Source organism: Dreissena polymorpha, chromosome 1 (assembly GCF_020536995.1).
Source record: "Dreissena polymorpha isolate Duluth1 chromosome 1, UMN_Dpol_1.0, whole genome shotgun sequence".
Classification (NCBI taxonomy): domain Eukaryota; kingdom Metazoa; phylum Mollusca; class Bivalvia; order Myida; family Dreissenidae; genus Dreissena; species Dreissena polymorpha.
The window spans coordinates 153844647-153988825 of NC_068355.1; the positions used below are offsets into that span (position 1 = coordinate 153844647).

Consider the following 144179-nt stretch of genomic DNA (forward strand, 5'->3'; position numbering starts at 1 on the left):
AACGGATACTTACGGTCAAAACACATATCATGAATCACGTATCTTGTAGATAAATGCGATTTTGCGTTGAGTTGTTGAAGAACATATCATACGTTTTATTCAGTGAGCGTTGAGGGAACAACACTTTTTCTCAACATAAGTATTAGTCTTGCTCGTAGTATTTCAAAATAACAAAAACACAATCCCACGTCTTCTTTGTCAAATATTATTACATTTTAAATATTATTTCATTTTAAACAGATGATGCTACGCGTTCTCAAGTATTCGCCATATTAAGTTGATTTTATTGTGTGCATATTTCTATGCAATATACGGTATATTTTTATGTGCATTAAATTGAATTATATGTTTATTTTACTTATATTTAATTGATTATATCATATATTTTTGCGTGGCATAACCAGAAGTTACCCACATATTCACATGCGTTGCCCGGTTGCAGGTCTGATAGTGGCGGTTTTGGACCACGAGCACTTCCGGCTCAAGATGATGCATAAGGAGAAGAAGGTGATCGCCGGTCGGCTGGAGACACTGGAGAAAACCGCCAAACAATGGAACGTAAGTAACGTTTCGTGCATCCCTACACATTAATCGTGGCACTGTGAATAATGGCTTGCTGTTTGTTGTGTACATATACTGATATATGTTACGGTATGAGTATTGTATGAAGTGTCGTGGAATGTGTTATGGTTTTTATCATAATTCGTTATACCCTACTTGTTATGATATGTTTTACAGTTCGACGTAGCACGTTATACTTCAATATTTTCGGATTAATAAGTTTAATAAAAATCAAACCATATATACATAAACTTTGAAACTGTTACATATGTTGTAATTGACAATACTTATTGTATGATGTGTGCATAAATATAATATTATTATCAAACACATTTATATTGATAACAATACTTCGTTACTCGCAACAGATTTTATAATATATTAAATATTTGCATGCAATTTACATATAGTTTTGTACGTCGATATTGTACTTTAAACATGTGTAATATTATATGTAAAATTTTCAAATACATAGCGGTGACAATTTTTAATGGAACCCTGACGTGCAGTTAAACCCAAGAACATAAAAAATCTAAATTAAATAAACATGGCTCTTTAAATGTACTTAAAGGCTTAAGCGTCTGAAGATGTCAACGGTACTTTGTGTTTTGCACAAATTCAAACAGCAGTAAAGATTCTCAATTTTATTTTCATTTATATGAGTCGTGCTCTGTAAAAACTGGGCATAATGCATGTTCGTAAATGGTCATCCCAGATTAGCCTGTGCAGTCCGCACAGGCTTATCAGGGACGACACTTTCCGCCTAAATTGGATTTTTGCTAAAAAGAGACTTCATTTAAACGGAAAATGTCATAAAAGCAGAAAGTGTCGTCCCTGATTAACCTGTGCGGACTGCACAGGCTAATCTGGGACGACACTTTACGCAAATGAATTATGCCCAGTTTTCTCAGAACACGCCTCATATTGATACATTTATATTGGTGCTATTCAGTCATGCGATCACATTGAGCAGCCTGACCGTATCGACTGTATTTGTTATTCAAAATTTTATACATCCGAGTGCCCATTTTGCTTTCCAAAACAATATAGAAACCGATTATACAAATTGTTCGAATAGTATCAACATTCATCTACCACGACACACAGCCAATCCTATGTGTCGATACTAGTTCAGAGCAAAGTAATGTGTCGCCACATTTTTAATATACGTCTGATATTTATCGCACACTTGTCTCTAAATATATAAAACAAATCTTTTCATAGCACTTTATAAATCATTTTATATCGAATAATACATTTTGTATTTATAACGCCTTATTATCACTCTTCATAAGTGGAGAGATGTAGAATTGGCTTTGTCCTTCATTCCGTCCGTCCGTCATTCCGTAGGCACGTCCGTCCGCCTGCCACACATTTTTCAGGGCTATATCTCAGAAACATTAAAATATATCAACATAAAACTTCATGGGTGTATAGATGTCAATTAGGAGATGTGCAATGCACAAGAACCATAACTCTACTCTTTATTAAATAAGACGTATTGTCCTTTGTTTTTGTATATGATGTAACCCTTCAGGGTCATGTCTCAGATACCATACACTATTTCAACACGAAACGTCAGTGATGTATAGATATCAATATGAAGATATGCCTTACACAAGAACCATAACCAGACATTTTCTAAAATAAGAGTTTTTTTCATTGTTTTTTTATAATTATATAACTTTGTAGAGCTTTATTTCAGGTACGCAACACGATTATAACATGAAACGTCATGGGCGTATAGATATCAATGAGGAGAATTGCAATGCATTTACACTTAATTGTTTTTTTTTATACCGTTTATCAAGGGATTTTCTCCCATACATAAACACATACATAAACACAATCTATTTGGTGGGGATACCAATTCAACAACTGTGTTGTTGTTTTTATTTAAGAATCGAATAGCATTTGTTTGCATTTCATCTGTTTTTGAACTTTTGAGGAAAATAAGCTTAATTGGCATAAACGCCGACGACTCACGATTCCATTACTTTCCTCGGCTTGATAATACTTTTTCACTCTTAATTTTATTCTGATGTATTTGCTAAAAGTATCTTATCTTATAACTGCAATAAACCAAATAAATTCAATTCAAGTTATACTGAGCATTTGATAGACACAACGAACTTTATTTCCATTAATATCCAATTCAGTAAGAAGTAATGTCAATCGGATATATATTTTGACAAACTACACACTTTCATATAGCAATTATTATGATGTAATTCTATACTTGATTGATACAGATACAAAATGTAACATTGAAAAAACCATGTTAAGCTGAATACAGGAACAATAAAAAATAATGTTAAAAATCAATTAATCAATTTAAAGCTCTTAATGACCGTTAATGTAATCAAATTTAAACAAAAGTAAAAAGTATAACATTTTCTAAGCCGTGTATTCAATGCTTACACAATAAAAACGAATTCATATCTCTTGCGCACAGCGTAACAATCGCCAATCACATTAAAGGCGTAAGTTATGTTCGATCAATGTTTAATTTTTTGAATTGTCAGGTAAACATTAGAAAAAGACAAAACGTGTGTCAATAAATTTAAGATGTTAATTCAAGGGTGAAATTAGTCTTTTGGGTGTGATATTTATATAAAGTATATTATTTATTATACGATGTGTTTTGCAGTTGCATCTGAAGCAGATTGAAGCGTTTTGTGAGAGCGAGGGAATTCCCAACTGGAAGATCCGTCCGTATACAGGTGCGTTCAATGAAATAGGTTGAAACATATCGAATAGTATTTTTATTGTGGCTGTATGTTTTTTTTATGTAAGAGTTCGGTTCATAAGACTTAATCACCCGATTATACAAAATACAACATCATTAACGGTATACCCACTATGTAAACAAGGTCGATAACTATGTATGTTTCTGGTGTGAGCCTTGTGAAGTTTGATTGGTGGTACTATATTCGAGTCTCTGTCAAAAAGGTGGCCGATGTCAAGATAAATTATTGGCAAACATAATGGATGTGTTTATAGTGTTCATTGTTGACATCCTTGCAAGATTTTTATATTTTTTTCTGAAAATAGTATTGCTAGTATACAAATGTGTCATTTTGGGTTAACCTCGGACAGACAAACAGACGAACGAACGAGTTAATACACATGTCAATGGCTGTGTGCTCCCACTTTTAGCATACCAAAAGAAAGAAATCGCACATATGACAATGTCCATGTTGGTGGGCTAGCGACTTGCTATCGGCAATATACACATTATATATCGAGTTGATAAATTATGTGTGACTCTCTTGTTAACCGAGTAAACTGTAACACAAGCTACGCTGTTTTCATTGTTGCAGCTCTGTGGAGAAAGGAGTCGACAATAAGCAAAATGGCGTCCCTTGCACTAAGCGGCATACTGCCTGGAATAATCATGGGTCCGTCGGACAAAAAAATGTTCGGAACATTGGAAAATTGTTTCGCACAAATTGCAGATTCAAAAGACTGCGCAACAAAGTCAAATACTAATACTAGTAACGCTTTCATCCCGTCCGCCAGCATGCCAATAATCATGCACACCAGACACAACGTGCCAGAGGTAAATATTGAGATTGACGACGAAAGCGACGACTCAAATGACGGCGAAAATCTCATAGAACCTGTCACCGGAAGTCGCTCAAATATGAGTAGGAGCGGAAGTCCGTACCTCACGCCCGTACAATCCATGCTTTCCGATCTAAGTCACAGCATTCTTATGATGGGAACCACTCCACCGAGGATGACGTTGGACCTCAGCACAGATATGCGACCCCTGATGTCAGACCAGACGTCAGATCAGACGTCCACAGATTCAGACGAGATCTACGAAGCAATTGGTGAAATAAAGCCGCGCAGTGAAGTTAATACTATTAAAGCCAATCCTCTCTATGGCGTCGTGAAAACTGAATCAATGCTCAGGGACGTAACTATTTGGCAGCTAGAACGAGATATGATTAGCAAGTGACACTAGATCAGGTCCTGAAGCTCTGTAATTCGGTCCGAACGTTTCTCGCTTGTTATACGACTGCTCTCCGCCAGCAAGTGTTTCCACGTATAAATGCTTCAACCAGAGTTGAACAGTTTATTCCAAAGATTGTATCTTACATCATTAACGTTTTGTTGCAATTCGCGAATTTAACAAGAATGTGCAATAACATCAATGAAACTTCTAAATCTTTTTAACAGGTTTGTTTCACTTATTTTTTTTTTTTAATTAAGTTAATTTCGCCAATAGGAACGAATGTTGGCCACTCCAGGTGTGCAAAGTCTGCGGGTACAATGGCATTTTATGTGAACTTTTGAGTTGCTCCGCAGTTGGAAAAAAGATTGAGGACTATGTATACAGTTTGGGACATTATGTAGTATTTCAAACATGTGTTATTTTATTATGATTTTTAGCTTTTATTTTATTTTATTATTTTTATTATTATATTTGTAAAGCAAGTGTTATTTACATAATAAAATTAAGTTTTTAAATTTCTTGTTATCCGCAAATTTTGTCGGTCTCGCGATTCGTGTACAAAGAAAGAGTACTTTGAGGAAATATGTGACAAAACCAACGGTCTTGGTTTCCATGTTTCAAAACATAAAATCTAGTTAAAACGGCCACAGTTATTAAATACTAGCGACCCCTTAATGAGAAAATAAATTATAATAATTACGACCCCATATGAAAGTTTTGATATATGAAGATAAAAAAAGCTTTTAAGCAATAATAATGCCAAATCAAAACCTTGTGCTCACGGTCATGATCATTCTCAAACTGTGTAATATTGGTCAAGATTTTATATAAAAAGGTAGTTAATATCCTGAGATCTTGAGCTCGATACGAAATGGTGTAGCACGCGTGCGTGATGTCATGCGGACAATGGTCGGCACACGTCTCCTGATCCAATATCTCAATATGTACATGTGTAAATCAAATTGCGCATATTGCTAATTGCAGAAAATTATAACGTTTTAAAAAGGTCTTTCATATCTGTATGGATTTTACTTCTTAAAAAAAATATATGAAGAGCAAAAATATTGGTTACAGAAGTTCGGAATGGCCGTTTTTCTATTGACAAGAGGGCCAAGATGGCCCTATTCCGCTCACCTGATAGGAGTCGGTTCATTCTTTATCAAACGTAAAACTTGACCTAGATATTGTCAAGACAAACATCCTGGTCAAGTTTCATCATTATTGAACCAAAACTCTGGCATATGGAGTCTTTTTGTTTTTGTAAGATTTAACCTGGTGACCTATATTTTGAGGTGCCCCCCTTACCAAACATCAAACGTTGCTTACAAAAATAAATATTATGACCAAGATTCATAAAATCTGAAACAAAATGGTGACCTCTAGAGTGTTTACAAGGATTTTGTATAATATAATGAAGATTTAAACAATCTAAGGACAATAATTATGGCATTAATTATGTGATATATATAAAACCAATCTTTGTACCAAGTTTCATGATGATTGGGCAAAAAATGTGATTTCTAGATTTCTAGAGTGTTCACACGCTTTTTTTACTATATACATATAAGAAAACTGCCCCCCTGCCCCCCCCCCCCCCCCCCCCGGCAGACATGTTATTTAACTGACAGGAACCATTTTCGAACTCAACTCTCATATCAAGAAAACAAATGTTTTGACCAAATTTCATGAAAATTGGGCCAAAAATGTGACTTCTAGAGTGTTCACATGTTTTCACTATATACATATAGAGAAAAATGCCCCGCCCACTGGCGCCCATGTTTTTTCACCGATCTGGACTATTTTCAAACTCGTCCGAGATATCAATAAAACCAATGTTTTGACCAACTTTCATGATGATTTGGCAAAAATTGTGACTTCTAGAGTGTTAACAATGTTTCTCTATAGCCAAATAAAGAAAACTGCCCCCCCCCCCGGCAGCCATGTTTTTCAACTGACCGGAACCATTTTCGAACTCAACTCTCACATAAAAAAGAAACAATTGTTCTGAGCAAATTTCATTAAAATTGGGCCAAAATTGTGACTTCTAGAGTGTTCACATGTTTTCACTATATACATATAGACAAAAATGCCCCGCCCACTGGCGGTCATGTTTTTTTCACCGATCTGGACCATTTTCGAATTCGTCCGAGATATAAATAAAACCAATGTTTTGACCAACTTTCATGATGATTGGGCAAAAATTGTAACTTCTAGAGTGTTTACAAGGTTTCTCTATAGCCAAGGGATCTTTTCACGCTTTGGTAAATTGACAAAATTGAAAAAAGTTGTTTCAGATTCGCAAATTTTCGTTTTAGTTATGATATTTGTGAGGAAACAGTAATACTGAACATTTACCATGGTCTAATATAGCCATTATATGCATCTTTTGACGACTTTAAAGGGGCCTTTTCACAGATTTTGGCATTTTTTAACTTATTCATTAAATGCTTTATATCGATAAATGTAAACATTGGATCGTAAAAGCTCCAGTAAAAAATCAAGAATAAAATTAAAAAAAGGAAAAGAACATCGCCCGGACCAGGTTTCGAACCAGTGACCCCTGGAGTCCTGCCAGAGTCCTGAAGTAAAAACGCTTTAGCCAACTGAGCTATTCCGCCGAGTACATATTCTTAACGTATTTTATACTTTATATAAGCAATCTTCGTAGTTTCACAAAATTTAACGACAAAAACAGAACTCTCCAAATTATTCAATCGTTTCGCGTTGCAACGCTTTATAATTTTTAGGTTTTAAAATCGTCAAAAGATGCATATAATGGCTATATTAGACCATGGTAAATGTTCAGTATTACTGTTTCCTCACAAATATCATAACTAAAACGAAAATTTGCGAATCTGAAACAACTTTTTTCAATTTTGTCAATTTACCAAAGCGTGAAAAGATCCCTTTAAAACCTACAAATTATAAAGCGTTGCAACGCGAAACGATTGAATAATTTGGAGAGTTCTGTTTTTGTCGTTAAATTTTGTGAAACTACGAAGATTGCTTATATACGGTATAAAATACGTCAAGCATGTGTACTCGGCGGAATAGCTCAGAAGGCTAAAGCGTTTTTACTTCAGGACTCTGGCAGGACTCCAGGGGTCACTGGTTCGAAACCTGCTCCGGGCAATGTTCTTTTCCTTTTTTTAATTTTATTCTTGATTTTTTACTGGAGCTTTTACGATCCAATGTTTACATTTATCAATATAAAGCATTTAATGAATAAGTTAAAAAATGCCAAAATCTGTGAAAAGGCCCCTTTAAGAAAAATGCCCCGCCCACTGGCGGTAATGTTTTTCAACGGACCGGAACCACTTTTGAACTCGACCAACATATATTTAAGGCAAACCTTTTGACAAAGTTACATGAAGATTGGGCATGAACTGTGACTTCTACAGTGTTTACAAGGTTTTTCTTTTTTTTATCTAGTGACCAAGTTTTTGACCCAGCATGACCAAATTTCGAACTTGATCGAGATATCATTGGGACAAATCTTCTGACCAAGTTCAATGAAGATCGGACATGAAATGTGGCCTCTAGAGTGGTTACAAACCAAATGTTGACGACGGACGGACGGACGGAAACGGACAAAGACAAAAGCTCACCTGAGCAATCAGGTGAGCCAAAAACTCACAACCGGTAAGTTTGTTTTCCTTTCACGAATACGTATAATATGATGTGCAAGAACATATATAAACATGTGTAAATTGCCAGGTATAGTCTTGATGAAAGTTCTTATGGAAGTGAAGAAATTGGATCAGGCGCAATAATTTGTCAAATTGCGGGGCATTTTATCGAAGTAACCATAGCTTTTCAAGATTGGACACGTGTGATAAAGCTAAAGAGGGGCACATAATCTCGTTATTCTGCCATAGAGACAGTCCGTTTACAAACATGTTTCCTTACCCGGTTAAGACAGGAATAAATCTGATTCCCCGTACTAATGTACAGTTTAAAAACTGGCATTTATGTACACTTTTGTAACCATGTATGTTCGTAACAAAGACATTTGTCTGCGTGCTGTTCAAATATCTTAGCAAGCCTGTGTATTTAGTTACGTAGGTGGCCATGTAAATAATTGACCAATGAAAGCCAACCTTAAATTGAAATAACATACAATTACAGTGATGCAAAGTAAGTGTTTGCCCTAAATTTGAGCCTTTTGTGTTTTTTAATTGTTTAAAGACCTTATCAAGTCGGTAATTGAAGTCCTTTCGTGTGACGATTTCGTATCAATAGTATATTCAATAAAATTTGCATTCAATATCGCTGATGCAAATTCTGTGTGATAAACAAGTAAACACAACTAGGTTGTTGAAATACAATCAAATTTTTTGCTAGCGCTACAAATAATTCGGCGCTGTCTGAGAAAATCTTAATAAATGTATTTAGCCTTATGTGTTATTTTGCTTTTTCCGTTTTGCATCTCACTTTAAATATCACTTGCGATTAAGTTGTATGTATTGGCCTTTCCCAAAAATAGATAATATTCTTGGAAATTACAGCGTTTATTGAAAAATAAGTCATAATGCACATTTCATGACCAGCTTCGGGTGACTTTAATATATGTTGCTTGCCTAATATATTGTAATAATAAATTGTTCTTTGTTTGGTCACAGACTCTAACAAAAAATTGAGTAACATGTAATATATTGGCCGAGATTTAACATCTGAACAACTATTTATCGCAATCAAAAGTTTCGTCTTTAATATTGACCAAGAGCAATTAAATGTTTCATGCGAAATTACTAATAATTATACAGTTTTTAATTAGCAAATCATATACACGTTATTCTTTATTCGTAACCATGGCAACCATATAAAAATGATCATTACTTACAATATTCCTCTTCCAATACTAAACTATTTAATTATCAAAGGCAATCATCACTTTCCAATAAATAAATGTATACATACCGTAGGAACAATGGAGACAAGTTTAAAAGTTCAAAAGATTAAAACAACTTTATACTTAACATAAATATTTACATTAATTTATGTTTACAGCTTATATACACAACTATTAAATCTTTCATTTACGTATATTAATGTTCATAGTTCATTTCATTACATCTGGTATCTCAATACCAAGACTCATCCTTGTAAGATTTTAACATATTCATTATATGTAAGAATATTGTACGCTGTTTTTTTTATAACAAAATACATGTCAGAGACTTGTACTTTGGCTGCTCTGAGCTCAAAAAATTGTATTGAAACTGCATCCAAATTAAACACGACGAATAACTAATAAATCAATGTTTATTATGAACTGACAAGAGTGATATAGTGCAAGTCAAGTAGGTACGCGTGAAAACAGGTCACGATAGTCATTCAATAGAAAGAAAAATTAATTACTGACGAAAGACGAGATTCCTAAATGTAAATTGGGTCAACGATAGAGGCGTATTTAGGTGGGGGGCTAGGGGGCTAAAGCCCCCCCCCCCCCCCAGCTGGCTGGCTAGACATGATTTTTAATAAAAATGAGCCCCTTATAGTTTCAATCCACTTGTGTATTTCCTGTCATATGTCCCTTATTAAGCCATAAACAGCTGTCGATTTGTGTGATTAGCCCACAGGCATGTGTACAGACGATCTAACCTTCGTCAGCTTAAGTGCACGCTTCATTGACTGTAAGTAATAAACTGTGCTATTTGAATGGCTGAAGAAGATACATTCAACTAATGAAATTCATCCATACATTTAGCTATAGTTAAATGTTTTCAAATGGCTGCCGCATGAGACTTGTGAAAAACAATATTTCAATTTGTGGCAATTAAAGAGTTTAGACGAACACAATGGACAATCATTATTATTTTTTCAGTAATTTCTTTGATGAATTTAGTTGGTATTAGCTCTTTAGAGTGATAATCCTTTTGAGTAACAAGTTATTGCCAGTGAAATTCAACTGCACACTTAAAGCGGGTATATACACTTTTGTCAAATATTTATGAATTTTTATAAAATGTGTAAAAAACGTATTATATATATTTCAATATAAATTAAAATAAAAGTTAAGAAGATCATGTGTCGAAAATGCGAAATAAGCCAGATATTTAATTCTGAAATTGAAAACGGCTGTACAGCCGAATTCGCCAGCATGTTTACCATACATGTACAATGTGAATCTAAACTTAGTTTCACGGTTTGAGTTCCTGCAACAATATCTATTCATACGACACACGAACACTTACTCCAATCCTAATACAAAGACGAATGCTTCGGTTATTGTAGGAAAATATATATGTCACAATCGGCTCGGGGCGCTAATTTGTCTTTGCTGCATTTTATGAAATTCGGCTTGAATGTATAATTTTTCTTGCCTATTTTGTGTTATTGTAACATATTTTATAAATATATTACAATAAAACACATATAAAAATCGTATAAACCCGCTTTAATGAATGGCAATTATTTTTTTTTGTTTTGATTTGGTTATTTTACAAATCGGGCTAACTGCTTTGATATTCATTCATAGTTTTTAAAATTAAAAAAGACTCAAAAATGAAGAATTACTTTGCTATATAAAACTAAATCATTTTCTTAAAGCGTAACAACATCGAGGCAGCAACACCCGAATTAAACTACACAAGAAACCTAACGACTCCCTTTGTTGACACTTTTGTGAACGAAATGGACACCCAATTCAGTGATTTGCAGACTAAGGCAGCCATGGGATTGAAGTTTATACCTGAAAAAATGTGCTCCTCTCCTGCCAGTGCTTGTGACCTTAAATGGTTCAATGATGATCTCCCTTCCCCTCAGCCCCTCCCTGCCGAGTTGCACTTAATATGGCAGGCTAGGTGGAAAGGTGTACCCAACCCACCTACTTCCCTTCAGGGCTCTGTTGCACATTGTGATTCCCAGCTGTACCCCACCATTTACACTGTTTTGTCCATATCATGTGTGTTCCCTGTCACATCATGCGAGTGTGAAAGGAGTATCAGTGTCCAAGGACTTGTTAAGACAAAACTAAGATCATCAATGGGTCAGGACAGGTTGTCCGCTGTGTGCCTGCTTTCCATTCATAGGGACATGGACATAAACATTTTAATGTTGACCTAGTAGGATATCCAACAAGGTTAAATAGGAGGTCCACCCATCTAACTCCGTTAAAAAAGTTATTGATAAAGATAATGTCTCCCACCACTTTAGTGGTTTGAGAGACATTTGATTTACCCCTGTGTGTCTGTCCGTCCGTGTGTCTGTCACACTTGATGTGTGAACTCAAGTTCTTATTTGTTTCACATGCACTTTTATCATGCAAAATGCTGATTAGATAGCAGGAAATCGCATCATTTCAAGGTGCCATTAAAAAAAAAATCGACGACGGAAGGGGACACCCCTCCCGCACCCTCCCCTGTTGAGCCCCCCCTCTGAAAATTTTCTGGATACGCCTCCTTTATCATAAAGGGTGAAATTATATCACGATACTTTGTCGATTAAGTGAAAATGAGGCTCTTGATGTGTAGTTCTATCATGTTTACTACTACTATATATGATGAAGTCATTTTACGTTAATTATCAATATCAATAAACAATCGCTAATTTTACTTCCCGATATACTAAATTCAAAACATGATAACTTTTGTTATATTGGTAAATTATCGGAAAATAGAAACACTGCAAACTAGTATTCCTTCAGGGAGACTGGCATTCAACGAATTGCTACCTAAACTTGTCTAATAGATTATTATATCTTCATAACTTCATGAAATTAGGGGACTTTGACAGTTGTAAGTAAATAAATCTTACTTTAAGACGATATAATATAATATTATTACTATGCTATTGCACTTGAATACATTTTGACATGTAAGTGCGTTTGTACCAGTTTATATTTTATATATCTAGAAATGAAGATTTCTAGAATGTACGCAAAGACGCGTCATAACATAAAATCTTAATTAACTATTTTTTCTATTTAGAAGGGTAGGGGGTGGTATTGCGGCATCAATATAATATTAACCAATGCACTGTGTTTAATTGAGTTTTCAAATGTGTTTTGAACAGTGAAAATCTTTCCATGGTGCAAAGGCTACAAAGATAATTGATGCTTATTATTTACGTATTGCTATGATTGACGCGTGTGTAAGGGCCAGGCGAACATATAGACAATATTATTAAATTATTTGTATTTTAAGACACAACTAATTAATAAACATAATCTAAGAAGGATATTGTTTTTATATAACAAAACATACAAGAAATATCTTTAAAAAAGATATACGGCATTGATTGTGGTTAGAGTTGGTGAAAGGTAAAGAGTTCATTAAATGAGATCAAAGATAGCGAATGTCTTTTTCTGTGCAGTTCTTAGTGCATCACACGCAGTACGGGATGTTACGCGGAGTTTTCGCGGCTTATTTTACATTATTACATATTGCTGGTCATAAAACTATACATGTAGATACAAAACAGAAAACCAAAAGAAGAATGGAAGTGGAATTAAAACATATGAGTCAACCGGCCACACGCGAAGTATCCGTACATATTTTAAATATTTATACGCGCGTTCTTCGAACAAACCTATTTTAGTGATTTGTCGGGCATTGCTATTTGACTCGATTATTAACAGTATCGAGAATCATCGCACCCATGCTTAATACATTAGTCAATATGGTGGAATAATTCTTGTTAAATTAATCAAAAATAATATTTATCATGGTATTGTTGAAAAACATCAAGAATCTATTATTGACATACTATAATTATATCACTGAATATCTTCATTTAACATATTTCTGGTCTAAAGAAAATTTCAGTTCACCTAGTTCACGCGATAGCGTCTATATTATATAACAATTATATTACTGGCCGCGAACTGCTGGAACGACGGCTTGTTTAAAACTTTATATTTTTACAAGTTAAATGTTCAATTTCGAAAACAACTTTAAATTGTTTGGCCAAAACGAATATCAGGATAGGGAAAAACGACACTTTTATGAACTTAAATAATAAATTATACTAGTACACAAACAGCAATATGGAAGTAATACATGAGAACATAGCCTTTAAGTACAAACGCTCTGGCGCTGGCAATCCTCTGAAAATAAAAGGTGCATGCACAAACTGTGTTGATGTCAAGAGTTAGGTGTAAAACTGTTCTATCTATCAAGCCTTTTCATACGAGATAAAATTGTTTTATGCTGAACACGCATTAAAACAGTGTTACAAAGACGCGGTCATGTTTCCAATGTTCTGGTGATATGCTCAAATCAGCCAATGCAATAAATGAAGTGTATTCATTCGTGTCTAGCCGCGGAAAATTTTATTTGAATTTTATTGGACACTTACAAAGGTCAGGTAAGGTCAAAAGTGACGTTAAACAGCTACGCCGAAAAAAACAAAAAGGTGCCCATCTTTTGTGGCGTTACCTATTGTAAGCAATCGAAAATGGATATAAGATGATTGTAGAAGAATTTTTTTTACATTTTAGTAATTCTGGAATACACTTGTACTGCACAATACGCATTAACAGATGATAACGTCAGTGATATAGGATATTTGTTGGATTTGGTGGAATATCGATTTTAGTTCTCGAGGGATCATAGAAAATGATATTTTCACGAATGGCACAGCCACGAGTAAAAAAATATTTTTTTATGATCACGAGTAAATTAAAATCGATATTGCACCAAATCCATTTTAGTTCTTTTTGTTTTATGCTTTCAAATGATTATTTTGGTATTTTTTCCATTTCGGACAATGTAATTTCCCTTTTGGCACCCCGAAATGTTATTTTGTGTAAGTTCAAAGGAAGTAATCCGTATGTTTTTATAAACCTTCAATGCAGAGAACGGTAGTCCAACCAAAGATATCTAAAAATAGTTCCTGTAAAACAATGAAAATTATCGAAAATTTTCACTGTCATAGTTCACTGTTTGAAACAGTGAAATATCAGTTTTAATTCACTGATATTTCTCTATAAGCCATCGGAAAGCATAACATAAACCATTGTATCACACATAATGTGTTGAACTTAATTTAAACGAAACATTTTGAATCCCAAATAAAACATCTATTTGTAGCACATACCAATCGATCAGCAATAACAATAAGTTTATAAAGGGTTAGCAGATTCGCATCATCGTTCTTATTACTGTTGTTCCTAAACAGCGCTTAGTTTTTAATGAAAAATGAAGTTAGCCAACATTCATTTACTTTGAAAAACATCAAATGTGCTCTAAAATGATTTCTTTCTCATATACAAACTCAAATTGTCCATCACCCTTACATATAAATTTATTTTAAAGTATTCGTTTTGTATGTTATTACTACAATTATTCATTAAATGCGTCCATATATATGTTTCAATCTTTTATTTTATACATATGCACGTTTTTGTATTCCATTGTGCTTAGTGTGTACATTACTGTGATTAATTTGACCTGATTTTTTTCACCTACATCTGTCGGCGTTTCTGGAGTTGCGGTAACATAAGGGGAGTGAGACTGAAACAGGGTGGAACATTATAGTGCTGTCAATCAACTACAACATACACATTCGAGGAAGTCTATGAAAAACTTGCTACACAATCTGCACTGTGCTGAACAATCCAAAAAAGGCCATATAGTCCTGACACAAAGGAAGTTTTCATGGCCAATAGCATGACAACACATGCACAGTCATGTTTACATGTTTTATTGACGACAACTATCACAAGCAAACCACAGAAAGGACTAGAGATTATTAAGCAGTAATAATTGTATAACATAGGAATAAAAAGGCTATTGTCAGGCAATATGGTCCCCTACCGGCTCCACTATTGTCAGAAATTCCACCATTTTCAGAAAAAAAATTGGTTGCCATAACAACCACAATTTTTGACGTAGGAACAAAATGAAATGATGTGCATAATGTCTATATTGCCATCTATCCATGTTGCAAGTTTCATGAAAAAATATTAAAAACTTTTAAAGTTATCGCAGGATCCAGAAAACCACCATTTTCAGCAGTATTTCTAGTCTATTTGTTGCCATAGCAACCATAATTTTTAACGTAGGAACAAAATGAAATGACGTGCATAATGTCCATATTGCCATCTATCTATGTTTCAGGTTTCATGGAAAAATATTAAGAACTTTAAAAGATATCGCAGAATCCAGAAAAGTGTGACAGACTGACGGACACACATAGCGCAAACCATAAGTCCCCTCTGGTGAAACCGGTAGGGGACAATAACTGTTGGAGTTGACATTTTTTCAGACAACCAATTACATAATTTGTCAGTGTAAAATATAAACTGCTTAAATAGTATATGCCTAGTAGTATTAGTACACTGAACAAGTTATATAAAGCCATAATCAGCATTTAACACTCATATGTTGCTTTATACTATTTTCAATGTTTCTGGTTTCCACAATTTAAAGTGATATTATGGGCATTTTTCACTGTTGAATTGAGCAGAAAAGAATTAACAGGTCAAAAGAGTTAGTTAAAATATGGTTACTAACCAATTATCGGCAACTCATCTTGCTACCAGTTGTTTATAAAAATACATTTTATATTCCATATCTTACGTGACTCACCCAGTCCTCTAAGTCGAAATGATCCGTAAAACAAAATTGTGTCTTTGTGTCGTATGAACGAATCTGCACTAAAACTAAATTTAGGTTCACATCGTACATGTTCAACAAAAAAACGGTTGATATTCAAATGCATTATTTTTCTCTTTACGGGATATTGTTTTAGTATGTTGATGCTGCATTAACAAATATAAGTGTATATGAAGTGAAAACACCAAAAATAAACAACGGTTGCGATAGACACCTATAAACTGTTAGATGCCCATAATATCACTTTAATTGAAATTGTTTGTTAAATTGAAATGAGGTTCATAAATAATATCAACAATTTACTTCATATTTCCTAGCAGTCATCCGTATAATATGAATACATAATGTTTTTACTACATATTTTGAAGCTTTAATGCTTAGATGATGTACCTTAGGTGCTTAAATTTTAATAGATATCTAAACCCTGAACAAAGTTAACATATTTTAAGCATCAATTTAATTTAATTTCTAATAATCTTATTGAAAAATAAAAATTTTAGTTAACTCACAACACTTTCAGTTTCTAAAGGTTTAACTTTGAAATTACAATACATAAATGTAAAAAGCAAACCTACACTCATAAATGTTACAAACAAAAGTTAATATACATGTATATAAAAAATCAATATTAGCTTACCGGTATTAAACACAAACAATAATATCTTCTTATTAGACCATTGTACATTAAAACTTCACAGCTCCATGATAAATAAGAAAGATGTTGTTAAAACAACAAACAAAACTTATCATAATGCATTTTTCAAGCACAAAATAGTGCCATAATGTACAACCATGCTTTCTAAGAATAAGAGGCAATCAATGAGATTTTCACGTACATCTGTCTGTATTGTTTTTCACTATTTCAGTCAAATTTAAAGTTCATCACAAATTTAAATGGGAGCATTTTTAAGTCACCATTAGGTTTTAAGGTAAACTATTGATATTATCAGTAATACAAAACAATCAATAATTCTGAGTAATGTGTGGTGTAAATTTAAGTTTGAAGGCTTTTCAAGTCTTTATTTTCAGTAGTTTTTGCAAGTGATTTTAGTGATCCATTTAAGATAACTGAAGAAAATCCCAGATAAAACATTACCTATAACATGCTTAAAGTGGACAATCAATCTGTATGTGATATTCAAATAATAAATATTTTAACAATGTGCCATTATCTAGTATCAACATCAGTATAGCAATGGAAAACAAAAGAAAACATAAAACCAATAGGGCTACCAAGGATAAACAGGAAAATAAAACAATTGAGGTGAGCCTTGAATTAAACAAATAATACACCTGATAATCCTTGCACTGTATCAAATGGGTTATAATGTTTAAAAGCATTGAAATAGTTTAAATTGTTTGAGCAAGAAAATATCCTCATAGCTTGTTATACATAAAAATTTAGATTTAAAATAATAATTGTGTCCATGTCCAATTAATAGCGAAGTATTTTTATAATTGAAAATGATATTTACAAAAGTTGAAGGATTCAAGGTAGTCTGATATTAAAGGCCCTATAAAGGTGACAAATCCAATTACTATGCATATAAACTGGTCTAATTTTTACCGGATTTCAGTTACTCTTGCATAAGAAATGCTAATAACACAGCTTAGGTGCAACGTTTCCAAGAATTATGGAAGATATATACCCGTTTCATAATTGGAAGATATGTTAACAACTTTGCAACTAATGTGATGTGTAGTCCCAAAGTGGTGACGTATGCTAAAAATAGCCCAAAGAACATTCAATTTAAATTCTTTTTTAAACAACTTTTTACCAGCAGAAAGTAACTTATTAGATCACTACAAACGTTTTAACCATTTAGAAGAGACCTACTTTGTGAGTGGTACCGGAAAACGTTGAAAATCAACGATATATTTTTGGTGACCTGAGTCACTTTCACTTTCCCGAGTAAACAGCAATGTAAATAAACTGATTGTTTGTAAACACGATTGACTTGGAGGACACTGTATTTTGAGCTCAAAACAAGTTGTATTTCCCATATTTTTATGGTAATGTCCAATAGCATATATATATTGTTTTTTGATAGCCTTTATAAACAAAATATGGAAAAACTATTTAAAAATTGGTAAATAATAACGGATCGTCACCTTTATAGAGCCTTTAATATAATGTGGGTGGGTCTGGCTGATATTTTTCTCCAACCCCCCCACGACTGTCTGACAAATGTTCAATTTGAAAATAAAAATGGAGGTTCCTATTAATTTATTGGAAGCTGATTGTTTAATACTGTATTACAATCTATTTCAGGCGTATTCATACAGGAATATTTGACATTTCAAGTGCGCCAACTTATTGTTTAATGTGATATTATGGGCATTTTTCACTGTTGAATTGAGCTGAAAAGAATTAACAGGTCAAAAGAGTTAGTTAAAATATGGTTATTGACAAATTATCTGCAACCTATCTTGCTAACAGTTGTTTATAAAACTTTATTTTATATTCGATATCTTACGTGACCCACCCAGTCCTGTAAGCCGAAATGATCTGTAAAACAGAATTGTATCTATGTGTCGTATGAACGAATCTGCACTAAAACTAAATTTAGGTTCACATCGTACATGCATGATCTGTTGTCAAACGAAAGTACGGTTGATATTCAAATGCATTATTTTTCTCTTTCCGGGATATTGTTTTAGTATGTTGATGATGCATTAACAAATATAAGTGTATATGAAGTGAAAACACCAAAAATAAACAACAGTTGCGATAGACACCTATAAACTGTAAGATGCCCATAATATCACGTTAATGCAGGTAAAAGTGTGAAAGAAGCTTGACTATGTACTATTAATCTTTTGATTGATTTATAGCTTTGGCAATGTCAACAAGTTTATCAAGGAATGTTAATTTTCATTGGGATTTTTAGACAATATGTTTTTTTTTTATATAAATATTTTCTGCTTAAATGCAATTGAAAATGTAACAGGCAAAGAAAAATTTAATAAGTTTATTGTAAACAGAAATTTACTATAACGTTTGCTCTATTAAAAAATATAATGTGTTCATGTTGCATTCAATCTAAATTTAAAATCACTCGACTTTTGGTTGTTAAAACTAAATCAATACAGTGCTCAATGTGTGCAAATTGTGTAACATGATTTGTGCGTGCTCATTGGAAAAAATTTTTTTTTTTTGCTGTACACTTTGAACAAAGAAAAAATAGAATAGTCAAACTTTGTATTGATGAAATACTAAAACGAATTTATTTTGAATATTGTCAAGGACTTTTTATATCTGAAGTATAGATTTTAAGATAATATCTGATATATTTTAATATATATATATATATATATATATATATATATATATATATATATATATATATATATGAAAAGCAGTATACAAGTACATCAACATGATAGGGTTTATATTTATAATAGCATTTGATGTTCAAAACGCGGGCTTAGAGCTGTTTGAGCTGTCTATTGGGAGTAAGAAAGCATTAGTAACAGGCTACACAACATTAGATGCTTACATACAAATCAAAAAGCATAACCTATGCATCTATATACATGTATATAGCAGAGTCAAAGCCAGCTTGCTTCGTATATGAAAATAAACATGGTCTTAACATAAATCTGTACATATGAAACAAGGGCTGTTTGTAAAACATGCATGCCCCCCATATGGGCTCTAAGTTGTAGTGACAGCCATTTTGTAAATATGTTTTTTGTCACTGTGACCTTGACCTTTGACCTAGTGACCTGAAAATCAATAGGGGTCATCTGCCAGTCATGATCAATGTACCTATGAAGTTTCATGATCCTAGCCATAAGCTTTCCTGATTTATCATCAGGAAACCATTTTACTATTTCGGGTCATTGTGACCTTGACCTTTGACCTAGTGACCTGAAAATCAATAGGGGTCATCTGCCAGTCATGATCAATGTACCTATCAAGTTTCATGATCCTAGGCATAAGCGTTCTTGAGTTATCATCCAGAAACCATTTTACTATTTCGGGTCACCGTGAACTTGACCTTTGACCTAGTGACCTGAAAATCAATAGGGGTCATCTGCTAGTCATGATTAATGTACCTATCAAGTTTCATGATCCTAGGCATAAGCGTTCTTGAGTTATCATCCAGAAACCATTTTACTATTTCGGGTCACCGTGACCTTGACCTTTGACCTAGTGACCTGAAAATCAATAGGGGTCATCTGCTAGTCATGATTAATCTACCTATGAAGTTTCATGATCCTAGGCATAAGCGTTCTTGAATTATCATCCGGAAACCATTTTACTATTTCGGATCACAGTGACCTTGGCCTTTGACCTAGTGACCTCAAAATCAATAGGGGTCATCTGTGGGTCATGATCAATGTACCTATGAAGTTTCATGATCCTAGGCCTAAGCGTTCTTGAGTTATCGTCTGACAACCGCCTGGTGGACGGACCGACCGACAGACAGACCGACTGACCGACATAAGCAAAGCAATATACCCCCTCTTCTTTGAAGGGGGGCATAATAATAAGGTTACATTTCCATTCCATGAATAAAAGTGATTCTAATGAATAATATAGTATAAAATCTTCAGTTCCAACACAAACATTTTCAACTATTGATTCTATAACATCAGAAGAAATTAAGTATTCTCAAGATTTCAAAGCAGGCATTAGCAGCCCCATTTTTTTTATAAATGTTTATATTATATTAAAATTGTTGCACAATAATACCATGTGTGTCTCAAAACAAACAATTTGTGTCAAAAACAGTTACCGAACAAATCAAATTACTATGTTTACTTCTACAAACATATCAATACAATATTCTTAACAACAACAAAACACTGGGCTGTAAATGGTCATAAATTTCTGATCATTGAAGTGATGTGGATAAGGGAAAACATAGCATTAGTGTCAAATACATTCATAAGAAAACAGGCTTCATAGGAACACACTGAATAATCAATGGAATGTTTACAAATATGATTTTATTGTGGTATTCCATAACAGATAGAACTAGTTCTATTGTTGATAAGAGTGAAACTTATAATTTTATGCTTACATTGTTGTTCCATTAAAGATGGAATTAGGTCCATTGTTCATAAAAGTAAAACTATTTTTTGTATGCTTTTATGTAGTTCCAGAACAGATGAAACTAGTTCCAACTATTTGTTTATAACAGTCAAATTAATAAAGTCTTTTATATGGCGAATTGACGCTTTTTGTTGTGTTTGTTGCACACAATTACGCTACTCAAAATTTGCTAAAGATCACTTTTTATTTTCACATTATCTTCAAATTTGTATTACGTTTATTTAAAATTGTTATTTTGCATGTTTTGATATTTAAATACGTGTTTTTGTTTTTATTTGTATGTATTGATTTATCATTGATGCATAAATCTAGCTAGGGGTGAAATTCAAATTACACATACTATAAAAAGTGATCCATAGCAAATTTTGAATAGTATACAGTCCACTCTCGTTATCTCGAAGTCGGCGGGAACAAGAAAAAATATCGAGATAACGAGAGTTCGAGATATCCAATTAGGCGTTTTCAAAGAGAAAATAAGACGAAAATTTACCCTGTTTTTAACATCTAAATACATGCTAAGAGGTCTAACTAAAGCCGTCACCGTGTGGCATAATAATCTTTACCTGATATATACGCGTTTTTCGAGGCACGATTCATTTTGCTATTTAAATGCTTAAAATGACGTTTTAAGTATTACAGAATTGCATGAACACATGCGGTTATAATTTTTCTAAACTGCCGAGTAAACATCCGTTAATGTAGCTATTTAAAGTTATGATGCAATTGACGTCCAATCAAGACGAATTTGCGACGGTTTATATACGCAAAAATATAACTCCATTCATTTTGGAATGTTGTTTGTAAAAAACAATTAATATTTCGGCCTTTCGGCAGGCTGTGTATTAATTGACCAGTCGCCAACTCCGCCCACATTTTGTCGATCAGCCAATCAGATCGCGAGTTTTCGCACACCCCTCAGCAACGCTTATCTGGCCGCCATTTTGTCCGACAAACAAAGCGTATCGTACATATGGAATGGACGTAATTTTTAAGGGTTTACACAGATTTTATATCAAATGCATGATCATTACTGTTCGACGATCATTATTCAAAATTATAGGTGCTATACATACTTTATAAAAGGTTATTATTTTATCTTTATTTCTTGAACATATGAACGAGTAATGAGAAAACAAACACAATAAATAGTGTAACCACACCAGTTGTGTGTTCTATAAAACGTGTTATACCGTCTGATGCACAATATTATTAAGCAATTTGGGCAACATAATAATTGCCACACGTGCTTATTAATCTCAGCGTAATTGTCGATGATTAATAAATGACAGTATGTTGCGTGGATCTCAGAATGAATGAACATTAAGGCATTGTTAGGTACTGTACACAAGAAAAGAAATATATAATTTCTTAAATGATTTCCAATTATATATTTATTTTCTGTGGATCATAAACAATGGAAATCATTACAAATTGTTAACTTAAATATTGTTTAAACTAAAGTTAAAACAACAAAAAGGTGATTTCAACGAGGCTTAGCTAGCTTAAAGCGACTTCAAGTGTAAAATGTAAGGCTTATAATACAACAACAACAACAACATTTTTAATACAACATATATTGATACGGTGAGAAATGTGAAAATTGCAATTAACATATAAGGGCCATCTTGCTATAAATAAACAAATGCATAATATGCTAAATGTATTCAATTCGAATGTTCGTGAACAGCACCGTAATACCCAAATTTCATTTTTTCGATAGTGAAATGTAGCAGGTTCCCATTAAACATAAATGAAATAAAATGCATATTAGATCTGTTAATGAAACCACGAAATTAGGCCTGTATTATATTATGGTTACAATCAAAATTTAATTTATATCTAAATTAAAAAAAATCGGTGTCTTTTTAAAAATAACCCAATAAACAAAGATCTAAACATTTTTAATAAACAAAAAACCCATCATGATATGGATGTGTCATTTGCATTTAATAAAAATATTTTCAAAATTATATATGAATAGCAACCGGATTCACTGCCAGACGGTTTTAATACAAGTTCAAAATCAATATGAAATAAATGCTCATTTTTACCACTGATTTTTCATCAACTTCCTGTAATATGTATAAGAAACGTTTCTGATAGTTAACTCATTTATTTTGATCACGCCATTTCTCTCTAAAGCACTTATGATTGTATTAAAGTTGTACAAAGCAGTTTAGTTTAGTGCTCTTTAAAAAGAGCATGATACATCGTTACAAGTATAGTATTTCACTCACGTAATGCGCTATAATTGCGATCTGCTTGTCGGAGTTTTCTAATCACTAGACCACGTGACTATGTGGGCGGAGCGATCGATAATTTGGCGACTGGTCAATTGCAGTTAATTGATGTTAATGTGACAGTTAAAGTGACAGGCCTGACTCAAGTGTTATCGGTAATGGCTAACGACATTACACACGTATGATCATTGATGCAATTAACGGATCAATTTCCTACCGCACAGTATCGGGAGCAGCCGGGCGAAGCGGGACAGTGAAGTATCAAAGAAAAAAATTCGCACCTTTTGCCGACACTGGAACAGTTATTCGCACTTCGAGATAAACCACAGTAAATACATGTAAAATCGGGACTCGTGACAAAATTTTATATCGAGATATCGAATTATTCGACATAACGAAAATCGAGATATGCGATGTTTATTTATATAGATAAAGAAGGAAAAAAGTTGGGACATTGAGCTTACTTCGACATATCGAGGATATCGAGATATCCGATGTCGAGATAACGAGAGTGGACTGTATATATAACTTCATGCACAAGTGTTACAGATCTGAAAATTCACCATTGAAGGATCAGAGTGATTACCCAAGATTTAATCATGCTATTTTACTGGCAGTAAAAGCTGCATAAAATCACAGGTCCAATCAGAATGGAGATGATTATCTGTTGTTTAGATATTTATATGAGTTTTTGAGTTTTCATCATGGTCATGTATGTGCAGTCTTAACACTGATAAAACTGCACATTTCATGTATGGAATGTTGTATTTGTTTTTTGTTTTTTTTTTAAGACAAATACATGTTTTTGTTCTATTCCATAAATATTGTTTTTTAAAATCTTATTAAGATTAAAAGATTTCAATAAAAGCATCATGATAAAAACATATTTTGATAAAAAACATTCATGTTACTGGTATTAAAACAATATAAAAGCACATACCAGTTTTCTTCCCTTGTTTTTCCAATGTTCACAACAGATGAACTTACAGTAATTTGAGAATAAAACCCAACAACGTTTTTAAAAAGCAACATTATAATGTTTGCTTTAGCATACCCAGCATTTAAACTTGCATTCAACTTGCTTATATAAAATATTATAATAGATAACTAGCTAAAGTAACTATGAAACTGTACCAATACACATACAATATATATCTAGCAACAAGCAGGCCATAATTGCTGGGCACTGAAGCTCTCACCTTAATTCTAGGTACAACAATTGTCAAGACTTTACACAGTGACCTAGTTTTCCCCTCTTGTGACCCTGATTTTAACTATGTCTATTTAATGTCAAGATCAACATTCCGAGTGTTATCAAGGTAGAGATATAAATCATCTAAAGAGGAAACACAGTTTTTTTTAATTCAACCTGGTGACCCCGTTTGTGCATGCTTATAACCCTTACTTAACCCTTTGCATGCTGGGAAATTTGTCATCTGCTAAAATGTCGTCTGCTAAATTTCTTAAATTAGCATTTTCTTCGATTTTTTTTTCAAATAATACTATCAGAATAGCAAACAGTTTGGATCCTGATGAGACGCCACGTTCTGTGGCGTCTCATCTGGATCCAAACTGTTTGCACAGACCTTCAAAATTCGGTTCCCGCACTGAAAGAGTTAAACTTGGCCTAGATATTGTCAAGGTTAACATACTAAGTATAGTCAAGATTGAATTATAAATGATGCCTATAGACTGTTACATTGTTTTGTTTTTTATGATTTGACCTGCTGACCTAGTTGATACTTACATTGTTTTGTTTTTTATGATTTGACCTGCTGACCTAGTTGATACTTACATTGTTTTGTTTTTTATGATTTGACCTGCTGACCTAGTTGATACTTACATTGTTTTGTTTTTTATGATTTGACCTGCTGACCTAGTTGATACTTACATTGTTTTGTTTTTTATGATTTGACCTGCTGACCTAGTTGATACTTACATTGTTTTGTTTTTTATGATTTGACCTGCTGACCTAGTTGATACTTACATTGTTTTGTTTTTTATGATTTGACCTGCTGACCTAGTTGATACTTACATTGTTTTGTTTTTTATGATTTGACCTGCTGACCTAGTTGATACTTACATTGTTTTGTTTTGTTTATGATTTGACCTGCTGACCTAGTTGATACTTACATTGTTTTGTTTTTTATGATTTGACCTGCTGACCTAGTTGATACTTACATTGTTTTGTTTTTTATGATTTGACCTGCTGACCTAGTTGATACATGTCCAAGATACATACTCAACTTATTGAGATTTCTTACTTAACCCTTTGCATGCTGGGAAATTTTTCATCTGCTAAAATGTCGTCTGCTGAATTTCTAACATTAGCATTTTCTTCGTGTTTTTTTTCAAAGAATATTATCAGAATAGCAAACAGTTTGGATCCTGATGAGACGATACGTTTTGTGGCATCTCATCTGGATCCAAACTGTTTGCAAAGGCCTTCAAAATTCGGTTCCCGCTCTGAAAGGGTTAACAATCTAACCAAACTGCATCAATATTGAGTCACAAATGTCGCCTCTACAGTAGTAAAAGGTTTTTGCAAGATTTTACCTAGTGAAATTGTTTGTGAAGCATCTTACACAGATTAAAACTCTGAAGAAATATAAAATCAGCCAAGGTATTGTCAAGATAAAGACTATATTGTATCAAGAATGGATGTAAAATGTGGCTTCTAGATAGTTCACAAGCAAGACGATGATTTTTATAAGATTTGACCTGGCGACCTTATTTTTGGAAAAACATAGGCAAGTTTCATCATTGGACTCGATATTGTAATGGTACGCATTTAAACCAAGTTTCATCAGCATTTAGTGATAAATGTGGCCTCTAAATTGATAACAAGGTTTCTAAGATGTCACCGAGTGATCTTGTTTTGAACTCTTTTGACTCAGTCTCTACCTGAATGTTGGCAGGATAACATTATACACAAGTTTTTTCAAGAGGGGATGAAAAATGTGGCCTTTTATACATCAATAACGAGGTAAAGGTTGACCCATGATTCATCTGCCAGACATTGGCTGATCACAATTGTTCACCATGAGCACTTGGTGATAAACAAATAATATAAACAAGAGCTGTCTCCATAGGATGACATATGCCCCCAATAAATGCTTTGTAAGTAGTTATTGAAATGCACTCAGTGACCCTGTGACCTCGTTTTTACCGGGCATGACCCATATTCGAACATGACCTAGATATTGTCTAGATACAACTTCTGACTAAGTTTGGTAAAGATCGGATGAAAACTATTTGAATTAGAGAGCGGACACGAAAAGTGTGACAGACTGACAGACGGACAGAGTGAAAACTATATACCCCCTTTTCTTCCAAAGGGGGCATAAAAAACAAGAACTTGATTGTTATGTTTCCATTTTTTTTAGGTCCCAATTGTAAGTATCAAACAAAAGCTTCTTTTAATCGCTTATTAAATGCAAAAACTGTCTAAACACTACAGAATATTTATAAGTTGATATAAAATTGATCATTTGTAAATGATAAACAGTATTTTGTATAGACTTGATTGGCAACACAAACATTGCTGAAGGTCTGGTCCACTGCGGTTGCAAGGGCTGATCATGTTGCCGGGGCTAATCACGTATGTTGCAGGGTGGATCCAAATCCAAAACCTTTGGGTCCAAAATGTTTGCTGTAGCAATCTGGAACATTTACAAATTCTCCATTAACAAAATAAAAACAATCTTCCATTTCTACATGCAGTTGAAGCTATGTAATTTAAGAAATACTTTTTTTGCTAAGTTATGCTTATTATAGTTATACCGCACCGTTCAAACTTCATTTGTGTTGGAATTAACCGAGGTCAATAACAAGCACAGGGCCCGTATTCACCAAAAAATTCTTAGACTTAAGTCTAAGAATAAAGAATATTCTTTAAATTGATATATTCAAATATTGCTTGAATTTTAAGTCAAACTTGGCATTAAACACCTCAATCTATATCACTCTTCATGTACAACATTTTGTTAATGAAATAATCACCAGGGGAGGCCTGTATATATTCAAACACTGATCGCATTTCCCTTGGTTCCAAGTCTATTCTTTACTCTTAAGTCTAAGAATTGGTTGGTGAATACGGGCCCAGGAAAGAACAAAAGATCTGTTTGTCAGAAACACAATGCTCGCTATTGCTCCGCTTGAAATAAAATTTCAATATGTCATTTGGCAGGTTTAGAAATGATCTCCCTTTTAAAGCTTATTACTTTCCTTGGATTGTATTTTTTGACTTTTGACATAGAAGGATGACCATGACCTTTCACCACTCAAAATGTGCAGCTTCATGAGATACACATGCATGCCAAATATCAAGTTGCTATCTTCAATATTGCAAAAGTTATCGCAAAACTTTAACCAATGTTAAAGTTTTGGGACAGAATGACAGACAGACAGGCCAAAAACAATATGCCCCAGATCATTTGATCTGGGGGCATAAAAACTTTGCTTATTAATGTAATAACCAACACATTTTATTTAAATATAACATATTTTCTACTGTAAATTTTTTAATGATCTGTCTAAAAATGTTTGGAGGCCATTATGTGGCTAGGGCCAATTACAGACATCCGGCCCAGCTCTAACGTGTGTTATCCTTTATGTTGCATAATACTATTTTGTTCCTTCACTAAAATGTATTACAGAACCAGCTTTCCGTACTTAAATTTTCATTCAATTGATTACGCAATTTATGACGTATTTCATGTGACGTAATTTTGAGACGAAACAAAGTTTAAGCAAGACTCTCAGAATTTTAGGGACAACAATTCCGTCGTGGAGAATTTTTATTTGACAGTAAATTATTTTTAAGAAGGGAACAAATCCAAAACGTATTTCGGATTGTATAATTGTGTATTTGCCAAGCATAATTAGGAATAAAAATTGTGTAATCGCTCCACCAAGTCATTCAATTTCGTAATTTGTGTTTTTGGTAAAAGTGGTTAGCATTTGTTACAATAGATTAACACATGGAATATAAGTTTTTAAGGTAAGTGTCTTTAACTATAAATTTTGCTGTTCAATGAATCTTGTTAAATCTCAAAAAGAGGCATACATTTAATGTACAGAAGAGTTTCAGTTTCAATCGATATTTCTATTATCCAAATCATGTACTATATCTACATGCTGAGTTGTGGTTAATTTTATTTATCACTGTTGGCTGAGACTGAATATGGACGCCATTTTGTTCAGTTGAAGCCGTGCGATCTGATTCTTTTCTGATATGAAGAAGAGATGTGTTTGTCAGAAACACAATGCCCCCCTTTGCACCATTTTGAAATAAAATTTCAATATATCATTTTGCAGGTTTAGAAATTATCTCCCTTTTAAAGCTATTTACTTCCCTTGGATTGTATTTTTTACCTTTGACCTTTAAGGATGACCTTGACCTTTTACCACTCAAAATGTGCAGCTCCATGAGATACACATGCATGCCAGATATCAAGTTGCTATCTTCAATATTGCAAAAGTTATGGCCAATGTTAAAGTTTTCGGACGGACTGACAGACGGACAGACAGTTAAAATGCTATATGCCACCCTACCGGGGGAATAAAAATTTGCCCGGCTAAGTGGGCCCATATTAATTATATTGGCCCGCTAGATGCAAATTACGGCCTGCATGCTACATCGTTTTGTTACTATGTATAGTAACGATATATAATATTACTACATTACCCAATACTTGGCTACTTTGTAGCAAAAAATATAATTATGGGCATTTTTCCAGTTCAATTGAATTTATCATATGTAAAACATTTCAGCCTGGACATACCATTACTAAAACATAATTTTACAAGAGATATTTATGAAATGAAGCCTTTTAATGCAGATGATAGCAATAAAAAGCACTTACTAATAATAAACATTCAAAGGAAATTGAAAACATAAACCTACTGAAATATGTATAACAAAAAAATGTGTGGAAATATGGGTTAACACTTTCCCCTATAAGAAGCAAGTGAAAATGGCTTTTTCTACCAGCATACAACCTGACCAACCTGTGAGTAACTTGAAGTCTGTTCAGGTTTTATGCTGTTTGCTGCTCATCGGTATCTAAGGTAAGGTTATGAAGCCTTAAAAACTCTAGAATCTAGTAAGAAAGGTTCTTAATTAAATTTAACTTTCTTAGGGACAACAAATGCGTCAAAATACATATCTATGAAGTAAAATGCAGGAGGAGGAGGGAGGTGGGGGGTGGGAGAGTGGTAAGAATAGGGCAGATGGTGACAGTTTGTGTGTAGGGAAACAGGTATTAGCGCTATCCAAACTCTCCAACACCCCACAACACTACTGTGCTTACTTTTACAGAAGAGGTCTTCCTCTCTCTGAGTCATAGTGTGGGAGTCCAAGGTCTTACGACAGCCTGCACACCGGAAACACTGCTTGTGGTACGTCTGCAAGTGATTCATGGGAATGTAAACAACATCAAGTTACTTGAGAAAAATTGATAGGAAAACACTTAGCTTCTTACCTTTGGAAACAAATAACAATCCCAGATTTAACTTTTAAGAGTTTTTAATGTTAAATTTGATAGTTTAATCAAGGGCCTGAGTTGTTTTTTCCATGATTTGTTTATACTGTTAGACTTTGCCAGTGTTTTCAATTCTGTTTGCAAAGAACCATAATAAATGTTGCACATTTTAAACATGAAGTCTAAACATTTGCAATCAGTAAAACACAGCTGCATCAAATACCTGACATGCCTGGTTTAATTCAATGTACAGTCTATATCTTTACTGAACCAAGGACAGGGAACTCTTTCTCCTACCTTATTAGCCCCCATGATTTTCTCAGCAAAGAACACTGACTTGCCACATGCGGCACAAATCTCCCCACCTCCCACTGACAGGCCAGTTCCATTTGCTAGCAGGGGGGCAGCTTGGGCCTTGCTAAATGATGACACATTGCTGTAAGAGATATTGACATGTGTATATATATATATATATATATATATATATATATATATATATATATATATATAATCAGGTTTATTGCACGTCAGACCAAGAATAAAAAACTTGTGAACAGCAGATTAAAGACGCGTCCGAAATTAATGAGAGTGGTCGAACATTTTGCAAACTGAAAAAATCGGAAAACAATTTAAGAGACTTTAGGCTTGTGATGTACATATCGATCGATTATCAGTGTCATTGTGTGTCTATTGATAGTTATCATTGTTATCACTGTGAAGTTCTGTAATAAATATCATAATATCTGAGATAAAAGTAAATAACACTTATTTGGTTTTGTTATTGTCAGTACTGTAAAATTCAATCAACAAGCAGGCCATAACTTAGACTACTCGCATATGAGTAAACACTTAGATACAATTCACTCGCGTTATTAGATAATGATCACTCTATGTACAAAATATGTATCGTATGTATAAAAATGAAAGTAATTAGTATTGAAAGGCATGGGCATCACTGCACTGTGACATACTGCAGACAGAAGAAAGCGGTTTAATGATTTCTCTTAGTGAAATAATGCATATTGTCTTGTTCATATGAAATACAAGTACTAACTCAGTTAGTTGAGCACAAGAACTCCTCTAGGAAAACATGACTGTTTTATTACAGAATTTCAAAACACGCTCAAGATCATGTTCCTTTATTCCATACCTACTGCTGAGCTGGCTTTTCAAGAAATAAAAACATAACACACAAAATATTGGTGACACTTACTCCCTGGTCACCTCAAACGCTTTGCCGGTATCCATGGATAGCCCAGATGCTCCCCCAGCAAACCCGTAGCCCTTGGGCCCGAACATTTTGCCGTGACATGCCTTACAGAACACCTCCCCTTCGTGATCTGCACAGGAAGTGCTGTCCAGAATCTTGTTGCACTTAGCTGAAAGACATGTGTTTATTCAGTGATTTATCTTGTTATTAATTAAAAATGAAAGGATTTTAGTTGTATGCGAAATTTCAGCTATATGAAGAACATAACCTATTTTTTTTGTATTTACCATCTTCAAATAAAATTAATTCACTTTAAATGATACCTAACTAAAATGTATTAAAAAGCATTTTTAAACAGAAACATGCACACAAGCAAGAAGCATAGCATTTTTGAGAGAAGGCAGACATAGAATACCACAAACGCATTGTATTAGGGTTTTTTCTAGACATTTTTGGAAAAGGAGCTGGGCAAATTGGGATTTTTTAATTTGATAAAGTGCTTAATTTAGGCATTTTTACAAACATGCATACCCCCCATATGGGCTGTCAGTTGAAGTGGCAGCCATTGTGTGAAAATGTTTTTTGTCACTGTGACCTTGACCTTTGACCTAGTGATCTGAAAATCAATAGGGGTCATCTGCCAGTCATGATCAATGTACCTATGAAGTTTCATGATCCTAGGTGTAAGCATTCTTAAGTTATCATCTGGAAACCATTTTACCATTTTGAGTCACTGTGATCATGACCTTTCACCTAGTGACCTGAAAATCAATAGGGGTCATCTGCCAGTCATGATCAATGCTCCTATGAAGTTTCATGATCCTAGGCGTGAGCATTCTCGAGTTATCATTCGGAAACCATTTTACTATTTCGAGTCACTGTGGTCTTGACCTTTGACCTATTGACCTGAAAATCAAAACTCAATAGGGGTCATCTGCCAGTCATGATCAATGTTCCTATGAAGTTTCATGATCCTAGGCCTAAGCATTCTTGAGTTATCATCTGGAAACAATTTTACTATTTCGAGTCACTGTTACCTTGACCATTGAGCTAGTGACCTGAAAATCAATAGGGGTCATCTGACAGTCATGATCAATGTACCTATGAAGTTTCATGATCCTAGGCCTGAGCGTTCTTAAGTTAGAATCTGGAAACTATCTTGTGGACGGACAGACGGACCGACATGAGCAAAACAATATACCCCCTCTTCTTCGAAGGGGGGCATAAAAACTGGTTGGCTCAATTTTTTTGGGGGACAGCGCTAGCCCTGGTAGATAGACCCCACAACACCAGTACATAATATAATCTGCAAATGTGGTCCTAAACTGCATCCAAGAACGAGTCACTGTGACCTTGACCTTTGACCTAGTGACCTCAAAATCAATAGGGGTCATCTGCCAGTCATGATCAATGTACCTATGAAGTTTCATGATGCTAGGCCTAAGCGTTCTTGCGTTATCATCCGGAAACCATCTGGTGGACGGACATGTGCAAAACAATATACCCCTCTACTTCGAAGGGGGGCATAATACAATTTAGATATAATATCAATTAGAAACTTCTTACTAAAAAAACATTTTTTGTAAATCTTTTTTTGGGGAAATTAAGATTTTTTTCACAATTTCAGTTTGTGGTAAGGTCTGTTCTGGGACTGGGTCTGTTTTGCGGCATATTTTTAAATAGCAGAAAAAAACTGTGTATACCGATAACTTTATTTGTTCTAAACAAAACAGGAGCTGTCAGAGGACAGCGCGCTTGACTATTCGAGTGCTTGACAGTATAACATAAGCCATCAATCATGGAGGGGGGGGGAGGGGGGGGAGGATGGTTTGGGTGGAGTGCATTGTGGTATGTCAGGTAATTGTTGTTTTGTCGAAGTATGTATCAAATGCGATCATTAATAAAGGAGTCATGGCAATGTAAGCAAAAAATATTAATTTGACCTTGAGAGTAAAGGTGATTCAAAGGTCAAGGTCAAATTAAACTTGCCAGGTACAGAACCATCATGATAGTAAGGCCAGCATTTTTTTAAAATTGTTTTACGGATTTTTTTTTTTAATTAAAATCATGAAAAGTGAGCAGTCTTCCAAAAAACAAAACAAAAAAAACTGTCTAAACTGATTATTTTTTTTATTTTTGAAAATTTTAAATTAAGCCAATTTAACCTTATGTATACTTTCATTAACCTTAAAGTGTTTTATATATCTTATTACACTGTTGTTGAAGCTTTTTTATAACAAGGGCTGTTTGTAAAACATGCATGCTCCCCATATGGGCTGTCCGTTGTAGTTGCAGCCATTGTGTGAATACGTTTTTTGTCACTGTGACCTTGACCTTTGACCTAGTGACCTGAAAATCAATAGGGGTCATCTGTGAGTCACGATCAATGTACCTATGAAGTGTCATGATCCTAGGCAAAAGCGTTCTTGAGTTATCATCCGAAAATCATTTTACTATTTTGGGTCACCGTTACCTTGACCTTTGACCTTGTGACCTCAAAATCAATAGGGGTCATGTGCCAGTCATGATTAATCTACCTGTGAAGTTTCATGATCCTAGGCATATGCGTTCTGTAGTTATCATCCGAAAACCATTTTACTATTTCGGGTCACCGTGACCTTGACCTTTGACCTAGTGACCTCAAAATCAATAGGGGTCATCTGCGAGTCATGATCAATCTACCCATGAAGTTTCATGATCCTAGGCGTATGCATTCTTGAGTTATCATCCGGAAACCATTTTACTATTTCGGGACACCGTGACCTTGACCTTTGACCTCGTGACCTCAAAATCTATAGGGGTCATCTGCGAGTCATGATCAATCTACCCATGAAGTTTCATGATCCTAGGCGTATGTGTTCTTGAGTTATCATTCAAAAACCATTTTACTATTTCGGGTTACCGTGACCTTGACCTTTGACCTAGTGACCTCAAAATCAATAGGGGTCATCTGCGAGTCATGATCAATGTACCTATGAAGTTTCATGATCCTAGGCCCAAGTGTTCTTGAGTTATTGTCTGACAACCACCTGGTGAACGGACTGACCGACATGAGCAAAGCAATATACCCCCTCTTCTTCGAAGGGGGGCATAATAATAGTAAACATACTTTTATATATATTTATATGTAAAAGCACCTTTCGCATGTATTAAACTATATTGCTTCAATAGAGACCATTAACCACGCCAGGTGTGTAGTGTATTATAGTGATCGTTAAACTTTTGTTGAGTGTTAATCATATGTATGTTTATAACAAATATAGCATGCATTTGACTTAAATAAAAAAGAATTGAAAAGTTTTTAAATTGTTTAATAGCTTTAAATAACAACCAACTTTGTAACTTTCATCCATGGGTGGAATATGCACACTAAAAAATACTATTTAATATACAACAGACTTGCTTTTTATATTATGATAATTTGTATCAATCATGAGAAAAAATGAGCCACATAACTGGAAACTGGCAACCATTTTGGCTCCAAAAGAGCAGTCTGATCAGGATCCAAACTGTTCAACATAATTGTCATTCAGTCAGTACTTCTAAAGATGTTAAGCGAACACTTTGGATCCTGATCAGACTGCGCTTGAATTGATCTTGATCCAAACTTTGTGTAGTGAAAGTTCTAGTACATAAAATGTGAATATTTTATTTAAGAAACCGTGAGTTACAGACTTATAAAAACATGTGCTGCATTTCATTTATATTCAGAGAGAGTTATAGTGTTTATATATATAAAGTGAACACAAGACCCGTCTGTAGATCTGCCATAGCGATTAGCACTTTTCTATGGAATTCTATAGAAAATGATATGGAATTCTATGGAAATCGATGGAAATCTATGGAATTTGATGTAATTCCATCCATTGGCCAATTTTCCATCTGACGCTGTTATGGAATTCCATGGAATCTCTCCTAAAATTCCATGCTTTTCTACGGAATACATGGAAAACACTATGAAAAGTTGGACTAAGCCATTTATTTCAATGGAAATCAGATGGAAAATAACATAGACATTTTCTTAGATGGAAATCAATGGAAAATAACTTTGAAAAATTTTGCTGGTTGTCTGAAATGTATTTGTAGTTTAATACATGTATGAATTTTTTTGCATCATGTGTTTTGTATTTAAAAGAAAATGCAATAAAGATAATTATAAATTTGTTCTAGAAATTGGAACAGTTTTGGGACTGTTCCATATATGTGTTCTAAAACGTATGTTCTGGAATTGTTCCAAAACAGTTTTTTAAGAATAAATCCAGAACATTTGTGGAAAATGGCTTAGGACTGAAACTGTTTCAATAATGTCAAGAACCTTTTTAGAACATTTCAAGGACAAAATATGGTCAAGAAATTTCTAAAAATGTTTTAAAATGTAGTTCTTGAACACATCTAGAACGCTTTAAGAACCAGTAAGTCCTACAAAAGTTCTAATGGGGAATAAGAACACATATAGAACACCTTACAATATCAACTAGCCAAATGGACTTCATAGTAGCGACAGCAGCAGCAGCAGTAGTAGTAGTAGTTGTAGATGTAGTAGCTGTATTAGTAGTAGTAGTAGTTGTTGTTGTAGTAGGTGTTGTTGTTGTAGTAATTGATGTAGTAGCAGTAGCAGTTGTGTTTTTATATCAATAGAGGTGGTGGTGGTAGTAGTAGTAGTAGAAGTAGTAGCATAAACAGTTGCTGTAGCAATAGTAGTATCAATAGAAGTAGCAGTAGTAACAGTTGTTGCAGTAGAAGCAGTTGTTGCTGCTGCTGTTGTTGTTGCTGCTGTTGTTGCTGCTGTTGCTGTTGTTGGTGGTGTTGTTGATGCTATAGTAATTAAAGTAGTAGTTCTGCAGAAGTAGGAGTAGTAGTTACTTTCAAAGCAATTTCTACAAGTTTAAATTCCTTAACCCTGTCCAAGTGGTATACACACTGTTTTTTCTTAATATCAAACTCAGCCAGTCCAGGTTGTCAAATAACAATCTATCTGATAAGCCCAGCATGTGCTGTTCATCAGATGTTGGGTATGTTTGCTGCAAATCTTTTGGTTATAAGATATTACAGCCTTTTCTAATTGGCTGAATTAAAATACAGAAAGTTTACCTGTTAGATTGAAACATGAAACATGGTGGACAATGTACTGGTTTAACTTGTTAAAATAAAGTTAAAGAAATTTAACAAACAGAAGAGTAGACTTTCTTAAAATACTTATGTATTTATATCATTTGGAAAGTGACATGAAATATTGTAAAATAGTGATGCATACAGTGTTTGAGCAGTCTGTCTAGGAATAGAACAACAATTGAAGGTTTGTGATTTTTATTATTTCTAAATATTCCTTTAAATTTAATCTTCTTATGACATTATTGTAGCCATATTTTATGTGATATTTGAGGTTTTAGTATGGCAAATATTAGTTTAAAAGCAGCTGTCACCTAAATTTTCACTTAGTGGAGTTTGCAGGTTGAAAAAGGAAGTAATAAGACCTATGTAGAGAAATTAATAACGTTGAATGTAGTATCGGGATTTTATCATGCAAGGTTATGGAACTGAGGCTAAGGGAGTTTTGTAGTGTGCATGTTGAGCACTCAATGCTCATTAATGGTGTTAATATTTATTATTATCCCCCGCCATAGGCGGAGGGATATTGCTTTTGGGTTGTCCGTCCATCCTTCCATCCTTCCGTCTGTCCGTCTTTCCATCCATCTGTAGCCATATCTTGGAAATGCTTTGGCAGATTTCACTGAAACTTGGTATGAGTACCGTAATAACTCTATGTTTTCGGACACTTAAAAATAATAAAAAAATTTCTTGTCCGAAAACTTAGATACGAAAAATATTCACAAAATACAGGTGTCCGAAAACTTAGAGTCGAACATTGAAGTGTCCGAAAATAGCGTCAATCGTATCAACGACTACCGGTAATAGAACGCGCTTGTAAAATACCATGTCGTATAGTAAAAATTACAGTTATATATGTTTGCACTGTATTTTAAAGAATTTTAAATGCTTAATTTATTTAACAGAAAGTTACTACAAGGTTGTACTTTGACCAACGAGTTCAGAAATGAGCATGTGATGTACCGATACTCGCTAGTATGAACCTGTAATTAACGCAATAAAAAAAGCAAACTATAAATTCTTCGTTTGTTCATTTCCGATAGTTGTTGTCTAATACCTTCCATTGTTCGTAAAACATGCAATAGGGTGCATCACACTTTGAAGCGTATAGTATTTGTCAAAGTTATTTTACTGAGAAGGGGTAGTAACATTGCGGTAGATAATTGAACTGTTAATTGACACTACCCCTGGTAATTGTCATAACGCTTATGCTATCGGGCGAAACCATTGTTTAATACCGGTTTACCGTACAAGGTTATTTACCCAATAAGGCAAATGTAATGGTCCGATGCCCTCAGGCATGCACCTGCCATGTTTGATGATGTTAATCTGGTTGTAAAACCCCATGATCGAAGTGTCATTAGATATCGAAAACAGGACCGAAATTTAGTAAAATAGCGCTGAAAAATTTACTGTCCGAAAACTTAGAGACATTAATTATGGACGAAAACTCGTGTGTCCGAAAATTAAGAGTCACGGAAAATAATTATTTTTGCTAAAAAAAGGGGTGTCCGAAAACTTAGAGTGTCCGAAAATATAGAGTAATTACGGTATGTATATGGATAAGAGGATGATGCATGCAAAATGACATTGTACACCATTAGTTAATAACAGAGTTATGGTCCTTTGTATCTTGAAAAATGCTTTTTTGTGTGTCCAAGGCCATATCCTGGAAGTGCTTTGGCGGATTTCATTGAAACCTGGTACGAGTATACATATGGATAAGAGGATGATGCACGCCAAATGGCATTGTATACCATCTGTTAAAAACGGGGTTATGGCCCTTTGTATCTTTAAAAAATGCTTGTTTGAGTGTCAAATATAATACTTATGTGTCCAGAAGCATATTGGCGGGGGATATCAATTCAACGTATTTGCTTGTAAATAAAAAATTAAACCAATGGAATTGTTTTTTAGGTATCTGAGTGTGCATTTTCATACCAATAGAATTACACATCATTCTAATTATAACAATAATAAATTTGTACTAATCATACCAACAAATTAAGTTATGCTTAGTGCTTTGCAATGATTTCACTTCGTTTTTAGTTCTCTTTCTAAAGACCATTTAACAACTTAATATTTAAAACAATACATGAATTACGTTCCCTATACATTTTCATTACGTGCTTTAATTACCATTGACCAGTTGATGGAAGATACTGCAGAGTTTGGCAGGGAAATAATCCAACAGCAAAGCCGCTCTTTTGGTGCATTTACCTAGAGGACTTACAGGGCCACAAATTCATGGTAAATATTGTCATGCCCTGGGCTAGATAAGTTATTTAAAGTTAACCACCTGAAAGTATTTTGTCTTTTTGGAATTCAATATATCCCGTCTGTAGATCTGCCGTGGAATCATATGGAATTCTATGGAAATCGTTAGATGGAATTCCGTGGAGTATTGGCACTAACTTTCCATCCGATTCCATGCAATCAATGGAAAAGTGAAAAAAAAACAGAAGAGGGACTTGATATGGGATGGAATTCCATAAAATGCCGTGGAATTCCATAGAATTCCGTGGCATTCCATATAATGCCGTGGAAATCCATAGAATGCCGTGGAATTCCATAGAATGCCGTGGAATTCCATAGAATGCCGTGGAATTCCATAGAACGCCGTGGAATTCCATAGAACGCCGTGGAATTCCATAGAACGCCATGGAATTCCATAGAATGCCGTGGAATTCCATAGAATTATATGGAATTCCGTGAAAAGATATGGAATTTAATAAAAAGCTGGAATAAAATAGAAAAAAACAGATTATAGATCAAAGGCATTTTATCGATTTTGAAAAACAAATGTGAATGTAACTAAATGTTTCATCATAGAAGTTAAACAAGAACAAGATCTGGCATCAATCATTGACCACACACATGCAGTCACAGTACATATTCAAAAATGAGTGGTTTTACATTTTCATAAAGTACCAACTCTCTTAACCACAGGCATGCATGCACACATTCAGAAACACATCCATAAACATGCCCGCATATACAGGTGAGAAAAGAAAAACTTATAAAAGGCACAATATAAAACATAGAAGTAGAATTTTACATTTCTCTTATGACAAGTATACTTCCTTTCTAACATATGTTCATAAACACACACAATTACATGCACACACACATCACGCACAATTGTTCTAGAGTTTTTCTCATAAGTTTTAACGTTCAACAACTGTTCCTTATTAATTCTAGAACACTTTCAGTATGATAACAGAAGTTCAGTTCTAGTTGATGTGTTCCAGTACAATTCTAGAAAAGTTCCGAAGGTTAACTTCAAAAATATTTAAGTCTGAAACCAACTTTCTAGAAAACAAATTCCCATGCAGACAACCAGTATTCAAGTACTGAGCATAGTTAATAATAATACATAACAAATTAACAACTGTTGTAAATTTGTTATTTATTATACTATGCTCAGTACTGTTGAACACGGACTTTATTCAATTATCCAAGTTTCAAATTCCTAAATTAAAAAAAACACAAATAAATAAAGACAAAAAACAAACACAAAATACAATTCACAAAATAAATAACTGGTCTTTTTTATACAAGAAGTAACCGAAATAAAACATGTCACTAGCCACAGACTGCCAGGCTTAACACAGAGGCTAGTTTTTAAAAATGTTTGTACAAGTCTTCCACTGCCATTTTCCTTTTCTTCTGAGAATATTGAACACCAGTCACTGCCTCCGGGTCCTTTTTGGTATGAGGTACATTGTATACTGCTCACATGTGCTCTACAGAATAAAAAATCATAAAAATGTCTAAAGCAAAGAGTTATTTCCATTCAAACTATAACAAGAGATTGCAAAGCAATATGGTCCCCTACCTGTTAAACTTCACTATTTTTAGTTTGTTAAATATATTTGTTGCCATAGCAACCAGAATTCTTGCATTATAAACAACATGAAATGACGTGCAAAATGTCCTTATTGTCATCTGTTCATGTTTCAAGTTTCATGAAAAAATACTTAGAACTTTTAAAGTTATCACAGGATCCAGAAAAGTGTAACTGATTAAGACCAATATATTGAATTCCAAGACAAAATACTTTCAGGTGGTTAACATAAAATAACTTATCTAGCCCAGGGCATGACAATATTTACCATGAATTTGTGGCCCTGTAAGTCCTCTAGGTAAATGCGCTTAAAGAGCCGCTTTGCTGTTAGATTATTTCCCTGCCAAACTCTGCAGTATCTTCCATCAACTGGTCAATGGTAATTAAAGCACATAATGAAAATGTGTAGGGAACGTAATTCATGAATTGTTTTAAATATTAAGTTGTTAAATGGTCTTTAGAAAGAGAACTTAAAACGAAGTGAATACATCGCAAAGCACTAAGCATAACTTAATTTGTTGGTATGATTAGTATAAATTTAATATTGCTATAAATAGAATGATGTGTAATTCTATTGGTATGAAAATGCACACTCAGATACCTAAAAACCAATTCCATTGGTTTAATTTTTTATTTACAAGCAAATACGTTGAATTGATATCCCCCGCCAATATGCTTCTGGACACATAAGTATTATATTTGACACTCAAACAAGCATTTTTTAAAGATACAAAGCGCCATAACCCCGTTTTTAACAGATGGTGTACAATTCCATTTGGCGTTCATCATCCTCTTATCCATGTATATATACTCGAACCAGGTTTCAATGAAATCCGCCAAAGCACTTCCAGGATATGGCTACGGACGGATGGAAAGACGGACAGACGGAAGGATGGAAGGACGGACAGACAACGCCAAAACAATATCCCTCCGCCTATGGCGGGGGAAAATAATAAACATTAACACCATTAATGAGCATTGAGTGCTCACCATGCACAGTACAAAACTTCCTTAGCCTCAGTTCCATAACCTTGCATAATAAAATTCCTATACTACATTCAACGTTATTAATTTCTCCACATAGGTCTTATTACTTCCTTTTTCAACCTGCAAACTCCACTAAGTGAAAATTTGGTGAAAATATGGGTGACAGCTGCTTTTAAACTAATATTTGCCATACTAAAACCTCAAATATCACATAAAAAGGTCTACAATAATGTCATAAGAAGATTAAATTTAAAGAAATATTTAGAAATAATAAAAAACACAAACCTTCAGTTGTTGTTCTATTCCTAGACAGACTGCTCAAACACTGTATGCATCACTCTTTAGCAATATTTCATGTCACTTTCCAAATGATATAAATACATAAGTATTTTAAGAAAGTGTTTTTAATGGAAAAACTCATGAACTCTTCTGTTTGTTAAATTTCTTTAACTTTATTTTAACAAGTTTAACCAGTACATTGTTCACCATGTTTCATGTTTCAATCTAACAGGTAAACTTTCTGTATTTGAATTCAGCCAATTAGAAAAGGCTGTTATATCTTATAACCAATAGATTTGCAGCAAACATACCCAACATCTGATGCAAAGCACACGTTGGGGTTATCAGATAGATTGTTATTTGACAACCTGGACTGGCTGAGTTTGATATTGAGAAAAAACAGTGTGTATACCACTTGGACAGGGTTAAGGAATTTTAACTTGTAGAAATTGCTTTGAAAGTAACAACTACTCCTACTTCTGCAGAACTACTACTTTAATTACTACAGCATCAACAACACCACCAACAACAGCAGCAACAATAACAGCAGCAACAGCAGCAGCAACAACAGCAACAGCAGCAGCAACAACAGCAGCAACAACAACAGCAGCAGCAACAACAACAGCAGCAACAACAACAGCAGCAACAACAACAGCAGCAACAACTGCTACTATTGCAACAACTGCTACTACTGCTACTTCTATTGCTACTACTATTGCTTCAGAAACTGTTAATGGTACTATTTCTACTACTACTTCTGCCACCACAACCTCTACTGATATAAAAAACACTACTGCTACTACATCAATTACTACAACAACAACACCTACTACAACAACAACAACTACTACTACTAATACAGCTACTACATCTACAACAACTACTACTACTGCTGCTGCTGCTGTCGCTACTATGAAGTCTATTTGGCTATTTGTAAGTGTAAGGTGTTCTATATGTGTTCTAATTCCCCATTAGAACTTTTGTAGAACTTACTGGTTCTTAAAGCATTCTAGATGTGTTCTAGAACTACATTTTAAAACATTTTTAGAAATTTCTTGACCATATTTTGTCCTTGAAATGTTCTAAAAAGGTTCTTGAAATTATTGGAACAGTTTCAGTCCTAAGCCATTTTCCACAAATGTTCTGGATTTATTCTAAAAAAACTGTTTTGGAACAATTCCAGAACATACGTTTTAGAACACAAATATGGAACAGTTCCAGAACTGTTCCAATTTCTAGAACAAATTTATATTTATCCTTATTGCATTTTCTTTTAAATACAAAATACATGATGCAAATAAATTCATACATGTATTAAACTACAAATACATTTCAGACAACCAGCGAAAATTTTCTAAGTTATTTTCCATTGATTTCCATCCAAGAAAATGTATAAGTTATTTTCCATAACGATTTCCGTTGAAAAAAATGGCTAAGTCCAACTTTCCATGGTGTTTTCCATACATTCCGTGGAAATGCATGGAATTTTAGTTGATATTCCGTGGAATTCCATAACAGCTTCAGATGGAAAATTGGCAAGTGGATGGAATTCCATCAAATTCCATGGATTTCCATCGATTTCCGTAGAATTCCGTAATATTTTCTATGGAAATCCATAGAAAAGTGCTAATGACTATGGCAGATCTACAGACGGGATTGGTCTAAGTCAGTTACACTTTTCTGGATCCTGGGATAACTTTAAAAGTTCTAAGTATTTTTTCATGAAACTTGAAACATGAACAGATGACAATAAGGACATTATGCAACTCATTTCATTTTGTTCCTATTTCAAGAATTCTGGTTGCTATGGCAACAAATAGACTAGAAATATTGCTGAAAATGGTGGAGTTTCATTGGTAGGAGACTTTTATTGCTTGGCAATAGTCTTGTTTAAGATATTTTTTGTGAATTTGTTTTTATGAAGGTGAGTTCAATATTAACATGCCTTGTCAAACAAGAGCACGGCATAACAGGTGCCACACTCCGCTAGGGGTGCAGTTTTGAATAAATGATAGCTTGTCAGATTATTTTTTTTGAAGGTCACAGTGACCTTGATCTTTGACCTAGTGACATAAAAATCGGTGTGGCATGTAGAACTCATCAAGGTGCATCTACATATGAAGTTTCAAAGTTGTAGGTAGAAGAAATTAAATTTAAGAGCCAATGTTCAAAACCTTAACAAAATGTTAAGGTTTTAGCACGACGTGGACAACACAACAAGCTGGCTATGGCAATACCTCGGGTTTTCTCCGGAAATACCGAGTAAAAATTACCAGAGCAAGCAGGGGACAAAAATTCCACTCGTCCGCTCGTATTGACGAGTGAAATCTTGAAAGGACGAGTGAATTTCCCTAAAGCTCTAGTCCTACAGGACGAGTGAAAAAAAAACTGATGTTAAAATATGTATTTTCTGACCAGTAAGACTCTTTTTCATTAAATAAAATCATTTCTTATAGCATATCTATTCCGAAAGTAGAACGCGAATGAACCGGAAATCGTAATTGTAAATTTCATACAGCAGGTGTGCGTTGTTATGCGAGACTGAGTAAATATTGGCTTTTTGGTGTAAACGTTGCGCGTCCATGTTGACAGGGAACCATCTGACTTCATTCACTGTAAGTATTGATTTTTTTAAAGAATTATTTTACTGCGAAGTACGGTTTTAAACCAGTCTGAAAAATGTCTCACGTACGAGCGTTCTTTAAAGGGGGCAGGAGCGATGTTCATCCATCCGAAATGGAAAGCACGCAAGCATTAGAAAAAGGAAAAAACAAATTTGTCTTCGTTTATTTATTTTGTGTTCCTCATAAATAAAGTAAGTTAACATTTCTTCTGTGATCAGCTGGCATGAATAACTAAGTAAGCAGCATTTTAGCAGTGATATAGGAAACATTATTAGTCATATCAGTTCTTTGCAATCTTTCTTTCACACATATTTGAAGGACAAGTGCATGTGTTTGCAGGACGAGTGAAAATTTTAATGCACTTGTCCTGCAGGACGAGTGCAATTTATAAATATTTTTGTCCCCTGGCAAGGTTAACTAGAAGAAGCAGAACAACCTCTGTGTGCACAGAAACTGCTAAACTATTTTCAAAGTTTTATTTCCTTCAATTGGTTTTATTAATGGTTATTTCAAAACCACAAAGCACCGGTACTGCATGAAACTTTGCTACGAGGTTTGTTGGAATACCTATATATCTCATCTTACCACATTGGAGACACATCTTGTGCCACTTCCGGCCCACAGCGCGGACCTCCTCAGCGAAGTAGACAGTCTTGTTGCACCTAGGGCACGAGTCGCCGCCCCCCAACTTTCCTCCACCCCCGTTACGCTCCAGGATGGGGGCCGCCTGAGCCTGCTGATAGCTTGAGACATTCCTGGAAATCAGCAAAAGTAGATCAAAGCAGTTTTAACTGAAAATTCTTTTGTATCTAGATTAATCTTTGGCCCATAGGTACATTTGGGTATGTGTACGTTATTGTTTAAACAACTGATTGAGAGATGTAGGAACACCCAAGGTACAGTCATTAAGCAGAGTGAGTGTAAAACTTCTATAACTATTTAAACGACACAACTACTACTCTGAAGGTGGAAAAGTTTTGAGTTAATTTACTAATCATTTTTGGAGAAATGCTATAGTCAGATAATAATGTAAATGAATCATAAATTACATGTGTTTTGAAATGCTCTGGACCAAGCCACAAATGTAAGCAAATAGCAATATGGGCAATCAATATTACCCAGTGTTTTCAATCAATATTGCCCAGTGTTTTCAATCAATATTACCCAGTGTTTTCTTTCCACCAGTTAGGGAATGAGGCCAGGTTCTTTTGGACTGGGAAAATGTGCAGCGTTTTGACTAAAATTGAGGAATTAGTGTTGTTGTTTTGCTAAAAAATGCTTAAAAATTGAGAATTCAAGTGTTTTCAGTATTATATTAACTTAGGTTGAACTTATACGGATAGGAGTTGAACAAAAAAAAATAAGATTAAAAAAAAAATGTTTTTTTTTTAAACCTTCCTTTGGGAATTTTTAGCTTCCATTTGGGAAAAATATGTACTCTTTTCGATTGTGAATTGGGCCGATTACCGGACCTGAATTTGAATGAGAAAAACACTGTTACCAATAATTTCAAACCCAATCGTGAAACCTACAAGGATGGCAAAACACTAATTAGGCCTTATACTAGGCCATATACAAGAGTTCATTTCAAAGGCAATGCTTATACAAATACACCTACCCACGAGTCACCTCAAAAGGAGTTCCAGTGTCCATGGATAGACCAGATGCACCTCCTGCAAACCCGTAACCCTTGGGCCCGAACTTCTTACTGTAGCACGCTTTGCAAAACACCTCATCCTCGTGGTTTGTGCAGGTGTAGCTATCCAAAAGCTTGTTGCATTCAGCTGGAAAAACAATAATATGAATTAACATCTTGAAGTAGCAGATTTTCAATAGTGTCCCTAATTATCCTGTGCATTTCCTACAAGCTATTAATGGACTACACTTTCAGTCTCCTTGGTGAAATTAACCCATTTATGCCTAGTAGACTCTCCCATCCCTCTAACTTTGATCAATTTATTTCCAAAATTAGGAATGTCTAGTATATTAATTTCTATATTTAGAATACTTCTTACAGAAATTCCTTTAAGCAAACAGCGCAGACCCTGATGGGACGCCGCATCATGCGGCGTCTCATCTGGGTATACGCTGTTTGCCAAGGCCTTTTTTCTAGACGCTAGGCATAAATGGGTTAAGCAGTTCAATCCCTGCTCTATATATCAGATTCCTGACATTGCAAACATTACTGTCAGGGAACAGAAGAATGAGGTTCAAGGTTTTAAGATTTAATTGAAATCAAAAACAAAACTTTCTCTTAAAAGAGATATATATCCCAGGCTTGGCGAAATTGGAAAAAATCTGCCGGTCATCTGGACAGGCATTTCAGAAAATGTGCCGGTCCGGAGAAAATTTTGTCGGACCGAAAAAAAACAACACAACTATGTAGATTAACATAAATAATGATGATCATCCAACGAAATATGTAACAGGGCATCTAATTGATCAAACTATATTTAACTTACCAACGATATCCATTAAGGCATTATAACAACGTAAACTAAGTATGGAGGAAGTATCGAAAATAAAATTGCGGTTAACGGACATTAACTTGTACAATTTTAAATGATAACTTGTTTGAGACCTATGATGAGTGCATGTTATAAAGATATCACTAGAACATTGTTTATATTTTATATACAACCTTTTTAAAGCCATGCTTCATACAGAAATTCATATTTTAATGTCCTTATCAACTCGAAAAATATGTCAAAGCTACCAAGATCTTTTTTGTTAGAACGCAGTTGCCGATTTTGCGACTGAGTTTGAAGTAGGTGTTGTGTAACCAGTTGGATTTGCTAATTGTACGCAACAAACTTATCGCAAACATCAAAACAATGAGCAATTTCATTTTCATGATGTAGTAAGGGATTTGCTCTTCGAATTTTAAACATTGAAATTTTTTTTATTTGTTTGCATTCATTTCACATTTTGCCGGTCGCCAGGACCGATATTCTTGTTAAATCTATCGGACCAAATGGAAATCTGCCGGTCAGGACCGGCGGACCGGCAATTTCCCCAAGCCTGATATCCAACATGCTGCAAACAGACTATAATAGGCAGTGGTTTTTTTCACTTATAAGGGAATGATGGTGGGGCCCGTCCAAATGGTAAAAATGCGTCGTTTTTTAGGAAAAGGGGAAAATTAAAAATTCACTCTTTTATAAGTAATTATATTTATTATGTGAATACACATGTTTGTATGAATATAATATTCACAGCAGAATGTCTCTGTCCTTTTTCTGAAATATATATATCAATGATTTTTTCAACATTAGTTTCTGACAGTTCAGCCTTCATGCACAGTCTCCGTTTTCTTAGCCATTTTGAGTCTATATGAGTTTTTTTAAATCAATTAAATGGCAAATTTGAGCAGTTTTTATCAATAAAATGGACCAAATTGAAATGTTTTTATCAACAAATATTGAAACAATATAGATACATCAGGCCTTTTCCTGGCCATTGTGAGAGAAAAATGCAATTCATGTGAAAAGTCCACTAATTTGGGAAAATCTAATTTAATACACTTGATAATAATTAAAAATCATATAAATTATAGTTATATACTTTGTTAGTTATTTATGAAATAAATTTGAGATATTTTTATCATGATTATTTAACAGTTCTTTCTAAGAAAAAAAAAAAAAAAAAAAAAAAAAAAAATTAACATCTGGAGGGGATTTTTTTTACAAAATGGGGGAATAATATGTACTCTTTTTTGAGGGGAATGGGGCCGAATATAGGCCCCGAAATTGCCATAAACAAATGTCCCCCTATATGACGTTTGACATTGTAGGATGACCTTGACCTTGTGAAGGATGACCTTGACCTTTCACCACTCAAAATGTGCAGCTCCATGAGATACACATGCATGCCAAATATCAAGTTGCTATCTTCAATATTGCAAAAGTATTCATAAAATAAGCGATTTGGGCCACATATATTTGACCTCTGACCTTGAATGATGACCTTGACCTTGCACCACTCAAAATGAGCAGCTCCATGAGATGCACATGCATGCCAAATATCAAGTTGCTATCTTCAATATTGCAAAAGTATTCATAAAATGAGCGATTTTGGTCACATATAATTTACCTCTGACCTTGAAGGATGACCTTGACCTTGACCTTTCACCACTCAAAATGTGCAGCTCCATGAGATACACATGCATGCCAAATATCAAGTTGCTATCTTCAATATTGCAAAAGTATTCATTAAATGAGCAATTTTGGCCACATATATTTGACCTCTGACCTTGAAGGATGACCTTGACCTTTCACCACTCAAAATGTGCAGCTTCATGAGATACACATGCATGCCAAATATGAAGTTGCTATCTTCAATATAGCAAAAGTTATTGCAAAATGTTAAAGTTGGCGCAAACAGAAAGACAGACCAACAGAACAACAGACCAACAGACAGACAGGGCAAAAACAATATGTCCCCCACTACTATAGTGGGGGACATAACACTTGATAATAATTAAAAATCATAGAAATTATAGTTATATACTTTGTTAGTTATTTATGAAATAAATTTAGATATTTTTATCATGATTATGAAACAGTTCTTTCTAAGAAAAACAAAAAACATTAACATCTGGAGGGGATTTTTTTTTACAAAATGGGGGAAAAATATGTACTCTTTTTGAGGGGAATGGGGCCGAATATGGGCCCCGAAATTGCCATAAACAAGATGTGTTTGTGAAACACAATGTCCCCCTATATGATGTTTGACATTGTAGGATGACCTTGACCTTGTGAAGGATGACCTTGACCTTTCACCACTCAAAATGTGCAGCTCCATGAGATACACATGCATGCCAAATATCAAGTTGCTATCTTCAATATTGCAAAAGTATTCATAAAATAAGCGATTTCAGGCTGTCAAGTAACCTTTTTTTCAAAAAGTAGGAAAAAATAGGAACTACTTTTGCAAGAAAAGTAGGAAAAAAGTAGGAAAAAGTAGGAACTTTTCCCTCAAAAGTAGGAATACATAATACTAATTTTTTAGACACAGGTCCAGGAAACATAGCTTGAAACAGAGCAGGAGTGCCATCAAATGTTCTGTATGGATACCCACTTGAAGCTACCTTAAGGCCCCAAAAGATTTCAGCCTTTTGTACCTGTTCCTTATGTGATGAATGTACTTGCATACAGATAGATTTATCCCCACCACCCTGAGAGCTGCTTGGCTTTGGGGCACTTCCAAACAAACGCTTTTGTGAATTATCATGCATGTATTTCATGTTTTCCTTGTGTTTTTATCCATCTGCATGACTTATCAATTAATTAGCACCAGAATTACTACAAGATGGACTTCATTCAGACAGTACAATATCTTGCAAACTCATTGCCGGTATCTTTCTTGCACCACGATCCAAGTGTTTTTTCACTGTTGTCCCACTTCTCCATCCATGAAGGGTTAAACTTTGTTTTCCCACTAGGCATTTTAGCACTTATAGTGTATCTATGATAATTAAGTTTCAAGCAAAGCTACCCTGTTAAAGAAGTATACATGTAATTAGATGCTGTTCATTTTGGTGTATCATCAAATAAGTGGTTAGAGGTCTTCTGTGTATCGAAATGGTAATATATTGTGCATGTTATATCCTTAAGCATGCCAAATATCAAGTTGCTATCTTCAATATTGCAAAAGTTATGGCCCATATTAAAGTTTTCGGACGGACACACAGACAGACAAACAGAAGGACTGACAGTACAACTGCCATATGCCACCCTAACTGGAGCATAAAAATGTATCAGGGCGTTTAGGCTCTGTGCATTTATCTTTAATTACTTAGCATGATGTACCTATGATATCAATAGAACATCATATCCGTTGTCATGTACACATGTAATACAGAATTTATTACATTATATTTGTAAATGATGAAAACTCTGCAAAGCATCAGTTTTATCATTTTCCAATAACTTGTGTAATAAATTCCATATTACATAACCACTCATTCAATACATGTATCTCTATATCTCTACATTCCAAACAGCAATATCATGTAAACATGCATAAGGTTTGGTCAAATTGTTGTCAATGGAAACAAAATAAAACTGGAATAAACAATGCTCTTGCATCACTGGGAACTGTGTAAGGTAGTGAAGTCTGAAGTGTACAAATGCTAAGGAAGTAAGCAAGGCACTATTGTTACTTCAAAAAAACTTGTCAATAATTTTAAAAGTTACATAAGAAATAAATATTTATGCTCCTGAAGAGGTGCTAGCAGACAGTCAGCATGGGTTGTCAGGTCTCATCTAGATGAATGCACATTAACAGGGATACAGTCATGCCATAGATTCATTTATCCTGCAAGTTTACTAAATAAACTCTTTAAAAAAAAAAATTCTCCATTGAAAATGAAAAGTAGGAATAGTAGGAAGATTTGGTAAAAAAATAGGAAAAAGTAGGATCCTGATGAAAAAGTAGGAAATAGTAGCAAAAAGTAGGAAAAAGTATGACCGCTTGACAGCCTGCGATTTGGGCCACATATATTTGACCTCTGACCTTGAGGGATGACCTTGACCTTTCACCACTCAAAATGAGCAGCTCCATGAGATGCACATGCATGCCAAATATCAAGTTGCTATCTTCAATATTGCAAAAGTATTCATAAAATGAGCGATTTTGGTCACATATAATTTACCTCTGACCTTGAAGGATGACCTTGACCTTTCACCACTCAAAATGTGCAGCTCCATGAGATACACATGCATGCCCAATATCAAGTTGCTATCTTCAATATTGCAAAAGTATTCATAAAATGAGCGATTTTGGCCACATATATTTGACCTCTGACCTTGAAGGATGACCTTGACCTTTCACCACTCAAAATGTGCAGCTTCATGAGATACACATGCATGCCAAATATGAAGTTGCTATATTCAATATAGCAAAAGTTATTGCAAAATGTTAAATTTGGCGCAAACAGACAGACAGACCAACAGACAGACAGGGCAAAAAACAATATGTCCCCCACTACTATAGTGGGGGACATAAAAACACTGATAGGACAGGTTTAGTTTACATGGAATTATGAATGATTGAAAATATCAAGTGTAAATCCCATATTTCAAACTCCTCGTGGTTGCTAAATTAGCAATATATGCAATTTTATAATTGCTATCATTTGAAATTGAAAAAAAAACAAGGGCTGTTTGTAAACCATGCATGCCCCCCATATGGGCTGTCAGTTGTAGAGGCAGCCATTGTGTAAGTACGTTTTTTGTCACTGTGACCTTGACCTTTGACCTAGTGACCTGAAAATCAATAGGTGTCATCTGCCAGTCATGATCAATGTACCTATGAAGTTTCATGATCCTAAGCCTAAGTATTCTTAAGTTATCATCAGGAAACCATTTTACTGTTTCGAGTCACTGTGACCTTGGCCTTTGACCTAGTGATCTGAAAATCAAAAGGGGTCATCTGGCAGTCATGATCAATGTACCTATGAAGTTTCATAATCATAGGCATAGCCTGCTTGAGTTATCATCAGGAAAACATTTAAGTTTTGACTCACTGTTACCTTGACCTTTGACCTAGTGACCTGAAAATCAAAAGGGGTCATCTGCCAGTCATGATCAATATACCTATTAAATGGTCAATTTGCAATTTAATTGACACATGTAACTGTTGAGATGTTGGACTAGGGGAACTTTGGCAGCCATCATCCTCACGCCATCAAACACGCCTGCCATCATGTAGGCATGTCACCACAGAAGCAGGCCATCACATAGGCACCCCATCACAGAGGCATGCCATCATGAGTCACATCATAAGGTAGGCAGGCAACCACCTAGACAAGCCATCATGTAGGAATGCCATCACGTAGGTACACCATCATGAGAGCATGTCACTACATAGGCATGTCACAATGTAGGAAAACCATCATGTAGACACACCATTATGTAGGCACACTATCATGTAGGCAAGCCATCATGAAGGCACACCATTACGTACATACCCTATCATGAAGGCATATCACCATGTACACTACACATCATGTAGGCTAGCCACCACGTAGGCACACCATCATGTAGGCATGCCATCATAAAGGCACGCCATTACGTACGTAGCCAATCATGTAGGCATATAACAACATAGGCAAGCCATCATGTAGGCATTAGTGTTTTTCCCAGGCCATTTTAGCGTGGCGAAAAGCCACGCCGCCCTCCCGGATCGCCACTCTGCCCTTTTCAAAGGCAAATTTCGCCACGCGCCTTTTTTTCAAAGGCAAATTTCGCCACGCGCCCTTATCGATAACATCTTTATTGCCTTATGATCTAACTTGGTCCGCAAAATCAGCTTCCTTGATTGTCTGTGACGCTCCGACTGTGCTTGATTTACTCGCGAGACGGCAACGTCTAATCGACTATATAAATTGAGTAGATTTAATCTATTACACTGCTCGATTTATAGGTAGGTCTCTGACTGCTACAAAGCTGTGAATTAGTCATGCGTGAATAACCCCGTGTCAGTATCAATCGATAATGCCGAAGGCTATGTTATACCAAGCGCACTTTTCGGTCGGCAATGTGTTCTCCTCCACGATAAAATCATTACTTCGGGACTTTTGATGAAAAACTCGATCTTATTCTCGTTGCAATTGTGCATTGCATGCATTATTCAGTTATATCAAAACATATATTTGTACGCATAATTACATTTAAAATCACAAACAAGTTTATTCTTAACGTTTTCTTCTTTAAGATAATGAGATCTAATTATTCAAATAATTACTGAGACGTATACTAATTTAACAAAATGCGAATGGCGTATACGATTTAACGTTGCTATGCGCACCTGTCGCTTACATCATTTGACATTTTATCAACATGGCGGACTATACAGAATTAAATTGTGACATCGGCAAAAAGGGCAAATAACGTCGTAAACGATCGAATTAACGATGGAGATTACACATTAAGAAGGAATTAATGAAATGTCTGTGATAATCAATGGGTGTCAGACAATTCACCCCCAAGACAATTCACCCCCTGGACAATTCACCCCCAGAATTTGAATTCCTTGGACAATTCACCCCCAAAGACAATTCACCCCCAAGACAATTCACCCCCATATTTGTATATGAGATTTTATGGTCATTTGCTTTTGTCATATTTGAACATAATTTGTGAGCAGATGTTCTGGGGTTATAATTTTGACTTTGCACACAATTTTGATGTGAAAATAATAAATGTAGTATGTTAAATGAAAGATTACATTGTGTTTTTTGTCATATGCAATTCAACCAATGTATTTTTCTATAAACTGTGTTACAACATATAAAATTGAAATTAATTAAGTTTTTTGTATTTATAATATTTGTGCATTTGTTTTAAATAATATTATTATTTTACTATTTTATTATTAGTACTTTGTCAAATATTGAAGATGATTAATTAGTTTCATTAAATTCTTAGAATTTTACATTAATATCACAATTATTTATTTATTCATGTTATATAGGATAGTTAAATTAATAAAATAAAATGGTTTAATTGATAAGAAAACCTTAATTAAAGAAAGGAAATTTAATCTGGTTGGGAGCATGCAATTAATGGGTATTACAATCACGCATTCACACCCCTGGCGAGGCTTTATCAAAGTGTCAAAACAGATTAATCAAAATGTCAAAACAGATAAACAAAGACTTCAGTTACACACATTGACATATGACATAATTATGCTGGGCTTGGCATAATACCTGTATTTAAAAAATCCATTTTTGTTCACTTGATATTTTGATTATTATTTTTAAACAAATAATTATTATTAAAAAAATATTATTTTTAAACATATAATTATTATTATTATAAACAAAGACTTCAGTTACACACATTGACAAATAATTATACTGGGCTGAGCATAATACCTGGTAATACCTGTATTAAAAAATTCCATTTTTGTTCACCTGATATTTTTATTATTATTTTTATTTAACTGCCTATAAACATAGGTGTTTCATTAAAAAAATATATATTTTTATTCTTATTATCCATTAAGGTGTTCAATTTTCTCTCATTGAAGGATAAGTAATAGAAGTTGTGTTTTGTAATGTTGTGTATTGAAACATATTTTAGTCTGCAAATATCAGTATTCATTTCAAATCCAGTAATTCACGCAATTTTCTGTAATAATTTTAAAATGCTACTTTTACAGGAGTACTTCATGATTTATTAAATCCACTATAATACCGCTAGTATGGTTCTACTAAAAATGTTTTGAAATGTAATGTATTTTTTACATTAATTGTACTCAATTCAAGTCCACTTCAATCATACAGTATGTTAACTCATTCCATACTACAGCCTTATCTCTAAGCAACCCCAATCAGTATATCTACCACTAGATAATCAGAAGAAGATAATCAGTACCCTCATCAGCTCTGAATGCCTGACAGATTATCTGTTAATTGTTACCTTTAGTGGTGTGAAAAGGTTGTTTTTAGGTGTTGTTATTTTGTTGACTGACTATGTGACAAATCTTTTATTATTATATTTCCCATTTAAAATAAACATAGTAATATTATGAAAATTTCGAAATCTTGCATAACTTATCAAATTAAAAACATTGGAGTATTTCCAAATAATGTATCCAATACCATTATTATTTATTTATACACTTTTTACAAATATAAACTGTTTTAATCAATAAAAACAATCTTAAATAAAACAAAACACATAATTGATTATTTAATAAAAAAAACAACAATAATAAGATATTGTTAATAATAAAAACAAACAGCAATAGATAAAAAGCACAGTTATGTTTCAATTGCAAGTAATTTGATGAAAAAAAGAAAGACATTCTGAGAACATCTTAATATGCTTTTATTCGAACTTCATATAAATCAAATAGAATACAAATAACTATCCTTAGAAAACAGATATTCGTAATTACTAAATCCTAAACAAACAGCAAAAGAAAACAACAACAAAATATCTGGGGGTGAATTGTCCAGGGAGCAGGGGTGAATTGTCTAGGGGGTGAGTTGTCTCCTGTGGGTGAATTGTCTTGGGGTGAATTGTCCAGGGAGCAGGGGTGAATTGTCTAGGGGGTGAGTTGTCTCCTGGGGGTGAATTGTCTTGGGGGTGAATTGTCTTATTCCCATAATCAAAGATGCAAAAAAATGTTTTAGATAGCAACAACATTATTTATTTATTTGTAATCTACTCGGTGGATGTATGTCACGGAAACGAGTGTTTGCATATTGTTAGCGATCAATTTACTCGCAATGTTGTTTTAAACATCTGTCAAGATTATTGTTAGAAAATGGGATAAGACAAACATGGTTTCATTTATATGTTAGTGGATCTGTGCATAATCAGATTCATATGCATATATTGCTTTATTATATTTTTCGTGCTGTACAGTTTATTGAAACAGCATGGAACTTAAATGTACATTGCAAGGTAAATATATTAATATAAATCATAGTAAGTTAAATACATCTATTACCATTAAATGTGCTTGTTTATATTTTTTTCCACAACTGCCTCTGATGCGATTACATGTTTTTCCCTAATTCAGGTATTCACGGAACGTTTTTGCCCTTTTTTGCCTAAACTGCGCGCTAAAATGCCCTTTTTGAAAGTAATGCGCCATGCCCCTTTGCCCTCCTGGGAAAAACACTAGGCATGCCACTACCTAGACAAACCATCACATAGGCATATCATCACATAGGCATGTCATCATGTCATGTAGGCATACCATCACGTAGGTACACCATCATGTAGGCATACCAGCATGTCACCACATAGGCATGTCATCATGTAGGTACACCATCATGCAGGTACGTCATTATGAAAGCATGTCACCAAGTAGGCATTTTACCATGTAGGGATGCCATCAAAAAAGGCATGTCACCACGTACCCACACCATCATGTAGGGAAGTCTCCATGTAGGCACACCATCATGTAGGCACACTATCATGTACATGTAGGCACACCATGTAGGCACGCCATTACGTATATACCCCATCATGTAGGCATGTCACCACATAGGCACCCCAGTAATCATGTCACAACATAGGAAACGGTCATGAAGGCATGTCACTACATAGGCACACTATCATGTAGGGAAGTCACCACGCAGGCACAACATCATGTAGGCAAGCCATCATATAGGCAGGCCTTCATGTAAGCATGTAACCATGTAGGACACCACCTTGTAAGCATGCCATAAAATAGGCATGTCACCAAGTCTTCAGGCCACCATGTAGGTACACCATAACATAGGCATGATTTTTTCAAGTTACTTTGTAGATTAATTCTATGTTTAACTGATATATGAGATTTATTAGTTTATTTGCCAAATATAGTGTATATAAACAACATAATATGTATATGAACATTGATTTAATTGAATTGTCAAAACAGTTTTTGTTAAAAGGGGGACAGTGGATGGAGGGTATATATCATTTTTTTATTTAATTAATACAGTGGGTTACTTGACAGTACTTTTAAAATAAGATTAAACAGTTAAATGATTCAACTAAGAAATTAATTTTTATTATATTAATAAGTAATGAGTAAATGTATATGGCTGAAAGAATAAAGTCAAAACATACTGATATTTAAGTGGTGTTTTGCTTTATACTTGACCTCAAATGAAACAAGATATGTGTTCGTCAGAAACACAATGCCCCATACGGCATTTCTATTTATCATTTGGCAGGTTGAAATCATCTCCCTTTAAAGCTTATTACTTCCCTTATTACTTTCCTTTCAAAGAAATGATAATTATATCATTTAACAAGAGCACCGCCTTGCGGGTGCAGACCGCTCATCTATTTTCTTTTTAAAGGTGAAGGGACTCTCATTTTCAATCACAAAGGAGGGAGGGGTGGAGTGAAGAGGGGCGCATTGTGTGGGGGTGTGGACATTTATTACATTATCTTCCAAAAATGAAAAAAAAAGGAAAAAAAAAATTTCGGGGGGTGGGGGGGGGGGGGGGTGGGGATGGGGATTCTTGGGTGCGATGGTTAAAGGGAATATCAAACATAAAATAATAAAAATAAATATTTGTGTTTTTTAACCGTTTAAAAAAAAAATTGGGGGGGGGGGGTGAGGTGGGGGGGGTATAGTGTGAGGGTGTGGTGGTAATTGGTGAGATGATCTTAAAAAAAAAAAAAAAATTAGGGGGGGGGATTCGGGTGGGGGTCGGGGGGAGGTTGGGGATTCTTGGGTGCGATTGCTGGACAGTATTTCAAACATAAAATAATCAAAATAAATAGTTTTGTTTTTTAACCGTTTAAAAAAAAAATGGGGGAGGGGGTGGGGTGGGGGGGGGGGTATAGTGTGAGGGCACGGGCGATGGTTTGGGTGGAGTCTATTGTGGTATGTCAGGTAAGAGTAGTTTTGTCAAAGTATCAATCAAATCTAATCATAAATTAAGAATTTATGGCAATTTTAGCAAAATTTAATAATTTGACCTTCAGAGTCAAGGTCATTCAAAGGTCAAGGTAAAATTCAACTTGCCAGGTACAGTAACCTCATGATAGCATGAAAGTATTTGAAGTTTGAAAGCAATAGCCTTGATACTTAAGAAGTAAAGAGGATCGAAACACAAAATTTAACCATTAATTCAAAGTTACTAAGTAAAAAAAGGGCCATAATTCCATAAAAATGACATCCAGAGTTATGCAACTTGTCCTTTTACTGTACCCTTATGACAGTTTGCGAGTGTTCCAAGTATGAAAGCAATATCTATGATACTTTAGGGATAAAGTGGACAAAAACACAAAACTTAACCAAACTTTCAATTTTCTAAGTATAAAGGGCCCATAATTCCGTCCAAATGCCAGTCAGAGTTACATAACTTTGCCTGCACAGTCCCCTTACGATAGTTAATAAGTGTTGCAAGTATGAAAGCAAAAGCTTTGATACTGTAGGAATAAAGTGGACCTAAACACAAAACATAATCAAATTTTCAATTTTTTAAGTATAAAAAGGGCACATAATTCTGTCAAAATGCCAGTCAGAGTTACATTACTTTGCCTGCACAGTCCCCTTATGATAGTTAGTAAGTGTTTCAAGTATGAAAGCAATAGCTTTGATACTTAAGGAATAAAATGGACCTAAACACAAAACTTAACCAAAATTTTCAATTTTCTAAGTATAAAAAGGGCATATACTTCTGTCAAAATGCACGCCAGAGTTATCTCACTTTGCCTGCCCAGTCCCCTCATGATAGTAAGTAAGTGTACCAAGTTTGAATGCAATAGCATTGATACTTTCTGAAGTGGACCTAAACGCAAAACTTAACCAAAATTTTCAATTTTCTAAGTATAAAAAGGGCACATAATTCAGTCAAAATGCACGCCAGAGTTATCTAACTTTGCCTGCCCAGTCCCCTCATGATAGTAAGTAAGTGTACCAAGTTTGAATGCAATAGCATTGATACTTTCTGAGAAAAGTGGACCTAAACGCAAAACTTAACCGGACGCCAACGCCGACGCCGAGGTGATGACAATAGCTCTTCTTTTTTTTTTCAAAAAATAGATGAGCTAATAAAAAACCTTTGACAATCAATCATTTGAGTTATAAATAATCAAAGTAAAAACCTGTAAAAAATCTGTACAGTAACTGTGTAAAGAGCTTTAATTCTTGTTAAGGAAATATATAATATGAGATTTATAATTATATAAATTACTTCCCTTGAAATAATTGTCTCTAACAAACCTCTATTTTTAGTAGCAAATTATTAAAAGCCACTATCTATTTTAGTAGCAAATAATTAAAAGCTACTACCGTTACTGTACTTCACCACTAAAAATGTGCAGCTCAATGAGATACACATGCATGCCAAATAGCAAGTTGCTATGTTCAATATTGAATAATTATCTCCCTTTAAAGCTTATTACTTCCATTGGATTTGTATTTTTGACCTTAGACCTTGAAGGATGACCTTGACCTTTTACCGTGCCGCTTTGATTTATTTAACAAGAATATATAATTTTTGGCTTCCATTGGATTTGTATTTTTGACCTTAGACCTTGAAGGATAACCTTGACCTTTTACCGCGCCGCTTTGATTTATTTAACAAGAATATATAATTTTTGGCAGGTCAGATACTGTAAATGTATAGAAATTAGTCGGTATGAAATTTCGTGGTTTAAAAAAAAAACAACTAATTCGTTGACACGTTATTTCGTGGATTTCAAATAAAAAACAACTAATTCGTAGATACAAAATTTCATGGATTTCAACTTTTCGGGGAAGACTGACCGTCATAATAATTAAACTATAACAACCAGAGTAATAACGAAGCATAATCTGATAATCTGTATTGACAGCAAGACTTGAGGTTAATGTGCACTGAAGCATGAAAGTGTTGCCGGTAATTGTTGATAAGAGCAATAATGCAGCGCACTTGTAGGTCCACGCTCTCTAATTGCCATCAATGCTGTTTTGACAATATTTGCAATTCTAAGCGCAATCGGAAGAAGTCCCCTTGTTGTAACAACAGTAATAAGGTCCCCAAAATACACGTGTGAAAACCATTGTCTCTTTTAACTTTAATTGGCACTATTTGACCCATGTGATAAATCTGCAAACTGTTAATTTGACAACGTCACGTAACAGAGAACAATCGTTGAAGTACAGTTTAAATACCTTGCTTGATTTAAAAAGTATTATTAACCAAACACTTATCAAGAAAGCAACATATTGTATTAACTAGCATATCTAAATCAAACAATCATAAACATCTTAGTTCAAACATATATAATTTACGTCAAATGGGTAGAACATGACAACATCATTTTCAATTCGGAAATATTTTAATTAGTCAAGATATAGTGTAATGTGACCTACTGAAGTGAAGTAACTAATACATAAATATCTTGGATAACTGACAACAAAAGAAATTGTCAGAAATGACATTTGGAAAATGACCGATTTGAGATTAAAAATGTATAAACAATCGTTGGTAATTTGTTGAGCAGACCAACAAAATCTAAAATCGAAATTTAATTGTTTTACAGTAATTATGTCCATTTAAACTTAAAGGTTATTACTTCCCTTCGATTTGTTTTTTCGACCCCATGACCTAGTTTTTGACCCCGCATAACCAGTATTCGAACTTGACCTAGATATTGTCTAGATACAACTTCTGACCAAGTTTGATAAAGATCTGATGAAAACTATTTGAATTAGAGAGCGGACAAGAAAAGTGTGACAGACAGACTGACAGACTAACAGACGGACAGTGCGAAAACTATATACCCCCTTTTCTTTGAAAGGGGGCATACAAATTTAAAATTCCCCCCATATCCTTAAATTACCCTGCTATGGGTAGCGACTCGCTTCCCCTAAAATGGATTTAGGGCCCTGGCATGTCATCATGTAAGCACACCATCATTTAAGACCACCATCATGTAAGCATATCATCATGTAGCTACACCATCATGTAAGCATGTCAGTACATAGGCAACCCATCATGTAGGCAAGCCACCATGTAAGCATGCCATAACGTAGGTAAACAATCATGTAGGCATGCCATCACATAGGCTAATCATCATGTAAGCATGCCATTATATAGGCTCACCATCACGTAAGCACACATACATGCAGGCGTACCAACATGTAGGCACACCATCATGTAGGCACAACACCATGTAGGCACACCATAATGTAGGCACACCACCATGTAGACAAACCATCATGTAGGCAAGCTATCATGTAGGCAAGCCAGCATGAAGGCAAGCCATCATGTAGACAAGCCATCACGTAGACACACCATCATGTAGGCAAGCCATCATGTAGGTGTGTGTCAGTATGTAGGCAAGCCACCATGAAGGCAAGCCATCATGTAGGCAAGCCATCATGTAGACACACCATCACCTAGGCACACCATAATGTAGGCACACCACCATGTAGACATACCATCATGTAGACAAGCCATCAAGTAGACACACCATCACATTGGCACACCACCATGTAGGCAAGCCATCACATAGGCACGCCATAGTGTAGGCACACCACCATGTAGACAAACCATCATGTAGGCAAGCCATCATGTAGGTGTGCCAGTATGTAGGCAAGCCACCATGAAGGCAAGCCATCATGTAGGCAAGCCATCACGTAGACACACCATCATGTAGGCAAGCCATCATGTAAGCATACCATCATGTAGGCACACCATCACGTAGGCACACCACCATGTAGGCATGCCATCACGTAGGCACACCATCACATTGACACACCACCATGTAGGCAAGCCATCAGGTAGGCACACCATAGTGTAGGCACACCACCATGTAGACAAACCATCATGTAGGCAAGCCATCATGTAGGCACACCATCATGAAGGCACACCATCATGTAGGCAAGCCTACATATTAGCATGTCATCACGTATGCCCACCATCATGAAGGCATGCCTACAAGTCTGCATGCCACAAAGTCAGCATTCCTGCATGTAGGCATGCCACTCTTAAGATTTAAAGTAAAACCAAATTATTTGCAGTAACAATAGAGAATAATATGGAACTAGCTTGTAGCATTTTATCATTTGAAAATTAATTCTTTAGAAATAAAAATACTCTGTCAGAACTGTGAAATTAATGTGCTAGACGATACTGAAATTCTGCCTGACCAGTATGTCTTACAGTGTTTTCAAGTAAATAACATTCCTCGTCAAAGAACAACCTCTGAAAAAAAAAAAAAGTCTCCCATTCCATTCATGTAACCATGGGCTTGTATTCATTTTATTAATGGTTTCAAATCACAATTACTGGCAAGGTGTGCCAGTGCTGATAAATAAGTATTATGTTTGGCAAGTATTTCAGCCAAACAGCTGAAACATGTGGTCTGCAATTCTTTCTCTTTCTGCCAAAAAAATTATTAGCTTCTGTATTTTATACATCCATGAAACTGTTGGCTGTATTTAAATGCTGCCAACATAAGAAAGCAACAGTATACACATAACATAAGCTAAAAAAAAAATTCAAATATTAAGAGCAAGAAATATAATTAATATCATAATTCTAACATGCAACTCGGCTTATTGTTATGTTTAAATCAAGCCCATGCTGTTTGTGTGTTTACCTAATGGAAAAAATGCACTTTCTTTTAAAACAATACATGTTTAAACACAACTAATTATAACTATTAACACACATATAAATAAACTAGCACATTAACAAACCAATCTAGCATCTTTATCTTAACTTAAAACATTAACCCATAGTTTATTAGACAATAAACAAACATGAACCGCACCATTTCTTCACAGATTATTTTGTACCAGAAGCAAATGTAACAGTTTGGTATATTTTTCAGATGGCAATGGGAATTTTGTAGTTTTTTCTTAATTGGGAAAGTACCTCTTACAGGTACTTTATAAAGAAGGAAAAAAAATTTGCACCACTTTCAAACTCAGACAAAACCTCATTTGGAAATATTTTTTGAACACATTTCATAAAGATTTGGCAATTAATGTAGCTGCTAGTGTTCATAAGCTTTTTTCTGTAATTTGACCTAGAAACACAATTTTGACCATACATAATCCAGTTTTACATTCAATTGTGATTGTTTGAGAGTCGAAAAGTATTTTCTTTAGCTTGACCTTTTGACCCAGTTTTTCACACCTAGTGGTCCAGTTTTGTATTCATCCAAGATATCATTGAGACAAATGTTCTTACCAAGTTTCATAAAGATTTGGTAATAAACGTGGCCTTTTTGAGTATTCAAAAGCTTGTTCACTAATTTGACCTAGAGTGATTCAAATTTCAACCACATGTGACCCACTTTTGAATTCAGTCAACATATGATTGTGAAAAATGCTCTGAGCAGGTGATAAAAAAATAAAAGCGCTGAAGGCACTGTAGTTGTTCGCTGTTTTCCTTGATTCGCTTGTGCGCATTGCACAGGCTAATCTTATTTGATATGCATTAAGCCCCGTTTTCCCTGAAAGCAGCCAATATGTACAGATTTCAGTGATTAACAGTAGACTGGCCAATATCGACTTACAAGCTGGTAAATACACCCACTGCAGTAGTATAGCAGACGCTGCTAAGCATTTGTCGTCTGCAGTGCAGGCAGGCAGCAGTAATCTTTCCTAGCATACAGAGCTCCAGGTAAGGTTTTGGGTCAATTAGTTTTCACCAGAAGATTTTTTTCGCAATAAGTTTTTTTCCGAAATTCATCATCTTCAAATAGCTTTTTTTCTTACAATGAAAAATATTTAATAACAAACGAACATTTTAACTCCATTGACCTTTGCATGAGCTACTGTGTGCATACCGGTCCCTTTCTGGATTTAAAAGCCCTCTCTTGCCCAGACAGACGCCACATTGTGTTTAATACAAGAAGACCATGCTAAATGAATATCTGCATCCGAGCCTTCAATCTTTAACCAGGGAAAGTAATATGTCCATGCCGAGATCTGTTTTTAGTGATACCGCGATGTTTGGGTTTGGAGATCAACAATTCCACCTCATCAACCGCTGTCGACACTATATAAGATTATAGACTGCCAACAATAGACTTTGGACTTTGTTCTCGCCAGGAAATGAAACCAAGTATACTTGGCGCTGTCGCAGAATGAAGTTTCTTTTGAATGCATCCACGCTTTGCAGCTGGCATGTTTAATTTTGTAAACAGAAGATCGGAAACAATATGCAAATATTACTGGTTACAATCAACTATTTCACGAATCCGGTATCGGATATCTCATTAGCATTTACCTTTCGGAGCACAGAACTCGGAAATTCCATAGGATCAAACGGCCGGTCATAATTCGGATCCGTCTGTCTCAATTCTTTTTGATACGATGGATTTTGATTTTCTTTTCGTTTTTCTTTAAAAATAAATTATAATAACGATAAAACGATGCTTATCTGGAGCTCTGTAGCATAGTGAGTTACAGTCCTTAGCGTAGCTAAGCTAGCTAAGCACATACCTCTGTAAATTTAGTCCGCCACTAACGCGACCAACTAAAAACTGGTGAATAAATGTAACCTCTAGAGTGTTGCTATAAAAGGCACAGTGCCCTGCAACATGGTAGCCATATTAGGCAAATGTTAACATGCACAACAAATGATTTTCAAAAGGGAATAGCAAAATCTTATAAGCACTACAATCATGTGACAGGAACTGACCACATTTGAGACACAGCTTATGGTACTTCTTTCCCAGTGCCAGCATCTGCTCTGCAAAGTAGACTGGTTTAGTACATCTCGGACACCTGTCAGACATGGTGCGTATCTCAACCCGCTGCAAGCAGTAGTACCTGAAACAAGAAGTGGGAACTGGATAATTGCAATATGCATAGTGGCAATTTCATTATATTACGTTCTTTTCTTGATGCATTCATTAACAAGAGCACGGCATAACGGGTCCAAGGCTCGGCTGCGAAAGCTTGTCAGATTTTTTTATAATTTTTTAGAGGTCACAGTGACCTTGACTTTTGACATAGTGACCCAAAAAAGATAGTGGTGTGTAGAACTCATCAAGGTGCATCTACATATGAAGTTTGAAAGTTGTAGTTTGAAGGACTTTGATTTTAGAGCCAATGTTAAAAACCTTAACAAACCTTGACAGCGGACAGGATGAGCTGGCTTATAATGACAATACCTCAGATTTTCTCCGAAAACAGCCAAACCAAAAATGTCCATGTACATCGACAAATACATGTTTAGTTTTCTGAATGGAAAATCCATCTTTAAGTTATGTCTTCACTTATATCTTAATGGTTTTGGGGGGGGGGGGGGGCTTCATGTTCAAGAAATGGTACAAATTGTTTGTATTAGGTTGACAACGATTATTTTTCAAGTAAATCTGATGTGATGATTGGTAAACTTGTATTGCTTTTAAGTATGCAACTGACAGCAACCTTTTCTTAACTTTTAAGATTGTGATGATATTTAACAAATAAATCATTGAACTAGAAATGGCACGGCAGAGGCAGACCCACACCGCATGTTTGACACAGGGGTCATCCCAGCATTGATAATGAGGCCATGCATAGTTGAGATTGACCATATTGTCATAAGAGATGTTCAGTATCAATTGGAAGTAAATCGGTGAAGAAATGAAGAAGTTAATGTAAAATAACATAAAACAAGAGATGTGTTTGTCAGAAACACAATGCCCCCTCCTACGCCGCTTTGATTTATTAAAAAAAAAACGGGGGGCCCGTCCAAAGGGGAAAAAATGCGTAGTTTTTTAGGAAAAGGGGAAAATTAAAAATTCACTCTTTCATATGTAATGATATTTATTATATGAATACACATATTTGTATGAATATAATATTCATAGCAGAATGTCTCTGTCCTTTTTCTGAAATATATATCAATGATTTTTTCAACATTAATTTCAGACAGTTCAGCCTTCATGCACAGTCTCAGTTTTCTTAGCCATTTTGAGTCTAATTGAGTTTTTTAAATTGATTAAATGGCAAATTTGAGCATTTTTTATCAATAAAATGGACCAAATTGGAATAGTTTTATCAACAAGTATTGACACAATATAGATACATCAGGCCTTTTCCTTGCCATTTTGGGAGAAAAATGCAATTCATGTGAAAAGTCCACTGATTTGGGAAAATCTAATCTAATTTAATATAACACTTTATAATAATTAAAAATTATATAAATTATAGTTATATAACAAGTTAGTTATTTATAAAATAAATTTGAGATATATTTATCATGATTATGAAACAGTTCTTTCTAAAAAAAAAATAAATAAATAAAAAAAAATTAACATCTGGAGGGGATTTTTTTTACAAAATGGGGGAAAAATATATACTTTTTTTTTTGGGGGGGGGGGGGGGGAATGGGGCCGAATATCGGCCCCAAAATTGCCATAAAAAAACACTGTTCTGCCAAACAATCTCTAAACTTAAACCATTTGTTTCACTTAATCAATTGTATTTGGTATTCAGGCTCCACCTTGCAACCAATAAACATTTAAATTAGGGAGCCAATGAATTTCTACTGATAACACCAATTATTTGATAAAGCCTTCCTTCAGGAAACCAGCTAGTCTGCATGTGGATAGACCTCAGACTCAGTAAAACCAAATCTAATCTTTTGTCATTAATAAACCACACCAGTTTGTGAAATTGTACTGGACCAAGAGTTTACAACTCTGCACCCCATAAGATCTGTAGGGTATCTACTGACTCATTTTTTCCCCTGAGAGTTTTACTATATTATATACTATTATTATATACTGTTCAAGGTACAACAATCAAATTTGCTGGGAGTGTTGCTCATTATAATTGTTGTTATGCATGTGCAATTTTTATCATTTAAGTTCCAAATTACAAAAGTGATGCACCTATTTCAACTTAATACTCAAATAGTTTAATAGACTTAAACTACAGAAAACATTTTCCTCCTCAACGCATTTATGCCTAGAAGACTCTCCCATCCTTCTAAATTGGATCAATTTATTTCCAAAATTAGGGGTGTCGAGTATATTTATTTCTATATAAAGAATATTTCATAAAGAAATTCATTTAAGCAAACAGCGCAGACCCAGATGAGACGCCGCATTATGCGTTATGCGGCGTCTCATCTGGGTCTCCGCTGTTTGCAATGTCCTTTTATCAGGACGCTAGGCATAAATGGGTTAATGTGATATTATGGGCATTTTTCACTGTTAAATTGGGCTGAAAAGAATTAACAGGTTTAAAGAGTTTGTTAAAATGTGGTTACTGACCAATTATCTGCAACTCATCTTGCTACCAGTTGTTTATAAACATAGATTTTATATTAGATATTCTTACGTGACTCTCCCAGTGTTCTAAGCCGAAATGATCCGTAAACAAAATTGTGTATTTGTGTCGTATGAATGAATCTGCACTAAAACTAAATTTAGATTCCGTCGTACATGCATGCAGATCAGTTGTCAAATGAAAGTACGGTTGATATTCAAATGCATTATGTTTCTCTTTCCGTGATATTGTTTTAGTATGTTGATGCTGCAATAACAAATATAAGTGTATATGAAGTAAAAACACCAAAAATAAACAACGGTTGCGATAGACACCTATAAACTGTTAGATGCCCATATCACTTAAACGGTTATAATTAACCACTGCTGATTACCAAAAGGTGTAATATTTGGCATGCAACATGGGATAGAAGTTTACCACAATCTACATTTAAATAATTCCTCTGGGGTTGAGACTGTCTTTGATAAAGTGTCCAATTTTATATTGAGACAACTTGCTACATATTACTACACGCAGCATTGTAAGGGCATTCCTCACCAATGTGACATTAATTATTTTTCTGTATGGTGTTAGTAAATTGCATCATAAACTTGTTTGTTTTATGACGTTCTATTATTACAATAAATATGAGTCTCAGTGATAAAATAGTAATACAAGTCTTTACCAAGTGAATAAGAATACAAAAGCAACCTAATAAAATGTGTTTGTGTTTGCCCCAAAAGAACACATAATTTTATGTGGCTTAATTTTTAAAGATTACTTCTTCAAACAGTGTCTGACCAGACCGGAATGCTAGTTGCTTCAATACAGTACATGCTAGAAATTAGTGCTGCAACAATACGCCAAAAAGCGTATTGCAATATATTGTCAGTTCAAAAACCCGTATTGCAATATATCACAACATATTGCTGACTTGTACCAGAAGTATAACTCCCCAATTACCCGATAATCCCGTTTATTCCAGTTTTAAAGCAAATTCTGGTAAATATTTACTATAAAAGTGCTCAAGAATAACACGAAACACAAACATTCACCAATTTTCTTAAGTATCAAATACATTTTGGCATTTGTTACTATTTAAAGATGTGATGAAATAACGTCCAACAGGGCGTTTTTTTCCACTGAACACGTGTAAATAGCTTAATGTGATATTCTCGTTTTTATACAACACAAAATACACCAACACTTTCCATACGAAGTTCCACATGTCTGCATAATTTTCGCAAATTTAATACTGCTAATTTCAGAATCGAACGAAACATTTACAGTAGTGCGAAATTAATTCAACAATAATTCGTTCAAAAGCATCGAACGAATGCTCCCATGTAACAACCCTACTCCGTATAATATACTCTTTAGAATGCTATATTACGTAACAATTATTTTTAGTAAATACCGCTTTCTTTTGTTTACCTTGATATCATTATTTCGGATGGCTTTTCTGGACGAAATGTAGATGAATTTTTGTAAATTTTTTGTACCGGTATGATGAAAATCGTATAGCAATACAATATGCGGATTGTGTATTGCGATATATACCGATATACCGGTATATTGTTGCAGCACTACTAGAAATATAATTAATGAGACTTTCTGAAAACTGTCCACATGCAGTACCTTTCATATACCACGTGCAGTTAGCATGATGTTTTCAAAGATGGTAAAAAACACAGTATTTGTTCATTTTAAACTTACTTATAACTGCAATTAACAGAGTAATTCTCCTGATTTTAACTGATTATTTTAAGCCAAACAACATATTAACTGTATTTAGACAAACAATCACATACTGCATGAACTATTTGCATAAAAAACTTAGGCAAATTAAGAACTAAAAGTTCACAAACCATTTCATGCTTGAACTACCATTTATAATACTTGCATTATAACGTTCAGCTGTTTGCATAATATAACTGCATTACAAAATGAGTGCAACTATATGAGCAACAGACGCGTATATTTGATAATTTTACGAAGACTTTATGCTGCATTAATTATAATCCCAGGAATTCATACATAAACATCGCAGAATGTCATTTATTTGTTTGGAACAGAGCTAAAATTGTAACTGATAAGGCAAAAACAAACTTTAAATTCTTCTTGACATTGTTTTGTACCATTGTCCTCCTTTATTATAAGTTGCTTGACAGGACTACAAACACAACTGAATCGGGTTTACAACAGCTTAATGGAATATGTTGTTGTTGTTTTTCATAAAATTTAAGAATTGTTAAAAAAAAACGACCATTTTTTCTGCTTTAAATATACATACTCATTAAAAAAAGTTTCACATTTTATCAAGTGGTATAACCAACAAAGAGCTAGTATCCGCCATAGCTCTCAACCATTTACACAACTTAGTTCATTTACCTTTGATATAAGCACATTTTTTAAAGAATACACAAACTATCAATACCTCAGATATTTAATCTAGAACCTGAAGCAAGAAGTAAAGTATGAAACCTATAAAAAAAAATACCGACACTCCCACCTTAAAACTATTGAATCCAAGTTGTAAATGAAACACTACAAATGTTCATTAAAACATTAGATAAAAGTGAGCAAGAAACCTAATGAAAGACCCTTCGTTAACTAAAACTTCCTTAATTTATTTGAGGAAACCTGATTTGAGGTGATAAAAACTTCAATGATAACTTCCCTTCATGAGGCCTTATAGCTTGAAGCAGAAGATGACCAAACTGATAGTATATTATCACACAAAGTCCTTAGTTTCATATATGAATATGTATGTGCAGAATTCATTATGTCATTTAACCCGTTTATGCCTAGCGTTTAGAAAAAAGGCCTTGGCAAACAGCGTAGACCCAGATGAGTCGCCGCATGATGCGGCGCCTCATCTGGGTCTGCGCTGTTTGCTTAAAGGAATTTCTGTAAGAAATATTCTAAATAAGGAAATAAATATACTAGACATCCCTTATTTTGGAAATAAATTGATCCAACTTAGAAGGATGGGAGAGTCCACTAGGCTGAAATGGGTTAATGATTACCCTGTGATTTTAGTATTCAAGAGATGTCCATGAACAGTTGACTGTCAATTGTGGAGAGTTCAAATATATTACATCTTAACATCATTTTAAAGAAATGGTTTTTGCACTGAATCATGAAATTAATAGCATGTTTAAGACAGGGTTTAAACACTGTTTTGACTATGTTTATTTCACAGGGGTACTTACTTTCATCTCACTTGAATTGACAAGTGGGGAAAAATAATAAATCAGAATGTCCAGGAACTGGTTCACAAACCTTAATTTATAAGTTTATATCTATTAACTTTGTTCATGAATGACAATGAACAAAAAAAAATTCATTCAGGAATAAATTGCCATTAATGAATTTAGTATTGAACATATGTATTAATTTGTTCTACATCATGTTCAAGAACACCTTCAAGAATGACAATTGGTTCTGAATTATATAAAGAATGTTACTAAAAATGAGTATGACCTTGACCTTGACCTTGCGCAACAGAGGAAACAAGTGCAGCAAGTTATTTTAATTAAATTTATACTTAAAGTAACCTAAACAACAGCACACATGTGGGATATCAATAATATAATTAAACGGATTAAGTTTTAAAAGCACAAAGCAATTATCAGTATTCCGCAAATTTGATTGAAAACTATGTCCCGGTCGCAAAATTATATGACAATTCAGAATTATACTTCAAATGTAAATAAACTAGCCACAACGATAAATAAATCAATTAAAATGCACTATTAAGTGTAATTATGACCGTGAACAAACTGTTAATGACCCGATTACATCGATCTGAGTTGCAGAATGTGTTTTTGGAAAAACAATATTTACTTGGAAGTGCGCACCGAACATTTCATAAATGTGAACAAAAAATATGACGCAATTTTTTCTGCTCATATTTCTTTTAAGCTCTCTTTCATTTTCAGATTTTGATTCAATGAAATAAATAAACTTTTGTTCTTTTATTATTTACTGGACATTCGGACTGGCAACATTGCATTTTCAATCGGACCTGTCTTAAAAACGTTGGTCAGGTCTGAAGGTCCGGCACTTTTGGGAATGTCTGTGTGGACTGCACAGGCTAATCTGATTGGGAATGTCTGTGTGGACTGCACAGGCTAATCTGATTGGGAATGTCTGTGTGGACTGCACAGGCTAATCTGATTGGGAATGTCTGTGTGGACTGCACAGGCTAATCTGGGAATGTCTGTGTGGACTGCACAGGCTAATCTGAGAAGACACTTGATGCACATAAATTGAGCCCCCTCTTCACAGAGCACGACCCAAATGTATAAATCCCTCAACGCACAGCCTCCTGGTGCTGCATTAAGCCCCCTCTTCACAGAGCACGACCCAAATGTATAAATCCCTCAACGCACAGCCTCCTGGTGCTGCATTAAGCCCCCTCTTCACAGAGCACGACCCAAATGTATAAATCCCTCAACGCACAGCCTCCTGGTGCTGCATTAAGCCCCCTCTTCACAGAGCATGACCCAAATGTATAAATCCCTCAACGCACAGCCTCCTGGTGCTGCATTAAGTATCTAGTAACACGAGAAATGAGAGGAATTTAAAAAGATGGGTGTGTCAATACCCAAAGAAGGGGAGTGATATACCCAAAGATGGGTGTGATATACCCAAAGTCAATCAAAATCACATTGACCTCAATAACTTACACATATACTCACACACAAAGACAGAAACATCTAGGTAATCTGTTTTTCCAACATGATGGTAAACATTTGACTGTGGCAGATGTCACTTACATGTATTAAGAGGTAACAAAAGACAGCATTCAATAGATATATACTCTGAGAGAAATACACTTAAACATACCTGCTTTTAATCACTTGTGAATTCCATCAGGTAAGATGCATTAACCCTTTCCCCCAAAAGAAGCAAAGTGAAAATGGCTTTTGCAACCAGCATCAAACCAGAACAGCCTGCGAGTTACTCACAATCTGTTCAGCTTTAATGCTGTTTGCTGCTCATCAGTATGTGAGGATCAGAAATGAAGCCTTTAAAACTTGAATATAGTCATAGAGGATTTAGTTAAATGTAACTTTCTATGGGACTACAAATGCGTCAAAATACGTTTCTAAGTGGTAAAAGGTTAAAGAATCAAAGGTAATTCACTCAAGATTAAGAAATCAATTATTAATAATGTAAAATAGCTGATGATGTGATTTTCAATATTATAAGGTGTCGCATCCATAATGCATTATTTGTTCCCAATTATATTACATGATAAGCATGGAAGATGCACTTGATCAATATCCTACAGAACTCTGAAAGGTCACTGTATCAGATTTAAGCCTATTTACTGTGATGCCACAAAAAAAAGTCATGGCGAGACAATATTCATGCTTCAAATATCAATGTTTTTTTAGTCAAGTCAGTGCATTACAATGAGAAGTGCTGTTTTATTTAACAGTATTTTACTGATGTGATGGCATGTTATAACTATTACAGTATAACAATTAAAAGTAAGGTGTATACCAATGGTATTTGAAAATTGACCCCTGTTTCAGAAAATCCTTCCCCCCATTTTTCAAATTGAGGGGCGAATTTTCCCCATACAATTGGTTTTTTAGAAAAGACAGTCATTGGGACAAATCTTCTGACCAAGTTTTATGAGGAGGTCAGATTTTACAAGTGGCCTCTCAAGTGTTTGACAGATTGGTCCTCCTTTCCTCAGAACAGTCCTAAATGGACTTTTTTTCAGGGCAATTACAAAACAACTTTCAGACAGTTTTGTTTACGTAAAATTAATAAACAAGAGCACGGCGTAACGGGTGCGCAGTTTTGAATAAATGAAAGCTTGTCTCTTTTTTTTCTTTTTTTTTTAGAGGTCACAGTGACCTTGACCTTTGACCTAGTGACTCCAAAATGGGTGTGGCATGTAGAACTCATCAAGGTGCATCTACATATAAAGTTTCAAAGTTGTAGGTGGAAGCACTTTGATTTTAGACAGGGGTTTTTCAGCACTGTCTGCGCCTCCGGAAAATGGAGGCGTTCCCAAAGCAAAAAGACCCGATCCCAAACCGAAATAATAAAAAAAAATCCCAATTTCCTAAAAAAAATTAAAATTTCTCATCTATTCGTTTTACAGTGAATACTTCAGTGTCCAAATTAAAATATTATTGTAAAATTATATAAAGGAATTTATTAAAAATTGAAAAGGTAAAATATTTACTATGAAATTAAATTAAATATAATTGAAAACTATAAATAAATAAATATAAATAAAAACATTAAAAAATAATAAAAACAAGAAACCGTTGGAGACCGGTGATGCTCCCCAAAGTGTTTTTTTGTCATAATATTGCATTATATTTTCAGATGAAAGGAAACGTCTTGAGGGGCATAACTTTGGACAAAATAATACGATGGATGAAACTTAAAAACTTCAAATGGCCATAACTCTCTAAATAAATCATCTAACCAGAACCCACAAATAACATGCACATCTCCTCAAGGTAGTTAAGCTTCCCATTAAGCTTCATTGAATTCCAGTCAGTAGTTGGGGAGAAATAGCCCAGACAAGAATTGCACTATGTACAGTTTATAGAAAATTTCAAAGGGCCATGACTCTGTGAAAAATCATTCGACCAGAACCAGCTGATAAAATGCACGTCTCCTTTTGGTAGTGAAGCTTCCCATAAAGTTTCATTGAATTCCGGTCATTAGTTGCTGAGAAATAGCCCGGACAAGAATTGCACTATATGTACAGGTAATGGAAAATTTCAAAGGGGCCATAACTCTGTAAAAAATCATCTGACCAAAACCAGCTGATAATATGCACATGTCCTCTTAGTAGTGTAGCTTCCCATAAAGTTTCATTGAATTCCGGTCATTAGTTGCTGAGAAATAGCCCGGACAAGCATTGCACCATATGTTCAGTTAATGGAAAATTTCAAAAGGCCATAACTCTGTGAAAAATCATCTGACCAGAACCCGCTGAATATATGCACATCTCCTCTTGGTAGTGTAGCTTCACATAAAGTTTTATTGAATTCCAGTCATTAGTTGCTGAGAAATTGCCTGGACAAAAATTGTGCACGTACGGACAGACAGACACACACACACGCATGCACGGACAGACGAAGCGGCGACCATATGCTCACCCCAAAATAAATTTTGGGGGAGCATAAAAATAAAATGAGATCATTCAAAAGCTACGTCTGAAAGAGTTATGGTTCATGTTCACTGCACTTCTCCTAGTTGCCATCTGTTTATATAAATTTTCTAGTTTCAAGTATTGTAAATCCCTTAAGTAGATTGAGAGTTATGCTCCGGACAAAAATTTACTTTGAAATTACATAAAGGGAGATAAGTCAAAAACTAAGGTAGATAGAGTTATGGTTCTTAGTCACTGCACTTCTCCTACTTGCCATATGTTTTTATTTCCAGTTTCCAGTAAATCCCTTCAGTCGATTTAGAGTTATGCTCCGGACAAAAATTTAATTTGAAATTAAATAAAGGGACATAATTCAAAAACAAGGGTAGATAGAGTTATGGTTCTTAGTCACTGCACTTCTCCTACTTGCCATCTGTTAAATTTTAAGTTTCAAATAAATTCCTTCGGTAGATTTAGAGATATGCTCTGGACAAAAATTTACTTTGCAATTATATAAAAGGGGAGATAATTCAAGTAAGGTAGATAGAGTTGTGGTTCTTGGTCACAGCACTTCTCCTAGTTGCCATCTGTTTATATTCTAAGTTTAAAGTAAATCCATTGAATAGATTTGGAGTTATGCTCTGGACAAACTTTCAGACAGAAGGACAGACGGACGGACAGACGGAAAGACGGATGGACAGACAGACAGATGGAGACTATTATTATATCCCCTCCAATTTTGTTTTCGGCGGGGATAATAAAGCAATATTATGTGCATATGAATCTGATTAAACACAGTTCCACAAACAGATAAATGAAACCATGTTTTTCTTATTCTTTTTTCAAACGCTAATCTTGTCAGATGTTTTAACTTTGCCAGTTAACTGAACGCCAATTTGCAAACACTCCTTTCTGCAATATACATCAACAATGTAGATTACTAATAAAGTAATACATATTGTTTTATCTTAAACGTATTATGCATCATTAATTATCACTGGAATTTCATTAATCCCTACTAACTTTATGATGTCCATCATTAATTTGATTGTTATTTCTCATTTTTGCAGAGTCAACAATTTTTTTTTATTTAAGGTCCGCCATCTTGTTAAAATGATTGTAAGCGACAGGTGCACATTGCATCATACATGTCATTGCTCCACTAGGCCTAAACTGAAGGCAGCCCCGCCCTGCCCTCCCGAACCGCCGCTCGATTAATAAATATCTGATTACAATACTTTGTCATTAATGTATTCCTCCTTGTAGACATAATATTTGAATTGTTTAATAATAATGGGATTAAATATATTCTAACAATTATTAATAACATATAAATTAACATGCAAGACTAGAGGAAGCATTCCAGAAACGCCCGCGCGCTCGAAAGTGCCCGTTTGACAAAATACTGCGCGTCCAAAGTGCCCTTTTGACAAAAAAGCCCCCCCCCCCCCCCCTGCCCTTTTCAAATCCTAGCTTGAGTACTGCATGTATATGTCCAACTAAATTTGTGATTCAAAAAAGCTTGAACTGTGAAAAGATTGATACAACTGAAATGCTTTTAAAATTTAGCTTCCAAAAGCCAAATCAATGAAAACTATTTCTTATAAAGCGAGCAACCACATGACACAAACCACTGTATTGGAAAAAAGGCAAAGTATTCCCAACATTTAATTATCACGCGTTGATTTGGTTCTTTGACACAATCTAAAAATAATACAGGTCATGAAAACAACTTTTTTGTAAGGAACTTACATTTTTCACTTCCACTTAGCGCATTGAATTCCTACAAAAATCCTACTGTCAATTGTTCAAACTATATATCTAATGACACTCTTAGGTAGACATGTTGTCAAGCTGTTAACAACAATTAAAATAATCTTATAATTACAAGATACACACATAAAAGGATGGATTGTAACAAAAGCATGGTAATATTAGAATCAATCATACAAACTGTGAATAGTAAGATTATAATATAATATGATACACAAAAGCACTGACAGACATTTATTGTTATTATATAGTTTCTTTTAATCCCTTGATATAGTTGTTGTTAAGCTATTAAATTGTAGAAAGAAGACCTATGAGTTTATAAACTGAAGAAAGAAGAATTATCAGGTTTTTACAAAACGGAAACAAAGACAATCAAATTATTCATGGCAGCTTAAACAGCTTTCCCCACCCCACACAAATTTACACCAGTGAGCAAATTTTTAACCAGTTTCAAAATTTGATCTAATAAATTTATTTCTGTTATCCTGGGCTGGGAAATCTTGTCTATGAAACATGACAAATTTGTGTAAGAACTGCAAATCAATGCACTTATAATGCAATCATGCAATTTCTAGCTTTTTTCTCACTTACATTTTTTTGATTAGACAGAATCCTCACACAACAAACCAACACGAAGAAAATTAAAAACTTTAAGCAAAAATAATCCTATGAATTAATTCGCTTGAATTATTTGTCTACTATACAGTAGGAGTCAAAGAACCCACGAAAGTATGAACTACAGAGCTAGCATGAATGCAACTGGCACATCTCACAGACTGGCAGTTCCATAGAGGATTCTAGTTTATTCAGACTACCTGACAAGCACGATCATAAACAACTTATGGCGAGCAACTGATTTGATATTTCCTAATTAAAAAAGCCCCTTGAAACATAAACAGAAGGTTGTGGTTCACAACAATGTATCAAAGTATTTGTGGACACATAGGCAGAATTTTATCATATTTATAGCTTAGTAATATATATATATATATATAAGTCCCAGACAAAATGTGGACCATGGTCATCATGGCATTTCAATGACTTTGATGGACAATCATATTTTGTGGTCACTGATAAAGTACCTTGAAAAACCATAATTGACTATGATAGATACACAAGCTGTGCCTACCATTTGAGATCATAGTCAACCATGGTTGACCATAGTAAATCTAAACAGACCCAGGTTTTTATCCTCACCCTCCAAATTGGAGGGTGGGGATAATATGGTTGCATAATCTACACCATCTGTCCATCCGTCTGTTCTGTCCACTCTCTCCTCCTACACTATTAGCACTAGAACCTTGGAACTTAAACACATGGTAGCTATGAGCATATGTGCCCCAGTGCACTATATGGAATTTTGATCTGACCCCTGGGTCAAAAGCTGTGGCGTGGGGATACGCTTTGGCTGCAGCCGCACCATTTCTTGTTATTGTTTGGGCTTTTTTTGAAAAATGTTGGCCCAACATCATTATATGTATAAATTATATATAAAGATTTTATTTAAAACACTATTATGTCTTATTATTTTATTTAAATTATACAATTGTGGAAGCTTGTTATTTAAGTTTTGATATTAGAAAATATCAGTCTGCTTACTTCATTTTTTTAAGTACCCCGCTATTATTTCTTCAGATTGGTTAAACTTATTTAAATCTTTGCAGAGTTGGAGGCAAAATTGGAAAGTGTCTGCATGAATTTTATAACATAACTTGTTTAAAAGGTTAGAAAACGTTTTTTAAATGTACCATGGTTTTCACTTGTGCAATAACTTAAGGTATTAACAATTATTATAAATGGATGATATCAAGACAGTGTTGTTTTTTTCACCATTTTGGGAATGGGGCCGGGTCCATTTATATTGGGAAAATTAGTGGCGTTTTGACTAAAATTTGGAAATTAGTGTTGTTGTTTTGCTACAAAATGCTTCAAAATTGAGAATACAAGTATTTCCAGTATTATATTTACTAAGGTTGAACTTAATGGGTGGGAGTTGAACAAAATATTTAGACCTTATTTTTTTTTTTTTTCGAGACCTTCCATTGGGAATTTTTAGCTTCCATTTTGGGAAAAATATATACTTTTTTCCATTGGACATGGGGCTGTTTACTGGACTGGACTGCAAAAGTGTACATTAAATGAGCGATTTTGACCCATATATTTGACCTTTGACCTTGAAGGATGACCTTGACCTTTCACCACTCAAAATGTGCAGCTCCATGAGATACACATGCATGCCAAATATGAAGTTGCTATCTTCAATATTGCAAAAGTTATGGCAAATTTTACTAAAGTGGTGGGGGACATAAAAATATATCTAAAATTTTTACAAAGTTTGATTTTTGACAAGATGATTTTTAGATAACACAATATTCTTCTTTTTTTTCCAATAAAAAACTGGGACATTGGGGACAATACAATAACTACTATTATCCACATAATCATCATGGTCAATTTTGAAACTTTCAAGCATAATTTAATAATAAACTGGACAGTCACAGGACATACATTTGCAATACAATTTTAAGGTGAAGTGACCATTAAAACACAAAATCGCTTATAATGTACTGAATCTGATATACTGGTACCAGTTCTTTAACACTGATAGGAAAGGTTTATAAAGGCTTTAATTAAATGAATGGTGTACAAAATTGGGTGACAGACGTAAATACATCAAGGCTAATATATCCTGTAAATGGTTGGGGAATTTAAAATCAAAAACATAGCTTTTGTAGGAATGAGTCAGAAAATCAGTGCACATTTCAGCAGATTACAGAGATGCCAACGTTATCAAAGCTTATCGCCATCTGATAGGCTCCACATCGTCTGTCATGTAACCAGAGAGAGGCTGCATGCTACTAAATTTCCCCACTTCTAGTGGCAGTCAGAAAGTTTAACCACGATCACATCTAGAATATTCATTGTTTATTAAAGCTGGAATATTGAGGAAAACTCAGGGATACAAGTCATGTACATGACTGCAAGTACCAGTCAAAACAAAGTTTTGTTCAGTACCACAGCATCACTTTGAAAAACGTTACAGAAAGGCATTTTCATTATTCTTAATTTAAACCTTAGATAATTTGCATCTGAAGTTACACAAGTCATTGTTTAAACCAATATTTTCCAAAATGATTATACAGTGTTGAAGGTACTGGAATACATGTAATAACCATGCAGAACACAATATATTCCAAGGGAAAGACCAAAATGATGAAAGTCTTTCCTCCCTAATGGAATGAATCCGAACAGAAATATTGAATACAATATGATATTATAAAAACTTTTGGTAATTTAATCGGGTTGTGTTTTGAAACCGTTCCAATCAAAATCTCATAAATAGAACCATTGTTTCTATATCAGAAGAGCACTGGTTTAATTGATGTTAAGTATCCAAGAAGAAACTCTGTGGGGATGATGATAAGACCCATAATTTCTTACTGATAGTTCCTATTTCACAGAAACTCCTTATCTCTATGTATACCTGGGCTGCTTTCCATTTTGAAGTGATAAATAACTGCCAATAAAAAACACTACTATTAAAATGTCATTGAACTTCTTTGTTTGTTTTATAAAACAAAAGAAGCGGTTGCAAGTTAAAAAGAAATGTACTTATAATTGAAATTCATTCACTTAGAATACTTGGTATAGCAACATGTACACAGTCAATCAAGGGCCCTTGCTACACTTTGGGGATTGGGGCCAGGGTCCTTAGAGGGGGGAATTTCGCGTCGTTTTGGGCGAAAAGGGGAATTTTAGAAGATCTTTTCACCAACCATTCAACACCTAAATTGCTATATTTTAATGTGATTTACATAAATAAACATTTAATCAAAGGTTAATAGCACGATACATGTACCAGCTGGCAACATAGGTATAAAAGTATTTAAAAAAAAAGCATTTTTCTTTTTTTTTGAGGGGGCAATTTTTAGCTGCAATAGGGGGAAAAAGTATACTTTTTACATGGGGAAGCTGCCTATATTCAGCGGTAAAAAGTGCGTAACGAGGGCCCTGCAATCTTGTGGACGCAACCACTTGAATTAAGGGACCTTTGTCTTTAATGCAACCATTAAATTCCCCCGAGCATTTTCACTCTATTTTAACATTGTACTAAACGACCTTTGTCTTACGCTTTGCCAGCAACAGCTGAATTTCGAATATTTTGATGTCCAAATATTTGATTTAATGACCACGTTGTGATTACATTTGAAAATATGTTGATCGTTAAGAGACAAACTTGATTGCCAAGATATTGTCAGTTTGATGTACATGTAATCAAAGTAGAGACGCTTCCTGTCGAGAAGCTTTAAAACAACACTTTCTCATTGATAAAATTGGCTTCCTTTGTATCACTAAACATACTTAACTTTAACCAATGGGGATGTAGCACGAGCATATCTTAGCCTATTGTATCTTTTTCTGAAAACCAAGTTTGAGTTAACCGTTAAGATCTCTAACCCTTGCATTGATATTGAACACGTGATTCACAAATGTTCAGTCGCAATTATTTGCAATCATAATTATTTGGCATAAGCTTTGAAACAATTTATACATTTGTCTCGGCTTTCCGCGAAAGGCTGAGTAGTACCGATACACAAACTTCCTGTTCATTTCCATTTTACTTAATTCTTAAAACACATTTATCATCAAAAACAGCAACAGTGTTTTGTTGGATTATAAATATTTATAAAAGTTCAAGGTAATGATATGTTTAAAAACACTGATATCTGGATTATTTCATATAATATAAACGTTGAACACGATAGTTGTGTCACAGAATCGGTCTATGAATTTGATACTGACAATGATTTAACCCTTTCAGTGCGGGAACCGAATTTTGAAGGCCTTTGCAAACAGTTTGGATCCAGATGAGACGCCACAGAACGTCTCATCAGGATCCAAACTGTTTGCTATTCTGATAGTATTCTTTGAAAAAAATAGAAGAAAATGCTCATTTTAGAAATTCTGCAGACGACAAATTGCCCAGCATGCAAAGGGTTAACTTTTTTTTTCCAGAATTGTCTTTTTTATTTAAAGACCATTTTATTAAGAGACAATTTTTGCTCACTCCCTTTTGTGGTCTCTTAAAACAAGATTCAGTGTTCTGATACACTGCGTATCAGCGTAATATATGCGTATCAGCGTAATATAGGCATTAGAAATATCAAGAAACGCTAAATTTATCATTGCCATGCGTACATTTAAGCAAGCCAATCTGGACTTATGCAAATGATGTATTAATTCTCTGCGTATAGCATAAACAAAAAATATAAACAGCTGATTGTCTTTCGCCAAAATATGAGACTGGTTATCGTAAAAATTAGAGCTTATTTGTGCGCTGGATTGAAGAAATAGTTAGCCAGTCGGTATGTATACTCTGTTTCATCTAGACGCATTGTAAATTTAGTATTGATTTTTTTAACAGACAGTCAAGCGCTTATGTGTTTATTTAACTACATGAAGAGTTCGACATGGCTTTTTCAAAGCCATAACAAAATACTTCCCAAAGTAAAATTGATTCTTTTTATACGGCAAAAGTTGTATCGAGTAAAAACAACTGTTGAAAATTGGCAAAAAAGTTTTCTGGGCTCACGGTAGTGGAAGCCTATAAACCAAGGCAGCTAAAAAACAAATATATATATATCACACATATTGGCCAGTTATGGGGTCTCTGATTTAGGAATAGGTCATGGGGTTCCCACTTTAAACACATGTATCTCCATACCGTTTTTTATCCGATATAAAAACGAATGAAGGTATAAGGGTACCTTATATATTATTATATATAAATACGTCATTTATTTAACGTCTTATACAAGGAAATATATATCGAAATTAATTGCGAGGTATAAAAAAATTCAATTTCAGATGGATTGTGGTTTTCGATTTAAGACCTTATTGTGATATTTGATTGAATTATCTCCCCTACACCCCCCTCATAGTAATTAAAGGTGCCTAGAACGCGGGGCTGTAAACAGACTCCGTTTTTTTTATTGACCTCGTAAATATAGTCTGAAAACTACCGAGACTGCGTAAATGGCACTATATATACAGGGATCATATTTTCCCGCAACACCAATCAGTCTGGATATAAATGGGGAAAAAGTATCCGAAAATTTATGTCCTAAATCATGACAAATTACATTAAAATATATACCATTGATTTTGCCATTCATGAAGGTGGTATAATAAATGTACAAGTAAAATTCCCTTAGGCAATTTTTTTTAAACGGAACATACCAGTTGTCTCAACTGGTTTTATCATTTGCTATTTCATTGTTGTTTCATGTGCTGTTTTATCAGACTTTTTTCATCGTTGCCAACATTATTAATCCGTGTAAGTCTATACCGATAATTTAAATCGTTGTCGACTTGATGATAGCTTACAAACATGCACTGAACCAAACAAATGTCCGTGCGTAGGTTGGCTACTGACTATTACAAACCAAATAATTAAGAAATAATTGGTGTACAGTTTGTTGTCAAATAACCCACGGCCGATAGTTTAGATGCATAGGGATTAAATCACGAGAGCGAAGCATTTGAAACCACGCATCTAATTTTCCGGTCGTGAATTATTCAACAACAAACTATTAAGTACACAAATTATTTCGATTCTAGAATGGTTTTACTAAAGATTTATACAATTTTGTTATTTTTCTTGTGTACTATTTTATGTGAAGTTCCATCCATAAAAATAACTTTCGGCTGTTCTGTCGATCAGATCCGCGACTTTCATACATATTCATATTACCGGATTATTACGCTGGTGGAAAATGTATCGGCACATTTTGTTTAGTTACAGCGCGTGCTTTCAGACGCGTCTTTTCGGATGCGTCTTTAATCCGCTGTTCACAAGTTTTTTATTCTTGGTCTGACGTGCAATAAACCGGTCATGACCGGTTTAGAGACTGCAGCGAATTGTTTATCACACATAATCGAGATAAGAATGTCATCTAAGGGTGTGTTGGCATGTAAACTGTGTAATCGATTTCATGACATGGGAATTTTAGCAATCAGATTCGGACCGGCTGATTGGGATTTTCAATTGGTCTTTCATGACCCCAATCGGTCTAGGACCGACAAAACCGAAAAAAATATGATCCTTGTATATATATATATATGCGACCTCTGACCTAGTGACCTAAAAAACAATAAGGGTCATCTGCCAGTAATGATAAATGTACCTATGAAGTTTTATGATCCTATGCCTACCGGTAAGCATTTTTGAGTTACATGTATCATTTGGAAACCATTTTACTGTTTCAAGTCACTGTGACCTTGACCCTTGACCTAGTGACCTGAAAATCTATAATCCTCATCTGCCAGTCATGATCAATGTACCTATGAAGTTTCATGATCCTAGGCGTAAGCATTCTCGAGTTATCATCTGGAAACCATTTAACTGTTTTAAGTCACTGCAGGGCTTTTTTTTCTGATTTTGTGAAGCAGCCCTGGCCCCCTCATTTTGTGAAAAATGAGTCGCAAACTTTTCAAAATTGTGAAAAAATGATTCGCAAACTACTGAAAATTGTGAAAAAACGAGTCGCGAACTTGTACAAACTGTGAAATTTAGAAATCAATGCATAAGTATAGTAAAAGCATGTTTAACACTTACATATTATAAGTTAATTGTAAATATTATAAAAATGTCCTTAAATAATGTGATAAAATCATATCTTCCTTGTAAATTCAGGGGTTTCACTGGTCCCAAAAAAGTTGTGCAACTTTATTGCGGTGTGAAAACCGCCAGTTATTCCGACTTTATTAATAAGAACAATAATTTAAAGAACCTTACTACATAAATGAATGATGGTATTGACTGTATTTTTTATTACTTTAAGAAGTATGTTAATAAACTTAATACATAAATAACAACAAGTACCTTCATCAAGTACCTTCATAAGTCTTTATAAGCTTTATTTTTATATAAATAACTTGTTTTCAGCTTGATAAACCAGATAACCAACATAATATAATAATGTTAACAATAATGTAACAGTATCCTGCATAAATGTATCAGAATTATTTATTGAAACCTAGAATCACACAAGTGTATATCATCTGAAAGATAAATGAATCAAAAATCAGAAAATAAAGCATCTTAATTCAAATTGTTAAACAGTTACATTTGATTATTTGAACATGTTATAAATCAACTTCTGTTTATTATCAAATTTCACAAATTCTAAAACAACACCTATTGTTAAAAGGTTTTTTGTTATCTGTGGTTGTTGATTTCCAGGTCCAATTAAATGAACATTTTTCACATCTATTTCTTGACTAAAAGACACAGGATAATTGCAACCATTCATTCTTGTTGTCTGAAATAACACAAAACATATTTTTACAAACTATCAACAACAAATCAACACTTAAATATCACTATATTTAGATGTCCGAATTTTAACACATCCGAAATATAGTACAACGAGTTAAAGAACTACTTTTGATTTCAGAAATAGTTGGTATCTTAATTAAAAAATATCGTTCCCAGAACATTATAATGCTGAAACTATTAAACCAGGGCCCTCAATCTATCAAATCTGCCGCCAAATTTCGGCTGCAGTCCCCCACCTGAAAAGTATATTTTTTCCCCCCAAAACTGATTTTTTTCCCCCTCAGAAACTGTAAAAAAAATATCGCTGATTTGTAGTTGCAAATTGACTCCAGTATATCACGGTCAGTTATATCCCTTTGTCCAATATAGGCTAACAAAAAAGATGTCTTGTTTCCGGTTACTCAACCGACCCTGTTTTTTAACCGCCGACTCAAAAGTTTTTTCTGTTATGAAATATGCATCCGAATTTAATGTCCGAAATTTACGCAACTGCAGAAAGCGTCAGAATCGTTCAGAACTGTTATTTTTGTTAATGTTTTGTTTCATTTACATTTATTCTAATCAATAAATGCTTTATTCAAAATGCAGTCATTATTTTTCAAAGAATATTTATTTGTACAGTAATTTATCGATATAGACAAAAGCTTTTTCTGTAACAAAACTTAATATTAACTTAACATTGTCTTCCAGGGCTTAACACAAACTTTTTTTTCAAACTAGCCCATTCGGGCTAGTAAATGCAGAACCTACTAGCCCTGACCAATCTTTCATGTGCCCCGACCAAAGTATTATCAAAACCTTTATATTTATCATTTAACTTGTATTTTCTTGTGCGTGGAGATGCGCAATTATGATTCTTATTAGCTTGCCTTACTAATGCTGATGAATTCAATATTCATCTTCTTAAGACATCTATTTGTAATCTTCACGCCATTTAGGGAGAAATTTCCTTGTTGTTTCAGAGCTCCAGATAAGGGCCGTACAGCCGTAAATACGCCCTTTTACGCATTTATTTTTATAAACTGGACGTACAATTACGACTTTAATATCCATTTTATGCATTTACGAAAAAAAATCTGGCCGTACCGATACGTCTGCGTCAGCGCGGCGTGATTTGTTGTCACTAACCTAACTGCGCTTTTGGTTAATTTAAATTACCGAAAAGTTGTAGACTGGGTTCATATAGTATTGTCTATTGACCGTTATCTCGTTAAACACAGAGTTTCCCCTGCGTTGCCAACGCTGAGGGCCGCCGCATCGGCTTATCAATTTTGCAGATCGTTCAACGGAGTCCCAAATCATGCAAATGCTGCATATCGTGAAATTTTCTTAATATCCCTCGGAGATACTGTCCGGGGAGTATGAAGGGAAATTGGGGAAAACCCATGGAGTGTACTGTAGTGACCTGAAAATCAATAGGGGTCATCTGCCAGTCATGATCAATGTACATATGAAGTTTTATCCAGAAACTATCTGGTGGACGGACGGACAGAGGGACTGACCGATTGACGGACCGACATGAGCAAAACAATATACCCCCTCTTCTTCGAAGGGGGGCATAAAAACAGTTTAAGAAACCTACTACTTTGAAGGAGTACACATAGTTAATGGTTTATTGTGTTTAACATGATAAAAATAGTCTGCTGTACTGCGGCTATATTCTTGTTTTACTTTTAGCAAATGTCCCTTCAAGCAAGGCAAAATTTGACCATTTTCCCCCATGCTTTGAAAAGTGGGGATATTTACCCCCATGGATTAAAAATTATCTATAACACCGAGCCCTCATTTGGCCGTTTTAGGGGCCGAAATTCGGCCCCATTCCCCTCTTAAAATAGTATACTTTTTTTCCTCAATTTAAGTTAAAAATCCCCCCCCTCAAAAAAAAACAAACAATTTGTGTGTGTGTGTTTTTTTACTTTTATACCTATGTTGACAGCTGGTATCGTACTATTAACCTTTGATTAAATGTATATTTATTAAAATAACATTAAAATATAGCAATTTTAAGTGTTGAATGGTTGGGGAAAAGATCTTCTAAACTTCCCCTTTTCCCCAAAAACGATGCGAAATTCCCACCTCTAAGGGCCCCAGCCCCAATCCCCCAAAGAGTAGCAAGGGCCCCAGGGTTTTTTATCGCCCGATTTCATAGCCGAAATTCGGCTATGTTCCCAATCCCAAAAAGTATACTTTTTTCCCAAAATGTGGCAAAAAATTCCCAATTTCCAAAAAAAAAAAAAAAAAAAATTTTTTTTTTTTTTTTTTTTAGAAAGAAGTCTAATGCGTATTTTATCTCAATTTCAATTCAATTACATCTAACAAAGTATTATATGATTTTGTTATTTTAATTTGAATGATTATAAAGAGTTATATCAAATTTAGTATTTCCCCAATCAGTGGACTTTTCATGTGGAAAAAAGGCTAATTAATTTATTTTCCCAATTTCATGAAAATGCCGATAAAATTCCCAATTCCAAAGCCATGGGCTATCTTCCCAAAAAGTGGAAAAAAAACCCTGGGCCCTGAACGCTGAAGATTGACTCTACAGTAAAAAAAATAACTTTTAAGTACATTTGTACCTTCATCTCATAAGTTGTTATAGATAAAATATTACAATTGATAATTAATAAATATATTATAGAAACAAGAGCACCGCATAATGGGTGCCAACCCTTAACTGGGGGTGTATTTTTGAATAAATGAAAGTTTGTCAGAATTTTTTTTTTTGGTAAGTGACCTATACCTTTGACCTAGTGACCCAAAAATGGGTGTAGCATGTATAACTCAACAAGTTGCATGTTTAAGTTTTATATAAGAGGTAACATTGACCTTGACCTTTGACCAAGTTACCCAAAAATGGGTGTGGTGTGTATAAATTATCAAGGTGCATTTACATATGAAGTTTTAAAGTTGTAGGTGGAAGCACTTTGATTTTACAGCCTATAATGTTTAAGTTTTATATAAGAGGCAACAGTGACCTTTACCTTTGACCTAGTGACCCAAAAATGGGTGTTGTGTTTAGAACTCATCAAGGTGCATCTACATATGAAGTTTCAAAGTTGTAGGTGGAAGCACTTTGATTTCAGAGAAAACGTTAAAGTTTATGTTAAAGTTTTATATTAGAGGTAACAGTGACCTTGACCTAGTGACCCAAAAATGGGTGTGGCGTGTAGACCTCATCAAGGTGCATCTACATATGAAGTTTCAAAGTTGCAGGTGGAAACACTTTGATTTTTGAGCCTATGCTAAAGTTTTATATAAGCGGTCACAGTGACCTTGACCTTCCATTTTCAAAAGCTTATTCGGTTCAACATTGCTCAAGGAATTGTAAAGACAAATGTTAGCAATTTTTCCAAAACGCTATTATTGTATTTAATAGCAGCAAAATTGGAAAGGCGGTATTCCCACTTAGGCCTAAAAAAACAACATGTTTGCAGGGCCCTCAATCTATCAAATCTGCCGCCGAATTTCGGCAGCAGTACACCACCTGAAAAGTACACTTTTTTCCCCTTTTGGGGGGAAAAATTCCCCCTAAAAAAAAAATAATCTTTGCAAACATACTAATTATGAAAAATGCAATGAATATAGTGCAAACATGTACAAATGTAATAATGAGAGAATAAGTAAAAATGGGCTGCGGACCCCTTCCCCCAAAGTAGTGTGAGGGCGCTGGTTTGTTTCCGGTTACGGGCTAAAAAAAAGAGGGTCGGTAGGTGTCAGACTAAGGTCAGGAATTAAAAAAAAAAATAAATTTACTGTTGGATCTGATACATACTGGTGGCAACAGTGTGAATCAGATATGCGTAAATAACCCCATGTCACTATCAATCGATAATTTTAGGGGTTTATTGCAGTTTTATGGCTTTGTTTCACCTACATGTACCACATTAAATGGTCAGAACAGTGTACTTCTCCGCCATAAAACCAAGGCAAGTTACGTAAGAGACTGACAATAGTCAACGGGTGTTATCCTCCTGGAAATTGTGCTTTTAATGCATTATATATCAAAACATATTATTCGACATGTAAAGCGTTTTAACAAATCAATATTTAATTCATAACAGATATAACACAAGTACAAATGTTCCATTAAATTTCCAAATGAGAATAATAATTTGTAATCCGAAACACACTTCCGATTTTTTAATGTATAAAACACGATGTTTACAAATGCTTCCAATAAAGTCATCATGTATATTTCTTGACATAAGAGCACGAAAATTATGCGGCAATGTACAAGGTCAAGGAAAGTGTGCATGTTTTGATTTTTATACAAACTTTATACAAACTGGATTAAGCAGTGTTGGGCGTTATGAAAACTCACATAGTACATCTACTGACCTATTGACTATATTGTGTAGACTGCTGTCTGTGGTGTTTAGACAAAAGAGATTAATATGTGTGAAATTAATGCAACTCTGCCAATTTGGTCCATAATTCAGGGGGTTTTCTGCCTATTTTGGGAAAAGTAGTCTGACCAAATTGGGAATTATTTATCGACAAAATTGTCCATTTTGGGAATTTTTTCTTAGATGAAAAAGCTCATTTTGGGAAAACATTGTGACTTTATCATGCTTAAATAAGTCAGTGGTTTAACAAATAAATTTGTTATAATTTTCTCATAATCTAATAATCATAAGTCATAAGACACTTTTTTCAAAAAAAAAAAAAAAAAATTTCTTTTAAATTGGGATTTTTTTCTGTTTAGAGTCGGGTCCGTTTGCTTTGGGAATGCCTCCGTTTTCTGGATGGCACAGACAGTGCTGAAAAAGCCCTGTAATTACAGGTAATACATTGTTAAGAATGTAATTATTTTAATCAATACCAGGGGTTTTTTTTACTAAGAAAGTGACGCCGATATTCGGCGTCTTCCCCTACCAGAATTTTTCCCCTAAAAATACCATTTCCCCTCCAAAAATATAATTTTTCACCAAAATATAATATTTTACCCTCAAAGAATTTTTTTTTTCTTTTGGGAAGTCGACGCTTATCCAATTTGTACCATGTACAACGATCTCTCTCTCTCTCTCTCTCCCGGGTGGCAGACGTTTCTCCCCCAAGACGTTTCCTCCCCAGACGTTTCACCCCCAAAATGGGGGTGAAACGTCTGCATAATATGTAATGTATATTAGCAACAGTTATTTGTAATAAAGTGAAAATAAAGTATTAGTATTTTAATTGAGTGCATTTTATGTGTAAAAAAATGATGTTAGTTGAGTCCTGACTAATTGAAATATTAATTAATGATTTTATATGGTTGTTTAGGGAAGCCTCTAACAAATTTAATACTTGATTTTATAAGTGCCTTAAATTGTTCTTGCATTAATTAAGCTCATTGAAAAATTGAGTAAAATCAAAGCTTTGATGTTCTTTGATGGTCATTTTAAATGGAAAAGTATGTTACAAATTAAAATAATTATAACTATTGTATTAATCAATTGAGTAAAAGCACACCTTTGATGTTCTTTGATGGTCATTGATGGTCATTGTAAGTGGAATGGTATGCTACAAATTAAACAATTATAACTATGATGATTTAACCATTTAATCAATTCACCAATTGACCCTATTTAATTGGATTAATTGGATTAAAAACAACAAACAACTACAGTTCCTCAACACTTATGATTTACATGCATTCCATTCACAGTTAAACCAAACAAATAATCAAACAAGCTGCTTCATAAATAAAGTTAATTGAAAACTTCATAAACAAAATAATTATTTTGATAATAAATCAAGAATAAACTTCAACCAAACAATCATACATTTATTGGGGGGGAAACGTCTGCACTTAAACCAAAGTGGGGGAGAAACGTCTGGGGAGGAAACGTCTTGGGGGAGAAACGTCTAGGGGAGGAAACGTCTTGGGGGTGAAACGTCCGGAAACCCTCTCTCCCGACGAACACTCAAATCTGGGAATCCCAGTGATTCTATATATAGCTCTTAAATTACGTCATGGAAACCGGGCAACTAATCGTATTAATCATGTGACTATTTTACTGGATTCCGGACTTGCGCGAGAAGGGTGTTTCGTCAATTAATTACCGGAAACCAGTCGAATTTTCATCCGGGTTATGTGAAAGCCAAGATATAAACGTTAAAACAGAAAAAGTCTCACAATTGGCGTTCATACACGAACAAAATAAAACGTTCGGACTCGGAAAATATTAATTGCGTTGACGTATTTTTTAAGAATGAATCATCAAAAACCGTTGAAACCCAGCAGGATTCGGAGGTACATGTTATCAACATCGATTAATACTGTCGGATTATTGTGAAAGTGAAAGTAGACAATCGGCAGCTGCCGCACCTTTCCCTTCCAATACTGTAGCAGATCTAGATCGTCAACCCATTCATCATGAAATTGAAATCACAATATTGACATCGTTCCCCGGCCCAAGTTGAAAACATTTCCCATTATTAGATCTACCCCTGCAACTTTATTTAGGACTTTGGCTTTAATATCATACTTGTTTATGTGTTTAAGAACAAAAAGGTCAGAGACATGACTCTTTTTCTTAAAAAAAAACCTGAAGTCTGTAGGTCAGTTATAGACATTGAAATGAACAGTTTTTATTTTTTCCCCAAATATGTCTCTTTCGCGCTCGATTTTCCCCTTTTACCCAAGCGTCCAGCGTCTTCCCCTTTTTCTAAAAAAAAACCTGAATACATTTGCGATCTAAATTGAGGCCAAATAGTGTAAAACGCAATTTTATTTTATTGTTTGATGAATTTTTTTAGGCCTGAACACATGTACATAAGGCCTAACAAAAAAATATGTTTGTTTCCACTGACATGACCTAAAAAATTAGGGTAGGTAGGTAGGCAAATAATTTTATTTTTAAAAATATTTTTTTTTTAGAAAATGTCGTACATGGTGCATCTACTTCTCATTTTTTTGTGTATAACTGTATGTACAATAAATTTGATGATGTATGTAATGCAATATGGCTTTATTTAAATGCTTTAATGAAATAAAAACTTGCTGTTCATTAATTTTGCATTTGTTGCTTTCCTTATTTCCGAGTTTAATGTTGACTTCTGGCAGCGGCTTTAATAGTCCATTTTATTACCAATAAAAGGCAGGGGTGGCGAAATCAAATGTCCGAGTTGCCCGAGTCGTACATTTGCTTGTCTGGGCAACTGATTTTTTTCAATTAAGTTGTCCGTGGACAACAAGTTTTTTAAAAGTCGGGTCCAGGTATACAAAAAAATACATTGTATTAAAGTCGTAATTAAGTTTTACAAAACCGGATGTTGACATGCGATAACATTGTCAGTGCTATTTGCGGAGCAATCAAGCTAAAATACGGGCACTCTCCTTTGCAGTGATCTCCCTTATTCTATAAGAGACCAAGAGCATGCCGCATTTTAAACATTTGGCCCGACTGTTAGACAGTGTACAGACTGGTTTCTTAATTTTTATCATCAGACGGAAATAAAAAGTATCAAAGTAAGATAATCAAAACACGGTCTACCTTGTTATTTTAGACGACTTTAATGGTAAAAATGTCTTCAACAACGGAGCAGAAACCCTAAGCTTTGAGCAGTCCACCTCCCAAAAAAACTAAGAAAGATTATGATAAAAAATATGATCTAAGTAAACGCACCAGAACTTTTCAAGAAACGTGGCTCACAGATTTTCAATGGTTACCCGTTGATGATAATCAAATTGCTACCAGTAGCGGCGCAGAGCCTCAGTCTGATGAGGTCGACATATTGGACTAGTTTAATTGGTTAAGATTACGATGTACTTATGTTCAACACATATTTTAATAACAATAGCTTTGCAAGATTAAAAGTTTTAGAAAGTCTTAATATTGTTTATTATATACTGCTATAATGAATGTACTATTGAAATACAACTATAAGCAAATCATACTCATTTTGGTATATTCCACATTGTTTTACATTATACATGTAATCATATAATTTATATAAACATTAACGGACAAGTGTAGTTCAGCAACGGACAAGTTAAATTTCCTAAATGGTTGTCCGTGGACAAGTATAGTTTTTTGAGATTTCGCCACCCCTGACTTTCATTACTAAAGTCGCAGTAAGCTTGACCCTCAGTGTCTATAGGAATTCAGTGTTGTTATACTTTCCGTTTCTTTGGAATCATGGAGTATATACTATATTATTTATAAGTTATAATATATTAAATAGCCCAAAAGCCATGCTTGGGGGACGGGAGTGGTGTTGCATGTAACATTATCACCATGAACAGACCCAATCAAACTGGGTGTGCTATTATATTTCTTGGATGCAGTTTATGCTTCCAAAGGACCACATTTTCAGATTATATTATGTACTGGTGTCGTGAGGTCTATCTACCAGGGCTAGCGCTGTCCCAAAATTTCTTTGAGCCGACCAGCTGAGCTGCGCGAAAACTGGTTTTGAAATAATTATATATACATTTACTATCAACTTGTTTATATTCTTTTAATGACAACAAGGGCATATCACATATCATAATGTAACATACATTTTTCGGCGTAAGCTGTATTAAGCCAGCTTTTCACCCTGACTTGACCTTTGTAAGTGTCCAATAATACTCGAATAAAATTTCCCGCGGCTAGGTACGAATGAATACACTTCATTTATTCCATTGGCTGATTTGAGTATAACACCAGAACATTGGAAACATATCCGCGTCTTTGTAACACTGTTTTACTGCATGAAACAATTTTATCTCTAATGAAAAGGCTCAATAGATAGAACAGTTTTACAATCAATTTTCGACATAAATACAGTTTGTGCGTTCACCTTTTATTTTCAGAGAATTACCAGCGCAAAAGCGTTTATACTAAAGGCTATGTTGTCATATTTAGTACTTACTTGCATTGCATTTCAACTCGCGAGGTTTCTGGTCAATTCGCGGCCATTTGTGAAAGTCAGAGTTTATATACAGTTCATCACCGGAGTTCGCAGAAGGGGTTGCGAAGTGTTACACCGGTCTTACTGACAATAACGTAGTGACTGTAATGCATTGCATTCCAATGCGCAAGGTATCAAGGTCAGTTTGAGGTCAGTTGCAGAAATCTTTATATAAACGCCGTCTCGTAAACTTTGTGCACTTGAAGTCTGTTTTGATCAGAAAGATACTAAATAAAGATATTCGGCGATATTATTGTGGTATGTCAATCATCGATTTTTAATATGGTTTCAACATTTGCATGATAAGGACCAATTTTGATAAAATTAATTAGAAATATTTATCCATTTAGACCAGTTTATTTATGAGCACAATAATTCACTATACTATAATTATGCAATTAAATAAGATTCGAGTATTGCCGGCTGACCTATATGCACTCGTTTATTTTCATGTTTCTTGTGTTTTTCTATTCTGTAAATATAGATATCTGAGTAATAATATCACATAAAGCAAAATAAGCCACGAAATCTGGCGCAGCACCCCGTAATTGATTTGCTTATGATGTAGCTAAGAACTGCGCAGAAAAAAGGCATCCGCTACTTTTTATCTCATAGAGATAACTTTTGATCGTTCATAAACATCGACCACAATCAACGCCGTATATCTTTTTTAAAAGATATTTCTTGTTCAATATACAAATAATTAGTATGGTACTTGTCAAAGTACAAACATAAGTTATTTTATAGATGAACATTTAATAGGGGTGTCGATTGTTCCAAATTTGAAATCCTGAAAATTAGGCCGGGGGTCTTGGAACCGCAGCCGCAGGAATCCAACAGGAATAAAGGGCAGATCCACCAACCCATCCAGAGCCTTTACTAATTGTTTTTTTTTATAGTCTTTCCAATTGTATTTTCAGGTGAATACAATTTAAAATATTATAAACCACACCGTCCGTATCACCGCATGTGCATTCGTCATTCTATTTCTTCTATAAAGAACTTCGAAAATAAATTATAATCGACGAAAAATAATTACTGTATCCGAAAACGACAGTCCGAAAAATTGTATGCGTTTGCCACATTAATTAAAATGTGCATATCGTTTGACTGCAGACATTGCAAAACCTAGCAAATATACAATTTGGTTGCCATATTGCTTTACAATAGCATTTTTGTGGGTAAAAAACAACTTAATTATCACCTTTTAATTTCAAACGATAATCGGCAAAAGGTGTAACATCGTCGAAATAGAACTAATTATTTAATTATCATCCTTTAATTGAGATCGATAGTCGGGAGAAAGGTGTTAATTAATCAGCTTAGAAATAATTTATTTATTGGTACGCTTCTTTTGATTTGCTAATCTTTAAATACGACGTTTGCCATCGGACGCTATATTGTTGGCAGACGACAAGATCAACTGACTGTGTATTCCAAGTGTACAGTGTCTGCGCATGAATGACCCAATATCATGTGTGAGCAAACTCATTGCTGATTGGCCAGCTACCACGTGTGCTTCAATAACAATAAAAATGATATGCTGATAACGTAGACAAGTTTGACAAGTTTATTGACCGTCGCCAAAAAATACGCGGTCCGATTTTTTTCGAATTTTGGGCTCAAAAAAGATTAGGACAGGCGGAAAAAAAATAGGTAGGGTCGGGCCACCGGAAACAAACAATTATTTTTGTTACGCCTAACCTGAAGCAATGTGTAAATTTAAATTAAGATGCACATGTACACAAGTCATTTTTTGAAAATGGGCAAGAAGCAAAAGTAGCCTCTAAACCTATAAGTTCGTGCACCTTAAATTTCAATGGCATATCTTTCATGAAAATTCATTAGACAATAACTAAACTTGATATATACTTTATGATTTATCTTTTGTTTAACAAATAACGAGTGAAATATGTTGGTTGACAGATAATAATAATGGAGTTACGTACCTTTAAACATTCATGTATATGGTAGTCTGCGTCACACAGAATTACCCTATAAGATCGTGCAACGATTTTGATGACGTCACAGCGAGGCCCTGGGATGTGTTTATAATAGCCGATATATGTTTTTGTGAATATGTGTTTATTTGTATTAAATATGTGTTGTTTAGATGAATTTCGTGAATAAACTGTATTGAAAATAATGGTTTAAACAAAACTGGTCTTCATAAAAACGAAATATGAACTGTGATAACTGTATTCAGAGGTCTAGATAAAGTGTATTTACTAACGGAAAATAGCTAAATAAAATTCTATTCACAATGGGGGCATAAAAGGCTGTCACCCTTCTAATGACAGTTGTTTTGTGACAAAATCCCAAATTGACGCAGTGAGAACCTTTATCGCAATAGGCCGGACACGATCTTAACGTATGGTCTCGTGTCATCATTTGGGGGTAAAATTTCCCGCATACACAGCATACTTTAATCGTATTGTAATGCAAAGTACAGAGAGCACAATACAAATTCGAGACGGGCCTCCAAGGGAAACTACTCTTAAAACATTTTACGATCAAAACATTGACAAACATAGCCGTCTGGTGAAGGAAATGTGCAGATTTTAAACATTGTTTTGGCTATTTCTTTGGAACGAGGTCAGAAAAACTGACAATTTATATCATATTTATTGTTTTTTCCTCATGATTTTTGTCTTATCGGCTGTGGAAATTCTCGCGTTACAAAAGTGAACAGTTTTCGGGCACGTTCGTTTGAATGTTGCTTAGAAGTTTACGTCATAAAAAAGTACACGATGTTATAGGGCTGCACGAAGTTATAGGAACAGAGGATAATCAAAGTAATCATTTAAAAAATAAACCAGTGGTTTTGTTCATCATTTTGGGAAAGGGGCCGGGACCTTTTGAATTGGGGAAATTAGACGAGTTTTGACTAAAATAGGGAATAAAAGAACGTACTAATTACAAGCAATGTCTAACTTCTAAGGAGCAGCAATAAAGACTAAAAAAGACACTTTAACACATTTGCATGGTTCTCGCAGGCTTAAAAAATTATGATTTTGCAATTTTTTAAAGTTTATGCCATTTTTAGAAACTTATAATTGACACAGTGTCAGAGTAATTTGCAAAAAATAATGTCAAACATCATATAAACAATACCACAGTACAGCAATTATGCGCCAAAAAATATTTGAAATCTGCAAAGGGAACGAACAATTTTGGGTACGAAATAGCTGGTCTGATTATCTCTACGAATGAAGTTTAAATGCGTAATGACAAAGTCGATATTGTCTGTGTTTTAAGTAAATGTAAATGACATCCTTGAACAAAACATCATTTTTCTCACACATCTTATTTTTAATTTAACCTACCTTTTAATAACTGTTGTTATTTGAACGTAGGTGACAAAGCGACACCTCATATAAACAAACGAACAGGTAAAACAACAATCTCCACGCAGAGTTGTCATTCCAAAATCACACATACAATCCCAACCTCTGCTCAAAGATTTGACTGAAACAAGCATAGTCAGAGGCAATATTATTTGCGGGCACGGAGGGTTCCCAACATTTCTAGATTATCAAGTCTAATTAAGGCTAGTTAATAGACTCACGAAAGTTGTATGTGAGAACAAGTAACGACAACTCTGCGTGGAGATTAACAATCTCTGACATCAAAAGAAAATCCTCAATCTCATCGCAGATTCGGACCCTTCGGATCCACACATAATAAAGCCTCTGGCTAAGAGAGGACCTAAAATACTTCTAAATACACAAACTAAAACAATATTCAGGCAGAGTTGTCGTTCCATGCTCTCACATACAATCTCTGCCATCACTACAATACCCTACCGAATTTAGTAGGATTTTATTAGCTCACCTGATTGCTCAGGTGAGCTTTTGTGACCGGTCTTTGTCCGATTTCCGTTCCGTCCGTCATCCACATTTGGTTTGTAAACACTCTAGAGGCAACATTTGATATCCGAACTTCATGAAACTTGATCAGAAGATTTGTCCCAATGATATCTCGATCAAGTTCGAAACTGGGTCATGCTGGGTAAAAAACTAGGTCACTAGGTAAAAAAAGAAAAAACCTTGTAAACAATGTAGAAGACACATTTCATGCCCAACCTTCATATAACTTTGTCAAAATGTTTGCCATAATGATATGTTGGTCGAGTTCAAAAGTGGTTCCGGTCCGTTGAAAAACATGGCCGCCAGTGGGCGGGGCAGTTTTCCTTATTTGGCTATAGAGAGACCTTGTAAACACTCTAGAAGTCACAATTTTTGCCCAATTATCACGAAAGTTGGCCAAAACATTGGTTTTATTGATATCTCGGACAAGTTCGAAAATGGTCCAGATCGGTGAAAAAACATGGCCGCCAGTGGGCGGGGCATTTTTCTCTATATGTATATTATGAAAACATGTAAACACTCCACAAGTCACATTTTTGGCCTAATTTTCATGAAATTTGGTCGGAACATTTGTTTCCTTGATATGAGAGTTGAGTTTGAAAATGGTTCCGGTCAGTTGAATAACATGGCTGCCAGGGGGGGGGGGCAGTTTTCCTTATTTGGCTATAGAGAAACCTGGTAAACATTCTAGAAGTCACAATTTTTGCCCAATCATCATGAAAGTTTGTCAAAACATTGGTTTTATTGATATCTCGGGCGAGTTCGAAAATGGTCCAAATCGGTGAAAAAAACATGGCCGCCAGTGGGCGGGGCATTTTTCTCTATATGTTTTTAGTGAAAACATGTGAACACTAGAAGTCACATTTTTGGCCCAATTTTCATGAAATTTGGTTAGAATATTTGTTTCCTTGATATGAGAGTTGAGTTCGAAAATGGTTCCGGTCAGTTGAATAACATGGCTGCCGGGGCTGCCAGTTTTCTTATATTTATATAGTAAAAAAAGCTTGTGAACACTCTAGAAATCACATTTTTTTGCCCAATCATCATGCATTTTGGTACAAAGATTGGTTTTATATATATCACATAATAAATGCCATAACAATTGCCCTTAGATTATCCAAATTTTCATTATATTATACAAAATCCTTGTAAACACTCTAGAGGTGACAATTTTGTTTCAGATTTTATGAATCTTGGTCATAATATTTATTTTTGTAAACAAAGTTTGATGTTTGGTAAGGGAGGGGGTGGGGCAACTCAAAATATAGGTCACAATGTCAAATCTTACCAAAACAAAAACACTCCATATGCCAGAGTTTTTGTTCAATAATGATGACACTTGACCAGGATGTTTGTCTTGACAATATCGAGGTCAAGTTTGACGTTTGGTAAAGATTGAATGAACCGACTCCTCTCAGGTGAGCGAACTAGGGCCATCTTGGCCCTCTTGTTTAATTATTATTTTAGTATTTTATTATTGAAAGATATATCGTTTTGAATGTTATGATGCTATTCTTGTTCCAGTCAAATCTCTGCGCGGAGGTTGATGAAACTTTGCGCCTATGAACATTGAAAGAAAACTCTACTTGTAGATTTTGTTGAATATAAAGAAGTAAAACACCTTCCTGCGTCCTTCGCCGCTAAAAATTAAGATAGTCTAATTTTATAAGTGCCGAGCATAAAAGGTGTTTGCTCTGATACATGGAAATGCATTAATATTATGAGGAAAGTCCGGATAAGACAAATATGTTTCATACCAAAGATAGTTTGCCCTTTTCACTTTTTATTTGATGCTTAGATCTGCAATCATGTTGATCAAACATTCATCTACAATACAATTAAACAACGTTTATTAGATAATTACAAACAAAGCTGGTATAGTGAAATTAATAATTCCCCTAGACTCATGAGCTATTGTAGATTTAAAAACACTTTTGAGTTAGAACCATATCTTGATTTTATAACAAATAAGAAATACAAAACATCACTTACACGATTTCGATTATCGTCACATAGATTAGAAATCGAAAGAGGTCGTTATAATAACATACTACGCGAAAATAGAAAATGTAAGTTTTGCAACGGACACGCTATCGAAAACGATTATCACTTTCTACTTGTTTGTCCTTTATATAGAGAAATTAGAAAGAAACATTTAAAATAATATTTTCAAAGGTGGCCAACGTTCAATAAATTTGACTTTCTAATGCAGTTGGCAAATAAAAGAGATATAATAAGCCTTGCTAAATGTATTTTCAATTCTAATGAAATGCGTAATAATACAGACAATCAGTTATAATTGTTAACTTCTACAAGACATAGCCATGTTATTTTTAATTTTATTTTTTTCATTGAATATGTTTGTATAATAAAAATAATTATACATTTTCCTCGTATTACAGTTGATCATATAATTATATTGATTACTGCTGTACGTACTACTGTTTTTTTGTAAACTTCTCTGATTGAATATTGAATCAATGTATGTTTAACACACACACTGCGTAACTTTCTGTTTTGTGGCAAAAAAGCATTGTATTATGCTTATATGCTAATAAAGGTTGTTGTTGTTGTTGTTGATAAGAATGGGTTTATATGATCCGTAATTTCTTATTACATTGTACAAGATCTCCCTGGGGCATTTACGTACAAGAAAACAGATTAAAAATTACGGTGTAGCGCATTTAAAAGACAATTTTTAAACTGTGATCAACAGTCATTGACGGATTATTTTGGTGCCAACCCTTCATTGAAAGCTTCAAGACTGGCAGCCGTCATGAGTTGGTTTGGAAACTGATTCCACAGTCGGGAAGAAAGAGTGTCTAAGGTAGTCAGCCCTTCAGTATGTAATGGTTTACCTGATACTGCTGCATTGTTTGGATGATATACCAGGGCGGAGATTGGGGTCAGATGGAACATCAATCAGGTCATTTATAATACGGTACATCAAAGTGACCTTAGCTGTTTTACGTCTCTCGTGTAGGAGCTACCAGCAAATGTCACCAATCATCTGTAAGCTGCTGCTTGTGGTTCTACATTCCCCTTGTACGTGACGAGTAGCTCGCCTTTGAACGGCTTCAAGCGGGTCAATGCACGTTTTTGTGTGTAGGGGTACCATGCAGTAGCAGCTAACCCAATGTGGGTCACAATAAAGCAGTGCATGTTCGAGCTTTGAGGTAAGGTGGGCAGCTGGACAGGTTGCGACGCAGAAAGCCAAGGAAGTTGCTTGCCTTCCAACTGACTGCTGCTACATGAGATTTCCAAGACATGCTCTTCGATCACGATTGTCACTCCAAGGTATTTCCTTTCCTAAACAGCTGCAAGCTTCTGTCAATGGAATACATTCCGGACTAATTGGGCTGCACTTTTTGGGGATATGCACAACTTTGTAGATTGAAGGACATCTGCTAGTATTTTTCCATTTTCTGCAGAATGTCAAGGTCGAGTTGAAGTATTTTTAAATCCTCAGATTTACTGATCTTTCTGTACAAAAAACTGTCGTCGACAAAGAGCCGTGTTTGTAAGGTTACAGTGCCTGGTAGGTAGTTAATAAACAAAAGAAATAGCAGTTGTCAAAGGACAGAGTCCGGACGGATGCCTGGTGTAACGTCGGCCGAGTTTAAGTAGTGTTCTTTAACTATGACCTGTTGGCTTTGTACAGTTTGGACGCTCTTTATCCATGTTAGGATCTAAACTCTGGTACCGTTGTGTCTCAGTTTCACGATGAGTAGCTGATGCGGGGGTACATCCACAGCTTTGGAAAAGTCGACAAGAATTGCAGCTATCTGTTAACCATCGTCAGGGGATGCAACAAAGCCCTGTATGGTGAAGCTGCGTCTTTGTCGATAGCCGTGTTGTTGATTGACCAGGATGTTGTTTTTGTCTAATTTAGAAATGATCTTGTGGGGGAGGATGTGTTCCATCAGTTTACAGCAAACGGACGTAAGGGAGGTTAATCGATAGTTAGTCGGGTTGCTCCTGTCCCCTTTCTTAAAGACTGGGGTCACATGCGCCAACTTCCATTCGACTGGAACGTGTTATTGCTGTAGTGATGCAAAAAAGACTAGAGTAAGCGCCGGGGCTTTTTCTATTGCAATCTCCATCAGGAATCGCGTCAGGTCCTGCCGCCTTGTGGGAGTCAATGGGGCCTCATAATTTCCTCGATTCCAACAGATAATAATTTTATTTTTATATATGTACATACAATTAAGGAAGCCCAGACAAGACCGCGAATAACACCACTATGAATCAGTAGGGGCGTCACACGGATCTTACCATCAGGATATTTATCCTGGAGCTTAAATTGACTGAAACAAAATTGTTAGACGTAGACTTTATCGACCATCTACAACGATTTGATATACATGTAGTTTTATTTTCTGAAAAATGGTTAAATAAAAAATAGTTCCTTTAATTTTGAAAAACCAAAAAAATGAACATTGCTAACATATAAACTTAAAACACATTTACCATTAACGTTATTTACACGTAAACTAAAACGCAAATTATGACGATGTAGCGGTGGAATATCTGTTTATTTCAAAACATGTTTAAAATAGACTCGCGAAATTTAGGAATAATTTAAAGAAAAAAACACCTAATCATCAAGCCAACCGGACAGCCAAAAACAAGTCGTCTCGTGTGTCTGTATTTCGAAGTGTATGATATCCTTCCGCGCAAGAGGCTGCTTTATGTGACGATCACGAGTTTGCCCCAGCACTCCTACCTAATGAACGTACTAGACTATCTAAAATTTGAATAAAAGTCTGAAATTGTACAACAAAAAGATTGATTCTGCTAATTCGTTTCAAATCGAAAACCATTACACAGCCTCCACCTGATATTATCTTAAATATCAGAATGTAGATATCACCGAAATATGTTATTATTGGTTTGGCGTAGAAATATCGGAGACAGAACTACGTTCATCGATCAATACTCAAAACAACAATTAGAGTCCTGGGATGGAACAACAAGCAGATTAACAAAATATTGTATCGATATTATAATGTCAATAAACGTTAAACAACCCTCCTTTATTAATTCATTAGTATCAAAAGTCGTGGGGTTAAATAATCATTACCCTATTTTCGAGATATATGACCCTACAATAACATTGATATCCAATCAGTTTTGATTTTTTTTAAATCTATTTCCGACCGTATTTTTCTTTTTCATTCAAGTATTACAGACGTTCTTTGTAAAAATAATACATTATGTTTAGTGTATTGGTCGATTACCAACAAATGTTCGAAAGGATTGACCATTATATGTAATGGCATTGTCTTTTAACTGAAAATGTAAGCAGTCACACTGTGAACGCACTTAAAGCTATGTATAACTTTGTTACCTCACGTCTACGTTTTAAAAAAAAAACTTTCGTCCTTTTCCTACCTTTCAATCGTAAGCAAACAGGGAGACTCTAGTTCGTCATTTTTTTTTATAAATAATATCATTAAAAATGGTTCATATGAAGACTTTCTAGGAATTGTATGCATTAGTTATGTGAAATCGTTAATGCTTCGATATGCAGATGATATTGTGTTTAGCCGGTTTTCGCCTAATTACCAGAAACGCTTTATTTCAATTATATTAAAGATGTAGATAAATAATTATAATGCACGGGGCTAAAGACGTTTGCCTCAAATCTTTTGATCGTAATTAAAAGAGACAATGCAAACTGTTTGAGCTGTATATATGCAATATTTTTATGCAATATCTAGTATGTGTCCTTTCATTGAGTGAATTATTTTGAGATGTTTGATGCAATTAAAACAACACATACGCAAAGAATGCAATTATTTGATACCCTTGATGCCCCAATCCTTAATATTTGCTCTGAAATATGTATGGGGGTTTCCATCACGCGAAGGGCAGATGTCAAGTAACTAATATTTTTGGAAAATTTAGAACACCGAATAGTAGATTTAAGTGATATTATGGGCATCTCGCAGTTTATAGGTGTCTATCGCAACCGTTGTTTATTGTTGGTGTTTTCAATTCATGTACACTTATATTTTTTAATGCAGCATCAACATATTAAAACAATATACCGGAAAGAGAAAAATAATGCATTTGAATATCATCCGTACTTTCGTTTGACAACTGATCATGCATGTACGATGTGAACCTTAATTGAGTTTCAGTGCAGATTCGTTCATACGACACAAAGACACACAAAAATTAAGGATCATTTCGGCTTAGAGGAGTCACGTAAGAATATCGAATATAAACAGCTGATCGATAGCAAGATGAGTTGCAGATAATTGGTCAGTAACACCATTTTAACTAACACTTTTGACCAGTTACTTCCTTTCAGCTCAATTCAACAGTGAAAAATGCCCATAATATCACTTTAAAAGTTATAACTGTGATACTAAATACCTTCGTATTGTATGCTATGTTGACTATGTTTTCCCAACATCGATGTTGTTAATTTTGCTTTGACATTGTATAATGTTTATGTTACTAATTCTGGTCCTGTACTTGGTCTGTGCGTATTACATGTACGTTGTTCTGTCTGGTTGACGCGTGTTTCTGCTCGTTCACTATTCCTGATACAATATTGACGAAGGTTTGATGTTAATGTTTACTATATACTGTCAGTAAATTTTAAAAACAATTGTTAACGTTAACGAATCCAAATGGCAGATATTAAAAATTTGCCTGATCAATGCTGTATAAATTGTTAATGCGCACTCTTCCACGAACTCGCGTACAAAACACAGACGCGCGCAAACAAAACACAAGCATATCCTTATTTATTATTTCTTTACTTAAGTTTCATGATGTTGTGTTTGGGTTTCCTTAACAAAAAAAACAACAAACTTACAAATTATCTATAAATTATCGACCGGTATCTATTATTCGTTTTGTAAAAGAAAACAATTCCATAGACGGCGGGCAGATGGATCGATGCATCCGTCATCTCTAATAAATTAAAGATTCAGATAGCTAATCATATGTTTGTGTGATAAACTGATCGGTGAATCAATTGATGCCAATTCGAATTAGTTCCCTTTGGTATAAAAATCGATTCCTGGAAGTGCTTGACTTTAAAAAGGTACATAGTTGCAATACAAAGTGTAAATTATTCGATAACGTTTCAAAATTATTATAAAATTCGATTTAAATGCTTCTAGAACATTGGCCGAAATAATTGCAATGTTGGAAATTTTAATGTCTCCGAGAAAACTTTTGCATCATGGAATACATTAATATTGCTAAGCGGAAGGTAGAAAGGGACATCAGTCGGGTGTGTTCATTCTTCTACCCGCCCTTACCAGATTCAGGAAAGGCACGGTTATAATTTTACTACCGATACTCTAAAATAAATAGTCAATATGAAATATTTTTTATAATACATATTTTTAGCAAATATTTGCGATGTATATACGCTAAAAATAATGGACGCACACAATATAGTATTTTTTTATAAATGCTGCAAATATTCAAAGGCCTTCTTCTTCCCATTAAGTGCAGGGCTCCTCTGAAGCATCAACGGACTTTGACTTTACAAAAAGTCATCAGTCTTGGGTAGAACCAGTGCTTTGTGTCTTTGGGGATATTAAAACAACGCCCCAACAGAGGGATTAAGTCCATGACGTCCCAATCGTTAGACGGACACAATAACCACTACACCAGGACTACCTATAGATATATTGTATTTAAAGGGGCTTTTTCACGTTTTGGTAAATTGACAAATTAAAAAAAGTTGTTTCAGATTCGCAAATTTTCGTTATAGTAATGATATTTGTTAGGAAATAGTAATACTGAACATTTACCATGATCTAAAAAAGCCATAATATGCATCTTTTGACGATTTGAAAACCTGAAAATTAAAGAGCGTTGCAACGCGAAACGATTGATTATTTTGGAAAGTTCTGTTGTTGTTGTTACCTTTTGTGGAACTTCGATGATTGCATAAATAAAGTACAAAATACATCCACTCGATCGTAGCACGAGTACGGATGGCTGAGTACGTGATGTGAGCGTAAGACTTACTCCAGGACTCCAGCCCAGTTGACGGTTACTTTTTTTTCTTTTTTGTATTCTTGTGTTTTTTTATTGGTACTGGAGATTTTTATGTCTAATGTTTAAATTTATCATTTAATGACAAACTTCAATGTATGCCAAAATCTGTGAAATGGCCCCTTTAAGTAATTTGTTCCTTAAACGCGACCCGAACTTGATACAATGATTAATTTCATAAACTTATGGTGCTCATCAGTTTTGCAACGCTTAATAAACGTAGATTATATTCTTAGACTTATAATAAACATGGAGAGGATTTTGGTTAGGCCTATCTTTGAACACTTTCCATAATATATTTACAATATTCAGGTGTCGTTGTCGTGATTAGTGTACAGGACATAAAACATGTAGTGTTTTCGGTACATGTACATGTAGCAATGATACCCGACGTTGTAAACGTAGAAATTACTATAGATCCGTTGGAGATAAAGCGAAATTATTTCAATGACTCAGTTTTGGAAGTGATCAAGTCTGTAAGACCTGCGTGGTTTGCAGGCGACGATGTGCAAGACCCAGTGAAATGCAAGGTATTAGTATATATATGGATATGAGGATGATGCACGTTGGCGTTGTCCATCCGTCCAGAAATATTTGTGTCCAGAAGTATATTGGCGGGGATATCAATTCAACAAATTTGCTTGTTCATTATGCTTTATAATACTGTGTATGTTATTGAACATTTTAGTTTTGTACATCAACACTATGATCTTAGTTTTGCTAAATCCATGATATATTATTTATTTATTATTATTTAGCTTAATGAAAACAAAGATGCTTGTCTAGTCCATATAAACGGACTCCCAGAGCCTTTGATAATTTTTGCTATGGCGGCTCTGGCAGTCCATATGCACCCCTTCATAAACATGGGTGCAGTTCAGCGCAGCGAATCCGTGCGCTTCACTAAACAGACGTCGTTCGAGACAAATTGAGGAAAATAATGAATAAACTTCATAAACATGTTAAATTTACCTGAATGGCAACCTACGGATGTTATCCTTTGCACGCACCCGATAAAAACACGACGATGTTTCAACACACTTTTCTCGCTGATATGTGTATGTTTAAATTTAAAACAGTGTATTATGTATCGAATACCGCATCATTATCAACTTTATAGGCTGGAGCACATAATCCGACGTGCAAAATATTGGTGTACTGCGACCAAACCAATATTGGGTCAATTTTCCAATATGGCGGATACAGCGTAAAAAACTAAACCTAAGTCAATAAAATCAATTACTTCTTGCTTTAATGGTACACTTTGGATGAGTTTGTGGTTTAGATAGATAAACTTTAATAAGTTCATGCAGTTTCAGTGTTCCTTAAACCTTGCATTGTTGATAAAATTTTGCACCCATGGACAAGAGAGAGCGCATTGCAACTATAAGCAGCCCATTGGGCTATAAAGCTTAGAGTTGAATTATTTCAACTAGGCTATTTCTATGACACCATATAAGATATAAATATAAAATTTCATGGTTGTATAGATACTGATTTGGAGAAGTGCAATGTACAAGAAACATAACCCTTTACTTTTTAAATAAGTGTTATTATTAACACCCATTAAAAATTCATAAGTCTGAACAGAACTTCAAATCATTAATGGTAATTTATCGTATATTTTGATGAACAAACATTTTTGTGCACAACAAAGCTATTACTTTACATTCAGCATCTTTAAAGTTTAGTTTTATTGACATGGAATAAAAGTGTCAACTGTTAATTTGTATTGCTATTTTTTGTAAATGAACTCTTAACATCATTATCTTCAAATTGTAGCTCGATCGGCTTGCAATTGCAGGAAATATTAAACTTTGTTCCACAATGAGGCGATTTAGTCCCACAAGATACTGCTAAATTAAAGAATTCCAGGTGACAAACAGAAAATGAGTAAAAGCAGCTAATACCAACCCATATACTAGTACTTGACAACGCTTAACCTAGTTCTACTAATCGCTCAACAATCGACAAAAATCGTTTATATACTGAATAATAAAATGTCCACATGACTTTATAGGGATCACCTTTTTCAGTCGTGCGTCGTCCGTCGTGAACATTTTACCTTGTTAACACTTCTATTCAGGTGAGCGCACCTTGGGTCAACCAACGATAACAACTATACACATGACTTTTTATGCCCCCAATATGCAGAATATAGTTTTCGCACAGTCAGTCAGTCTGTCTGTCTGTGTGGTCACACTTTTTTTGCGTGGCCGCTCTCTAATTCAAGTAGTTCTCATCCAATCTTCAACAAACTTGGTCAAAAGTTGTATCTAGAGTTAGGCTAAGTTCGAACATGTTTCATAGCGGGCAAAAAACTAGGTCACGGGGTCACTATTAGTGCGTTTCAAACATTCAGCATGGTGTCCGATCTCTATTTCAAGTAGTTTGCATCCGATCTTCCACAAACTTGGTCATAGGTTGTATCTAGATAATGTCTACGCCAAGTTCGAACATGGGCCATGCCGGGCAAAAAAGTAGGCCACGGGGTCACTTAGTGCGTTTAAAAGATTCGGTGTTCGCTGTCTTATTATCCCCGACGAAAAAAAACGGTGGGGGATATAGTAATAGTCCCCGTCTGTTCGTCCTTCCGTCTGAAACTTTGTCCAGAGCATAACTACAAATCTATTCAATGGATTTACTTTAAACTTAGAATAATAACAGATGGCAACTAGGAGAAGTTCAGAGAAGTTTTATCTAGACGATCTCTTCACCAACATGGACCATGCCGGTCCAAAAACTATGTCACAGGGTCACTTAGTCCGCTCTGTAATTCAAATAGATTTTATACTTTGCCTAAGTATTCATAAAGTTACAATTTGGGGCATCTGTGTCGTGTGGACACGTTTCCTGTTCGTACAAATAATCGCCCAACCTGTAATATCACATTTAATAATCGGACAATAAATACCAATAAACGCCCAACTAATTATTTTTCAGTTTAATTAAGATGTTTCATGCCAATACTAGTAATCGCTCAGCCACCGATCTGATCTTGTATATGCCCCCTTTCGAAGAAACGGGGGTATATAGTTTTCGCACTGTCCATCTGTCTGTCTGTCTGTCTGTCAGTCTGTCACACTTTCGTGTCCGCTCTCTAATTCAAATAGTTTTCATCCGACCTTTACCAAACTTGGTCAGAAGTTGTATCTAGACAATGTCTTTGTCAAGTTCGAATATTGGATATGCCGGGTCAAAAACTAGTTTACGGGGTCAATTAGTGCATTTCAAGGATTTAGCATGGTGTCCGCTCTCTAGTTTATGTTTCTGATTTATTTTGATATTCTAAGACATGTTTATACCCCCGTCTGTCCGTCACACTTTGCGTTTAGATTTCGAAAAATGCTCCTAACTTCTATGTCGCTTCAGATATCAATTTCATATTTGGCATGCATTTGTATATGGACAAGGCCTTTCAATACGAACACAAATTCTGACCCCTGTGACCTTGACCTTGAACTAAGGGTCCGCGTTTAGGTTTCGAAATCTGCGTTTAGGTTTCGAAAAAGCTCATAACTTCTACCAAGCGTTTATAGGGGACATAAGTCATCTTATGGTGACAGCACTTGTTTTAATCTGACATTTAAACACATTAAGAATTGTATCTGCGTGTCTGCGAGTTTAATCTTTAAATGCGATGCTTTTCATTTAGCACTTATAGCCCTGAGTACAATACAACAAATGTGTTAAATAAATGTCGCTCCGCTTTGCCCATCAATTCTGCGGTAAACTAAATTTTCCGAACTGATACAGGAAGACGGATACAATTAACAATACGCACATTGCAGTATCTTCACCGGACAAATTAAATTGACATGTAAAATAGACGAGATTTTGAATGTTTTACATATTGAATGTTTGAGAGTGTCTAGACAACAGGCAAAAAGGATGTTTATTATTTATTATCGCGACAAGACATTTTAACATTAATAATCGTTGAACCGGCGATATCACATTTTTTTTACTCGGGCACTTAATACTTATAAACGCTAAACCAGTGATTTGTACTCTTGTTAAAAATGACATTTGTTATCATAAATCTTTCAAACAGCGATAACACCTTTTCACATCAATAATGGCTCAATACATATGTTTTTATTCGATACCAATAATCGCCCGACCCGCTATTTGAAAATCGTACCTTTAAACAAAATATTAATGTTAATGACGACTTTTGGAGCCGTTGTTCAATGTTCTGACTATATTTGCGTGATGATAATTTTAGTTGCGACCTGCGGAGCCGCTTATTGATTGTATGTCTTCCAGTCCTTTTTGATGGTGTACCAAACGCCGGAAATGCAAAAGCTGCTTCGCAGATATGGAAATGAAATGGTACTACTCGACTCAACCTATAAAACATCTAGGTTTGCATTGCCGCTATTTTTCATTGCGGTGTGTCGACCACCAGGTTGTTGCTGCGTTTATCACTGAAAATGAAAGTACGGCAATGATTACGGAGGCAATTGGAATGATTAAAAATGCAAACCCAGAGTGGAGCCCAGCCAACTACATGACCGACAATGATGAGAAAGAGATCGGTGCTATGGAATTTCATTTTCCAGGTAAAAGTGCCGAATACTTGTTTTATTAGTAGCACAGCCCGATTAATATTTTTATTTAGTACTGCCCTTGGAATTTGTTCACGTCATTATGTCATTATGGATTTTTGTGACGTCATACGACCGACTTTCCCATTTGTAATCTACATGCATAGGTCATTGGGTTTATAACGTTCCATTTTATTTATATTTTCTCTCTGATAGGCGTTTCTTGTTTGATTTAATTATTTTTAATTTGTTTAGCAGTCACATAAACAACCAAGCTATGTAATATGGAATTTTTACACCCATTATTGCTGCTTCTTCCTGTATTTGCGCGATGATTATCTGAGATATTAACTCTATGATTCTACATTCTCAAATCTTTTCTATAAAGAAGGAATGTAGTTGACAATTGTTAATAGTTTTATTTGATCGTTCGTCAAAAAGTTGTAATTCTGTTACTCTTGTATCTTCAATGCAATTGAGTAATTAAATAGTAATTAAATTGAATGCGTTTTAATTCCCTTTTATTATTGTTTAATTTGAGTTACAATGCTATGACGTTAAATTTTATTTACACTTGAATGTATTATGAATATTGCTGGGCCAAGTGTGAGGTTGAGCGCTCTATAACCAGGTTTAAACCCCCAATGCTTTGCATTGACCGTTCCAAGGCGGTGACCCCAGCTTTATTCATATTTTGTGTTTATGTTGGTTTGTATTGTGCTGTATTGTGCTGTTTTGTACTGTTTGGGCAATCGGTCACTTGCCTTAAATAAAGGACCAACTAATTGTTTTTAATGAAAATTCAATACTGCTCCAGCAGCTGGAGTTTCACTTCTTTATATTGAAAATACACACCTGCAATAACAATTAGTTATTAGATAGTTTGGTATTGCGCCTTGCAAGAATAACACTAATACTATTAATAATAACAACAAAACTAATGATAATAAATAAATTTATTTTATAAAGATTTCACATTCAGATAAAAAAATTCAACACCGCGCCATTGAATACTAAATATTTAAAATTAAAAGAACATTTTTTATCATATCGATTTGGATGTTATTATTGCTGGTGATGATGAAGAATAAAATCACTAGCTGTAAATAGTAAATTAAGCAATATAACTTAAGTAGAATAATGTATTGATATGATGACAGATGCAGAGTACTTGACATTCTTGTAATGATGTATATCTAGTTTACTGTCAATTGATTTTCATTGAAAATATTCACGTTACAACATTCTTTTTTATTAATTACGTATTTATCTCAATGCGATGATCTTTTGTTTTGTTGAAAGCATTTAAAGTATTCCATTATTAAGATTTTTTTAAGTCGTAATAACATTTATGACCAGTATTTCAGTACTTATATAATTAGTGCGCAACAAAAAAAGACGATCCATATATATGTATCATCCAGATTCAAGAGGCCTTATATGCGATTTCCATCGCGTTCAAGCATGGATGAGGTGGCTAAAACAATCGAAAAATGCCATATCCAACAAGTCCGAGGCACTTAAATGCATGCAAGGTCTGGCGGATGCCAACACAGAGGACGAGTTTGCCATAAGACTTAAGAATCTTCGTGAATCAAGTTTATGGGCCTCAACAGGATCATACTTGGATAATCACTGGCTACCAATGCAAGAGGTAGATGTCACAAATGCATTTTTGTCGAGAGAGGTTACTAAATCAATTCTCCGATGTTTCAAACAGCAGTCGATCGAATGCGATTATAATTTGTGAAAGATGACAATGTTAAAAGAGATGCCAAAATTGTTTTTGTGTATAACCATGATAATGTCAAAGCATCGATGGCATTTGAATGGCATATACAAAGCAATTACATGCTATTCAAAATTGTCTCCTTATATAAAAATCTACCCACCACATATTATTGATCTGAGTGATGCTGCGTTGGAGTTTCATTAATCTTTATGTGTTGTACAATTAATAACAATACACCCATTACTTTTCTCAGAAATTTGGACCAGTACTGCCGTATTGGCCATTTGATGGTTGGTGTGCACACCAACAATGGCATCGAGCGACTTCATGGGACGTTAAAGCACAGTGCTTGAAGGGAAACTCCAAAATGACTCTAACCAGCACGGTCCGCGTTCTTGTGCCGGAAAAGTATCAAAGGTGAGAAAAATTATGTTTTACATGTCACTTCTTAAAGATTGATTCAAACATGTATTAAGATGCCATGAGATGCAATGTTTTGGAGTATAGCTTCTCCGAGTTCGAGTCTATTTCCTAACGCCAATAATATCAGCGACGAACCCGGAGTAATTTTTTCTACGACCCTTGTTCCTAGGTCATTCCACATCTATAACTCTTCTATAACTCAAACATCAAATTAAGAAAAAAGCTTACAAATTGTCCAACATAGATGAATCGCCATAACGACCACTCTAATAAGATGCCCAATAACAATATGCTATAACGTTTATTTGTTTCTGTTCGTCATGTATAGTTTACAATTTATTCGTAGCTTAATAAAGTTGTGTTTAATTATGGCTATGTGGAGGAAAATCTTAAGCTGACTGGTACCTACAAGCAGTATGCACCGGAAATCCCACAATTTCTTCACAGACGCCCCAAGAAGTTCATTGAACATTGTATGGACAGGATTGGCACAGCAAAGCTCTGCGAGTGAGTACTTCTACTTCGTACTGCCTACAGTCATTTGCTGACTATTACAGGAAGGCCTATTATAGGCAGATATGGACACTGTCGAGTCCGTTTCATGGGAAGAACCAGAACTTGGTATATATGGAGGAGATAATGAGAACGTCCCCGGGTAGGGAGCGAACCCACGAACTCCCGATCGCTAGGTGGACACCCCATCCACTAGACCACCGCGATATTTTCTTAATAAAATCGCTATATTAGAGGGTGTCACGTAAAAGAAACACATCGTCGCTGTCGTTCTCAAATCTCGTAGCTACAAAATGCAAACTTTTTCAGGAGCTACGAGGTTTGAGAACGACAGCGACGACATGCTGTCACATTAAGCCATATTAGTTAAGAACACATATGACAAAACTCAGATTAGTTATATCTTCTTAGTATTCGATTCGCAGATCTAAAACTGTTATTTGCATAGGCCCCATAATTGTTCTATTCCATTCACATATTATATACTTGCCAATCTAAAGCTGTTATTTACGTAGGCCCCACAGTGACATGGTGCAACTTGGCGATGACACTACCTATCCAAGATGCAGCTGCAAGGACTTCACGAGAACTCTTATTACCATGCAAACACATCTTTGGTCGCATTATGTTTGGTGGCACTTTCAAATGGGAGATGTTGTCCTTAAAATACAGGAATTCTCCATTCTTCACGGCAGATAAAGAAGTGAATGGTTCATACATTTTAATATTTAAACGTCCAGTGTACTTTATCGTTATACATGAATTTCAAATATAAACAACGATTCGTTTTCGAATTTGTAAGATAGTTTTCGTAAAGGTTGAATCGAATTATTTGAAAATTTCGGCAGTTTTAATTTCATATATTCATAATATAAACCTCTGTGTGTGAGGAACATTTAGTATTCCACAGTAGCTTTAGTTTTGTCCAGAAAATAATATATAATATAGATTCTAAAAAGACTAATTAATAAAAGCGTTTAATTGCAAATCCATATTGAAATTTCAAGTGTTTGTATAATATAGGTAAAAAGGAGGCCTGTCAGTTCACCGCTGTAAATGATCGCGATAGAGAAGGTAAATAGTAGTTTGTTCAACGCCGAAGAATAACACATTTTTAATGATTCCTAATCATTGACACACACACATCTTATGTTCCTAACAAAATCCACACCCATTATATAAAAATATCGATGTACGTTGATGTCATTTTTATTATTAGGTTATAGATTTACGGATTCATGTTAAGAAATGTTTCGAAACGCGGTTTCCATTCAAGTAAACAGTGTAAATAGAGGATATTTGTTGGATTCCATGGAATATCGATTTGATTTAACGAGTGATCATATAAAATATGTATTTTTTATGATCACGATTGAATTAAACGTGTAATTTGTATTTAAGACATGGTTGCCGATCTAGATACGTCCGTCGGTTCCTGCGAGACAATACCAGATACTGTGGCAAAAGGTATGTGTAATAGATTGAACAAAATAACGCATTTTTTTGTGTACAAAATAGACAAACAATCTCTGAGTTTTAGTTATGTCCATCACTTTTGGGAGGGGCACATACAGCTTTTTTCTTCCAGTTTCACCGCGATGGGAGGGGCACATACAGCTTCTTTCTTCCAGTTTCACCGCGATTGTTTGATTCGCTTGCAACTAGACAATTAATAAACCTATCCAAATGTTCATTTAATCCAAAATTAAATGTAAAATTTATGTCCAGCGTTCTTACGAATTTATTTATATGTGATTATTTTATACCAAAATTAAGTGCCACGGCGTTGTGTTTTAGGGAAACAACGTGTGGCATCACTAAAAAAAAAGTGGAGAGAGCAGTTGAAATTGCTGAAATCGAAGTCTTTCTTGTGCACAGATTCATCAAGCTTAGCCTCAAGTATTCAACAAATAGAGCGCATAAGCGAAAATATTCCGCCCCTTCTCGGATCGTCCGAACTACCACAATTAAGAAAAACACCAAGGTCATTGAAGCTTAGGCGAAAAAAAAGAACGTGCGATTTTATTTTGGTAAGACGGATTATTGCATATTTTAACTTTTTTACATATTAACTATGTATGTATTTAATTTCTGATATACCGGATACAAAAATATAATGATTTATATATTATATCTAAATATATTAATGAATAAAAATACGAATCGACATTTAAACAAAAATAATTTAAACTTGCATACAATTTTACTGATTATCATTAAGCGGTCACTAGTGTGGGTACACGAAATGTTCAACATAACAACAGAGATATATATTATTATTTTTACAATATAGCAATTTTAAAACAAGTAACCTTGCGATTTTTTCGGATGAAGACACTCAGAGTTGCCTCAGAGATATCAACATACACAGTTATTGTGGAAGGTATTTATTTCTCAATATTCAATGTTGAGGAAACGTTATTATCAATATCTTAAAATCTCAAAACTATCACGTACCTTACACGATGATAAAGACAAAGGCCGCACAAGAATATCATTGACAGAAGTATAGTTTCGAGGCTGCTTTATTAATATTTTTTTATTGAATTAAGTTTTCTGTATATTTATTAATACCTATTATTTCAGATCACATAATCTGCGAGGACACAATTGAAGAGACCGCTTCAAAAACAATTACAACAAATACACCTACTATTGAAAGTATGTCTGTTGTTTTCATGAAATAGATTCTATTTCTAACCATGTTATTTTGAATGAATTACCTGTCATTTTGCAATATTTAAATATTTTGACAATTTTTTATAAACTTTTATAATTTTTTAGTCGTAATTTTCGTTTCGACTGCGATGAAGCCTTCCAATAAAAACTATTGCATATCTGTTTTACTTAATTACAGTAGAATCAATTTACAAGTTATGGAAATTGCCTCGGGATTGTGACGTCCAAGTTACCAAGGTGTTCGGTTCAACTGTCACAGATACCGACATACGATCGCTAAAGGAAGCTGGCTGGTTAACCAACAACGTAGGCTATAACGTTTATTTAAATATCTTTTTTTTCATTAAGCGGGGGAATGTAGAATTGGCGTTATCCGTCTGACAGTACGTCTGTCACCAAATTTTGTGAGGGGTATATCTCAGAAACTATATTATAGATCAGGGCTATATCTCCGATACGCTACTAGATTTCCACACGAGACTTCATAGGTGTATAGACATCAACGAGGAAAATTGAAAATTGTATATAAAACAATAACCAAACACTTGTTTTTTCATGATTATACCATATATCAAGAGATGTGAACCCATCCATAAACCAAATTATATGGACACCTACTCCGAGAGATAATCGCGCCGGTTGTCATGGCGGAGTAGTGTTTTGTGTGTGTGGTCGGTTTTCACTGTTTATCTTACGAAAAGTGATGTTGTCCTTATGAAAAATGAGTGCTAAATGAACTGGAAACAATACTTAAGTGCATTATGCAAGGACAATAAAGTTGAACGGACTTTTATTTAAGGAATTAGAGTAGTAAGTGAAGATCTTATTACAGTATTGTTCAACTGACTTTACACGCTCCACGATTTTCCACGATTTTCCACGATTTTCACAATTCTCAGGCTGATCACGAGAAATTGACTGTTCCTCCTCGGATTTTGTCTATATTTGACAATCACATATCCTTATATGGCTTGTGTTTGTATTGACAGAGTATACTGCTCATAAAACTAGCGTATGTCTGATACCAATACAACAACCCCTTCGACACCAACTGTCAACAACACTAAAAAGAGGTTTCTGTCATCACCACAAGATATAGCTGATTTAAAAAAGGGTCGATTCTTGGACAGTATCATGGAAACTGCTGGCAGCACTAGTGCTGTTAATAGCCAAGCACTTTCAGACACTGACTTAGAGAAAATCGCACTAGTACTAAAGTCAGCTTTCCAGGATGATATTCTAAGCCTTATCAAACCGGTCGTTGATGGCGTGGTTCAGGGTCTACAATCTTGACTAGATCTTTTGAGCCATGAAAATGCAACTCTTAAACAGGAAAACGAAGATCTCCGATTACGCGTCAACTCGTTGGAGAACATGATAGACGACGTGGAACAGTATAGCCGCAAGAATTGCTTACGACTTACTGGTATACCCGAGACAGAGGGCGAGAGTACAGAGGACATCATTATCAAACTGTGTAAGCAGGTCAATGCTGACATAAAATTGTCAGATATTGACAGAAGTCATCGTGTTGGTAAACCCGGCCCTTCCAAAAGCAGACCTATCATAGTATTCTTCCTATTGAACAAGTATTGTATAAGCCATAAGCTAGCATTTTTGTACTTATACTGTGTGTTTTTCTTACTGAACAAGTATTGTATAAGCAACCGTCTTTCTACTAATACTTTGTGTCCTTCTTGTTTAAGTATTGCACATGCCAACAGTTTTATATTTAATATACTGTGTGTCATAGTTATTGAAAAAGTATTAATTGGCTCTCTGCCGTGTCCAAATCTTTTACCATATCTTCTTCAATTAAAAACATTAATTTCTTACTAAACATGTATTATATCAGCAACCCTCTTTGAACTAATACTTTGTATTCTTCCTATAGAACAAGTATTGTATAAGCCATAAGCTAGCATTTTTGTACTTATACTTTGTGTCTTTCTCACTGAACAAGTATTGTATTTCTTTATATTGCATAAGCAACCCTCTTTGTACTAATACTTTGTGTCCTTCCTGATACTATGTAACAGTTGTCCGCTTATGAAATACACATTCCGTTATCTTCAAATAACGCGTCCTAAAATCTCTATAAATTGTTTAACGGTAAATATGGATTTCTTCTCGCCAACAAATTTAAAATAAAATTTCACTGCCTAACATTTATAAGAAGGTCATTTATGTACTCAATGAGCATCATATTCATTTACGTTTCCAAAACATGCCCTTTGTACTAATACTTTGTGTCCTGCCTGATACTACGTAACAGTTGTCCGCTTATGAAATACACATTACGTTATCTTCAAATTACACGTCCTAAAATCTTTACAAATTGTTTAACGGTAAATATGGATTTCTTCTCGCCAACTTATTTTAAAATAAAATTTCACTGCCTAACATTTATAAATATGTTCTTTATGTACTCAATGAGCATCCTATTCATTTACGTTTCCAAAATATGCCCTTATGAAAACAACATTACTTTGAAGCAACTCAAATAATTAACGACTGCATGCGCTTGTGTTAAATACATGTATATACATGTATTGTACACTCCTAATGTTTTTTCAAATATTATCATTCATCATTTACTTCATTTACTTCCTTTCTTTCTTCTCTCGTATGGCGGCTCAATACCTCTTGTCTCTTTTCGATAACATCATACTCATGCTGGCTCATCTCCTTCTCGACATCATCCCCAGTGGAGTAACATGAAACTAAGAAAAGTCAAAGCCAGCTTGAGTATCCCGAAATTTAACTTCAGATTTTTAACACTTTTTATGATCGCCATTCACTGTCATCAAGATCACCGGTCTGCCTTCTCTATATATCTTGTTGCTACGCAAAATGCCCATATCATGTTTCAGACAAATTCTAGGCGATCCCGACTCCCACCAAGTGAAGCCCAGCTGCAAAACACTATGTTTATCAAGCGGTTGATTTGTACATGCTTGCTTACGAACTCACTGGTTGTTCTTCTTATCCTGATGCTTTCAGGCGATGTCCATCCAAATCCAGGCCCACTATCGACGTCTCGAACATCGTCGATCTCCTCCGTCACTTCCTCTGTCGATTTCGACATTGACCTTATAACACTATTTCTCATGTGTCCATTACAACGTTCAGAGCCTACTTCCCAAGCTGGATATCCTTTATACTGAATTGAACGATTTCGACATTCTTGCTTTCACTGATACGTGGATTAATGATGATATTCCGAGTACAGAACTTCTGATGAACTCTTTCAAAGTTCCCGAGCGCAAAGACCGTCAGGATAGACATGGAGGTGTAGCGGTTTATATCAAAGAAAACCTTTTTCATAGGCGGCGAGATGACTTAGAAATAATTGGTGTTGAATGTATTTGGATCGAAATTACTGTCTCAAAACGGCCTCTGCTGTTTGGAGCCTTTTACAGACCCCCAAATACCACACCCAACAACATTACGCTCTCACAGACTCGATACATCTAGCTTTCGATACTGGTATCCAAAACATTATTTATAACTGGCGATTTTAACCTGAAACCAATGTCACGACATCAGCATCTAAGTCCATATGTGATCAGTTCTCACTTACACAAGTAATTTCTGAAAACACGCACTTTACAGAATCTTCGGCAAGCTTAATTGATCTAATATTAACATCAAACCCAAACATCATTCTTTCCAGTGGTGTTGCTGACCCATTTCTAAGTCAAACAACAAGATATCATTGTCCTATTTATGCTCTATTAAAACTTCATAAACATCGACAACGTACTTACTCAAGACACGTCTGGCTCTTTGACAAGGGCGATTTTTCTAAACTGCGTCATGATATTTCCAATTATGATTGGGACTCATTACAAAACGAAAATATTGACATCTATGCAAATAACATAAGTGAAAACATAATTAAATTATCCAGTCAAAATTATACCTAACAGAGATGTCCTCATTCGTAATAATGACCCACCCTGGCTAGACAATAATATACGGCGTTATATTCGGAAAAGAAAACGCGCTTATCGTAAAGCAAAAAATATTAATACACCATTTTTTGTGGCAAAATGTAGAACAATTAGAAACAAAACGACAGAATTTATCAAATGCTCGAAAGGCAATTATTTTATCAAACTTACCGAAACATTAAAATCAAGCAGCAAAAGTTCCAAAAATTGGTGGGCCACTTTGAATTTTTTTATTAAATCCTCGGGAAACTCCGAAATACCACCAATCCAAGATGGCAACAAAATAATTGATGATGCATTCGACAAAGCAAATATTTTAAACAATTTTTTTACATCCCAGTCAAATATTCACCACTGCCAAATACCAACATTACCGACAGTCACAAATAGAACCCAATCAAGCCTCGGTCAACTTATTCTTGAACCAAATGAAGTAGAACTAGTTCTTAAGGGATTGCCTCTAGGAAAAGCTTCTGGTCCTGATGGACTAAATAATCGATTGCTCCTTGAATTGTCCTTAGAATTGTATGGTCCTTTGTGTACGCTCTTCAACTATTCCCTTCGCACAGGATCCTTCCCGTCAATTTGGAAAGGCGCAAATGTTTGCCCAATTTTTAAATCCGGCGACCCGAGTCTTGTAAATAACTACCGTCCAATATCATTGCTAAATACAATTGGAAAAGCCTTCGAAAAATAGTTTTCAAGCATACGTTCAATTACTTGCACGACTACAATACCCTAACGCCGTACCAATCGGGGTTTTTACCTGGCGATTCCACAACAAACCAATTAACGTATCTTTATAATATGTTTGCCAAAGCTGTTGATTCGGGGAAAGAGGTTAGAGTAGTATTTTGCGACATATCAAAAGCTTTTGATAGAGTGTGGCATGACGGCCTAATTTTTAAATTAAACGAAATTGGAATATCTTACATAATGCTAACTTGGTTTAAATCGTACCTTTCTAACCGTAGTTAGAACAACGAGTTGTCCTACCAGGTTCCTGTTCTCAGTGGAATGTCGTACCTGCCGGTGTCACCCAGGGCTCTATACTAGGTCCCTTGTTATTCCTTATCTACATCAATGACATTGTTATTGACATTTGTGCAAACATTAGATTATTTGCTTATGATACCTCACTCTTAATCATTGTCGAAAATCCAACTCTTGCCGCAGACACTCTGAACGATGATGTACAAAAAATATCCGTCTGGGCGTCTAAATGGCTTGTAAAATTCAATCCGAACAAAACAGAATCTTTGCTTATATCTAGAAGCACACATGACCATGCTCACCCTACACTCATTATGAATAACACTCCAATTAAAGAAGTTTTTTCTCACAAACATTTAGGTGTAATTCTGACAGAAAATTTAAATTGGTCAACCCATATAAATTATATAAAAGAAAAGTGTTGGAAACGAATTAACGTAATGAGAAAACTTAAATTCAAACTTGATAGACAATCCCTGGAAACTATATATTACTCGTTTATTCGTCCAATTCTTGAATACGGTGACATCCTATTCGACAATTGCACACAGGCCGAAAAATATTAGCTCGAAAAAATTCAACACGAAGCAGCAAGAATTGCTACTGGCACAACAAAACTAGTATCTATTGAAATACTTCAATCAGAAATCGGTTGGGAATCTTTAGAATCTAGGCGAAATAAACACAAACTCATAATGTTTTACAAAATGAAAAATTCGCATGTTCCTGATTACCTTGCTAACCTTGTCCCGCTTACAGTAGGTCAGTCTGTCCCGTACTCTTTAAGAAATAGAAGTGACATTAAAAACGTCAACTTCCGAACATCATTTTATAAGAACACATTTCTACCCTCAACCATCGCCAGTTTCAATTCCTTGCCAAGTCAAATTCAAAATTCACCATAAATTGCTGCATTTAAAAATATGTTGAATACTAACACTGAACCTTCCAGTAGTCCAAAACATTTTTACCATGGGCCGCGAAATCTTCAAATTTTACATACACGTCTTCGCACCAAGTGTAGTTCTCTTGCTGCCCATCTTTTTAGAAAAAAAACACATTAATGACTCGCCTAACTGCAATTCTTGTGACGAAATTGAAGGCTGCAGCCACTTTTTCTTTCATTGTGCTAAGTTCAGTGTAGAACGAGCTCAGCTTATAAATAGTGTATCGCAGATATGTTCTCCATCACTATATGTTTTTCTATTTGGTGATCCTTCGCTTTCTGCCGATGAAAATTGTATCACATTTGAACATGTTCCGCGCTTCATAAAATCAACCAAGAGATTCTAGCCGCCATCCATTTTCTTCTCTCTGCCACCCTTCTTCTCCATAAATTTTTACATGACCGTTTACAACCTCGAAATCAATACTTTTTTCTGTTTATGTTTCCTCCCCCCCCCCCTCAATTTCTATTTCTTTTCCCCTGTACAATTGCTTGTGTTTCTTTCCACCAATGTTAGTGGACTTGTATATACGTTGCATTCTGTATTATGTTTTTTGGATTTGTTATTGCATTTTGCATCTTGTATTGTCAATTTGCTACGACGTCATGACATAATGTCATGCGTAAATATATTATTTATAGGAAGAGGGCTCCAATAAGGTTCGCCTTTCAGCCCAATCCTATGTCAATGTCATGTAACTTGTGAATATGTTACTATGTCGTAATAAATAAGTTTAAACCAAATTATATGGATATATATATTGTTCTTTACAAATTATACTTACAAATATAACACCTCTGTCTGGTAAATTGTCAATAAAAACGAAATAACTTACAATTGCAGACGGTTGAATATATCGGAACATTGTAGTATTTGACAACGTCAATATCAAAGTATTAATCATGTTTTTCGTTTAAGGCCATGGATACTTACCTGAAGCTTCTTGTCCACGAAGTGTCCGATCTGGGCGCAGGAAAAATCATGCTCTTGGTCGGCTCCACCATGGAAACTCTTATACGAGGTTCCAAGAATCACAGACCAATTTACGCGGTACAGCAACACTTTCACAATTGGATTCAGTTCATATAAACAAATTAAAGACTTGAATTATTTCGTAGATAGTTTAGTATTCTCATTCAATTGGTTTGTTTTAAAAGACAGTACCAGTGTATTGAGATAAAGTTCAAAAGTACGAGTATTTTTAAGCTGTCAATATGATATTGCTTTGATGCACACCAAATACTCTAGTGACAAACATCCATAGTTTATTGGAAATGTTCATTCGTTTTTTTTCAACGTGTTCAATTACATGAGCCGATTTTATACGCAGAAAGTTTAGGATACGGTGCTGTTCAATATCAGTTGGACGGTTATAAATTTGTCGTTGGGGCATATGGTCGCTGTTCTCATTGGACGATTGTGGTAAGAAGTGTAATTTTTTGACACATTTACTCTGATTACAATGAGCCTATGATCTGTCTAATCATTTAAGACGCGTGACGATAATTATTTCAAAGAGAAATTACCGAAAATAAGCAAAGCATTTTCGATTGAAGCCATTGTGTTGTACGCATCGAATTTGACGAATTTGCGTACAAATCAAAATGGTTGCGTTTTCAATACGCATGTTATTGAATTTCTTTGCGTTTTTTGACATTTTAATAGGGTGAAAGACGCAGATACGCAGCTTATCTGGGGCACTGAATCATTCTTACAAAATTTCAGCTATACTCAGATGAAATCGTCATCCCCCATTAAAATCTAGAACTGAGATAACAGTTCGTATGAATTTTAATGAATGTTTGAAAAATGTCCATAAAATTTCGGTCTGTTAATTTTGATAACCAATATCGTTAATACCATATATAACGAGATATTATAATTGTATGTCGGTTTTTTAAAAGGTGCTCGATTTAGAGAAAAAAGTAGTTTTCTTCTACAATCCGATGGCGGAGGCAGAAGCCATTGAGATCGATTCAATCAGGCTAGCTTTGTGGTGCGTATTTATATTTAGTACAAAACAGCACAATACAGCACAATACAAACCAACATAAACACAAAATATGAATAAAGATGGAATCACCGCCTTGAAACGTCAATTCAAAGTATTGGGGGTTTAAACCGGTTATAGAGCGCTCAACCTCACACTTGGCCCAGCAATACTCATAATACATTTAAGTGTAAATAAAATTTAACGTCATAGCATTTTAACTCAAATCAAACAATGATTAAAGGGAATTTAAACGCATTCAATTTAATTACAATTTAATTACTCAATGGTATTGAAGATATCAGAACAACAGAGTTACAACTTTTTGACGAACGATAAAATGAAACTACAAACAAGTGTCAACTACATTCCTTCTTTATAGAAAAGATTTAAGAATATAGCGTCACTCAGTTAATATTTCAGATAATCATCGCGCAAATACAGGAAGAAGCAGCAATAATGGGTGTAAAAATTCCATATTACATTGCTTGGTTGTTTATGTGACTGCTAAAAATTAAATTAATAATAATTAAATCAAAAAAGAAAATCCTATCAGAGAGAAAATATAAATAAAATTGAACGTTATTAACCCAATGACCTATGCATGTAGCCTACAACTGGAAAGTTGATCGTATGACGTAAAAAATCCATGTACCTAGGAACAGAGAAAAAGTTATGACGTAATTGACACGCGAAGACACAATGACGTGAAAAAAATCCAAGGGCAGTACTGTAAAGTAATAATAAAACTATTAATGGGGGGCTACTGCAAAATTGTACTACTTATAAAACAAGTTTAGTTGATTAAATATTAAGAATCAAATATATAAAAATTGTAATTCCATTAAAGCGACATTATTGGAATCAAACAGTATATAGGTGTTTTGACAACTGACGACAGAAATGATTTGATGTACGATTTGAGTCCAAATGTAGTTTTCATGCAGATTTGTTGATACGACACAAAGACACAATTTTGTTTAACAGTGAAAAATGCCAATAATATCACTAATGATTCCAAATTTTAAGAGAAGAAAGATATAGTGAATCGAAAACCATCAAACACGTGTTTTTAAGTACATAAGCATCGTATCCTTTGATAAAAACAAGTTAATTAAATTGAAAAGTTTAATAAGAACATTGGTTTAACATATTTTAATTTGCGGACACGCTTCAAAACATCTCCGTAAAATGATGGATGGGAGATTCCATTATTTAAATGCCATTTTAAAGAAACATTATATTTTGAAATTAAATAACCATACTTAGAGTAATATTTAGCAAATTTACTTCTTAGGTTATGATAAAAAATCCTTGTTTAAGCAATTTTTTTTTGTTAATATTAGATTACGATCATTAAAATCTTTAATACATGAACATGCTCTGGCATAACGTACCAACTGCGAAATGTAAATACCATAGGAAGGTCCTTTAGGGATGTTGCCATCTAGGAACGGAAAATTCACAATTTCAAAGTTAAAATCGTCCCGTTTGTCGTATAAACTAGTTTTAATCAAATTATTATTAATAGTTAAATGTAAGTCTAAATACGCAGCGTCTGTATTGGATATACACGATCTATTTAAGACTAGTTCTTTTGGGTAGATTTTGTGAATATATTGTTCAAATAATGGATTATCTAAATTAAGTATGTCATCAATGTACCTACTAGTAAGGTTAAAACAATTATTCAAATCTACTTGCTTAGTTTTTGATAATTCTAACATAAATTCAATTTCATAACAATATAAAGGTCAGCTATAAGTGGCGCACAATAAGTACCCATAGGAACGCCAATAATTTGTTAAAATATTTTACCATTAAATTAAAAAAACAAGTTATCCAGAAGAAAAGTAAGTGCTGCACAAATGTCAAGACCAGTCCAAATGATGTAATTATCTAATATCTGATTAGTAAAAAAAGCTGTTTTAGTGTTTAAAGCTAGATACAAACACTTCTCTCTCGCAAAGTTTTTTCAATCAAAGAAACAAGTTTGGATTTTATACAAGACAAAATCCCGGAATTTCGGTATGCTTATTAATACATTGATGTTCAATGTCAAATGTGTAAAAAATAATTGTCGACTATTTAAAGAAATATGTTAATTAAACTTTTATTTACAAATTACTGCTGTGAGAACACAGACGAGCACAATCGAAGCTACTATTGTACACCCTTTTTAGTTCGCGAAATGCCATTTGAAAGGGACATTCAAAGAGATGGAAACCATCACAAGCCAGCATCTGGCTGCTACAAGACTCTCTATAGCCACGAAGTTGCTGACCTTCAAACGTTAGTATCAGTTTCTTTTCGAGATCATTATTCTATATTTTTTCTGCGGCGGGTATATATATAGCTTTCGCTCTGTGGGTCTGTCAGTCTGTCAATCCGTGAGTCTTTCACACTTCTGGATCCTGCGATAACTTCAAAAGTTCTTAATATTTTCATGAAACTTGAAACATGGATAGATGGCAATATGGACGTTATGCACGTCATTTCATTTTGTTCCTACGTCAAAAAATTTGGTTGCTATGACAACAAATAAAATATTTTTTTATATATGTCGTACAATGGTGGAGCCGGTAGGGGACATATACTGCTTGGCAATATTCTTGTTACATTTGAATTGCGTGTTGAAGGCACATTTTGCATACTAATTAATGAATGAATGCGCCGATTTAAGGGCAAAGTGTTATACTTACAGCTGCGTATTTTCATTTGTTCAGTTGTTAAAGAACTCACTTTTTCAAAAGTTTACGCCATAGTTAATATTATAATAATTATTGTTCAGCAGCACTGCCATGCACAATCGAGGAGGCGAAAGTTCTTCCAGAGAAAAGGTTGAAACGAAAGGTTTGTTCATTCTAAGTTAAATATCTTTGGACTAATTGAACATTATGTAAACAACTTTCAAAGTACATTATGATTCTTCACCGAACGACGTTTAAGAAAATATTATCAAATACAATTCTCAAATATCTAAATAGGAATTTTATGGTATTTTATTTCTTCTTTCAGAAACAACGTTCGTCGTTTGTTTACACAGAGATTTTAAAGCGCTCCAACGCAAAAAAAAAACATTTTGTGTATGTCAAAAGCCTGACAATAGAAGGTAAATTTTTAGTATGTGTTTCATTTATTAACATGTTCATTAACAGATTCACTCATCTTATACTTCATCTTTCTTTCAGAATGTTTTTACTCAAACCAGTGATAAGTAAAGTTATCATCAAGCTTTGAGCTTATTTTGGCCTATTAGATTTGAGCGCAACTGATATTGTGAACCCTGTACTGGCTTTATTTACGAAGATTTAGATTTATTGCATGTATATGTAATTACAATATTAACTTTATAAAACAAATCAATTCAATTTGGGAAAACGTATCAATAAACATAACGTATGGTGCAGCGTGGAATCCCAAAGATGTGGGTATTTAAAAAATAATAATTTTTTTTTAGGATTTATTGGCAGTGCGATGAATGTGAAGAATGGTTTCATCCTGGCTGTGTCGGGGAGGACATTGACCATGAGCCCGACAGCTATGTATGTCATGGATGCCAAAACAAGGTACAGGGAATATAATATGAATAAATATTTAAAAAATATACTAAAGATATTTTGAAAAAAGAATTCCAAACATGCACTGGTATGACTTTTAATCAAACCTAAATTGATATAACGCTGAACATCACATTTAAAGATCCTATTTTTTATCGCATCCTGACCACCATGTGTGTGTATTCTTCATAAAAACATAATATGATTATAGTTTTATACGCGGATAGCTCTATACACGGTAAGTGTTTTGTTAATCCAACATTAAAACCTTTCACAGAATCGCAACTCAAGCATAAAGTCAATTTACATTCATTTCGTCAATCCTAAATGTCTTCTGAAATTGTACAAAACGTACTGACAGATTACTCAAATCGATGAAACAGCGCGGAAACGAGAGAAGGAATACAAAATCCCTGAAATTTACCAGGTAGGACAATTAAGTTTTGTGTAATTATAACGATCAAATATATTCATCATTGACTGCATTTCAACAAGATTAAAATTTCACCTTACATGGGCATGTCAATAAAGGATAAACAAAAGAAATAGCATATTTCACCTATATATCTCAATCATATTTAAAGCAATATTATTATTTCAATCGAATGGTATATTAAAACTTCATTTATATACAACAGTATTATAAACGTTATAATTTACAATACGTAATGATCGATAGTGTATTTATATGTAATTGTATTGCATGGAGAAAAATCTTAGTCTTACCACTTTTTAACATCAATCAAAGAGCACATTTAAATGAAAAAATACGTTAATCCTATGTGACGAAATGAGCTATTTCAAATATTTTCTTTACGTCTATAATCATAAGCCATTACTTATAGTTTACTGGTGACGACGACGTGGAAGCAGGAGCAAAGTTCTTTATTACTGCACAAACTGCGTGTAATCATGTAAGTGGCTAGATTATTAATCCGCCAATTAAACTATTATCGAAAAAATAAACACATTGAGAACATATGTTATTTCATCATTTTATTGTATAATGCACGTTTGCAACATATTTGTCATGACTGATATGTCGGTATAGACGGCTTGTCGCAATCAACAAAAGTATTCTTCAATCAAAGTTCCATGCTTACGTGACGTCTTATGTCTAATATGGTGATGTATTCGTAGCTGTTGTATTAAATATGAGCGATTTGAATACAAACACGCATTGCCTATAAGAGATGTATATTCCAAGTGATGTGGACAAACGGGTAGTTTCACTTGGCAACCTATAACGTATCAGAGCAGTAAAATAATTATTGCTCAGTAAAATCAATATATTATAAACACAACATGTATCACATCATAAACGACATCCATGTAAATAAAACAGCTTCCTGTCGGTTTGTTTTGTGGTGTCAAAAATGACGCTTTGATATCGATTAGCCATTATAACAGACTGCGACTTTTACGTTCCTCACACCCATGCGAAATGGGCCACAGTAAAATCTCATTTCGTCGATACATTTTTGTTTCACAGATGGCTGCTGCACTAAAAAAGGCTGAGCAAATCGTGTCCAATCGTTTAGATAGGTAAACAAGATGAACATTTAAATTTTGAATTATTGTACGCGAGATAATTTAAAACTGGTAATGTTCGTGTGTTGTTGTCATCAATCTAAATAAAAAATAAATGCTATGAATATATCAGTATTCATTACATTTTAAATATCCTCATATTCCATGTGATATTGGTGCGATGGACCCCTTTTGGTACGATCGGTCTTTTTTATAGTAAACACGTGTTTGCTATAAAAAATTTATGTTCGAAATCCATTTGATAAAAGCGATTTCTAATGTTCGCAGGGAAGAACATTCAATTTTCTTGAATAATTTGTAGAGGACATATCCCATGGCTTCAAAGCACAAACAATTTCCTTCCTGGTGGGGTACAACAAACCCAAGGATACGGGTGGGCAGTTTTCAGCTGCTTGGTAAGACATGTTGCTCTTTTATCCCGAAATTTTTCCTATAGAATCTTTATTGACACATGTATTGCATTTTATGATAGTGTAAAGTATTTCAACAAACCAGTTTGATTATATTTATTCTTCATGATATTTTACTATGAGCAGCCGTTAAAAGAACAACAACATCCATTTGGTGTTAATGTACTGAAAAACGCATAAAAATATGGTATAACAACATAATGGTATATGTATAATGAGCAGCCGTTAAAAGAACAACAACATCCATTTGGTGTTAATGTACGGAAAAAACGCATTAAAGATATGGTATAACAACATAATGATATATGTATACTTGCATAATGTACATGTTCTTACTTTGTACAGTCTATCGAATGCGTCCGCTTTTATATCAAGAAGGAACTTCTAGAGAAAATCGAAAGGTTATTATTTTCATATATATTGCTTAATTCCTGTCGCATATATTAGTTGAATAAATTCATTAATATTCCAAGAAAAATGAAGACTTTGATTGATGGGGCACAGTTGCTTTACTCTGAAAATTTGTTGATACTTTAGGACAGCATATTACTAATACAAGTGTAATAATAAATATAATTATTGTTTTCTTAATTTTAAAGGACAGAGGATCAAATGCCGTTTACGTAAAACAAATGCTGGCTTTTTTTTTATCAAATATGCTTTTCAACACAACATTTAGCTTAATTTTAATTGATGTATAATATTGCAAACAGGTACTTTTTAATTTGTTATATAAAACTGTATTAATACTGATACTTAGTGAGCCATACCTCTCCACAATTAGGCAAGTGAAAGGCCTCCAAGACCAGAAACTTTTACAAATCCTCAGTGAAGATAAACAGTAAGTTTTGTGCGCATATGTTTCGTATGTTTATTAGCAATAACGTTTATGATGCATTTTGTTTTTTCACAGGTGTTTTGGTAAATGACATGTTCTTTATTGTGAATTATTTTTTAAAAGGCTTTTATCTATCAATGTTTAACGACGACACTCAGATTTGCATGCTAAGTCAAGGCCAGTATTGATATTACGTTTTGGAAAAAATATGAGGAAAACATAACTTATTTTCTTAAATCTCTACTTCATGCTTATTTCTTGTGCATGTAAAATGTTTACAAAATTTATTACTTCTCATATCTTATAAGTTCTTAAGCAGAAAACAATGCTATTCACAACGGAAAAGTAATCTTAAAATGCACCACTAGTTACGACTTAAATTTCTAGCTGTGAGAACAATGGTACTGTATTGTATTTTTGCAGATTGATTCCCTTAATATTAAACAAATTTTATTTTACATCACTAGTCTCGGGGGGGGGGGGAGCCTACGTGGAACATGTCCTGGTACGTGAGGCTTTGGCAGCCATCTTAGTAGCCTTTACAGGGGACACCTATACTAATGCCAATGTTGAATGCTGTTCTGTTAGTCATCGGTCAACGTTAAGAGCAATGCAAGCTGCCTGTGCGATTGGTACTGTTTTGTTTTATATTTTAAAACTGTCATATTCTAATGATATAACAATTCTACAGAAATTGTGGTGATACAACATACACCGTTCAATCGCCTTCAGGAATTACGAAGTTTTAACAAGTAATACTAATCCTATTTTTTTATTTTAATTGGAAACATAAAATGCGACTTTGTGCAAGATGTTACGTGCGCTGTCCAAAATCTGGATCACACGCTATTATCGCAAATCGATTCAAACTGTGATGATGATATTCTAGTCAGCGAATTTTCGAACTGTTTAAATTAAAAAGGAGAAAACTATTTTAAGCAAATTGTTAAACATCGAGATACAGGATTTATAGACTGATACAAATAAGCAAAAAATAGTTTAACGAATAGTGTAAAACCAAACAATACCAATGTACAAGAACTGTATACGTAACGAATAGTGTAAAACCAAACAATACCAATGTACAAGAACTGTATACGTAACGAATAGTGTAAAACCAAACAATACAAATGTACAAGAACTGTATACGAGTACAATCTAAATAGAAATAGACACACACGCGAGCAAATGATTGCATCGAAAAATGTCTAAATAGAAATAGACACACACGCGAGCAAATGATTGCATCGAACAATGTCTAAATAGAAATAGACACACACGCGAGCAAATGATTGCATCGAAAAATGTCTAAATAGAAATAGACACACACGCGAGCAAATGATTGCATCGAAAAATGTTTAAATAGAAATAGACACACACGCGAGCAAATGATTGCATCGAACAATGTCTAAATAGAAATAGACACACACGCGAGCAAATGATTGCATCGAACAATGTCTAAATAGAAATAGACACACACGCGAGCAAATGATTGCATCGAAAAATGTCTAAATAGAAATAGACACACACGCGAGCAAATGATTGCATCGAAAAATGTCTAAATAGAAATAGACACACACGCGAGCAAATGATTGCATCGAACAATGTCTAAATAGAAATAGACACACACGCGAGCAAATGATTGCATCGAAAAAAGTCTAAATAGAAATAGACACACACGCGAGCAAATGATTGCATCGAAAAATGTCTAAATAGAAATAGACACACACGCGAGCAAATGATTGCATCGAAAAATGTCTAAATAGAAATAGACACACACGCGAGCAAATGATTGCATCGAAAAATGTCTAAATAGAAATAGACACACACGCGAGCAAATGATTGCATCGAAAAAAGATAACAAGTGTACGTGTAGAAAACGAAAATAAAGTACAACAGTGATTTAGCAAACATATGAAAAGTATGAGACCGAATTTAGAAAATTATTTAAATGCAACACTACATCACAAAACTAAGATACGATACCGTTAATCGAATTTCACGTAAATATAAACTCGTGTAATGCCGATACATTCTCACATGACTTTGATAATGGGCTAAACAAAGAACCCTCGTACCCCGAACTCGATAATCCAAAATCTACAGAAGAAATTATAAGGGTAACAAAAAGGTTGAAAAACAATAAAGCTCATGCGCGTGAAATATTAAATATGAATATTTTACTGAAATAATCGTCCGACCGTTAAAAAAAAAATTGTTCGACTGCAAAACCAAATGGGCAGAAACAAATGACACTCTAACGAATGCACAATTCGGCTTTTAACCGTATTAAAGCACGGTCTATGCAATATTTATTCCTTATATTAACTTCCGCAAGGCATATGACGTCATCAATCGCGGTAAATTTTGCTGTAAAATCATTGATGTTACAGTTAGTATCGACGATAAATTTTTAAAGCGGCCCATCCTCACACAATTGTCATTGTCAATTTTATTGACTCAATAATATTGCCAGAATAATTTTTACCCTCAAGTGTACAAAAATATTAATCATTTTTTTGTTCATTTTTGTTCTTCGGTCATCATTTAAACAAGATAAAAATTGACAATGGGTCAATACATATTTGAGCTCTCTGTGATTTTCATCAATACATTGACGGTGTCTTCAATATCATCCATTCACTATCAATTTTATTGTCAATCTTCATTATTGACAATAAAATTGACAATGATATTGTGCTTGGATGGGCCGCTTTATACTTATTCGGTGGATGTTCGATGAAGTAAAGTACGTGGTTAACTTATCAGACATATTCAGTAGTAACGTCGGTCTATTTCAGTTGGACATAACGTAGCCCATATTGTTCTTTCTCTTTATTAACGACGTTGAATTCGATTTGTAAAATGGAATAAACGCTCGAATTGCACTAGATTGAATATCGATTTATCAATTATAATTCGCTGACGACGCGGCTTTATTTTTTGAAACCCATGAGGGTCTTCAAGAATCATTAAACAATTTAGAAAGCCTACTGCTATAAGTGAAATTTAACGGAAAATATTGACAAAACAAAGGCCATGGTATTCCGAAAAGGTGGTACTATTAGTAAGTGATTGAAATTGACATATAAGGAAAGATCACGAACTAATAATTGTTAAAAAAATTAGCCCTGGAATTGTCATGTCAAGCGGTTGATCATTTGTGCCGGTAACAATTCGCTGTAATGGAAAATATTTAAAGCATTCATTCTTTGTTTACTAAAATAAACGACATGAACGTACCTATGATATGTCATGTTAAATTTATTTAAAGCATATGCATCATCAACTTGAAACTATTACTTTGAAATTTGGTGATTTATCAAATCGGAAAACATTAAGCGTCAAACGTAAATTTTGTAAAAGAATATCAAGTGAATCGTAAATTTTGTAAAATAATACCAAGTGAAAAGATGTCAACAAACTCATTATCGCTATATGCCAAAGTTTGTCGATTCCCCTTGTATTCAGACAGTAACGTCAGCATCGGCAAATACTTTTTGGAATTATATCATGTAAAGCAGGGTTATTGTATTCAAATACGGGAGGCGGAAAACTACAACGGGCGAGGCATGGTCAGGGGTGATAACCCCAAAAAAGGGTTAGGGTAAGGGTTAGGGTTAGGGGTCGGATTAGGGTTAGGGTTGGGTTTAGGCTAACCCAAACCCTAACCCGACCCCTAACACTAACCCAAACCCTAACCCTAACCCTCTAACCCCCCTTGCGTAATACCATACCATGCCTCGCCCGTTGTAGTTTTCCGCCTCCCATTCAAATACACATCATTCTATTACAGAGTCTAGAAATGGATCGCGAATTCTTAACCAAACTGGTTGTAACAGACAGACAGACAGACCGACCGATAGACATACAGACCGACAGACGGACGGACGAACGGACAGACGCATGAACGGACAGACAGACAGACAGAAAGACAGAAAGACAGACAGACAGACAGACAGACAGACAGACAGACAGACAGACAGACAGACAGACAAGACAGACAGACAGACAGACAGACAGACAGACAGACAGACAGACAGACAGACAGACAGACAGACAGACAGACAGACAGACAGACAGACAGACAGACAGACAGACAGACAGACAGACAGACAGACAGACAGACAGGCAGGCAGGCAGGCAGGCAGGCAGGCAGGCAGGCAGGCAGGCAGACAGGCAAACAGACAGGCAGTTTATTCAGACGTATAAATAGTACATCGTCTTCATACTAGAATATACAAATTATTTCCTGTCACGTGAGTACGAGTAACAACATAACATATTGTAACATAAAAGTTACATAACAAATTACAATTACAAAATAGCAATATATGGAAAAACACGAAAGTTCTATCGAGGGGTGATGAAATGTATTAAACAGTATTATTTAGGATCGTTTTTTCAATAACTAAAGCTTCTTTTATATATTTACATACAATTGAAATTAGTTCAAATTACTAATCCATCACATGAAACTAACACATTGTTTTAACAATGTATGACTATTGTGTGTTCTCTTTTCAATTAAACCCGATACTTAAAAACAGATTACGAGACCAGATTTTCACTAACTGGAATATAAGTGTCACATCATATAGTTCGATGATTTTATACAAGGAATTATAATCAGTTTTCGAAAGATCGGCTTATCTTTATATTGTTGAAAACAAAAACAGAGGAACATTATTGCTTAATTACTTTTGTCGTCTAACAAATTATTTATTGAAACGGGTAGACACCAGAGCATTGTTAGAGATCAACATAAATGTGTTTTTGGCAACTAAAACGATATCGAGGATGAATATCACTTTGCATATCCTTAAATGTCCTTACTATGCCGATATTAGGTACATACTTATTCCGGAGTAGTATAGATCTAGCCCAAATATGTTCAAATTAATCAAACTACATAATAGTTCAAAGAATAAATTGGCAAGATTACTAGCCATGTTTTGATAAAAAGGCTTTGAAATGCTAGAACATGTCTTATATATGTGGTATACATTACATATCTTTCACAACAACAATTAGCTTAGAATAGTGTAATACTTACAATACTCGCAATCATTAAACAACGTTTTTGCTTTATGGTATTACTAATATTTACCTCTTCCGTGTGACATTCTCTTTAAACATGTTGCATTTCATTCGATTTTTAATCGATCTTTCTTCGATATGATGTATGTTTTATATTTTAATTGATTCGCATGCTGTTATTGCAAATGTATGCTTATGACGATGAGCTGTATACATGTATATGCATGAGTCAAAATAAACTATTCTATTCTGTTCTGTTGTAGTATAACACTTAAAATATTATGGTAGTTTTTATATAAAAAAATATATATAATATGTATGTTTCTCGTTTAACAGTCATCTTTTTATACATACATACACTTAAGTTATTTGTTGAATTCAGAAATGTGTTTACTGCTGATATCCTTAATCCCTAAAAAGTGAAAACAATTGTTCGCTCTTCTCGTGGCCCCATGACAATAAAAAGCCGATCGATTGCTAATCAATCATGTCATTACACCTTTTTGTACTCAATACAGGGTCGTGGAAAATGTGATAACAGAGTAAACAACGTTATGAAAGAGGGTCGTGGAAAGCTTGAATATTATGAAGCACAAATACAAGTTCATGAGGCCCACTTTTAGAGTGTAAAATTACCAAAATTATTCAAATAGTATGTATTCATCTATTGAATTATTGTCGAGTGTGAACTAAAATGAAGGCGTTAAGACTCTTTGAAGGCGACGCTTGTAATTGAAGAGTGTTATTTCTAAACGTGTATATGATTTGTGATTGCTTACGACCATACTTGAGCACAGATTATCTCACAAAAGGCACATGAGTTTGCAAAAACTTTTAAATTAAATATGTAAATATTAACCAATATAAAACACAACCTGTTGCAGAAAGACCACCCTAGCAATCCTTTCATATGTTCTTCTTTTTGCTCCTCCTTATATTCATCCCCATTTTCATCATTATTTTACATGAAAAAAACATTGCTATATGCGTCGCGTGTTGGCGAGTAATCGTTTTTGATCCGATTAAGTGACGTAACTGTGTTATGCTTATTTTTAAAGAAGCCGATTTCTAATGATGCAACATACACAAGTACTTGAATTGCATTACAGCCAATTGCCTTACCTTCATCTTGGCAACGATGTTCATCATGAAAACGAAGATTGCTACCACTGTTTACGTATACACGTTTCTAGATATACATGTTTATATAAATAGGAAAAACGCTGAACTTTGGTATTAATATATATATATTCTTGCTCACGCCACTTATAACTGACACCTCTCAGTTTATTTGCTTTCAAAGCAGATCAATCATCAACGTTTTGATTTTAAAATCTAACAGTGTTGATTTCGCTTAGAATATATAGAAGACGGGCCGCACTAAGTCATCGGCAAGTATATAAACCTTCGCATGTCTAGCTTTGTCAGACACTGTAGTGCTTGTCTTTCTGAAAACATGTGTGACTATTACGCTGCAACCATGAGGTTTGGTGCCACAGTTTTGATATTTGTGTGCGTGTCTGGTTCTGTTGATGCTCTTCATAGGAACCCAAAGCTTTTCAACAGGCATCTCGCCCTTCCAACACCATGTAAGTAATAAATCTTTATGTTTATTGTTTTAACTGCTTATTTGTTTCCCGCCCCACATGAGTTTTAAATCATTTAAGCAACATTCGATCTTATTTTCTAAGTTAAATGTTTTTTAAGTTTAATGCTTATCAAACAATTATTAACTATTATTAGTAAACTAAAATCAACAGAAACAAGACGAAATAAACAGAAATTTGAAAGATAAATGCATACCCCTTCATTTCCTTAATAAAGTAGAAATTCATACGGGTATTGTGCAATGTTAACTAAACATATTTAGTCGACCTACATACCTTTTTTGTTTGAGATGTTAGTGGTGAACAGCTGAATAGTCCTTTGCACTATATCTCGAGTGTCTTTTAACCATGTTTAAACTTAAGTATTTATTATCTTCTGTCATTAAAAAACTGATAGTTTCTTTAAATGGTGGATGTTGTCCAGTTTTTGATAATTAACAATAACAAATTGCAAAATTATTTATGTTAATATTAATATTCGTCTGATGCACTTCAAAATGTTTATATCAGCGCCCACAAAACGACCAGATGCCGCAAACAAATGGCCTTTCGGAATTATGGAATGTAAGTAAAAGATTGTCTTAACATTTTCAGAGGGGTTGAATATTGCATTATTTCAATTAAAAATTTCGATTTGTATGCAAAAAATATTTATCATTTCATATTATTTATCTTGATCTTGAACAGCCTTTCGAGATTATAAATTACTGAGAAGTTGCTATACATCGTTCCATAAAATGAACACGCTTAGACACTTATGTTGTATCTTAACTACAAAAGAGTGGCAGAATACTCGTACGTAAATCTTAAATTGCAGTTGCCTCCCTGTTTGCCAAATGTCACGAATGGGAGATGTTCATAACAACCGATCCAAGCGAAGGTATGTAGACGTCTCATGTTTCTTCATAGAAGAGAAAAAGAAAAGTGAATACTTATATGTTGCTCACCTATGCAAATAAACGATGCGCTTGAATAAACGCCATCCATATGTTTGGTATATTGAAATTAAATGTTGAATGTTTAATGTCCCAATAATTGCTCATATATTTGTAGAAGACATTACTTACAGTAAACCACTGTTTGAAATTATATTATATGAAACATTTAGAGTATTATTAGGAGTGCAAAAGTCTAGGCACAGATTTGAGAGCTGAATACTGTATGAAGTATCTTCGCATAACATGGGTCGTCAGGTAGCAGAATCAAACGATCTCTCAACATTGATTTCGGTTTTTGTGGAACATCGACTGTATGACAATATGAAGCAACTTCTCTAATTAAAAATAAAGTTTCAAAATTTAGACAAAGTATAAATGGAGCTGTATATAATTAAAAACCGGTCACTAAGGTTTGTTTCCAACACCTGCCGCATTACTTGTGTTTGTAGAGTTTCTCATGAAATTATTGTTAGAGCCATTTCCTCCTTACCTCTGACTCAAGTAGGGCATTTCAGATCCTGGCATTCATAATGTTCCTTTTCAGACACGGATCCGGAGATGAGAATGGATGCGGACATGATGACGCTAGCAATTGCTTGCAACAAAATGTCAACTGTGATGGAAAAGATAAAGGTACTCGCATGAAATAAAATTGGTATTAGATTACTTACAATCAAAACAACTAACTGTGGTATATTTAACCAATTCAAATTTTATTATAAAGCAAACCTTCAAAATCGTGAAAAGCAAATTTTTTCTTACGGTGACTTAAAAAAAAACTTGAAAAATAAATTCAGCCGCCTCATTCAAATTTTAGTTGTTACCGAGTTACCCTGTTCGTTTATAATAAAACGTAAGATTGCACAAATTTAAACATAACTGGATGGATGCTGGCCAAACGTTCTATTCTGTTCTCCAGCTACGCTATGTTCAATATAGCGGCTCATTTATTGACCGAGAATTTATGCCACATATACCATGCACGCAAATTTAGGCAGGCCAAAAAGCAATATTTTAACAACTTTTGCAGAACGACGATTTCACCGAGGCTGATACGGCCACATTCAATGAATATTTCCCACTATTGCAATGTAAGACACCTTTTACCATAGTATTAAATTGTTGTGTTAATCGATATTTTCCTGTGTGAATAATTCGTTAAATTTCACGTTTAATTTCAAGTTTAATTTGCTTCGTCTTTCAGGTAGAAACCCATCTTAAACTACTTGTTTTGTTATTTATTAGATTCTTGTCAGTTTTTCTATATTGGCAGGTACCAATCTCCAGATTGATCGTGAACGCATCCTGGATTACCTCGGAGAAACAAATACCGACATAGAAAGTACGTCTTATAATATTAACTTATAATATATTTAAGCCGTGCTCCGTGAAAACGGGTTTAATGCCTTTGCGTAAAGTGTCGTTCCAGATTAGCCTGTAAATCCGCACATGTTAATCAAGTATATTGGGCCCTGATTAGCCTATGAGGAATGCACAGGCTAATCTGGGACGACATTTTACGCACATGTATTAAACCCCTTTTTAAAAGAGCACTGCCTATTTCTAATATTCAAATTGGGTGTTCAGTATTGTTCAGCAAACCATAACGTGCTCCTACGATGCTGAGATCTATTGGATGCGTAATTAAGACAAAAAAAATGCACATGAAAAATCCAGTTCGTTCAAAAACCAACCCCATCAATAATTGTAAGCGTTTATATAATGACATTCACTTAAAATAATCCTCTTCATTCAGTTTTTTGTTTTGCCATACTTATATAATGGTCTAATTTGGCAGGTGATCCGTTTCTTGCAAGTACTGCCCGCCTCGCTGCTGAGTGCCAGGGAGTTTTCGAGAAGTATGATCTGCAAGACGTCTCGAGAGTAAGTTTGTACACAACTTAATTGCACTATTGGGATTAATTATTATTTTAAAGAGATTCCTCGTGTATAATGGATATGGGGTGTGTGTTAATATTATCAAATGTACACAATATTCACAAGTTGTATGACAACTTTTTGTTTACTAGTGTGTGTACTTTGCTTCACGTCAAACCGATTTACTGCGGCTGATTATAAAAGGTAAAACAAAAGCAAGTCGATAATAATTTAAATTAGCTGATCAAGTTCCCGAGAAACGGTTTTATGCGCCTCTACATTTTCTTTGACTGGTGCCAAGTATCAATTTGTAAAACAGGACTGTAAAATCTCATCAAACCCGTCTTTATGGTAATTATCTTTTAATCGCAAAATCACGTTTTATATTATATTACACTGTTGTTTGTCTTTAATACGTAACTATGATTCAACAGAATAGTTTGCTTAGTAAAAAACGTTTTGCGATAAGTTTAATAATACATGGAAAACAAGTTACAAACATTGTGATTTTCAAACATGATGCCGAATAATCCTATTGAATAAGTATATCAACGTGGGAACGAAATAAGGGTGATATGGGCGATAGCTAATGCATTTAGTTTTCGGTTTCCCTTATAAAGGTACGACGAAGAAAAGAAAAGTTGTAAAATCCCGTATTTTTTACAATTAGTTTATATTGATTAAAATATCACGACTGGGATATTACATTACTTGAAAAATTTTAAAGTGATATTATGGGCATTTTTCACTGTTGAATTGAGCTGAGAAGAATTAGAAGGTCAAAATGGTAAGTTAAAATTTGGTTATTGACCAATTATCTGCAACTCATCTTGCTACCAGTTGTTTATAAAAATATATTTAAATTATATATTTTACGTGACCCACCCAGTCCTGTAAGCCGAAATGATTCGTAAAACAAAATGATGTCTTTGTGTCGTATAAACGAATCTGCACTAAAACTTAATTTAGGTTCACATTGTACATGCGTGATCAGTTGTCAAACGAAAGTACGGTTGACATTCGAATAAATGCATTATTAGTCTCTTTCCGGGATATTGTTTTAGTATGATGATGCTGCATTAACAAATATAAGTGTATATAAAGTGAAAACACCAACAATAGACAACGGTTGCGATAGACACCTATAAACTGTTAGATGCCCATAATATCACTTTAAGTTTTCATATTTTCAGTATATTCGGTAATACATTTTACTGGGTGTGTCTACCAGGTAACTACCAGTTGTTAACTATAAAAAAACGCCAGTAGATTGATCATCATCGTCACTGGTAAACCTAAGAATGCATATTGTGCATGTGTACTGTGCATGTGTACTGAATTGTATATATTTTTTTATATAAAATGATCAATCTACTTGCGTTATTAAAAGTGTGTATATCGTTATGCCACCTATTTTCGCGATGTACGTTCGATTTCACATCGCGAAATTGCATTACCGAATATACTGAAAATATGAACTTTTTTCAAGTAATGTAATATACCAATCGTGATATTTTAATCAATATAAACTAATTTTTTTAAATACGGTATTTTAGAACATTTTTTTTTCGTCAATCTAGTTGACGGTCCCTTGAAAATATAGAAACATCATTGGTAAAATACGTATATCGTCACATAATTTGTTAATTGAAACTGACAGACATTTTAATATTTCAGAAATGAAAGAATTTGTACTTTATGTAGTCTTAACCAGAAGACGAATATCACTTTGTCCGCAAATGTCCACGTTATTTAGAAGCAAGATCCAAATACTGATCGAAACACTATTTAATAATACCAAGTATGCATAATTTGTTTAATAATGTAGATAGAAATAACAAACGGGAACCTCCGGAAGTTAGCAATTAACTGTCTTAACATGTTTTATGAAAAACAATTGAGTTTTTTTCTGCAATTCTACTTGTTATTTACCGTTAAATATTAAATAAATGTTCTGTGTTTTTGTCTGTTAACGCCCATATCTGTTACCATGAACAGTTAATTATGAAATGATTATTGGATAAATGTGATTTTATTTGCCTGTTTCCGATGTATTTTGTTAATATTTAAAAACTCATTCAGTGTGTATATAAACACACACAACATTCTCCCTCGTAATATATTATCTTTATTACTATTTTTCACGCATGCATGCATGTCTTATACTGAGCACAATCAGCTGTCTTGAATAAAATATTTGTTCTGTTCTGTTGTATATTACATTGAAACCAAATACATTTCAGCGTGCGATGCAGGCAGGATCTTCAGACTTTCGGTTGGGAAAATGAAAATCGCGAATAAAGACGTTGAAAGTATCTTCATTGGACATTCATGACATAGACGTAGTAGCTTCTGATTGTGATTTCAAAACAACAGTTCATCACTATGGACTTCGCGAATAGTTTATTTGGATAAGTGTAGCATTGAACACTTTGTTTCAATATGTATACACGATCATAATACAATATATAAAAACGTAAAAAGTATTTTCAGTTTTCTTCCTTAACAACAATAGGGACTTCACTACGGAATTCAACAAAAAGCTTTCACAATTATAAAAATAGATTGTGGGTTTAAATTTCTAAAGACATTCACGCTGTTACTATCCAGCGGTCCTTTTATTAAACAGTGCTCGCTGTATTATAATAGCCGTTAATCGTAACATGACACAAAACTTCATTTCAAGTTTATATATGATATTTTACATGCTTTTTAAAAATACTGAATAAATGTCATTCTTGCGAACAAACTAGTAAATGATCGATTATTCATTAAAGAAATATACCTATACGTTTGCAGGGACGTAATGAAATTATGTTATAGTAAATGTTATAGGGGGCCTTTCTGTTTTTGATGAATGCATTTTTGATAGTGTTAAATAGACTTTCATGGCTACAAAATCTTCAGAAATTTCATTTCAATTTCATTCATATGTCGAAAGATGTTTTCCGCACGACCTGTTACGTTAATTTAGATCCGTTGACGTCACTTTCGGAGGTGCGAGGCAATTTCATTACTTTTGCGGATATAGAAATACAAATCAATGGCAACACCTGTTCATTGTATTGGTCCTTAAGCAATACGACTATTTCAAAGCGTGAGTTTACCCCGAAAATATGCCATGAAGGACGACATTTAATTAAAAAAAGATCAAAACTTTTGAATATAACGCATTCTATAAAAACATAATAACGGAAAAGCGACAAAATGTATGTTCTTCTTTGCTCACTATGTGGGTCATTGCTGTGTTAAACTGTTAGAATAATATACATGAGAACCCGTACAATTCTAGTATTTTAAGAAAATAAGCACATTTAAGGTAGAATTATAAAGATAACAGAGCACAACGTTTGTTTTTCTCTGTAATGTGTATATTGGGTTGCATGTTCAGTACCAGCACGTGCTGACCAGCCTGCTAAATTTCGTATTGTACATGAACTGTTTCACTCAATAGCTACCAACTTAAACTGTTTTTTTTATAATCATCAACTTGGTAAATGAAAATACAATATGCAAAAAAAGTATTGAGTAAGTAAATTATAATCACCGGTAAATCGAATTCGTATTTTATTTGCTAGTTTTGAATTTGTGTGAAAATACTATGATATCTATATTTCCACGTTTGTCTTGTGATTAGTCAATTAACCTTTTACATCGTAGCTTTGCAATTCAAATTAAAATAAAGCACATAGAATATGAATTCGATTTCCGCACACACACGCACACACACACACACACACACACACACACACACACACACACACACACGCACACACACACACACACACAATGGAACATTTTGACAAAGCGCGCCCACCAATTTGTCATGTATAATTATTGCCCGTTCCTTTCCAAACTCGGATTATACATTATGAGATGACCAAAAAAAAACACACTTAATTCATTCGAAAACGTAATCAAAGAGCAATAACGCCCATACACAATATTGGTTTTATACATCCGAAAATAAAAGTTTATATAACCAATCAATAGTGATGTATCATATCGAGTTTAATACAATTCGGGCAAGGTTGTGTCGAAGATTGTAAATACATTATTTAAAGGGCGATAACTCCTTTAAATTATATATGTATAGACCTTATAAGATGCGTATATATATCCAATCTAAACGAACAGTGCATATATTTATTTTTAATTAAGATCATCTGTGCCTTGCATTTCGCGAGGGAAAAAGTTTGAGGGACCGAAAGGCCTACGGAAGGATGAAAGGACAGATGTCCCTTGAGTAAGCCGCAAATCGGTAAAATTCTTTCCAGGTTCATAATTTAATTCTTTCAAAATAAGAATTCGTTTGGATGGATATATCGATGCCTATATGGTTCTCCCGTTTACAAGGATCAATAACGTTGTTTTGAAACATGATTCAACTACGATTTGTACGCGTGTTCCCAGACATCGTGAGCTTCGATTAAAATTGAACTTAAATTCATCAAAAGTACGTATGTGTTTAGCGCATCTTTATCAATTGCATTCATAAAGATTTGACTACATCTACTATATTGTCCAACACTCTTACACAATTTTCACAGGGTTAACATTTGATTATTGAATAACTAAAGGTTTTAAATCTTAAAGCGAGACTTTAATATAAAGCAGCTATTTAATTAATGCTTTAAAACGGATAATGTTAAGACGTCGACATACCCCTTTACACCAGAAATGCGATCTATGAACGCTTTATAATAAAATAACCGAACTGGAAACGTTGACCTTTATCTCCATAAATACCAAAATCACACTCAACAAATATAAATACTTAGATAGAATCGATCGTGCATAGCCTTAAATATGTTATTGACAAGCTATTATACAATTAGACCACGCGTACATTATGTTACACAGGCGGATACATTCTTAACGTTGCTATTACTTCTTGAGAACATCGAGGACGCTTGTCTGCTGGTCATGATTTACGTTTTCCTAAGCATTGTTTTGACGTTTTGTCGGACACGGTATCTGTTGATATTCATCACAATGAATAAACAACCGTTTAAACGTAAAACGTTCATATTGTTTTCAAAGAAAATATTTTTGATTGAGTTAAACCTTTTTTTATATTGTATATCTTTAATTACGCTTATCATGTTTTACTCACTTCCCTTTTTCGATTTTATTTTTAGCGTGTATGCTTTCAGAAAGAAATGGCCCGTAAAAATATCTTGATAAATCCATCTTTACAAAATATTTTTAAACGTCCGTCTTTATGATGTGTATTATATTGCCCAGATTGTTAAGGGTATTGAATGGTTCGTATTTGTAAAGTGTCTTGAATGGTCCCAATATATGAAGCGTATTGAAGGGTCCATAGATATGAAGCGTATTGAAGTGTCCATAGATATGAAGCGTATTGAAGGGTCCAAAGATATGAAGCGTATTGAAGGGTCCATATATATGAAGCGTATTGAAGCGTCCATATATATGAAGCGTATTGAAGGGTCCATTTATATGAAGCGTATTGAAGGGTCCTTATATATGAAGCGTATTGAAGCGTCCATATATATGAAGCGTATTGAAGGGTCCATATATATGAAGCGTATTGAAGGGTCCATATATATGAAGCGTATTGAAGGGTCCATATATATGAAGCGTATTGAAGGGTCCATATATATGAAGCGTATTGAAGGGTCCATATATATGAAGCGTATTAAAGGGTCCATATATATGAAGCGTATTGGAAGGGTCCATATATATGAAGCGTATTGAAGGGTCCATATATATGAAGTGTATTGAAGGGTCCATATATATGAAGTGTATTGAAGGGTCCATATATATGAAGTGTATTAAAGGGTCCATATATATGAAGTGTATTAAAGGGTCCATATATATGAAGTGTATTAAAGGGTCCATATATATGAAGTGTATTGAAGGGTCCATATATATGAAGTGTATTAAAGGGTCCATATATATGA

At 34.5% G+C, this 144179-nt stretch overlaps 4 protein-coding genes and 1 long non-coding RNA gene across 9 annotated transcripts in view; 3 read left to right on the forward strand and 2 right to left on the reverse strand.

Moving 5' to 3' along the window:
- LOC127856613 (uncharacterized) overlaps positions 1–5040 on the forward strand; it is an 18856-nt gene extending 13816 nt beyond the window's left edge. Inside the window, exons 8-10 of the mRNA XM_052392922.1 lie at positions 443–558; positions 3212–3284; positions 3885–5040. Coding sequence (XP_052248882.1) covers positions 443–558; positions 3212–3284; positions 3885–4528 — 833 coding nt within the window. The 3' untranslated portion in view covers positions 4529–5040. The remainder of the gene's footprint in view (positions 1–442; positions 559–3211; positions 3285–3884) is intronic.
- Positions 5041–20200: 15160 nt separating this feature from the next.
- On the reverse strand, positions 20201–96158 carry LOC127856753 (cysteine and glycine-rich protein 1-like). 4 transcript variants are annotated; one of them, XR_008038201.1, is made up of 9 exons: positions 96071–96158; positions 64049–64179; positions 45551–45716; positions 44518–44687; positions 31090–31255; positions 30174–30312; positions 29706–29799; positions 25502–27053; positions 20201–25403 (listed from the first exon to the last, which is right to left on the reverse strand). XR_008038201.1 is itself a non-coding variant. In XM_052392970.1 (8 exons), exons 1-8 carry the CDS (start codon positions 96118–96120, stop codon positions 26989–26991), a joined length of 981 nt encoding a protein of 326 aa, XP_052248930.1. In that variant the 5' UTR covers positions 96121–96158; the 3' UTR covers positions 25458–26988. The 4 variants fall into 4 exon arrangements, 1 of the variants encoding a protein (XP_052248930.1); XR_008038200.1 differs by having other exon boundaries at positions 20201–25451; XR_008038202.1 differs by lacking the exon at positions 96071–96158 and adding an exon at positions 76115–76216 and having other exon boundaries at positions 20201–25451.
- Positions 39759–41869, reverse strand: LOC127856829 (uncharacterized). Its single transcript, XR_008038203.1, has 3 exons — positions 41315–41869; positions 40311–40411; positions 39759–39941 (listed from the first exon to the last, which is right to left on the reverse strand). It is a non-coding gene; the product is annotated as an uncharacterized LOC127856829 (long non-coding RNA).
- A 12772-nt stretch (positions 96159–108930) lies between the features above and the next one.
- Positions 108931–125280, forward strand: LOC127856680 (uncharacterized). Of its 2 annotated transcripts, XM_052392964.1 has the most exons (14): positions 108931–109209; positions 110619–110848; positions 111180–111856; positions 112378–112572; positions 112886–112936; positions 113264–113329; positions 113660–113892; positions 114197–114245; positions 114449–114523; positions 114720–114847; positions 121356–121487; positions 122342–122433; positions 124611–124719; positions 125219–125280. In XM_052392964.1, the coding sequence occupies exons 3-13, from the start codon at positions 111766–111768 to the stop codon at positions 124627–124629; spliced, it is 1131 nt and encodes a 376-aa protein (XP_052248924.1). In that variant the 5' UTR covers positions 108931–109209; positions 110619–110848; positions 111180–111765; the 3' UTR covers positions 124630–124719; positions 125219–125280. The 2 variants fall into 2 exon arrangements, with proteins under 2 accessions (XP_052248924.1, XP_052248925.1); XM_052392965.1 differs by lacking the exons at positions 108931–109209; positions 110619–110848; positions 111180–111856 and having other exon boundaries at positions 112429–112565; positions 125222–125272.
- A 9964-nt stretch (positions 125281–135244) lies between these two features.
- LOC127856800 (uncharacterized) lies at positions 135245–140722 on the forward strand. Its single transcript, XM_052392973.1, has 8 exons — positions 135245–135415; positions 135944–135997; positions 136251–136313; positions 136916–137004; positions 137402–137462; positions 137645–137713; positions 138170–138255; positions 140493–140722. The coding sequence occupies exons 1-8, from the start codon at positions 135283–135285 to the stop codon at positions 140535–140537; spliced, it is 600 nt and encodes a 199-aa protein (XP_052248933.1). The 5' UTR covers positions 135245–135282; the 3' UTR covers positions 140538–140722.
- Positions 140723–144179: the final 3457 nt, after the last annotated feature.

Coding starts and splice junctions, on each gene's coding strand:
- LOC127856753 (XM_052392970.1), bottom strand. CDS start 96,120: ATGAGGTGTCGCTTTGTCACCTACGTTCAAATAACAACAGTTATTAAA. Junction 44,688..45,550: donor CCTTTTGAGGTGACTCGTGG/GTAGGTGTATTT, acceptor GCTGATTTCCAG/GAATGTCTCAAGCTATCAGC. Junction 27,054..29,705: donor GGAAGACCTCTTCTGTAAAA/GTAAGCACAGTA, acceptor TAAATGTTCCAG/ATTGCTACAGCAAACATTTT.
- LOC127856800 (XM_052392973.1), top strand. CDS start 135,283: ATGTGTGACTATTACGCTGCAACCATGAGGTTTGGTGCCACAGTTTTG. Junction 135,416..135,943: donor TCTCGCCCTTCCAACACCAT/GTAAGTAATAAA, acceptor TGTTTATATCAG/CGCCCACAAAACGACCAGAT. Junction 135,998..136,250: donor GCCTTTCGGAATTATGGAAT/GTAAGTAAAAGA, acceptor CTTAAATTGCAG/TTGCCTCCCTGTTTGCCAAA.
- LOC127856680 (XM_052392964.1), top strand. CDS start 111,766: ATGCACCGGAAATCCCACAATTTCTTCACAGACGCCCCAAGAAGTTCA. Junction 112,573..112,885: donor GGCAGATAAAGAAGTGAATG/GTTCATACATTT, acceptor TGTATAATATAG/GTAAAAAGGAGGCCTGTCAG. Junction 113,893..114,196: donor GAACGTGCGATTTTATTTTG/GTAAGACGGATT, acceptor TTTCGGATGAAG/ACACTCAGAGTTGCCTCAGA.